Source organism: Vipera ursinii (assembly GCF_947247035.1).
Source record: "Vipera ursinii genome assembly, chromosome: 2".
Classification (NCBI taxonomy): domain Eukaryota; kingdom Metazoa; phylum Chordata; class Lepidosauria; order Squamata; family Viperidae; genus Vipera; species Vipera ursinii.
In genome coordinates this window covers 256061244-256205422 of record NC_139513.1, presented here as the reverse complement: position 1 = coordinate 256205422, position 144179 = coordinate 256061244, and positions in this window count along the sequence as shown.

Genomic DNA, 144179 nt, shown 5'->3' with positions numbered 1-144179 from the left:
TAAAACCTGGTTTGCTAACTAGTTCCTGAAGATATTTCTCTTGAATACTTTTGATGCTGTTTGGGAAAAGAATCCACCCTATCTAGCCAAATCAAGATGGCTATGCAAATGGAAAGAACCATATTCATCAGTTTATACATTTAAGTCAAATTTTCTCAGACCACACACCTATTCTTATTTTCTTATGAAAGACCCAGATTACAGTAGTAAGCATATTTTGATGGTAATCTGACAAGGTAGGTATTACAGTACAGGTAACCTGGCAAGGTAGGCATTATGATGCCTTTTGAATAATTTCTTATCTGAATGCATACTTCAGATTTCTTCTAGTTTATTTTCAGAACAAACAATTCCAAGGGTATCATAGAATTATTTCCAGAGAATTTACAGCAAAAGCGAAATAGCTATTTACTTTAAATATGCCAATTAAGCATTACTAATGTACAGAACATTTCTGGGTTAAGTATGATTGATAGTACCATGCGGTGAAATGTTCTTTAACTGCAGTCACAAAATGTAAATGCAGAAAATGGAGGGGGAAATATTCCCCACCACCAACCGAAAGCAGTATTTTCATGTTTTAAAACAACACAAGTTTTTCTTTTTCATTCTTTGCTCAAGCTTCCTTTGTGATCTGCTCTGACTAATGATAACCAATATTTTTCTGTCATAGGTTTTCAGAGTTAAAGTAGCCAAATTGATGCATTGACCATAATAAAATAGTGGGTAGTTCAAAGTCAGCATGCTTAATATACAAATAAATATATGCACATGGGTTAAAGCCAGCTATTTATTATGCATTTGATGCTTGTACCAGTTGGATCCTTTCTTACTTATAAGATGCTTAAAGAAGATGCTTTTACAATATTATATCATGCAGGTTAGACTGGTGTAGATGAGACTTCTTCCCAGTTTCCAATAGGGTCCAATTGAAATTTTTGGCTCAGGATCTCATTTATTTATAGTTAAGGCTGCATTCTATACTGCACTGTTTATAAATTTTCTATAAACCCAAAAATTAACTCACTGTACTTTCCATTTGTCTCCTTATCATTGTGCAGATAGGGATGGAAGAAAAACAAAAACTTTTCCAGTTCTTCCAAAAAATTGGTGGAAGAATTAGAGTTTTATGGGCAACAGATCCATTTATTTTCACTCTGCTAACTATAAAATTTGTATTCTGTGGATCATGGAGCAAACCTGCCTGTTTCTTGGTGGGTGAATGGAAGTGGGCTGAAGTCAAGTTATAGGTGTCCAAAGGAAACTAAGAATTCATATTCATCCATTCTGAAAAATAATTCATTTTCATCTTCATGTAGCAGCAAAAATGCTGAACATAAAATGGACTTTAAATCTAGGGAAAGTTTCTGGGTTCTAACTTCTTGGTGCTTGAGTATTCAAAAGTATATGCTGAAGCTGGATATTACCATTCTCTGAAATGGTAAAATTGTGCTTGCTAACATGATAATCCCAGTGAGCCTGGGAAACCATTCAAAATATAAAATTAAAAATATAATCACAAAGACAAGAGAAATGGACAGGAACAGAAATAAATAGCCACTATATTATTATCAACAAAAGGCAACGAAAGGTCCATATTAGTATAGCAGAGACTAGCCTATAAGATGAACAAGATAATTTCAGCAGAAAGAAAAAGGTAGAAAAGGAATAGTCACAAAGTTGGGTAAAGGTGAGCAAATGAGGACAAAAGAGAGAGTCTGATCAAGCATCAAAGTGTATTAAAAAGGACAGATTAAGAACAAAGAGATGAGAGATGACCAGCAAGAGAACATCCCTCTTAATCAAAATCCAACTTCAATATTTATCTGTGACAGTATGAACAGAGAACATCAATATTTGTATTTATGCTAAATTCTTTATATCAAGACCCAATTCGGTGTAGTGGTTAAAATGCTGGCATAGAAAACAGAAGATTGTAGTACTTGACCTTCCTTAGACATGAAAGCCAACTAGATAATCTTGGGCTAATCACTCTTTTTCAGCCCAACCCACCTCATAGGATTGTAGTTATGTGGAAAATGGAAGGCAGGAGTAATTAGGTATTTTTATCACGTTGAGTTACAGAAAGATCAATATGATTAAAGAATATAATATTTTTCAATTCTCAGATCGAAAAACTGTCACAAGCCCTTTAAATGGGATTTCTCAACCTTGGCAATTTGAAGTGGTGTGGACTTCAACTCCCAGAATTGTGAAGCTGGCTGCAGAATTCTGGAAGCTGAAGTCCATGTTGCTTTAAGTTACCAAGGTCGAGAAAGGCTGCCTTTAAACTATTAGTGAAATGGCATGACTACAATTTTTGCAAAATTCTGATAGTTTGGCGAGAAAGTATGTGGGCAGATTGTGGCCAATGGGCCATGATATATAAAAGTATAGAGTAAAACCAACCTTCAGTTTCAAAGAATTTTAGAGCATGCCTTAAACTCTAACAAAAGCAATCAGTGTAAGTCATAAAAGCACAGATTATCCTTAGCGGGATGCCCACTTTTCCTGACAAATTTGTACGGGGTAATTTGACAGCAATAGAATGTATAGTCATAAACCTCCAATACACTGTTATTTCATACTAGCAACACTTTGTGTCTTTATACGACAGTGTTAATAAGCACATTTCAATTTCCATGCATCACCTATATTAATCCTTTTAAATTCCTGCACACTACAAATAGACAGTTTGAAAGTAGACGTTTCAATTAACTAATTACTTTCTAGAAAATGTAGTTAGTCATAGATATTTTATGGCTAGATCATTGAGATAAAAGGTTTAGTAATTTAAATTACTGAAAACCCAAGGGAATTACCATCTGATGCTTTGAAGAGCTGGAAAAGTTAAAGATGATGAGGACACGGGTGATGTTTGACACTTGAGAAGTAGCTATTTGAGGTTTCTAACACAATTTAGGACAGAATAACTATTCATCATTCTATCTAGTTTCCCAATGTTCACTACAATACAATCAGGTAAACAGTAAAGTAAAATCTTATTGTTGTATTTCATTTCTTATTATTTAAGAGAGCAATGCCCTGATATTGAGCAAAAGTTTCATGCAAGTGTCTCTGTCTGCCTATTATCTATTCTCTCTCTCTATCTATCTATCATTTGTCTATGTATATACCTACTTATCCATCCCAAAACATCACCGAAAACCTCAAACACACCCTTAAATATATGCATTTAAAAAAAATTACATTGATGGCAGTGGCAAATGCTAGTGGGGAGGATGAGGTTTTTTTTTAAAAAAAAACCCTCAGGTTTTTCATATTCTAATTAGTAACATATTCTAAAATAATTCACAAAGTACATTAGTTACTCCCAATATTCACAAGTTAGGGATAAACTAAATGGGACGAGGAATGCCTATGATTAGGTTTTAATCCAGACCGCCGTGATACTTCTGCTATAGTGGCAAGTGACATTGGGATGGTTAACCCTTTTTATATTATTTACTTGGTGACATTTTCTAAATTTACTCAGTTGCGTGTTTACAGAAATGTTTCTAACAAGTCTGAACATGAACATGTCTTCAATTGGAAAAGTTTTATTCACAGTAAAAAATGTTGGTGGAAGTGGGCATCTGGCAGGAGGGAAGGAGGGAGGGAGGGACAGTGATGCATTTGGCTGCTGTTTTTCTAGCTGTTCCTGCTGCATGACCAGGCATGTTTGAGAATAAGTAAATGGGAATACAGGAGAAAATATAAAGATTCAGAGAAACTGAGGATGAAAGCATAATCTAATTTTTTGAATAATGAGCCTTTTGAATAATTCCTTGTAACTACTCAAAATCTTGATTGAAAAACACAGTTATGTGAAAATTTTGGCAAGGTGATGACAGTTCACCCATCACTAATCTTTAATTAATCTTTGTTAATTTGGAAGTAAAAATAATATTCAGAATTGAACTTATGTGTTAAGCAGCTCCCCTCAAACTTTGACAAAGATACTTTATTATTAGCATGTAGTACATCATTTATTTCAGTTTATTTGGGAATTAAATAATTTAATGCCAGAACAGAGAATTAATCTTACAATCACTAAAATTAGCAATGAAAATATCAACAATAATAATACCATCAAACACAATCTGCTTATCCCAGGTCATTGAGAAGGACTCGAGATATGAATAAAAATGCCAAATCCAGTCTAAACATCTGGCTGTGAACAAATCATAATTTGTAAAATTTATATGTGACTCTGGATGGTTCTGTAAAACATTAGTGTTCAGTAAAATATTAGTGTCTTGGTATATGATACTTTTCTGACTGGAAGCAACCAATAAAAATAATGCAATGATAATATTTGTAGTTGGAGAAAGTGTCTATATATCTAGAGGTCAATGTTTATTAATTTAAGATTAATATATTGTCTTAAGATTAGTCATAATAGGATAATACAGTGCAGAAATAAAATATTTTAAAAATAATGAAGTTTACAGGGAAAGCATGAGCTAACAATGATTTAATAATTCACTGATTTTGCTTCTAACAAGATTTAATTGATTATGAGAAATCTTTAATGATGTACCAGGATCTTCCATAAAAATATGATTATAACTTTATATCTCAAAATATATATACATCTGAAAATTCCTGAGAGCTACTAATATTTTATTTTCTTCCTTAGTGATATGCGTCTATGACAAAACTCCATAGTTTCATGGTGGTAATCATGAACTGTCTTTTGGATTATGCTTACTAAAATCAATAGATGTCTTCTGTAGGCAATATGTGTCAGACAGCAAAAAAGTAAAGTCCTGCAGTTTAATCCTAAAGGAAGGACTGCATACACAATTCAAAAAGAAGGAAAGCAGCAAAAAAAGAAATCAATGTTATGAATATGCTAGAAAGAGCCTTTGACATACTATAGCTGTTCTTATTAGATGTTCAACTATTTATATACAATAGCTGTCTTTTAACCAGGTAATTGCTGCAATACTTTCCCCCAAAATATCCAGCAAAAGTGTATATGTTGCTGTGGTAAAAACAGTTCTTGCAAGAGGAATCTGACACAATCTTATACAATTTTGGAAGTAATCAACGAGATTGGAAGATGATTAGCTCACTAACTGTGATCTTTACCTGCTTTCAGAATAACTGTAATATACTGATAAAAGTCCCTTATTAAATATCGTATACTTGATAAAGTTTTGGCACATAAGATCTATGCATTTTTATGTCACTCAATACAGATATTTATTTATACGACTTATATAGGTCACCTCTGAGCAGCTCACAACAACAAAAAGCAATAATAATGGACAGTTCTTATTTAAAACAAATCCCTTTCCCTTTTAACATTGTCTTTGTAGCATGAATTCCAATTCATATCACTTAAAGAAATGCTGGCTCTTAAATTTTATTAAAGTAATGTAAACAGCTGATATATAAATAGGTACATGTGGACCTAGGCTGCAGGCCTTGTACCTGATCTAAACTGATCTACATTGTACCTGATTTATACACACTTGGAATATTGCATCCAGGTTTGGTCGCCATGATATAAACAAAGATGTTGAGATTCTAGAAAGAGTGCAGAAAAGAGCAACAAAGATGATTACAGGAAAGAAAGCTAAAACATATGAAAACAGTTGCAGGAATTGGGTATGTTTAGTCCAGTGAACAGAAGGACTTGGGGTTGAAGTGATAGCAGTGTTCTAATATCTAAGGGGCTGCCACAAAGAAGGGATCAACCTATTCTCCAAAGCTCCTAAAGGCAGAACAAGAAACAATGAATGGAAACTAATCAAAGGGAGAATCACCCTAGAACAGGGGTCTTCAAACCTGGCCTTTTATGACTTGTGGACTTGTGGACTTGAACTCCCAGAATTCCTCAGCCAGAGTGCCTGGCTGAGGAATTTTGGGAGTTGAAGTCCACAAGTCATAAAAGGGCCAGGTTTGAAGACCCCTGCCTTAGAACTATGGAGACATCTCCTGATAGTTAGAAAAAAATAATCAGTGGAATGACTTGACTCCAGAATTTGTAGGTGCTCCATCACTGGAGATTTTAAAGAAGAGATTAAAAACCATTTGTCTGAAATAGTATAGGGTCTCCTGCTTGAGCAAAGTGTTGGGCCTCCAAGGTCCCTTCCAACTGTGTTATTCGATTGTAATATAACTGAAGTTTTTCTAAGGATATGTGTGGAGATACTGCCTGATAAAGCATTTAGTTGGTACTAATCCACACTATCTTAAATAAATTCCCTCCAAAAGTGTTCTTTGGCTGACAGCCCCTTCTGAGCAGTTTTATAAAATTCATAAAGCAACTTTTTCTTGTGTATATTGAAAATTACTGTGCTAATTAACAAAGACTGTATCCAGTTTTGTTAATAAACATGAAATGCTTCTATTAAAATGGCTTTCAATATGGAACATACAGGATGAAATTCTGAAGAAAAATCCTTTCTTCTTGACATGTCTTTGTTGTTAGTTCCAAGATTCCTTTATGCTTCAGGGCTTTGCAGCTTCTGAATCTTCTCTTCTCAATAGCTTAAAAAAAGATAAGGAAATTGATTCCAGATTGGCTGCCAGTCATATCATATCCTGTGCTAAAATATAATGATAGAAAGATGAACATTGATTCAGGTAGAATAGAAGGGACATCTGGCTAACATATAATGTATTTCTAGGAGTAGAAATGTAAGCAGTCTAAGTTTTGCTTTCCAAGGCCTTCTGAATTTATGTCTACAGTGGCAAATAACCACTTTATTCCTGTAACTAATATTACAACCCCTTAAGATGTTGCCACTCCAACTTGAGTGCTATCAAAAAACTCTTCCTTGTGATATCCAGGTACTGAAAATGGCTGCATCACTGACATTTTGTGAGGACATTGCTGATCATGGATATTTCATAGAAACAAGTAGAAAGTAGTTTTCTAATCTATTTCCTTGTAGAATATCTTTAAGAAAAAATGGTTTTGGCAATGTTCAGGTGGGGATGGTAATATTTGAGACAGCTTGCTTCACAAACCAGGGCAGCAATTCTGTCTGTCTATTTTTAATGTTTTAGCACTATGCTATACAAATAGCAACCATTTTAATGAAATTTATTTTTAATTCTTGTCTACATTTTTGCCAGACAGTTCACACTTTGGGGACAACTAGCTCTGAAGTAAATTTATCTCAGATAGAATTTTGAAAATCACTTGAGTTTTTCTTTCCAAGAAAACCACTGTATTAAATTCTTAGCCAATTCAAATAACTTAACTGTTGCTCATATATTTTGAATCAATATTTTAGAAAGGAATACGTGTTTCCACACAAACAGGAAAGTTACTTTAAAAATCTTCTGAGAGAGTCAAACTCTCTGTTCTACCACTTCAGATGGGAAGCAGATACTTCTGTTTCCATATTTTGTGCATATGTTTTGCCTTTCATTTTAACAAAACACCTATGTGACATAAAGCTTTGACAGAATGGAACATTTTAATATTTGCATTTGTTTTTTATTATAACTTGACTTTTTCACCATTTCTGGTACAATTTCCTTTCAATTTTCCATCAAAAGGTGCTCAGATATATTGATTAGATATATAAATCTGTACATGCTTGAGAATGCAAAATTGCATTAATTTTTGCTGGAAATTTTAACTTTGGTTAGCTAGTAAAATATCACAGTTTTTATTAACAGATGAGAAGTTGATACATTAGAAGTTGTGAAAAGGTACTGTTTGTACTTCTCTAATAACACACCTTGCAGTCTGAACATCAAGCCATCAAGGCTATTTCTTTGCTTTCAGCAATGTATTTTGAAAACATGTGTTTTATTATTTAGGATCAGTAACCTGTTTGATCTTAATGTATATTTGTGGAATGTATACTGTATATTTTTAAAATTCTTGCTTTCTTAATCATCTTGTGATATAATATATTATTGTTTATTTTTTATATTACTGGCTGCCTTAAGAATAAAAAGCAAAAAAGGAACAACAGGATAAGTATCTTTTTGTATTTCTCTGAGTGTCGGTGATTGGGAAAAAATGTTTTCTTAACCCTTTTGGTGGCAAATATGTGATCTGGCAATTGATGCTCAGACTGTATTATGGAAACTTTCCAAGTCTGTGAAATCTTGGTTTCAGATAAGTGTCATTGTATTTTGAATGCTTAGGAGTTACTTTTCTTTTATCTTAATCACTTCCCTACTTTGAAACAGTCAGCTTCTGAAAAGCCACGTTCACATCACTATAGCAGCTGCTTTTTGCCCCCCATCTCAAATAAAATTCCATATCTATCAACTTAATCCAAAATGCTGAAATTGATTTTATCTAAAACCTAGCTTAGTAAAAGTCATACTGAAAGTCAGGCAAAAACTTTCTCCTGTTTGACATCTGAAAAACTATTACTGGTATAATGTGTTGAATCCTGTTTGTATATTTCAGTTTAGTGTTCCAGTATATTTATTTCTTGGAAACTAGTTTAAGGTATAATCCAGTGGTGGGATTCAGCCGTCTGAACCACTTCGGCAGAACTGGTAGCTATTTTTTTTGTGCCCAGGCCCAGAATGGACTTCCAGAAGTGGCATCCACACAGAGAACTGGTTGTTCATCTATTTGAATCCCACCACTGGTATAATCCACCTATAATTATTTCTTATAATCTAAACCTCATTAATAGTGTAATCATAGGCATACATAGAAAGACTTTAATGGGACTTATTTCAGAATGTTGCACTCTTATGAAGCAACAAATAAAATAAAATAATAAAATAAAATAATAAAATGAAAATTTAAGAAGAGTTTCTGGAATACTGTATCTCTATATATGTTATTAATGTAAATTTACTTATTATTTCTGAAGACATAAATTAAAGTCTGGTCTTTACTTTTTGCTTCTTTATATACAGTATGTACTTTATAATTTGTGAAGAGTGTTTGGGTCCCAGTTCCCAGGTATTAAAGGTAATGTAAAGAAAATAATTTAGAATGTTTTATTATGAAAGTGTATATTATCAGATGCACTACATATATATAAATTGTATATAAATATAATTTATAGTTTAGTTTGAAATTGGATGTATTAAGGGTATATCCTGATAAATTCCATATTTTTTGCAGCCATTTCTTTACATTAATTTTGCATAACATAGGTAGTTGTTAAAAATGTAATTTTTATAAATATGAGATTGCACTCTAGAGACTGACTAAATTTTCCAAAGATGCACTTTTCTATGTTCTGCTTGTTTGAATAGCAAAAGCTATATTGGAATTTTTAAATCTTTTGATTAATTCAGTGGTGCACAATGACTTAAGTAAGAATGAACAACATTTATGTCTTACTTATTATTTGTATTCTTTATAGCTCAGTTTGTAAGAGCTGAAGGTGGATGAAGCTGATAAGAGTTGAAAAAAAAAACTCAGATAGATCTAGGACTTCTTTCTCATACATGAGGTTATTTCTTCTGTCATAACTTCCTCTCAGTCAGAATGAGATTGTGACTTAAATTTCAATATCCTGACTTATGCTGGTGGATAAGGACTTACCAGGACCCAAGGGATAGCTACAACCTTTTCTAAACATCTAGTTTCATCAATTTGATGCTACATGCTTTTGTGAATGTATTTGCTATCATCAAACTTTGGAGCCACTAAGATTATCATTGGATGCAGAATGGATAAAAATAGAAGTAATGGCTTGCAAATGGCCCAATTACCCTGCTTGCTTTATAGCAGGGGTCTTCAACTTGACCCTTTTGTGACTTGTGGATTTCAACTCCAAGAATTCATCAGCCAGGCACACTAGCTGAGGAATTCTGGGAGTTGAAGTCCACAAGTCATAAAAGGGCCAGGTTTGAAGACCCTTGCTTTATAGCAATACCTACAAAACACTCTTTCTCAGATAATGAAACTGGAACTCATACTTAGAATAAACAAACTGATTGTCACCTTCATGCAATTTCCCAGTCCATTGTTATGGCCTAACTCTAGAACATAAAGACAATAAAGGGACATTTTAAAATGTGTAAGACCTGATTCTTAAAGTGACTGGGAATCAGGGAACCATTCTGTGAAATATTCTCAGACTTCTCTGAGATAGGTTTTATTTCTAATTTTCATAATATTTATAAATATCTACAATTGCTTTGAACTGTACTTTGAGAAAAAGCACTAATAATGTAGAAATTGGCAACCATATGTAGAATTCTCAGAGTTATGTTGCTGTTCCCTCCTTGGTTCTTCTAAACATTTCTCAAGTTATTTGATATTTTGGGCAACTCTTCTCCATGGTACACGTCCAAATGCTTACAAAGGTCCTGTTAATTTCAAAATATATGCAGACTAGCTAAGTATGTTGCCCTATTGTATGCTATAGTAAATATATACAATATATATACTATATATACCCCTTGAGTGTATTTAATGCCCTATAGTATCCAAATATCCACCCAAATTGAAAGGACCAATAAATTCAGCCCTTGTTCTGTGTTTAGTGGTTTGGGGAAAGGTTAATAGGCAGGATGGGTGCATTAAACTTTACAGAGGCTTACAGCAACCATTAGATACCCCCAAATCACTGATTATTTCTTTTAAAGATTTAAAGAACCCAGTACCTATTTTAATATCTGAAAATTAAGGCACCCAATTAACTACTTAAATCTTGCTTCAGATAAACTAAAATGTTGGCTTCGCTCATTCCAGAGAGATTACATATCCCTGCTCCTGCTGTACAGCCTCAAAAGACAAGGACGGATCTATCTATCCATCCATCTACTTTTCTTTCCGACATAATGAAACAAAATATGGCAATAGGATGATCTAAGACATGGAACCAACTGAATCACTGTCTGAGGAAAATAGCAATCTCTTACAATGCAAATTAGAGATACTTTTTTAAATACCTGATGGCTTAGTATAATAATAATTAATATAGTAATTATACTATAGCCCAATATAATTTTCAAGGTTGTAATGGGTAGATATTAGACTTCTGGGATCTAATTTTTAATTCCACTAGAATTTCAAATTTATTTTTCAAATCCTGATGAAATGTTTTTATATCATATTCAGAATTAAGCCCAACACAAATGAAGGCAAATATATGTGTTCCATATCATGTTGCAGGATCCAGGATCATGTTGCAGGATCCAGTCTGGGTTGGTCACTTGGAACAGAGGTTTTGTTTTCTGAGCTTTCAGAGTTGTGCTGGAGCCCATCTTCAGGGAACTTCTCTGTAGCAGACTGTTGCTGCTACACGGATGACACATTTGTCACCATCAAGAGAAAGGCACTTAAAGACTTTCATACTATGCTGAACTCCATCTTGACTGACATACAGTTTACAATGGAGGAAGAAACAGGGAATTACCATTTTTAGATGAACTTGACAACAGACAAGAGGATGAAAGCCTAGAAACCACATTTTATCACAAGGCCTCCAACACCCTATACATTCTGAATTTCAACAGTAACCATTTGCTGTCACACATAAAGAGTTGCATCAGAGCACTATATGGCATGCTAAGAACCCACTGTAGTTCCCAGAAAGCCAAACAGCTGGTGATGAGGTACCTACATGAACAATTCAAGCAGAATGGGTACCTGCAATCATTTGTCACAAGATGTTTGTGCAACATGGTGGGGAGAGAAAGAAACAAAGAAAGTACAAGACCAACCACATGGCACACCTTGCCATACATCAAAAACATTTCAGAAGCTGTAGAACACAGCTTCTGAGAACTGCAGGTAGGCATCACATACCACTCAGAGGCTACCATATGAGGACAAATTATGCAGTAAAAGATCATTTGGAGGTGGGAGATGTAATCTACCGAATGTAATCTACCGAATCCCCTGCATAGATTGCCTCTGTGACTATGTAGAACAGACAGGGAGGAAGCTAACCACCAGACTGCAAGAACACGAGCAGTCAGATGAGGAGATCTGAACTTATTGGTAGCCTCACACTGCAATGAACAAGGACACATATTTAGTTTTGCACCTACTAAGATTGTTGCATGAGCAGACACAAAAACAGCCAGGGAAGTGATTGAAGCCTGGGAAACAGCCCCTCACCTCTCCTTTTTCAACAGGAGTGCTGATTTACCACCAGCCTATCAAGTACTTAGAAGGCAAAGGCAAGGCAGCACAAGCAAATGACAGCTAATGGTTTAAAAGTCAACCATCAACACACCCCAATAAACATCTAAAAAGCCACTTACAACAGACATTATCAATACCACACACAGAACAGCACACAATCTGCTAGAGAGAAGTTCCCTGGGCTCCAGCACAAATCTGAAAGCTCAGAAGACAAAATCTCTGGTCCTGGTGACTGAATCAGATTGGACCCTATGCCCAACATTTTATGAACAACATTTACAATGCTTTCATACACAAAAAATCATACTTGGTTGTCCCATACTTTGTTTATGTAGGTTTTGGAGTATAGTTTATGTAGCATAAACAGCTAAGAGTGAAAGAGAAGAGGAGAAAGTAATTTTGTTGCTGTTATTGTTCAATAGAAGTTATAAATCTTTGTCAGCCTACTTCAGATCATCTAGAAATCTACCTGTACATCCAGATCTATGCTCACACGTACCTTAGAGAAAATAATCATTGCAAACTGAGCAAATATTTTCTCCTTATCTTATAAAGCTCTTGCATTTTCAAGAGCACATAAAAATAAACATTTATGGCATGTTATAAACTTGGTATTATTTGTCCAAGAGATTCTTCCAGTCACTTGGATAAGCACTGAAAGCAAACTTTTATAAATACATATTTATGATTGGCTAAAGGGTGAAGATGTTAAAGACATATTTAACAAGTTAAATATACATTTTGGTACCTGCACCATGTTAACATTCTTCTGTAGAACTGTCATATTTTGAAGTGGTAAGACTGAATTTTAACTGTGCAAATGGCCAATTTCCTATCAAATGGACACAGTTTTTGATCACTGGATTATTGCCAATTCAAAGTAGAATAACTCTCACAAACAATTGGTAATTGGAAATCTCGGTTGCTACTGCAAAGTTCTCTTGCAGAGATCTAGCATCAAACATAATGTTGGCCTTTAGTCTAATGCAAGATATTTCTCACATTAGTATTTTCTTTTGTGTGTATGTGTGTTTGTGTATGTGCCTGTGTATATATTTTGCTTGTTCCTTTTTACATAACTTACATTCAAGTTGGATTACTATTGGACATGAATCTTTTTTAAAGGCAGCTGTGGACAAATAATATTAATAATCCTCAATGGTTGGCTACTTGGTGGCATACTTCAAAAATACAAGATGACTACATTAGAATATATTATGCAGTGGTGGGATTCACCCAGTTTGCACCAGTTCAGCAGAACTGGTAGCTAATTTTTTGTTGCCCAGGCCCAGAATGGACTTCCAGAAACAGCATCCACACAGTGAACCAATTGTTCACATATTTGAATCCTATTACTGATATTATGATAGATCCATGCTTCCAATCGTCCTTTCATGAAACAACACCTTGAAATAGTTCAGTGAAAGCACTGCATGATAAGTATGATAATGGAAATATTTAAAAATACATACAGAACATAGATGCCATTAAACAAAACAAAGTTACAATAAATTAATAACAGGCCAATTCTATGTGACATACAATCAAAAATATGTAGATGTAAACTTTATTTAATTTCAATGAATGGAATAGTGCTCTGTACTCTATTCACATCACCAATCATTTTCATATAATGTCTTAGGCTTAATATTTTTTAAGCAGAGTGAAATAATGAAGAAACAATGGCCCAGACCTTCTTCAAAATGAACAAAGAGCATTGCCACAAATACTATTAACAGACATGTGTAATGGAGCATTTGCAACAAAGACTGACAAAAAACCCAAACAAATACTACATTATATTTGTTGTCCAGCACCACAGAGCTGCTAATATTTCTGAACTTCAATTTATATTACTTTTATCCCATCTTTTTTTTATTCTGCAACTAAGCTCCTGCTTCCTTGTAAACCTCCTTGGGGAACAAAAAACTGCTGACTTTTCAAGTACTGACAGAAATGCCACAATATAAATTAAGTCAGGGACATCCTGGTTATTTGGGGGGTGCCAACCTAGATAAAGAAGCCACGATGCAGCTGCATAAGGATAAAACTATCCAGCTGAACACTGATAAAAAATTATCATGAGAGTGCATATGAGGAAGCAGCTTAGAGAACAATTCTGTGGTAAAGTGTGTATTAGCAAAACAACTAATGGATTATCACTACCTAATTGTAAATGCATTACAAGCTTAGGGTCTGATGTTAGTCTTTGGAACAGAAGCCTCTTTAACTACTTATTTGTAAAATTAAATACAGTAGCTAAGGTAGCTTTCAGAATTCTGAATATTGTCAAAATTCTCACTACAGGAACCTGTTACTTCAGATTCTATCACATGTGTTTATACCCTACCATTTAAAATAAATGGATACAAAGGGGTTCTGCTTCCCTTGTTTTGAACTTTGGGATCTTAAGCTTTTTGTGCTTTCATTGGTAATCCAGAAGGCTACCAAAGGGCCCCTGATCCTTTGTAGATGCTTTAATTACTGCAATACAAAAAAAGAGATTTGGGTATATATTTTTTTGAAAAAAAGGTTATGTCACAATTGTTGAACAGAACACAAACTGCTGCTGGGATTTTCCAGCTTCTTCTCCATCCTACTGTGGTTTTGGCAGTCAATCACAGCAAGTAGTCCTCAGGCAAAAAAAAAACAAAACAAGATATGTTTGCTTTAGATCTATTTCAGGCCTGGAATGGGCCATATAGTTATACTGCCAAAGATGCAAATTTGAAAGTTTAAACAAGTGTTAGCATCCACCAGATAACTTCCTATTCATGTATGGGAAAGATTCTTGTTTGAATTCAGTTCCTCCTCTAGTGATGATATAGCATACCTTCCTGAGACAAAGGCTTATCTATACTTGCAATTTAAGCTACACCTGTCCTATACTCCTGTTGGCTTAACTCTGGAGTTGGAAAATATTCAGCCTGGACTGTAGGCTACTATGTTGTCCCATGGAGAGGGCTCTGCTGATGGCCCCCTCCCCCATTTGTATCCTCCTGGAAAGCAATTTTAATCACTTCCCTTCTGTGACTTGATCTTTGATCTTGATCTTTCTGCATATACATACAGTACTTTTACATACCCATCCCCCCAACATCCACACTCGCATACCCACATGCGCATGCTCCATCCATCCATCCATCTCTCTTACCGAATTTCTTTTCTACCTCAGTGATCAAGAAGCAATAAAACAGTGCAATAAAACAAGTTTAGGGTCTGATGTTAGTCTTTGGAACAGAAACGTCTTTAACTACTTATTTGTAAAATTAAATAGCTAAGGGTTTTTTTCCTCCCCTTTCCTGAGTACCTTTAAAACCCCATGAGATTTAAAAGAAAAACAACAATTAGAGGTGGAAGGGGTGATTCTTTCTCTGTAATGAAGCCAACAGAACTACTTAGGTTTGCCTGTAACAAATTGATGTGCTCTAATCCAGAAACAAGTGAAGCAACATCACAAGGAAAAGCGTAGTTCAGAAATGAAGAAGAAAAACTTGTCCTGAGAAAAGCTTCAAAGGTGATGGCCTCAGTACAGAGGACAATGCCAGCTGTGTCTGCCCTCCAAAAGTGGTGGTCTGCTTGTTGAGGTAATGGGACAACTGAATAGGGCAGGCAAACCCCAATTCCAACTGAAAATTTGCAGAACTCTCTGCATCACCAGCGAGGAGTTATGTATTCTCTCCTAAGCTCTTGATGTTGAAATAATAAGAAAGACAACATGAATGGACTGCTAGCGTGCCCTTGGCAAGTTGATATAAATGACTATAAATAATTAGTGGGAAATCTTCTGTGGATGAGAAGACCCTTACTGATCCCATGTGATAACAGCCCAGACAGCCTCCACTACTGTAGAATAGAGAATAGAATAGAGCTGAAAGGAACCTTGGAGGTCTTCTTGTCTAGCCACCTGCTCAAGCAGGAGAACCTATACCATCTCAGACATGTGACTGTCTTGCCTCTTCTTAAAAATATCCAGTGATGGAGTGCCCATGATTTCTGGAGTCAATCTGTTCCACTGGTTAATTGTCCTCATTGTTAGCAAGTTTCTCCTTATTTCCAGGTTGCTTCTCTCTTTGATCAGTTTCCAACCATTGTTTCTCATCCTTCCTTCTGATGTTTTGGTGAATAACATGACCTCCTCTTCTTTGTGGAAGCCCCTCAAATACTGGAATACTGCTATCATGTCTCCCCTATTTCTTCTTTTCTTTAGGCTAGCCAAACCCAAGTCCTGCAGCCATTCTTTGTATGTTTTAGTCTCTAGGCCTTTGATCATCTTAGTTGCTCTTCTCTGAATTTTTTTTTCCAAACTCTCAACATCTTTTTTGTGGTATGGTGACCAAAGTTGACAGCAGTATTCCAGGAATGGTTTTACTAGGGTTTTATAAAGCAGTACTAATACTTCATGTGATCTTGATTCTATGCCTCTGTTTATACAACCCAGGATTGTATTAGCTTTTTTGGTTGCTGCTACACAATGGTTATGGTTAAGTGATCATCCACTAGGACTCCTAGGTCCCTCTCACAGTTACTGTTTTTGAGCCAGGTCTCGCCCAATCTGTCCTTGTATGTTGTAAACATTTCCTTTTTATCTCCCTTTTAAAACAATTTTTAAAAAACAACTTATTAGAAAAATACCCATGTTTTGCAGTAAAATAAAGTTTCCTGAGTAGTTCAAAGAAAGGAATTTAAAATCCTGAATCATCATAAAATAACAAAACTACAGCAACATATCAACCAAATAAATAAATAAAAAACAGAATATCAACTACAGCAGCAGAACGGTTTTTGAGGTCACCAGTTACAGATTTCAGAAACAGAAGGTCCCAAAGTTCACACAGAGTAAAAGTGTCAAGAAGACCACCGGATAAATAACAGGTGAACTTGAAAGAATATTCCTCAGCTGAGGAGTTGTCACCCCTTGGAATATGTACTCTGCTTGACAGCCACTTCCCTTACTTCCTTTGTCGTTTATAGGAGTCCCTCTGATATCTTTATTGTTCAGCACCGAGTGACGCCAGGCCTTGCAGGCTTTTTGCCCAGATGAAAACTAATCTGTGCACCCAGGCTTTTAATTGAATCTACGCCGCGGTGTGTTGCTGCTGTTTTTGCTGCCTTGGTTTTAATATTTTAATATGTTTTAATTATGGTGGCTTTAAACTATTCCTTTTGTACCCACTTTGGAGTTTTAGGCATGAAGCTAATATTAATACTTTTAAAAATCCTTATATTTTTGAACCAAGACCACAGAAGGTGTGGAGACCAATAGAAATCTTCAGACTATTTGTATGTTAGAATCACATTGTCAGCTCCTTGTTTACAATTTACTTTGTTCTGGATCAGCTAAACGGTTTTAAAGGAAGGAACAATGCACTGAGAAAATCCAACCAAGGGAGTTGTACAGCACATGGACTCTTGCGCCAAATAGTGATAGTGGTATCTTTATAGCAGAAAATTATTGTCCTTGCCTTTTTCTTACTCAGCCTTCATCCCTTTCAACCCCAGCAGCTGATGCCCAATATTGCAAAGTCTTATATTTCCCCTGCAGCCTGATAAAAATGAAACATATGTGCTCCTCCTGAAATATTAGGCTCTTTACAAATTAGGCTCTCTTTTTCTCTTCCTTGTTTAAAAACAAATTTGTATAATTGCACATGGGGTGCAACTTTCAGAAAGAAAGGAAAGGAAAATATTAAGGTAGTTAGGTTATGTGTCTACTAAAACAAATTAGCAAGCCATCTATAGTTAAGGTTGTACAGGTGCAAATGTGCAAATTCAGCAGGAAAAAAATAGCAAAACAAAAAAAGGAAGTAATAAAATATTATTGTGATTTCAATGAATAAAACATTATAGATGCTTCCTGTTTCCCCATGTAGGCAGTTTTATAGAAGTTCAGCAACTGATCTGTGTATGTATATTCTGAAAAAATAAAGCTTAGATATTCAAAACCTTAGACAATTTATAAACGAAATACTGATGAATTCTTATAACCTCCTCTTTACTGGTATAGTCTTTCAAAAGATTTTTTTCTACCTGCAGACCATTTATTCAACAGTTGGCATATGGTAAGATACATGAGTAAAAGAGAAGCAATTTTCTGGCTTTGTGTTGATGCACATCATTGAACATGCATGTGTAAGAGTCAAGCATTAGATGCCCATATCCAAAGCTCTCCGGGAGTGGAGTGGGGGAGCTGAATCTTGACTTTAGCATCCAATCTGTACAAGTATTCTTAAATTCTCTCCAAAAGACCAAAATAGGGACAAAATCTGGATGATAATTTACACTGCCAAAAACCTAGGCCCTGTGCCTGGTAAATGAAAAAAGTTGATGCTTGTGACATCTGTGTAGTGAATGCCAAACTCTGGAAGATTTTCACCTTTTATTAGAATAATTTTCAAAATCCCTTTAAAACAAATGAACTAACAAAATGGAAGTGATGAAGTAAATAGTGAAGAACTGCAGAATTTACAGTGGCACGGAGACTAACCAATTAAATTAAAAATCCAGACTTCTTAAGAAATATCTCATTCAAATAATTTATATATTCCCAACTCTAGAGGACTGGGAACTCTATTGTCTATGATCGTTTTAAACCAAATATCTCATGCAAGAACAATTTGTGATGCAGGAGAGCTGTAGTGGAATGTCTCTAAGCCAACTCTGCATGACACATTGTCCTTGCTTTCTAAAGTCAGCCTCATCTCACTTTTAATGTGTGAAAGGAGAGATTATTCAACACTGTGGTAGACACATTTCTGTTCTCAAGAACACTGTGATATCATTAATCTTGTGGCAAGTTTGCAAAGGCAGGTTATGTGAATGCAAGTATTTTGCAAGGTTATAAATAAAGTTTAAAGAGAGAAAGACAGAAAGAAAGGCTAGTTTCTTACAGGTTTTATTTCTGCAATCCAGTCCACATTAGTCGTGTAATAGTTTACAATACTTCAAAAAGCCTTTTTATTGCTCTTAAAAATGTCTTTATAGTATGTACAGAACCTCTTACAGTTATACAAGATTTTTATTCTATACCAAGGGTCTGTTAATGTATCTCAGAAAAGATATAAGCAAGGATTTCATTTCTCCTTGAAATCCTAAAATATATTTCAGAAGATGTCATTAAATACTGTCTGATATGATTCTACCAAGGGTAACATTGTTTTGAGCTACCAAGTACAGGCAGTCCTCAACTTACTATTCCAATTGAATTTCCATTGCTATGCAAGGCAGTTGTTAAGTGAGTCCCATTTGATTTTACAATCTTTTTGCCATGGTTATTAAGTAAATAATTGCAGTTGTTAAGCAAATTGACTTTGCTTGTTGGAAGCTGGCTGGGAAGTTTGAAAATGGTAATTGCATGACCCGAAACCTCTGCAACTGTCATAAATACTTGTCAGTTCCCAAGTGCCAGAATTTTGATCATGTGACTGAGGATGTTTTGCTTTGTTTTTTTAAGCACTGCATCATCAGACCTGGCAGAGAACCAGTCTTGCTTTGGAGGGTCCGATGGGCCAACTTTTCAGAAAGAAGGACACGGCCTTTCCAAGATATCTTTTATAGCCCAAGGACATTGTTTTGCTTCTCTCTTCTGACCCCAGCACACATACTCTCCCACCAAAAAAGGGTAATCTTTGTCCAGGTCCAATGAAGTGAGACATCTAAATACCATTTTAAAATGTTTGTTATTATATTTATGACATATATAGAGAAATATTTACAGCTTAATTCTGGGAACAATGTGAAAGGTCACATTTGATTGACATTTTTCACATTTGACAAATGGTTGAGGGAACAGAAGTTTGAAGAAGTTTGAGGAAGAGTGACTATGACATACATAAAATCATCATAACACAACTATAGGTAATTGAACCAAGTCAGAGAGATTAGGAAAGATTCCATGGATGGATATCCTAAAAGGAAAAACAGTTCAAGATGCTTGGGAAACTGTGAAAAATGAGATAATGAAGGCCCAAGCAAAAAACAATGCCACAGACAAAACAAAAACAAAAGACACCAGATTAGACCAGCTTGGTTACATAAAGAGCTCTCTGATAAATTGAGGGACAAAAAGGGCAGATATAAAAAATGAAAAGAGGCACACATTAATAAAACAGAATACCAATATCAACTGTACTCAGTGGGTAGTCTCAATGGGACTTCGTGGAGGAAAAATGCAATAGAATATATCAAGCCTTGGTCTTGGGACCATTACTTCTTAACATCTTCATAAATGATCTAGATCAGGGGTGTCAAACTCAATTTCATTGAGGCCTGCATCAGCATTGCGGTTGCCCTCAAGGGGCCAGGTGGGTATGGCCAGGGTGGACGTGGCCTACTGGGTGGGTGTAGCTAGAGTGCGTATGGCCTACTGGGTGGGCGTGGCCAGCTCTACATCGTTTGCATCAAGGGTGCCGATGGGGGCCTGGGCAGGAGTGGGACAGATCTGAGAGTCTCTGGCAGAAAGAGGGTCTCTGGGCCAGGGCCAAGGCAGTGGGGGCTGTTCCCTCACTGTTTCCAGGATGGCTTCGTGGGCCACATGAAACCACTTCACAGGCCAGATCCGGTCCCCGGGCCTTGTGTTTGACATGTCTGATCTAGATGAGGGCATAGAAAGGAAATTTATAAAATTTGCAGATTGCACCAAACTGGAGGGGAATTGCTAATGTTTTGTAAGATAGACTCAAGATTTAAAAGGATCTTGACAGACTTAAGCATTGGGCCCTATCCAACAAGTTGTTGTTCAGTGGTGAGAAAAGCACTTATGCAGGAAAACCAAATGCATATACATAGACTAGGTGATATCTGGCTCAACAGTAGTTCTTATGAGAGGGATCTAGGTGTCCTAGTGGACCATCACTTAAGTATGAGCCAGCAGTGTACTGCAGCTGACAAGAAAGCCAATGCAGTCCTAGGCTTTCATCAACAGAGGGATAGTATCAAGACAATGAAAAGTGATAGTAACAATTTACACCACATTGGTGAGACCACACTTGGAATACAGCATCCAGTTCTGTTACCATGATACAAAAGTTTTGTTTGTTTATTTGTGATGTTGAGACTCTGAAAAGTCTCCATAAAAGAGCAACAAGAATGAAAAAAGTTCTGAAGGCTAAATCCTATGATGAAGAGATGAAGGTGCTGGGTATGTCTATCCCATCCAAGAGAAAGATTGCAGGGGGGTATGATAACTGTATTCCTGTACTTGAGGGGCTGTCACAAACAAAAGGGAACTGATTTATTCTCTGAGGCACCAGAGAGCAGGAGAGAAGTAATGAATAGAAGCTTGTTAAAGAGAGATCCAACCTAGAAGTAAGGAGAAATTTCTTGAAAGTAAAAACAATCCTGGGATTGTGGGTGTTCCATCACAGGAGGTTTTCAGAACTAGATTGGACAGGCATTTGATTGGGATGATATATGCTCCTGCTTTGAGCAGGGTGTTGGACTAGAAGACCTCTCAGGTCCCTTCCATCCCTTTGATTCTATGATTCAATTTTGTTGGTGCTAAATTAAATTGGGAAATTTCCCTCCATAGAGGCAGTTCCAAAGCAAACACATCAGTTTCATACAAGTCCTTGAATTTGCTTACACAGAAGTAATCAAGGATATCCATTGAAAAGCTGCTTTATTGCATGCATACACAAAAGTGTATCTCATTAGATTCAGTGTCATTTATTCCTAGATAAGCAACTATAAGATGAGAGGTACAGAGACTTAAACAACAATGCATTCACAATTCAGTCATACAGCAACATATTCTTCTAAATGTCTCCCCCACCCCCCGGGGCAACATAAAATGATCTACAGAGGCAGTTTTTCTATGGAATGCTTGTATAAATTGCTATTTGCACAGGGCAATCCTATACGTGCTTATTCAGATATGAGTCCAATTGAGTTTAATGAGGTTTGTTTCTTGGGAAGAAGGTAGTATGACTGTAGTGATTTTAACCAAAATTAAAGAGCATAAGCTGAATCATATACTACCAACTTCATTTGCAACTTAAAAAATAACCTTATTTCTCTCCTTCCTCCTCCTCCCTGCACAATCATTGACTCATACAATATATACAACAATAGAATTGCAAGAAAATTTAATTGGAAAACAACAAATAATTTGTGCCTCTTGTTATATACTGGTACATTACAATGTTATAAAAGATATTAACAGTCACTCATAAAAATCTTTGCTCTGTACTTAGCCCTTGCTCAAGAAAATAAGTGAACGCTTAAATTCCTGATAAAAAGAAAGTAAAATAAAAAAGTAGAAAGAAAGAAAGAAGACAGTAGGTATCCGCCATGTCAGTGGTGGGATTCAAATATGTGAACAACCAGTTCTCTGTGTGGATGCTGCTTCCGGAAGTCAATTCTGGGCCTGGGCAACAAAAAATTAGCTACCAGTTCTACTGAACTGGTGTGAACTGACTGAATCCCACCACTGTGCCATGTCCATATTTGAGCATTTCTTTGATTTTTCATTTGAATGACCCATTTGAATATTAACTGTATCTGACACTAATTAGGTTTTGAATCCAGACAAGGCATGCACCACTATCTGGTACAACATAATAATAACTAGTTCTAAAATTTGGGTGGTAAAGGTTGATAAGTTACCATTACCAGTTTCTCTTTGCCCCTAAGTGGATGTAAAAAGATAATACTTTCAGCAATAGGAAGAAGCTAAATCATCTGTCAATAAAAGGACAACAAATCAACAATGTGCAGAAGAGAAGAAAATCAATCATATTTATTGCAGTCATAGACCAGCATAAAGAGGGTGGGGTTCAGTTAACAAGAAAACAGAAGATACATAACAGTCTAAAACAGGGGTCTTCAAACTTGGCCCTTTTATGACTTATGGACTTCAACTCCCAGAATTCCTCAGCCACACATGCTGGCTGAGGAATTCTGGGAGTTGAAGTCCAGAAGTCATAAAAGCACCAAGTTTGAAGACTCCTGGTCTAAAAAATTGTGAAAAGCTAGAATATATTAAAACAAAGTATATATGAAAGTCTGTAAAAATCCAAAAGCAAGGTAGGAGCATTAGATGGGTGTAGGGGAATACAAAGGTTAGTATGTAGAAGAATTTATCAAATTATCGAGGACTTTAGTATGGTGAGCTAAGTGCTCATTAAATCTAGTTTATAGCACAGGTCATCATCCAATGATTTTTGAGCACTGCTGCACAGAACCTGGCAATGATCTATGTTGTAGTGGAAAGAAAATGAAATGAAATGAAATAGGATAGGATAGGATAGGATAGGATAGGATAGGATAGGATAGGATAGGATAGGATAGGATCCAGGAGTATCAATATGAAGAAAGTACATTGATATTTGGAGTTTGAATATGTCTATATATCTATATCTATATCTATATCTATATCTATATCTATATCTATATCTATATCTATATCTGTGTCTGTGTCTGTGTCTGTGTCTGTGTCTGTGTCTGTGTCTGTGTCTATTTATTTATTTATTTATTTATTTATTTATTTATTTATTCAGTTCAGGATTTTACTACTGGATCATACTATGAAGAATGCAGGAGCCCTGGGAAATTTAAAATAGTTGCTAGTCATATAATGATATTCATTAGAGGTCTAGGAAAACAGTAGACACTACATTGCCATTAAGAAGTGCCATTTAATAATAGGTACAAAAGAGAACTTTGATGTTGGATCTGAAGCTGCTGAAGGTTAATAGCTAGAAGGACACTATGTAAAACTCAACAAAAGTAGCTGGTAACTTTTTTGTCTATTTTTATTTTTACAAAAAGTAAGCATATAGTTACTTTACATTCTTCAGGTTAATGATAAAAAATAAAGAATATAGATACAAAAGACTGAAGTTTTAAATGTAGTTAGTGTTAGCCACATTGATCTCCAAATGTAGACAAATGAGGAGGAGTGGGCCTCATAAGCAGACTGGACAATATGGTTAACCCATTACTCATGGGTTTGAACTATATCTATGTAAAAATTATTACATGCATGGGTTTTCAAAAACACCTCAAAGATTTCAATAGATGAATTAATTGAATAAATGCATGCCAACATCTTAGAAAGTCTTTAGATAAATCAGCATTTTTTAAAATGTAGTATTAATTATGTTTAGTTCCATTGCATCTCCATTCTTCACTAAGCATTGATTACCCAGAGCACAGGGGAAGGGCCAAACTTATTTGGGAGCGTTTGCCTAAATGTGGAAGTTAGAAAATGCTGAAGCATTTGGAATGATAGAAGAATTCAGCCTAGAAGGAGAACAAATTTAGTGTTCAGATTGCCAGAACTACAAGCTATAGCCCTGGGTTCGTGTTAGGCAAGACAATGTGATACATTGTCTTTGTAATTTGTCATACAGATGTCACAACCAATTAACATAAATCTGTGACATTTCTTTGGGAATTTGCTTATATTGGTCTGTTGTTTCACACGTCACAACACTCATTTCTTAGGCAGAATCATTTTCTAGCTAATGGAATCACTTTTCTTAGGAAGCTACATGGGTATGGAGCTAAACAGAGTTTTAAAAACTATTTTTTATTCAGATACACAAAAAGAAAATAGGAATGTATACTGAACTAATACCATTCAGTATTCATGCAGTAGATTTCCAAAGAATGGAAGGACATAAAAACTTACCCCTTTTTCCTTCAAATCCTACCCTTTTACATTATCAGTTTATCTCAGGGAATATGTTCTGAATGAATGAGATCCAAAGGAAAACTTATTCTAGTAAAATACTGAATTAATAAATAAATTAATAAACAGAAAAGTGATAGAGTGAATGAATTTGGGGACTATTAGTGATTATCTGCTTAAAATACTTGTTAGAGTACTTGGTTAAACATAAGTCTATTCAGATGCACATATGATAAATATATTTATGAATATGAAATAGAATGCATTATGAAAATGTTTGTTGCAAAATGAGGATGAGACATATATTGTACAAAATGTATTTAGGAAGAAAATAATTAGCAAAAAATATATCAAACAGAACAAGGATTGATTAAGATTAAAATGCATTTTTTAAAAAATATAAACATGTTTAAATAGTGGGTGAAAAGGGCTAAACAAATAGCTTCAGCAAAAATTAAAAATAAATTAATGAAATTATTTGATTAAATTGGAGTAAGAAAATGTAATGTAGAAAGTAAGAAAAATAAACTTTATCCTGCATAGCTCTATCAATGTCATTTTCCTTACTTTCTGCATGCAGGAAAGAATTTTTTAAAATTTTATATGGTAATAGTGACAGATTGAAAAATAGAATTGAAAAAAAATGCTATAAATGTTAGTATCTGAGGAAAAGAATGAACAAAACTTTTGCAGTCTCAAAATCCTATAAGAATGTTGAAAAATGGTAATGCTGCATATGTAGATGATATAAATGGAAAATATGGGTGAATTGAGTTGACTGTGCATCTTTAATATCAGAATAGTACTTATTTGGTCTATATAGGTATATGGCAAGGATGATATTCTTTTTCTATAGGTAGAGAAAGGTAGTAAAGAGTAAAGGCAAAAACTGCATAAGGACTATTTTGTTAAGTGTATCTGGGATGGAATTTGGCAAAATTCTAAATGAAACAGTATATATGCCAATTAATAACACTGGAAACTGCAGTTCAGTTTCATATCTATATGTATTGGATTGTTGCTTTCCTTCAGCAGATCAGTGAGAAATCTGTGAATTATGGAATATTTTGTTTGAATATGGAATTGATTAGTTGTTAAATGGAGGTAACAGCAGTATATATTGAAATTAAACTATGCATAATAATAAATGGTTCTATACTGAATGGAGAACATGATGAAGATGAGTAATGTATTCTTAGCAGTTTAATCTAGTTACAGATAAATGTGTAAAAAAATCTTTGCAATGGAATTAAAGATCTGCAGAATATGAATCTAACTGAAGTTAGGCTGTGCAAATTCCATGTTGTTGGATGAAAACCCAAATGATTTGCAGGAAATGTTAGATTGATTGTATGTTGCTGCAAGGAATATGAATCTGAAAATTAATGTGGCAAGGACCAAGAACCCTTCTGTTTGTCAGGGAAAATAGAGCGAATGATTGTGAGTTATACAAACAACAAATAATTAGAGCAGGTAGGTGAATCTGAGTTCATTGGAAGAATGCTTACTAAAGTTGAGAAAATAAATGAAGATATTTTAAACCATGCAAATGCTGGTGTAGAAAAGTACATGATCTGTTTTTAAAGATGAATGTTTATTAAAGGAAGTGAAATGGCTGTTTATAAGAGCATGTTTCTGCCCACTTTTTAATATAAAATTGAGCTGCATATGTCAGGAGAAACATGAAAATGAATGCAGTTGGGTACTTAAAAATCCATGCAGTAAAAGAATAATAGCTAGAATCAAGAATGAATGAGAGCTGAATGAATGTGGACTGAATACAAAAATGAGTGATTGGTATGAAATAAGTGTTTTGAGATGGCTTCATCATGTAAGAGAGCATGAGTGAAGATCAAGTTGCAAAATAAATACTATACTTGAAAGAAGAGTGTATGAATTGAAAAGAAGGCACAGAAAACCAGATCTAGAGAGAGTTCATGAAGTATAAAAAAGCATGGAGAGGTATGATGAAATGTGTTGGTGTAATTAGATTTACAAAAAATTATAAGCAGTGTCCTCTTGACTGCCCATCTAATTAAGCAGTCTGTTCTCACATGGCCAGCTAAGTGCACAAGAAGGCCTACTAGTCTCCTAGCATATTGCCTTCAGAGTTAGTCGGCCTGTCACCTAAGCTAATAGCCAAGTGATCTCCAGGACTTCCATGGATTGATCCAACTCTTTTTGAAGCCAGCCAAGCTATTCACCACTACCAAATCTCATGATTTAGCTGTGCTTCCTTTCTTTTTTCTTATCTCATGCTGTTTGACTTACTGTTTTTTACTTCTTTTCGGAGCTGCATAATTTTGCTTATCCCAAAGGAATAGTGTGATAGGAAGACTCTTTTAAGCATTGTTGATTTCTGGTAATTTCATAGTCATGTCCATATAGTTTTCTTGGACATAAAGAACATTTATGTTTTAATTTCAATAGACTAATTTACAATTTTAATCAAAATGAATCCTGTATTATTTTGAGGTTAAATATTGCTACCATTGGATTAGCAAGTGATTTTGGGGGGCATGTAAGTGATCTTTCATACAACCTAGAACTTTAACCATCGAGGAGTTCAGATTGTGTGAAAGCTTTCATGCCTATAATTATGCATGCATAGGTCCCCTTCTTGAAGACCTCTGCATTGGAAACATGGATGCTAGGAATGGAAAACAATTATTTGATGTATGAGGTATTGAGATAATTGGATAGGGAAAAGGCTATTCACAATTATATCCCTGCTTATGTGTTAACCACACTAATCAATATAATTAACTAATCAATGTAATGCCAAAAAAGATAGTGTTGATAATTGATATTGAATTAAGAAAACAAAGAAAGATTCCCATTTAGTGGAGCAACTGCCTATAGGCAACTTTCTGAAAATATTTTCATTACCTTATTATTATTACTTCTCTGATCAAACAGCACCAGGACAGGCAAGTTGCAACATTTTTTAAACACGTGCAACTGAGTGGGAGAGAGAGCTACAATACAAGTTTCTCCCTTTGCACTATGTTTTAAATACAATGATGGTCAGATGTTTTCAAAGATGTCCTTTTGAACTGAAGATGAGCATCTTAATCTGAATGTTTACCGTGTAATAATGATTTTGCTGGACAATGGAAAACTGATAAAAGTTTTTTTTAAAAAAACATAAATCAAGAAAAAAAGAGTTCATATTGTAGGAAGAACAGTATTGTCTTATGCTAGGGGTAGGCTAAGCCAAAGGTTAGCATCAGACTCTTGTCTCACAACTGATAATAGGATAAAATTTGGGCAACAGCAATTTGGGCATTTTACGCCAACTCTGAAAAGGTTTAGTATGTGAGTGGGAATTTTACAAAGATCGAGTGGCTTCCTCCTATATTAACAGCTTTAATTGGCTGCGGACATTGAGGATTGTTAGTAGCCCAACTACCATATCTTTTCCCGTGAAAGACTCTCTTGCAACCATCTTTCTTCTAAGGCATTAGGGGAGGAATGGCAAAATAATACTTTTCTTCTCTCCCACTGCTTCTCATAGATCTAGCAGTTAGTGGAAGAAAGCTCATGGTACCATCAAGTCCTGGGTCCTGAGAATCCAATAAAAATGAATATCACTTTATATTAAACATATCTGGTTTTAATAAAACCCATTCTGACTCTTCCTGCAGATCAATTGTTAGAAAGGCTGATATTTCACTCATTTTTTTAGACTGCCAACTGTAAGATTGCGCTCCTGCAGCCTTAGTTATTCTGATACATGTGATGCTGCATGCTTCCAAAAGGGTTGAAGGAGATAGCTGAAGGTCTTTAAAAGCACTGAAAAGTTCTTACCATGTAGATTAGCCAGGTGTAGCAGTCAAAATTAATCCATATCTATCTATGTTGAAAGGACATATGGGTGCAATGGGGTGATAATTTCAGACACTGTTGTTGGTTTTACAATTTTAGTAATTATGGAAGGGAAAAAGTGTTAACTACCAGGAATATGAATAGCATAGTATTTCTCTTCCATTTAAAATACAACAGGTTGAAAAATAGGAATGTAGGTAGAGGTAAGCAATGGACCCAGATGTTGCAGGCAAAATACCATTCAGGTATGATGGATCAAAGGTCTACCTCAGTAGAAGAAGCTTCCTATATCAGCTCAGTTAATTGTCCACAGCAGATCAACTGCCACAGTTAATGCACTTGATCTGATACAAGCTTTCTTGAAAATAAATCCCCCTGGTTTTAGTTGTATATACATATAGGATTGCAGGCACAGTGAACCCTCTTGTTCTGAGAAAATGAAATGTTTTTCCCCCCTACCTTATAAGAAGGATATCATCCTCTTAAAAATGTGTTTTATTATCATTTCAAAAAAAAAATCATTTTACTCCTTTAGAAATGTTTCCCCCTTCTGGGCTGTGTAAAATTGAATAGCTAGGACTGTGGCTTGGCTTTTAGCATAGCTCTCTATTAAGGAAGCTTCAATATATGGGAAATAATTTTCTTTTATGAAAAGCAGATTTATGATTGATTTAGTTTTAATTTTACATGCTACTTTGAGTATTCATCGCAACCAAAGTGTTTTATAGGCAGTTTCTGCAGCTGTGCTTGCTTTTGTTGCCTGAACACTCACATTTACTCTTCTGCTGTCTTAACCTGCTGTTAGCCCATTACTTGAAATCTGTGGGAGGAGAAAGAGACAAATTGTGTCACTGTTCCTTATCAAAGGACCACACAGTTGCCTGCCACTTTGACTCCATGATGGATAGTTATCTAGAGGTATGACAGGTGTGAGACTAGACATTTCAAAGGAAACAATGCAGAAGCCTGTTCACATTGTGTTATTGACACTTATGTGATAACCACATAGGGTTAATCTATTTCCCACATTATCCCAAACCACTTTTCTCTTTGTCTGTGTGAAGGGGTGTTTTTCTCATCCAATTGACACTGCAGGAAAGGGGTCAAGGAAATAACAAACAGCTTTTCCTCCCTTCTCCTGTTTTTGATTCAGTGATTCAAGCCAATATGATTTTTTAAAAAACTCTATGGATATACCTCAGCTAAGAGCTCTTATTTTATAAAATAAGCCACCCTAGCATAGGCAGAATAGAGCATTTTAAAAGCTAATTGCCTTCCCTGGCAAATGATGATCATTTCACGTGTTGTAAAGTGGACTTTTCTCCTCATGGAAAAAGAAATATCTCTTAGGAAGGAAAAATGCTTTAGTATTTTTAGTATTTTATACAACAATCAAAATGGCCGTGCCATTTCAGATACAAATCTAACGTTTGATGCCAAACAAAATTCTCATTAATTCTGAATAGGCAATTCAGGGGGGCAAGAGACTACAATGTTGGCCCTTATCCTACTGTTCCTGTTCTAGCTGTCAACTTTAACAACTCTGTCATCTTAATCTGTGATGTCTGAAGGCAATTCCTTCCATATTGCTGTCTAATAGAGATTGATTTCTAAAAGACTCTGAAATTTTTATGCGTTATCTTGGTGCCTCCACTCTGATTTAATGGCTCCATTCTTGATTTACTTGGGCAGCTACCTGTTAGCCTTTATACTATGGATAAGAGGGTGCAATGGCTCAGTAATTAAAGATGCTGAGCTTGTCAGCTGGAAAGTTGACAGCTTGGGTTTGAGACCCAAGTGCCATGCAATGCGGTGAATTCCTGTTACTTGTCCCAGTTCCTGCCCACCTACTGTGTTTCCCTGAAAGTAACCCCCCCCAAGAAAGTAAGCCCCAGATTGATTTTCAGGGGTGGGCCTAATATAACTAGTTTGGAGCAAGGGAAGGGGGTGGGGGGGGGTGAAGGTGCTCCACGTGACACACACCTGCTTACCTTAGTGGTAGGACTGCCACAGCCAGGCCTCCCATGCTGTTGCCATTGCTCGTGGCAGGACTCTGTGTGGCCAGCCTGAAGCACCATGCAGCATTCTGCTATAAGCAACAGCAATGCTGTGCAGCGCCATGTGGCATCCTGCCATGAACAGTAGCAACGGCATGGGGGGCCTGTTTGCAGTGATCCTACTGTTAAGCAGGTGGGTGGGCCTCATGCCCTTCCTGTGCCAGGCCAGCCCCTGAAGCCCTGGGGCAGCCATGCTGGGCGATGGTGGGAAGGGCACCGAGGTGGGAGCAGCCAGGCTGATGCTCCTCCAGCCAGAATGGGGGGCCTTTGTCCTGGGGATCCAGGGAGGCTTCCTTCCTCGCCTGGCCAGGCCCACCTGAGAGGTGAGCAGGGAGGTGGCAGCCCAGGACCAAAGAAGCAGGTGGAGTGCTAGAGGCTAGGGGAGGGAGGGTGGTGAAGCAGGTGGGCAGGCAGGGCATGTGCCCTTCCCATGCCAGGCCAACCTCTGGAGCCTCTGGATGGCTGTGCAGGGTGGTGGCCAGGCTGACCAAAGCAATAGACGGAGCGCCGGAGGCTCAGGGAGGAAGGGTGATGAAGCAGGCAGGTGCCCTGCCATCAACACCCATGCTGGCTGCCCCTTCTCTGTGGAGCTGGAGAGCTTGCCACACCACCACCCAGATGCCCTTGCTTCCCCAGGAATTGCATTTCTTGGCTTACCTGACTTCCAGCCCCGTGCTGTTTCTCCTTCCCAATCCGCTGCTGCCACATGCACAAACAAAAAAGGTTTGTGAGGGTGGGGGGAAAGGTAAATCAATTCCAACTTTGCAAGATCTTTTTTTTTCACAAGAAGTTGGAATTGATTGATTGACCTTTCCCCCCCACAACTTCTTTTGTTTCCCTGCACATGGTGGTGGTGGATCATGAAGGAGAAATGGCCCAGGGCTGGAAGTCAGGTAAGCCAAAAAAATGCAATTCCTGGGGGAAGCAAAGGCATCTGGGTGGTGGTATGGCAAGCTCTCCAGCTCCAAAAAGTGAGCTCTAGGTAATGTGCAAATGGGACCTACTGTTCAAGCAAATAATTCATTTTCTGAACAAGTTGCTGACACTCGAGGGGCAGAATTATCTGGGAGGCAAAGAATAGGTGTTCTATCTGGGGATTTTAAACATCTCCATTCAGTTAATGTGGTTTCCCCTCCCCCCTTCTATTTTATTTTTCTCAGCTCTTTGTCTTTCTCGCATGCTTTTGCTCTCCAGGGAAGAATAAACTCTTAAATTGTGCATGATGAGAACTTCCCATAATAACATCCAGTTCTTATTGGCACCTGCAGACACTCTGTAGTATGAAATAATAGTTTAAGGCTTTCGAAGGTGAGAAACCCCCCCCCTCCCAAAAAATCTTTTTGGATTTATAAAATTTCATTCTCCATTGATCTGTGCTTAGGACAGGGATAGTGTCAAAACAGCAGCAGTAGCTGCAGCACAACTGTACAATGTTATTGTTCAGAGCAGAAAAAGTATAAAGTCTATTAGGCTTTGATTTCTTTCTAATAGTGCTTAAACATTTTGTAAAAAAAAAACCCAGAAAAAAGGACAAAAACAATAGCTTCTGTTCACACAAGTTGGTTTTGCTCTTATTAAAGCAGTCAGAGATTCAGGTTGTATTCTAACACACCTTAAGAAAAGAAGGATGAGTAAGGGAATGTATATTTGAATGAAAGAACTGGCACAATAGAATTTACAGAGCTTTACTTAATCTAAGAATTTCTCCACATAATGCCAAGGGATCTTTTCTTTCTTGTTCCTATGGTGGAAGCTGGAAATGAAATCAAATATACAGTCGAAAGAATTTCAAGGGTAATATTAAGTTTCCTCTTCTTCGGCTTTAGTCAAATATTCTATTAAGTGATCTAACTTTTTATACATGACTTTAGCAACTGGGTTTCCCCCCCCCTTCAGAAGTAGGTAGAGGTAGCACCTCTGCACTGGAGCATGCATAAACAAACAAACAAATAAATAAATAAATAAATTAGAAAATTAGAAAATGAGGAAGATATTTTATGTCTGCAAGAGAGCTGTAGTTAGAAAAAGGGAAAAGTGAAGGCAATAGTCTTCAAGGACATTGGGGGGGGGGAATCCTGAGTTAGGAGTTAGGAAGTTGTGTGAACTAGTCTAAGGAGGGGGACAAGGTACAATTATTTGCCCAAGGCACAATTGCTAATACTGATATGTCACTTTGTATCTTGGTGCTTTTAACCCTTTGTCCAGAGCTTAGTAAGTGAGCAGCCTTAAAAATAGAAGATACAGATGGATGATAAATGATGGATAATTGGATGGATGGAAGGATGGATGGCTGGATGGAGGGAAAGTTTATCATCCTGAATATCAATATGGCTCCACTTGCCAGGGATAGCAGAACATTCCAAAGCATAGAAAACATTCAGTAACAATATGCAGTTTAATATCCAGGATCATACCCTAAACTGTTGTATCAGGTAGAAATGGATTTGGTGAAACAAAAGATGTATTATGTATATTTACGTCCACTAAATATAATAGGATTGTCCACTTCGCACATGAGTTGAAAATTACATACTTAATTCATACAACTTGGAATTCATTTCCTTGTTGTTTTGAAAGGGAGATATAAAACAATAACTATGACTTCATATCTTCAAATAGGATATCCTATGTGAAAGTTGGCTTTAGGCCTTTTAAGGCTGGGTTCTCCCTACAAAGTAATTGGATGCCACTGAAGAACAAAAAACATTTGTCAATTATCTGCTTCATTTAATCTTAACTTCATGGAGTGGATCTAGTTGGACCTGTTATCTCTGTTGCTTTGACATGTTCCATGGAAAGGAAGAAAACTTAATTCTTTAGAATGGTTGATTATCTCAAATACAGAAAAAGACCATTTTCACTTCCTTGTGTAAATAATAAACATTTCTTACAGCAGTTCAAACAATGGTGTTGATGACACACAGACAGTCACACAATCCAGGCATCACTTGAGATATCCAGGTATTGTATTTTAGAGTTAACTTTGCCATTTGCCTTTCTTTTTCCTCTTTCTTCATGCAGGCCCCTTATGTTCCTCATACGCTGTTAAATTGCACACTATTTCTCGGAAACAGATGCAATTAATCTCCATCTTTATGAGCTATTCAAAAATATTATTTGCAGTGTTTTCTGAGGCTCATGGCCAAGCAATGCTAGTGAGTATATGCTAATTTTCAGAAGACCATTTTATCATCTTGGGACCTGAAACAATCTGGCTTCTGGAAAAAAATCTTTTTCCCTGGAAAAATTAGCATGTTGTTATATAGCCATGACTATGGCTGTATTATTGCCATATTGCTTTTGGCATACATTTCATGTTCTAATCAGAGTGTTATAGCAATTAAGACAATATTCTCACTGTAACTGTAGATGAGTACCTCTCTTGTATTTATCTATGTTGTTATTTAAATAAATCCAGTATACTAAATTATGTTATTTTTTAAAACTAATCTATTGAGAAGATAGTAACTTTCAAGTTCAGTGCAAGAAAATATTGAAACTTATGTGACCGCCTGATAGTTGAATCTCTAAAGAAGGACAGGGCTGATGCAAATTTGAATGGAAGCAGGATGAAATTTAATTGTATTAAAAATTAATTGCAATTGAAGCAAAATGCATTTAATATGTTTATTACTATAGCAAAATTAATGAAGGAGAAACTTCTGTTGGATTATAATACGTGTTGCTAAAAGCCTGCTGCAATTTCAAATATCAACAAAAGAAAAGAAATATGTTTTCCAACTCATAAACCAGAATAACTATATTGGTTTTAATTGCTAGTCTTCTTAAGTTCCATTTTTAAATCAGAAAAACACCTTTTTCTGAATAAGATCCAGCATGTTTATTGGACATTTTTAAAAAAAGTAATTAATAGTGATGGAGCCAACTGCTTTAGAAGAAACAAAAAGGAAGGAAGGAAGGAAGGAAGGAAGGAAGGAAGAAAGGAAGGAAGGAAGAAAGAAAGAAAGAAAGGAAGGAGGGAGGGAAGGAAGGAAGGATGGATTTAAGATGAGGCACATAACACAAAAAAACCACCAACTAAAATTTAATTAATGAAATTATAATTTACAGAGGAATGAAGCAAAAATATATTCCAGCTGTTTAATCTGGACAAAAAGCCACTCATAGGCAAAATAAATCAATTAGAAAATCACCCCCAAAACTAGCAAACAGATGCATTTGGAAAATTTGGAGTAGAATTTCAGTTTATGAAAACTTCATTCGTTATTGAATTACTTGACAAAAATCTATTGAAATAAATGGCATTTTTGAATAGAAATATGTTGTTGCGCTGTTATTTGCAACCGTAAACCTAAGTAATGGTAATCCTTCAGGTTAAAAGAAGACACACTCTTTTGTGATGCCTCTGTGGAGGTGACTCTGCAGTCTCAGTCTAGATGTGCAGAATCTCATGGAATGGAGTTTGTGGAAGTCCATTGTTGTAACAACTGTGGGTGCCATTCTGAGATATTATTTAGTTTTCTGTTTTTGGAGGAGTCTGTCTGTAAAGCCAGTGAAGGCTTCATAGCATAGGCCTCCCCAGCAGCTTCTGCCAGCAGTTGCAGCTTCTAGCTACTTTGGTTCAATGTCACAGTGGCATAGGGTTTCTCTCACCACATTTTTGTAGTCCTTGTGTGATCAATGACCTCAATGTCTTTTTCCAGATTCCATTACACTATAGAATAACTGGTAAACCTAAGTAACCTAACCTAACACAAGAGAGAGAATTTAGCAAGAAAGCAAGAAGTATAGTGGTCCTGACTACAACTATGTCTGTCTTCGCTTCCCACACAGAAATAATATAACTCTAGCACCTAGCAAGGGTTTGTGGTTTCAACTAGCTAAATGGTAAGAGGACAAGGACTATCAACCCATTATTCTTTGGCTAAGATCATGAAGATGGAGGTAACCATAGATTAATACCACTACCTCCATAGGTCTGCACCCCTTTAAGCCTTTTTTTTTTAAAAGTTCAGTGGTCTCTGACATTCATTGTGCATCTCTGGAGTGTGTATGTTGCAAGATGGAATAAGTCACTTGATATTTATTTATTAATCACATTTATACACTGCCCATTTCATTGTCTAAATGATTACTGAGTACAAATAAAATTATCACAATGTTCAATATTTTTCAGGTTTTTTAAAAATGGTATCTCCTTTAAAACCATATATATATATATATATAATCCTATAACAAATTGATCGCTAACTATAGATGATGATGATAACTTTATTGTCACTTTGAATGTACACCAATCGGCATACATCAAAATGAAATTTCGTTGTAAAAAGGATAAAGTTTTCTCCGCAGTTGTTTTTGTTGGGTATTATTACAGATGCTACTGTTATAGACACTAAATTGATGTTGAATCTAATCACGGCAGCAAGACTTTTAGTAGCACAATATTGGAAGAAGGAGGAACTGCCAACTATAGAAGAGTGGACTTTGAAAATTTCTAACTTGGCGGAAATGGCAAAGATTTCAGCATATTTGAAAGAACAATCGCAACAGAGATATATTGTGGAATGGAGAAGATGGATTGAATATATTCAGAATAAATATGGGACTAAAAAGTTTCATTTAGCATTTGAATAAGTAGTGGATTTTTATGATGTATAATTAGTTATTTGTTATTTCATTAATATTATGACTATGGAGAGTTAAAGTGCGATAGAATTTAATGTTTTACTTTTGTTGTTAGCATATTTTAGCTTATGTTTGTATCACTATACCCTGTATTCAGCTCTGGGAAGTCGGGGAGGGGGAGGGGAGGGGAGGGGAGGGTTGGGGAGAGGGGAGGGGGAGGAGGGAGTTTTTTGTATTTAAAAATGTATTGTAAAAATTTTTAATAAAAAAAAGAAATTTCGTTGCATACAGCTCTCAAAGGGTCACCACCTCCGATATATACTCCTTGTTCAGGGCCCACTCAAATTTCACATTGTCCATTTAAGTCTCTAGGGAGTGAACCATGGCAAACAGGACAGATGGAAATGGGGCTCCATGTGGATTAGCCCCCAAATTCGCTTGTATTCTGACAACCTCGCCTTCTTTCCTTTTTCTGATCCTGACTCTTCCACCCTTTCCTTAAAGAGGCCTTGCTTCTTTTCACCCCTGGAGCACGCTGCTGCCACTGCCACCAACTCCTCCAAAAGCCTCTCTCTCTTCCTCTGGGCCTGCCGACAGCCTCATCCAGTTCCTTCGCTCCATAAGCTCCAGGTCCTCTCCTCCTCTGCCTCCTCTGGAAACAGCCCTGATTTGCAATAGAATCCATCACTGGGCCAGCAGTCAGATCTTGCTGCTGGTAAAACAAATTCAAACAGTGCCAATGACTTTTAACGGTCTCGCCAAAAGTTTCAAAACAACTAGAAACTCGCCAGGCCAGCAAAGATTGTCGGTCGTATGTCGTATGTTACCTTAGTTCCACCATGTTGCTCAAACACATTAAAATCTTCCTGATCATGTGGCCTATAGCCTTTACTATCCCTCCCAAAACTATTCGTCTTCAAGAGCCAATGCAGCCGCAGCCATTCCAGGCGCCGCCATCTTAGAATAGAGTAGAATAGAATACATGAATGTATATTTACTATTAAAATATAGCTTTTAAAATAAAAAACTCTCACTGCGTGTTTTTTAGTTTTGCCAGCTTTGCTCATTTCTATCTGTACATTTTCCCCTGCTCTCTGCACCTGTGTTACTATCTTATCATATAACCATAGTGACTCTCATATGTCCAGCTATATTATGGTTTTAGACTGTTTTGTGCGCATGCCTAGAAAAAGTTTCTCACAGTTACTTTACTTTTCTCTTCTGTCTGATGAGAGAATGTAGTCAGTTTAGGTCTTTTGTTTTCTCATTAAAAGTTTTACAATAGAATATGCCTCAGATTTTCTTTCTTTGATATTCACCATGCAAATGAACCACGGTCCATCCTCCTCTGGTCGGAATGTTAATTATTCCACAACAAAAACCTCAGCTTACATCAGTTGAGAATAACATAGAAAATCTATCTATTTTGTTTCAAGTTTACTTTCTGAGTAAACAGCTCTCCTCTGGATAGGGAATTTATATCAAGAGAGAATTAAAAAAGGGTTAAATATGCCCTACCCATTTATCCAGTAGAAACTGTATTCCAGGATGTCTAAAACACTTTTGACAAAGTCTCTGACTAAAAGCTTCTATGCCAAATGAGTAGTCCTAGAGGGTAACTATCTGTTTTTAAAAATAATTTAAGCAGAGCATAAGAAAAAAAATGTATTTCTAGTGGAGAAATAGAAACAGTAACTCTGCAAAGGTTCTGTTTTGGGATTATTGCTTTTTAAATTATCCACAAATGACCTGGATGTAGTTATGAACCACAAGATAACCAAAATTTGCCGATTATTCAGGGTTATGCTATGTTTCAAACCAAAAATATTTCAAAGAGCATAAAAAAAGATCTTTTCAAACTGGATGTCTTAGTAATAAAATGACAAATATAGTTCAACAGAAAGTGAATGTAAAATGACTCATATTGTCAGAAGCATTAATATATACGCTGGTGAGGTTTTAAGCCAGGGACCTTTAGGAAAAGAAGCAAAAGTGAAACTGACAATCTCACAGTAACTTTTACACTGCTTTTTTTGTGGAGGTATTACATTGTGTGGAGATAGTGATATGTTAACCCTGCTGAAGACCTTACTTAGTTTGGTAACAAAATGTCCAGGAGTTAAACAGCAAGCTCAGAGAACAGACCCCTGCCAAAAGATAGAGAGATATGTATATAGTCTTCCACCTGATATAAAAGCAAAAATGATCACTGTGATTGCATGTTACATCTATTGTCACAGGCAGCAAGACTTCCAATAAGAGTGACTAAGAAACACTTTGGGAGGATGTAAACTTTGGGAGGATGTAAACGCGGTGGCTCAGTGGGTTAGGATGCTGAGCTTGTCGATCAGAAGGTTGGCAGTTTGGCAGGTCGAATCCCGAGTGCCGCATAACAGAGTGAGCGCCTGTTACTCGTCCCAGCTTCTGCCAACCTAGCAGTTCGAAAGCACGTAAAAATGCAAGTAGAAAAATAGGGGCCACTACGGTGGGAAGGTAACAGCGTTCCGTGCGCCTTTGGCATCTAGTCATGCCGGCCACATGACCACGGATCCGTCCTCGGACAAGCGCTGGCTCTTCGGCTTTGAAACGGAGATGAGCACCGGCCCCTAGAGTCGGAAACGACTAGCACGCATGTGCGGGGGAACCTTTACCTTTACCTTTAAACAGTTCTTATGTCCCGGTCATGGACTTCTCTTTAGCATCTGGCTGGAACAGAAATCCTAATTAGAGAGACCCATTAGTTTGCTCTGGTAAGTTGTAATTTTGAACTATCTTAAGAACAATTTGTTTGTTTACTTTAGGATATTTTTACTGTTAGAATAATGAAATACAAAAGAAAACATGTCTACCAAGGTCTAACCAAAGTAGCGTACTAAGAATAAATACAGCATAAATAAAGATATTATTCGAGAACTTTCTAGTAACACATTCTCCCCTCGACTTCCATTTATTTCCCCTACTGCTGACCATGATAAAAACACTGTTCTTTGTTAAGACATTTCCAACACTTATTGCTACATAATTCGTTGATCTTGGTAAGTATTGGTGGAGCTGTGCATCATCTATAAAACATTTTTAATCAATATTCCCTTAACTTATGACTTTTTATTGATTAATTTTTATTTGTCCCCCCATAATTCTTCCCATTGTGTTACTGTGCTTATTTCTTTGAAGTTTTGCATCTGCTTTATCATACCCTTGTTGATTTGCCCATCTCTGTCTCATATTTCAACAATTTACGTATACATCCTAATAAGTCCTCTTGATTTGAACAAGTGCTCCAAATTTCGTTATCTTTTTCAAAGTATTTCCGTCCTCTAGAAATCACTTTTTATTTTTCAAGCACTTTGTAAATATATCAGCCATGATAAATTCCTACATTCATTAAGAATTTTTTTGCTGTGCCTAGTTTGTTTCCTGGGTGCACCATAGTGGAATATGTGATTAAATTTTTCATACTAGCTGTCCCTGAAGTAAAAAGTAATTGATGATGTGCTGATGGTGAAACCACCTGATTTGTTGTTTTTAAAATATTCCATATTTTTATCATAACTGGTCTTACAATGCCTCCTTTCAGTATATTTTCTTGTTTTGTTTCTCTTAAGGTGTAGTTTAACGAAGAGAAGGGTGAGGGGTGACATGATAGCAGTGTTCCAATATCTCAGGGGCCGCCACAAAGAAGAGGGAGCCAAGCTATTCTCCAAAGCACCTGAAAGCAGGACAAGAAGCAATGGATGGAAACTAGTCAAGGAGAGAAGCAACCTAGAACTAAGGAGAAACTTCCTGACAGTTAGAACAACTAACCAGTGGAACAACCTGCCTGCAGAAGCTGTGAATGCTCCAGCACTGGAGGTTTTTAAGAAGAGACTGGACAGCCATTTGTCTGAAATGGTATAGGGTTTCCTGCCTTAGCAGGGGGTTGGACTAGATGACCTCCAAGGTCCCTTCCAACTACTTCTTCTTCTTCTTCTTCTTCTTCTTCTTCTTCTTCTTCTTCTTCTTCTTCTTCTTCTTCTTCTTCTTCTTATTATTATTATTATTATTATTATTATTATTATTATTATTATTATTATTATTAAGGTCAATTTAGAGGAAAGGGAAAGGGTGTGGATTTTAGGGGGACTAAGACTCATAATCGTCAGTGTGGCCAGGACAAAATGTATTGTATTGTGTTTCCCAGTTACTAACTGCTTATACATTTTAGAGGGTGGTCTACAATATAATAAATAATAAAACATGTGCACCCACACACACACTTCATGTGTATTGCAATACCAAGATCATGCTTTTTAAAAAATATTATTTTATCATAAAAATTAAAATACAAAACAGTAAAACAAACAAAATGAAACAAAACAACAACAAAAAAGGAAAAAAATAGTGTGCAAAAAAAGGGAAAAAGTGAACAATTTAATTTAATTTAATTTAATTTAATTGACCAAGGTCATGCTTTAATAGTGATTCCTATGCTGAGCTTGGCTTTTGACAAAATGATTAATATGGCCCTTTCCATCATTTTCATGATCTTGGAAGTAGTTGTTTTAGTACACTAAAAATAAGTAGTTGATTTTAATGAAACTTCACCAAGAGCTTTCTGATTATTTAGAAATCTTTGGAAATTCTTTAGAAAGCTATACCATTGAAATTATTCATAATAAGAAACATAATATATCTCCTTTAACTATCGTCTTTTTTTCTTTCTTTCTTGGATTCCTACTGCAGTTGGTTGCTTTTTCATACTGCAGTCTAAATGTAATCCAGGATTCTGAGTTAGAGGCAGTTCTTGACTGAACATATAAACTATTTTGTGGAGGTTTATTTTTCTTTTTAGAAAGTCACAATTGTAAAATTGTTGCTTGTACCATTCAATTTCAAATTCAAAGAACACATTTGTATGATTTTGTGAAACTTTTCCTATTGGTCCTGAGTATAAAGCCAAGATATATGTTGAGAAGCTAAAAAACTCTTTATGTGGCTACTTTAAAGTGGTTTTATACAGTTGTAGATGCCTGCAGGACTCACTGGAGAAGAGCCTAATGCTGGGAAAGATTGAGGGCAATAGAAGAAGGGGACGACAGAGAATGAGGTAGCTGGGTGGAGTCACAGAAGCAGTAGATGTGAGCTTAAATCAGGGGTGTCAAACTCAATTACATTGAGGGCTGCATCAGCATTGTGGTTGCCCTCAGGGGGCCGGATGGGTGTGGCCTGGGTGGGCGTGGCCTACTGGGTGGGCGTGGCTAGAGTGCGTATGGCCTACTGGGTGGGCGTGGCCAGCTCTACATCATTCACATCAAGGGTGCCTATGGGGGCCTGGGCAGGAGTGGGACAGATCTGAGGGTCTCTAGCAGGAGGAGGGTCTCTGGGCCAGGGCCAAGGCAGTGGGGGCCGTTCCCTCACTGTTTCCAGGATGGCTTCGTGGGCTGCATGAAACCACTTTGCGGGCCGGATCTGGCCCCCGGGCCTTGTGTTTGACATGTCTGGCTTAAATGGACTCCAGAAGATGGTAGAGGACAGGAAGGCCTGGAGGGTCGCGATGGGTCGGACACGACTTCGCAGCTAACAACAACAGATGCCTGCAATCAGCATTAGAGGCTACTTTTGGAAGAATAGCAACAAAATTAATTTACTCCACTGAGGCACCTATCATGCCTTCTCAGTAGAAGAAAAATGTCCTTGTTCTGAAGCTAAGATGTCAGGCTCAGCTTTATGCCACACAGCCTGTCCATCCACTTTTGACTGTTTCAAGCAAGAATGGCTGGTTCTCTAATCAAGCTTCCTCTTGCACTTAAAAAGCTATTTATATAAATTCCCTCTTCTCCTTTTGCATTGTTTCCTGAAGCCACTGGAGCACCTCTCAGTGCAATAACAAAAATGTGTGTAATTAAAGTGTGCCTACCAGCAGTTAAATTGTCTGAAAGGAATAGGTATGTTTGCAAAAGGGTATCTCCAGATGATACACCATCTTCCGAAGCAGACCCCGGCCTTGAATTCATGAAGAAGCCTTATTTGGCTGCTACATCACTAATTTACAGAATTGTTTGCCTTGATGTACTGGAATAAAATTCTTGAATCATTGTCAGCCAGTTAGACAGTACTGAGAGTAAAACCCACTTCTATGTAATGAAACAGATTGCTATGTTCCTATGTTATGTGAGTCGTTTAAAATCTTGCTTCAGACTATTCAGATAGGTAGCATTATTATTTTAGAATAGAATAGAATAGAGATGGAAGGGACCTTGGAGGTTTTCTAGTCCAACCACCTGCTCAGCCTATACCATCTCAGACAAGTGACTGTCTAGCCTCTTTTTAAAAATCTCCAGTGATGGAGTGCCCATGATTTCTGGGGGTAAGCTATTCCACTGGTTAATTGTACTCACTGTCAGGAAGTTTATTCTTCATTCCAGATTGCTTCTCTCTTTGATCAGTTTCCAACCATTGTTTCTTGTCCTGCTCTCTGGTGCTTTGATGAATAACGTGAACCCCTCTTCTTTGTGGCAGCCCCTCAAATACTGGAATACTGCTATCATGTCTCCCCTATTTCTTCTTTTCTTTAGACTAGCCAAACCCAAGTCCTGCAGCCATTCTTTGTATGTTTTAGTCTCCAGGCCTTTGATCACCTTAGTTATTCTTCTCTGAATTTTTTCCAAACTCTCAACATCTTTTTTGTGATATGGTGACCAAAATTGGCTGTACTATTCCAGGTGTGGTCTTACTAGGTTTTTATAAAGCAGTACTAATACTTCACGTGATCTTGATTCTATGCCTCTGTTTATACAACCCAGGACTGTATTAGGTTTTTTGGCTGCTGCTGCACACTGCTGATTCATGGTTAAGTGATCATCCACTAGGACTCCAAGATCCCTCTCACAGTTACTGTTTTTGTGCCAGGTCTTGCCCAATCTGTACTTGTACCTTTGATTTTTCCTACCTAAAAGTAAAACTTTGCTTTTATCCACAATGAAACTCATTTTGTTGTATAGGGCCCATTATTCAAGTTTGTCAACATATTTTTGGATCCTGAGTTTGTCTTCTGGGGTGTTGGCTACTCCTGCCAGTTTGGGATCATCTGCAAATTTGATGGGTTCCCCTTCAATTTCCTCATCTAAGTCATTGATGAAGATATTGAAGAGTACTGGGCCTAAAACAGAACCTTGTGGTACCCCACTGCTTACTTCTCTCCAGGTGTATGTAGTGCCATTGAGGACTACTCATTGAGTATGGTTTGCCAGGCAGCTACAGGTCCATCTGGTGGTGATGTTGTCTATTCTACCTTTTTCTAGCTTACCAAGGAGTAGGTTGTGGTCTACTTTATCAAATGACTTACTGAAGTCTAAGTATACTACGTCCACAGTATTTTGCTGGTCTATTAGTTTAGTCATTTTGTCGAAGAATGAAGTAAGATTGGTTTGGCATGATCTGTTTTTAACAAACATGCTGACTACTAATTATAACTTTGTTTGCAGATCTGTTTTTTTATTATCTTTTCTAGGACCTTCCCAGGTATTGACGTTAAACTGATTGGTCTGTAGTTTCCTTGGTCTGTTTTTTCCCTTTCTTGAAGATGGGAACCATATCAGCCCTTTCCCAATCCTCAGGTACTTCCCCAGTGCTCCAGGAGTTTTGAAAGATGTGGTGCAGTGGTTCTGAGATAACATCTGCCAGCTCCTTCAGAACTCTGGGATGTAATCTGTCAGGCCCCGGTGATTTATACTCATCAAGGTTGGATAGGTGTTCTCTTATCATTTTCTTGCTTATTTTAATTTTTGTTTCTAATTTTTCTTTTGCAGTGGTTTTTTTTGGGTATGTTGGCCTATAGTTTCTTTTTGCGTGAAGACTGATGCAAAGTATGAGTTAAGCAGTTCTGCTTTCTCCCTGTTGCCTGTTATTTCCTTGCCATCTTTTCTCTTTAATGGACCTACAGTTTCCTTGACCTTTTTCTTGTTTTAATATGTTGGAAGAAACTTTTATTATCCATGATTACTGTTACAAGTCTTTGTTCATTCTGAGCCCTTGCTTTCCTGACTTGATCTTTGTATGTTCTGGCTGTCTGTTGATAATTGGCCTTAGTTATGTGCCACTCTTTCCATTTTTGTATTTATCCTTTTTGTCTTTCAGTTTTTCAGAGAGATCTTTGTGCAGCCATGCTGGTTTCTTCTTGAATATCTTGTTTTTCTTTTTCAGTGGTATTGTGCTGGACTGGGTTTTATAATTGCATTTTTCAGAGTTTCCTATGCTTCTTGGGTTGTTTTCCCCTTTAGGATTTTCATCCATGGGATCTTTCCTAGGTTTTGTCTGAGTTTGTCAAAGTCAAGTATTTTGAAGTTCAAGACACTGTTTGGATTGTTTTCTGTTGCTAGTGTTTGCATTATATTAAATTCCAGTACGATGTGGTCACTTTCACCCAGGGTTCTGGCAAATTCAACTCCCTCTATCACTTCTTCTCTATTAGTTAGAATTAAGTCCAGTATGGCTTTATGTCTAGTTCCCTCCTCCACCTTCCTTCATGTAGGAAATGCAGTCCATATCCAGGAAACCAAAGTTTTCTTGGTGACACCAACCCTTTAGCCAATGGTTTATTTCTAGAATTCTTTTTCCCCTCAATGGGTGTTGCCCTTTTGTTAGGAGTACAGATAAGAACACTACTTGTGCTCCTAGCTTCTTAACTTTATTGCCTAGTTGTTTGTAAACTCTCACTATTGTACTCAGGTTCTTTATTGTGTCATTCATCCCAATGTGGTGGAGGAAGAAAGGGTAGTAATCAGTAGGCCTAATTATTTTGGTTAGGTTCTCAGCCACATTTTTGATTTTTGCTCCAGGGAGACAACATACCGTACCTCCCTAGATTGTATATCCAGTACGCATATGGATGATTCCATTCCTTTGAGGATAGAATCTCCTATTACCAACACTCACCTTCCTTTTTGGGGGCTGCAGTTTGGGGTGCTTTTCTGTTTATCTCTGGTGTGTTTGTTGATGTGACTTTTTAAGGGATATTTGAAGTGACTTGTTTAGGGATATTTGAAGTTGTTTCTTTGTTAGGCTTCTGCATGTTTTCTTTGAGGAGGAGGTTGTGGGGTCTGTGTGTTTCCATCTAAGGGGAGAAATTGATTGCTCAGTTTTTGTGGGGCTGTTTCTGGTTGGGTTGGATTGGGCAGAAAGGGTTTGTTAATTGTATGCTGTTTCTTTCTTTGAGTATTGCGTTTCCTTCTATGTGTGACATACCTCTTCTTGTCTTCCTCCAAGGGTTTATCAGTAGGATCAAATCCCCTGGGAGTTATTTGTTCATTAATTGGTTTGATTGGGTATAGCTTTCTTTCTTAGATTGGGTTTTGGCTAGAGTTGTCTCTAAGTTCCTTACTTTTTCCTTCAGTAGTTTACATAGTTTACATCTAATGCATGTATAGTTTGGGTGTTCTTTGTGCAGAAGCACATCCATGGAACATGCATTGCATATCACAATAGTATCAGTTACCTGTTCCATGAGTTTATTGTTTGAAAATCCCTCTTTTTGTTTTTTGTTGATTGCAGGTCCTGGTCTACCGCTGTACATAGCACCTGGTCTGCTGCCATCTGTTGGCCCTGATCTACCACCATCCATAGCACTTGGTCTGCTGCCGTCTGTAGGCCCTTGTCTACTGTGCTGCAGTGTTCCACCACCTCTACCAACAGCTCCATGGCCACATGGTTCCTGTTTGTTGGTCCGTTGCACCAGTGTTTTGCTTCCTTCAGCAAACAGGGCTGCCTGGATGGTTCACAATAAGCTCTCTTCTTCTTTCCCTGGCTGACTCTCCTCCCTTCTCCACTATCTCATCAGCTCTCCTGTTTCTCCTCTCTGCCAGTCATTGTGCTGCCTTCAGTTGGCTTTCTCCTCCTCCCAACAGCTAATTCTCCTCTCTGCTCTGCAGAACCCTCTTCACTTTTCTCTTCTTCAGTTTTTATTTTTCTGACTTCTCTTTCCCTCTTTCCCTTTTCACCTACTGTTTGTCTTAGTTTAACATACCTTAGTTTAATAGCAACTTCTCTTCCTGCAATGTAACCAAGCTTCCTCCTTTCTTTTTATAACTTCATCCAGTTTTCTCTGAACATCACTATTGCTTGATAGGAATCACAATTGATTGAGAAAGAGGCCTAAGAATGTAGTTCTTGATAGATGTGCCTTTAAAACTGTGATTAATCTTTGGTCTCTGTTGAGTAGCCTAAGAGCATACTTTGAACTGAGCAAAGGCTAAAGGATTGGAACGTTTGGCTCCTTCCACTAACTCATTTTCACGCTGTAGTCTGAAAGACAAGCACTGAAGGGTTCATAGCATTCCTCACAATTCCTAATGTGAAAAGGTAACAGCTGCTGTATGAATTTTTTCTTCTCTCAGTCTCTGAAGAGCAAGTTGGAACAAAGATGCAGGCCAAAGGAAGGAAGTAGATGAGGTATGTAATGGAAGGGTGCAGATGGTCCAATTTACACTCTAACTTCTTTTAGATGAGCTCTGCAAAGAATGACCAAGATGCCTAAAAAAAAACAAGCATTACCAAAACCTCCTTTAAAGAGCAAATGAACTTTGGTGGGCAGAGAAATTAGCTGGAAAAGTTTCTGTGAATATCTCAAGACAAGAAATACAATAGCAATATCTCAAGGGTAAGATGCTGTCATAAAAGCAGAACTGAAAAAGCACAATAGAAGGAGTCCTATCACGATCTTTCCCCGCGGGATTTAATTTGATCATAGGAAGAGAGGCTGTGGTCTGCTGGTGAGATGATCATTTAGAAGCGTGGTGATATAATTCTACCTATGACAATTAATCTAAAATTATCTTCTGATGTGAAAGAATGTCTAAAGCAGGAGTATAAAACTGGCGGCCCATGGGCCGAATGCGACACGGGCAGGCCATGTCCACACCGGCTCCGCAAAGGCAAAAAACAACAACATCGCAATATGTCACTATACATCATGTGACACGATCGAGTTTGACACTTGTAGTCTAAAGCAAATTCTTTTTCATTAAATTGGATGGCAACTGTGTAAAAAATGTGGGAGCATTTCCATCACTTTAGATAGTTTTATGGTATGGTGTTTTCCTCTGATGGCCAAACAGTATAGTGAGCGGACAAGTCAATATATCTTCTTTTAGCCCATACACTCCCTTCCATCCAATCTTTGCCAGCTTTCTTTGGCAGCTCCTTTGCAATGGGATTTTTTTCAAGTAGAGCCAAATGTAGCACATTGAATACCCATGAGAGGAGGAGCAGCCAAGTCTCACTTCAGAGCAGACATTCCTTCCACATATTGCTGGATCTGTTATCCTGCAGCGTGGAATCCTTCCACAGAGACATTGGGAAAGGTCATGTCAGAGGAGGCCAGAAGGTAGATTTAGGCAGTGACAAAAAGGTTTTATTTGCATTTTAATGGAAATATTAGGGAAAGACATACGCTGTTTTATATTCAAGATTGTGTTAATTACGGTATTATAGTACTTATATTACTTTCCTGTTCTGTCTTTTCAGACTCTGTCTTTTTTTCCTTCAATCCAATTCATGATCATGTTAGAAAAGTTCCCAACAAAATCTTAAGCTCTGTGGACATTTTTCATTAACTGACCCTTTTGTGGATGACATTCTCTTTTCTTAGATCTTCCCATCCTTCTAGGAAGGATCAGGTGTCTGGCAGTTTAGAGGAAGATTGGGTAATTCTGATGAAATTACATTACTGTAGGTACTGTAGGTACTGTAGGGCCGCGGTGGCTCAGTGGGTTAGGACACTGAGCTTGTCGATCAGAAGGTCGGCAGTTTGGTGGGTCAAATCCTGAGTGCCGCGTAGCAGAGTGAGCGCCTGTTACTCATCCCAGCTTCTGCCAACCTAGCAGTTTGAAAGCACGTAAAAATGCAAGTAGAAAAATAGGGACCACTATGGTGGGAAGGTAACAGCGTTCCGTGTGCCTTTGGCGTCCAGTCATGCCGGCCACATGACCACGGAGATGTCCTCGGACAAGCGCTGGCTCTTCGGCTTTGAAACGGAGATGAGCACTGGCCCCTAGAGTTGGAAACGACTAGCACGCATGTGCGGGGGAATCTTTACCTTTACCTTTAGGTGTTAAAATGTTCTTTTGGTGCCTTGAAATTTTGGGTTATTGATGTTTTATGGGCTGCTAAAAGCCAGAGCTTTTTATTATTAAAATAGAAGAGAATATAATAAATGAAAGTTCTGTTAAATTTAAAGCAAACATAGAGATGTTTAGAGACCTTGGACAATACAGACTGCTTTAGTTCAGTATTGCCATCACAGCCTTGTTCTATTTCAGAGTATTGCATTTAATTCTCCTTCTGTTAGTCATGTCTTCCAGTTTGATCTTTTTGATACCTCTCTCTCTCTCTGATACTCTCCCTCCTCTCTGTTGTTTTTTTTGTCTCCTAAATAGTACGTCAGCATTTCATTGTGACTAACCAACAACAACCCTCCCTGGTTTATTTTCAGGGTTTCTTATCCTCACCAATGTTTTGGTGGTTGTGTTTTTTTTTCCTTAAATTTTCTATAAACTCTGAGATTCTACAAAGCCAGTATGCAAATGATAAATCTTTGGCCTAGATAAGGATTAGAATTTTGCAAATAGAGAAATTGTCTTTTGAACCAGGATAGCCAAGGTAGCTGAAGTCAAATAAAACCCAGTGTAGAAATTGAAAATTCCTCCCTCCTTTGCCATAGGAAAAATGCAGACACTTTTAATCCATTTGATATTTTCTTCTCTCTGGAGCAAAACAGGAGGCAATCTGAATATTTGTATAATTTTTAACCATCCTGCCTATAAATAATTTATTGGCCATGGTCAATGAATGTTCATTCTTTCATAAGAGTTTTTCTGTGCAGAAGATTGCACAGTTTATAGAGCTATTTCAGTGGCAATTGACAATCCAGAGTGTCTCTTAATGCAGCAGAGAGGGAGAAAAAAAAGGCACTTTAATTGCAGAGCTACTATACATTTTGCTCTTGAAGTGAAGCAAAGTGAAAAGGATGACATATAATTTGAAGTTATTTTAAGTGACTGCCTTAGAGCAGAGGCATAGTTTAGTATTTAGGGCTGGGCATTCAAATTAATCAAAAAGGGTGATAGAGCTTAAAAGAAGGAACCCCTTCATATCATATGCTTTTTAGAAGCTGAGTAATGATTAGTATTCTGATATGAGTCATTCTACTTTTCAATAAACCTGGTTCTTCAGTTCTACATCTTTGCAACAATCAAAATACATCATAAAAAACATAGAAGAGATCATATATATATATATATATATATATATATATATATATATATATATATATATATATATGTGTGTGTGTGTGTGTGTGTGTGTGTGTGTGTGTGTGTGTGTGTGTGTATGTGTATGTGTGTGTAAGGGACGCGGTGGCTCAGTGGGTTAGGACGCTGAGCCTGTTGATCAGAAGGTTGGCAGTTTGGCGGGTTGAATCCCGAGTGCCACGTAACAGAGTGAGCGCCTCTTACTTGTCCCAGCTTCTGCCAACCTAGCAGTTTGAAAGCACGTAAAAATGCAAGTAGAAAAATAGGGACCACTACGGTGGGAAGGTAACAGCGTTCCGTGCGACTTTGGCATCCAGTCATGCCGGCCACATGACCACGGAGACGTCCTCGGACAAGTGCAGTCTCTTCAGCTTTGAAACGGAGATGAGCACCGGCCCCTACACCCACAGACAACTGTTGATCCCAAATTTAGATGTACATTTCCACTATGACCAAAGGAATCAGCTAGTTGGTGCAGTATGCTATTGGCAATGCATATTAGAAATGTGTGTATGTAGTATTATGTCACAACATTCTGCTCTACAGTTTTGTTTTGTTTTTTACTATCTTTAGTCAACCTGTCTGTCCTTTTCTGTTTACTGAGGCACAAATTGCTCAAGGGTTTTGCATGAGTATCTTGTCTTTAGCTGATTATCTTTCCAGGATTGTGCATCTCTTTTTTTCAGATCATTGAACATGGGCAGTTGAGGACCAATATAACTAAAAACAAAAGAAATGCAAAAAAAGCCCTGCAAACCCTCCATGAAACAGAGCAAAACCCCACCCAAATTCCACAACAGTATCATCTGTCACTTTGTAATAATAATAATAAACAAAGCAAAACCTCATCAAAGCATCCCAGAAAAATAGAAAAACAGAAGCAGATTTTTAGTGGAAGAAAAAGCTTTGGGCTATCCTAGCACATAGACCAAAGTGACATGATCCCTCTGATCCCTTGTGATTCTAGCCTTCCTCACACACGAATAGTATTATAATCATGAAAGTGCCAGATTTTATAAACTGATGTGGGTTCTGAAATGTGAGATATGTCAGCTTGCTCATCTTTGAAAGACAGAAAAGCACTGTCAGACAGATTGTTATGCAATACTTCCTTTCTGGTGATTGTGACTTAAACCAGGACAGATTAAAGTTAGATAATTGACTGTTAATACGAGTCCTTTATTTTTTATTCATTGTCATTATTTAAAACCATTTGTCCCCTTACAAATAGTTAATCACTTTGCTATTGTTTTAGGTTTTGCTTTTTAAGGCCACTCCTGAATATTCTTCTCCAACTGTACCTCTTCATATGCTTGCCTTCGTATTTTATGGCAATTAATTTGGCGGCTTTTGTCAGAAAAGATGCCATGTCTGTATGGAAACTGATTGAACAATGCACCTAATCTGATATTTGATTTAGACCTTTGTAAATGGAAAAAGCAGCTTCCCTTTAGCATCTAGCAGGACAAAGTGGTGTGTGTTAATATTTGATGAGAATGATTATTTTAATCAGTTTTGGATGATAAAAAACACTCACCAGAGGCTGTGTGAACATCACTGCTCATCACAGTAATGGATTTGCTGTCAAAAAGGAATTCAACAGAAGGTTTTCTTCACAACCACACAGCCACCTCTTAAAGCAAAATTTACTTGTTCCCTCAGTATAATTGGCTTTGTAACTCTACAAAATCAATGCAAAGAATATCTAGAGTACATCTAGCTTGAGCTCAGAAGCATCCCAGAGTAAAGAATGTTGGAAAAGTTTGGGCCAAAAAGAAGAGTCAGCAATAACATATACTATATGACCATTAGATGCTTATGCGATATTATGAGATCTTGAGGGCGGCGGAGTTGGATCAATGTTGCCAATATAAATTGACGTAGCTTCAATAGATAGTTCCTATCATAAAATCCAGGAACTTTGATTAATGCTATGCTAATATCCATCTTTCAGTCCTATAAAGTAAATGTTTTTTTTAAATATATGCCAGTAATTAGCAATGAATAACTTTAGCCATATGAATGTGCATCTTTTCCAGTGCCATTCACAATTGCAGTGTAATTGCAACTAATTTAATTTGGATCCAGCACATGCAATCCTCTGTGTTTTTCTCAGTTATTTGTTCCGTACCACTTCTTTCACTGCAGTCTTCTCTGCAAACCTTGCAGGGCAATCTCAATTTTAATTAAAAAAAAGTTTCCTCCAAACACCAGTTCTTAGTGATGGCTACTGCATTTTTACATTTCTGTTGAAATCAGCCAGTAGCAGCAAGAAGAACATCAGTTAAATAACGGCTGTGTGTGCATCCTAGATAACATTTAAACTTCTGGGAGCTTTGCCATTAGTTTCAATGGTAATGTAAGGCTTCTGATTGCAGCTGAGGAAGCAAGAACTAAGTGAAAATATTCTATACATTTGTGGCATTATATTATATTTGAAATAGGCTGGTCCTGATCAATTTGATCAGTTTATCTGGCAAGAAAAAGTACAAGAACCATGTGTTTGTGGGCAATTTTGTTTGTCTTTTCATCTGGCTTTTGGGCTGACATATTTCTAGCAAACCACAGTAGCTTCTGAGACTTGAGAAAAAAAAATCCTATATCATTATAAGCCATTCAGCATTTGCCCACATCACAGTCTTTGGACTGTATCTTGCTGGTAAATTTTCAAGGGTCTGTGGTTGGCAGTTAACTCCATAGTTGTATGCATGTTTCTTTATATGTGAAAATAATTTTTTTTAGCTTTTACTCTTCATGCAGGATATCCATGCAAGACACTTAAAAAGTAGATAGGACTATTATTAACAATTACTTATTGCACCGAAAGAAATTTCTGAACCTAAGAAGTACTTCTTCTGCACAGAAACGCTAAAAATGTATACTTGAAATAGATCTTTACAAAAAAAAAGACAGTTACTGTTGCTTTTATTATGTATTTGCTTTTACTATAGTTGTATGCTTCTCATACAATCACATTTCAAAGCAATAGGCAAGGAAGCAAGACAGGAATCACAGCTCTAAAGAAGGAATCTGTAACACAGGGATGTCTAGAAGGTGTGGTTCAAAAAAGTCCAAGTGACAACTACGATGTTGTGATTTAGCTCCTTATTTTTCATGAGTGCACATAAAAAATGGGTGGAATTTTGATTGTGTCACTGGGGCTACAAACCGGACTTATTTGACCACAGACATCTTGAAGCACAGGATGTTGATTAGGAGTTATCTTAAAGTTTCCCCTTCTTCCGTTAAATGTTTTGATTGTTTTCAGAATTCAAATTACTTTCCTTGAGGAAAGAAACCCAATTTCCATTCTTGACTTTTTCCCTCTGCTTGTGAAGAAACAAAAACGAACCATTTTGACTCTTTTCTGTTCTGCATTTGAAAGCTCCGACTTTGATAATTGTGGCGTAATATGAATCTTGTGAGGAAAATGTATACATAAAGTAAGCTGCCCATTTGAATTGCCTTTTCTTTAGGTCCAAAAGCAAGAAAGAGTCCATGAGCCTCAAAAGAATATCATGGCTTAAATGCTTATGCTGCAATTAACATTTAAAATTTTCCTGGATTTTTCATTTTTGAGCTGCAAAACACTAGCCAGACTACTTTTTTAAACTCTGAAAGTAGTAGTTTCAAAGATGAACATTTAATGAAATAGACAATAATAACATCAGAAGTATTAATAGTGGGTGTGTATAAAGAATAATAGGGATGCAATGGCTCAGCAGTTAAAGAGGCTGTGAGCTGGAAAGGTGACAGGTCAGGTTCGAGACCCAAGGGCTGTGCCCTGTGGTGAGCTCCATTACTTGCCTCAGATCATGCCCACCTAGTAGTTTGAAAGCATGCAAATGTGAGTAGATAAATAGGTATCAATTCAGTGGGAAAATAATAACATTCCATGCTCCTTGGTGTATAGTCATAGTGGCCAGATGACCACAGAAATATCTTTGGACAATGCTGGCTCCCTTTACTAAGGAATGGAGATGAGCACTGTCCCCTAGAGTCAAAAACAACTGGACAGGTGAAACATTTACCTTTTATAAAGAATAATTGAGATATTTGGTAAGCTTTCTAATACTGTAATGGCAACAATTATAAACTGGACAAGATTTCTTTATCTGGCCTAGGAAACTGAAACAGATGTGCTGTTCTGAAAATGCCACTGAAAAATGTTTTAAACATGAAAAGAAGACAAAGCTTTCAAGTTAATAGTTGTTAACATAGTTAACATTGGTGTTGAAAACTAATAGCTTTATTTTTATAGTTTTTAATGTCTTTATAAATTGTTTTAACTCTGTTGTATGCTATCCAAGTTACTTGTTTTTGATATGGGCAGTTATATAAATTGGCTTAAATATTAATAATTAAATGTTTAGAACTTTAGGTTACTTAGCTCAGTATCCAAAATATATCTTTCATATTGAATTTGGCAAGTGTCAGTACAAAGATCATCACAGAATATCGGTATGATTTTCATGGGCTTTGCAATCCATTTTGAATGAGATTAGAAAGCTAATGTTAATTGGGGTAAAGCTATATACATAGCAGGAAAACTATAATAAGAATACTTGGAGGGAAATTTGCTTCATTTTTTTATGAGTTCATCTACATAAATTTCCATTTTGGAATAATTTCTCTTTCAAGCATAATTATCTGCCTTTGGCCATTTTTACAAAGTTTTAAAGGCTGTGTAGGATTTGACTGATTTTTAAAAAGGCTTTTTCCACTGAGATTTTTTCAGATGGGAAAAAGGCCAGAACTGTAGAGATACAATCTTAGATTCCCCAAGGGTAGACATCAATTGGTCACTGGAAAAAAGGCTTGAGGAATAAAATATGAACTCAATCAAATTGCTAATGAAAATAGTTAGCCTATAATTAGTTTATGTGGCTGCTTAAACTTTTAGCATGTTGATTAACTGAAGCAGCTTTACCCAACTTGGAATCCTCGAGCTTTTGTGGTATTCCAATCCCCAGAATCCCTCTCCAACATGATCTTGGGATTTTGGAAGTTGTAGTTCTCACCCATTGAGGTTGGTGATTTGGATCAACATTGAAAACCTCTAGCTTATGAAAGTATACCATTTTAGAACATTCCCCAAACTAAAAGACAGATTCAGACTTATTGGTCTATAGTTCCTTGAACACCATGAACAATGACAAGTTTGAGGTATTGTTTTATAACTACTATAACTAAGTTTGTAGTATAAAGAGTTTTACCAAGTCTAGGCATAGGGGGTTAGGAAATGATTACCATTCAAGCCTGCACTTATGTACATAATGTAAGAGGAAAAAACAGAGTTAAGGAAGAATATATGATAATTATGAAAGCAATATAACGGCAATTTTGGTGTGCACACTGTTTCTAACATCCGTACAACATAAGCTTATTCTGTGGTAGTAAGGAATTCTGCACAAAGTTTTGAGAGATAAGAAATAAGAGTCCACAGTCTTAGCAGAGCACTGAAGAAAGAGCATTGCTGAACTTCCAAGTATCTTTGTAGAGAGCATCATGCAAAGCTTTTATAGTTTTTAAATCTGGAAGGGACAAAGACATAAATACCTGATGGCTTAGTTGCATACTATGTTATAATCAGTGGTGGGATTCAGCCGGTTCACACCAGTTCCACAGCACCAGTAGCTAATTTGGTGTTGCCCAGGCCCAGAATGGACTTCCAGAAGTGGCATACAAACAGAGAACCAGTTGCTCACATATTTGAATCCCACCACTGGTAAAAATGACATTGTCCTTCAGAAACAAGTACAAAGTCCTTTTTTTCCAGGATTGTAGTAGGAGAGGAAAAAGGTAATATTTTTAACCTGTGTTCATTGGGGCAATTTAGGCTACACACACACACACACACACACATATATAATTTTGTGTGTGCATACTTAGCAATGTATTGTAGCTTGTCCTGAAGCTACTTCATGTGATGCAGTTTAAAATATTTACCCTATGATATGTCAAATAAATATATAGTGTTTTATATTATTTGGGTAAACTTATACATGCTTCAAAAAAGATCGAGAAGTGTTTCAGATCTCACATCAACACAACATCTCTGTTTTATTGAAGAATTTCCATTAATTTTTCTGTTTAGACTATTTTTTCAGGGTCCAGAATTATCATTAGAAAAAATATAGTGATCCTCTGAGGAATCAACTCATCAAATTAAGTATCTTTTTGAAGGAAACATGAAAAAACAGGGTACTTTAATGAATGGCAGAGAGATACTATTTTTATGCTTGTAGTCTAACATGCTTCTCTTGATTCATTTTTAAAGCAGGCATAGTCCAAATAATTATGATATAATTTACAATGTTACTTCTTCATTGGATCCATTGGATAATGATTCAGAGTTCTGTGAAAAAAAAGATTCCTTTTATTCCTGGATAAGACCAAATTCAAACAGGATTTTACTGGTGAAAGAAAATAAGCAAGGGATTTTTTTGCTGATTTTCTCTTTTCCTTGTAACACCACTACTTCCCTGAGTAAATATTTGGGGTGAGATTGTAGAATTATAGTTAATAGAACTAGTAATAGAACAGACCTCCATTGAATGGAGCTCTGTACAAAGCATATTCTAATCTGCAAAAGGAAGATCTGGAGTTCAGTTAGTATTTATTTAATGCAAAATTGAATTCACCAAATGGGCATTCCAATCTAGATCTCCTGAATATATTGAAGCCTAGTAAATTCTGACGAAAGCCACAAGGTTCAACACGTCTAATGATATAATTGGCACAATAATTTTAGTGTACATTTTTACTATATATACAATTTCATCCAACATGATCTCACACAGTCCTAAGAATATCTTACGTATTACAGCTTTTTAACACCAGCTAAACAATGCAACCATTTCAAAATTGTTCTTTTTGTTCCCATTGCTGCTTCTGCCCCTCCTCCTTTCTCAGGGCTATTGATGGTGCTACGTAATTTGCATTATTATTATTATTATTTATTATTATTTATTAAATTTTTATACCGCTCTTCTCCCGAAGGACTCAGGGCGGTGTACAGGGCAATAAATATCAAAATATAAATACAAAAGTTAAAAAGAAGTTAAAAAGGATTAAATAATTATGCCCAATATAATACAATAATAAAACTGTGTTAAAACTAAATCCAACCCCAAACCCATCAGACCAGGCCAGATTGTTCAAATAGATAGGTTTTTAAATCGCGCCGGAAGGAGCGAAGGTCGGGGGCCATCGGAGCTCAACCGGCATAGACTTTCAATATCGTAAAGAATGATGATACGGATAAATACACATATTCAAAACAATGGAAAGAGGTTCTATTTAATATGGGAAAATTAATTTCATGGGTTTTGAAAACCTATTTACTAGCAAGCAAATGTACTTCAGATGTGTTGCATTAATGATGAGCATGTATGACTAGGATAAAAAAATACCAAATGTCAATAATGTGATATATTGCTATCCCAAAAAGAGAGGTGGTGGTGATGGAGGGAGTGTTACACCGAAGAATTGTATCTAAACTCTCTATTACATATCAAGTAACCTAAAAAAAATTAAATAATACCAACCTCATTCATCCCAAATGAAATGTGTAATATGATTCTCTGGGACTGCTGCTAAAGCATTTCCTTATTATCTTCAAAATTCACAGTGCTGCTGTTTCCAAAGGGCAAAACATACAGGCTTTTCTGAAGTTAAAAATTGGTACAAATCTATTATAGTCTTTCCCCATTACAGTTTGCTTGCTCATGGCCAATTCTCACAAGTCAAACAGTGCACACGAAAACACAGTAAATCACAGGCTGTTTTGTTCTGTATTATCCTCTCACAAATTATGAGTCAAGAGGGAAGAATGTATTTGGCAATTTATAGTTTCCTGTGAGAATTACAAAGGATCCCATAAGGTCAAGTATTTTATGGGTGGCGGAGTGTGGGAATAGTCCTGACTTAGTCTAATATATAAGGGATGTAAGCTTCATCTTTTCCATGCACACAGAACAGAAACCAACGAGGAGTTATTCTTTGAAAGTGATTTTTTACAGTTGAGTGAAACAGGTGCTTTTATTTCATTCAGTAGAACATTATTTTCAACAGGATATGCAGCTGGTAATAGGGCATTAAATTAAGATTGTGACCTACTGGCACTTTCATTTGATTTTAATTAATTTAAATGCATGCAGATTTAAATTGTTGCATTTCCTAACACCCATGATGAGAAATAAATAAATAAATAAATAAATTAAAACAGGACAGATATTAACCTTCATACACATGTGATGAATTCTTTTTTTAAAAAAAAAATAAATAAATTTGTACATGCTCATTCTCTCTTCCAGAGAACCTCTTTAATATGGGTAATGAGGGCTTATATTTCAGGTGTTTCATCACAAGAAATGGGCAAATATGTAACATTCAGTTCAGTCCAGTTCTTGTTTTTCCCATATTAAATGCATTCCATCCTGGCTGTAGATTAATTTGTGTACTTTTCTATTAATACATTTCATACACACGTCTCTTTAATAGATGTTTCTGGTACACATATTGTCAAATATGCACATTTTTGCATGAGAATTTACTGTAGTATACATTTGATGTATCTTCTTCTCACATACCCATTTTAACACAGTTTTTTCAACTATGAACTGCATCACAAATTTGGAAGAGTGCTGATTTCAGGAAGTGACAGTTCAGTTCAGGAAATGCAAGCTGAATAAACTAAATTGTAAGCTGGATGGATCTCTTTCCCATCTGCCATGGCATGGACTGGGTCAACAGTCGAATGACTGCTTGGACTGGAATAATTCATGTAAGCTTAGTTACTGTTATGCTGGAAACACTTAATTTGCAACAATAGAACTGGAGCAACAACATTTGATCTGATCTATCTTTAAGAGAAACATTGTATTTTTTAAAATGTAAATACTTTGGACCGCATTATATCAGACCACCACGGCATAAATTCACCGCCTTTTTTCATTGATTAGCGGTAAGAGAGCAGAGAACCTATCTTCAAAAAATTGATGTAGGCCCTCCTAAAGTTCAAATAGGTAGTCCCGAAATGTTTCAAAGTACTGTTTCAAAGACAATAGGGTTAGTAAAATGTATTTACCTGCTATTCAATGCAAATTGTAGTATATACAAGTCACAGTAAATGTAAGTTACAATAAGAGGTAATTATTAATTGCATCATGTTAATTAACGTGATTAAACAATCAGTTTAGAATGCCAAAGTACAATAAAATCCACAAGATGAAACCAGGTTGCTGTTTTATTAAGTTTGATGGATTAAAATGCATAAATACACAGAGAAATAATATTAAAAAAGCATTATAGCTGAAATAAGTCTGTAAAAGCACCTCTGTGTCCTTTAAAAAGCAGAGGAGAAAGACACTGTTTAAAGTGCAGGGTCAGATGACTGATAGAGTGCATTGTCTGGAGACTTTCACAGTTCAGGTTAATGCTATCAAAACCTTTTAATTACACCAATATATAGCTGATAAGAAGCCCTAATGGCCCTTTTCATATCTGTAGAGTAACTAGGACATGTGCCATGTATGGATGTAAGATTGATTCCTATAAGGCTTCATTCTGATAGCATGGCTTCCTGTCAAATGATACATAGCAGAAACGACTTTTCAAATCTTTGTCTTTCCTACTGAGGTGCTGTTGGGAGATATTCCAGTGCCTTAGGAAAGGGCTGGTGCAGTTAAAAAGTAGGGTTCATAAAGCTGAATCGGTAAGCTGTAACTAAATATTATTATTATATGTGACTTTAAAGTGTATAAATATGGTATTTATTTGTATTCTTATGTTCTATGAATTAGGTTTCCTAATGCTGGAAACATTATCTAAAATAGTAAAACAAAAAATGCAGGAGACTGTCATTAATTCTGATAAAAAATACTTATGGATTTAAAATACTTACATTGTGACTTCCCTTCATTAAAACTGTCATCATGCATTGGTTAAATATAATCTGCCTTGAAATATCACCCAAAGCAGAACAAAAGCATGGAGTTGGTAAAAGTATCCTTAGAAAAATACACTCATAAGAGGCATGGTTTGGAACATAGTCCCCATCTTGACTTTTTTGACTTTTTCTGGAGATGCTATGCTGCCATCCTGTCTTTCATACATAGGATGCAAACATAGTAGCTTTGGAAAAAAAAACACCATCTAGCCTCAGCCTGAAATCTCTCTCTCTTATCACAACTCAGTGAAAAGAGTGTGTGTATGTGTGTATTCATGCTGCAATCATATAGCAAAAAAAGGACAAAGGATTTGAGTACTCCAGAATTCTTTTAAATCTCGGTGCTCATTAGGAAAATTTTATAAAACATTTTATACATACATACATACATACATACATACATACATACATACATACACACACACACACACAAATAGAGACACAGACACAGACACACACACACACACACACACAAAATCTTATAAAATTTTCCTGGTACACAGACACACACACACACACACACACACAATCTTTTATAAAATTTTCCTAATTATATATAACCTGCTGGCATGCACATATAAAACAAATTAATTTTGTATTAAAAACTTTTCTCCTGAAACATTTGTTTTCATCTGGCATCAAATGAAATTTAATTTCAAGTTGTCTTATGTCATTTGCAAAAGATGCACAGGAGGTTCCTAAACTTATGTATACACATCTCATTATTTCTCAGTAGGATCTGTGTTTTTACCACCTGTTCGCAATTGGGAACACTTACCCTAATGCCACTATAGCAAACTTTACCACTGGGACTCTTTTTCACAATACAGTTTTTATCCTTTCTGCAATGTTGTTTACACAATTATTAAAAAAAAAGAATAAGTTGCACATGGGTTCAAGAAGAAAAAGAACACAACCATACATCTTTTCTTAACTTATAAATGCAAAATTGTTTTATAAAATGCTAGGAAATTGTAAAAGCAAGTGAAAAGGTTTAAATTAATCTTATGATTGGCCCATGTTTATTGATTGACTGATTGATTTTATTCATATTACATGACCCTTATGACATGTTTTATCAAACTGAAGACACTATGGCAGATGTTGACTTTGGGACACTCCTTCTCTCCATCCGAAATCGTTCCCATGGTCTCTCAAATCCAAAATAATAGGTAGTAAAAGATTACAGTTTTTGCAATGTCACTTGAGGATTGAAGAGGCTGCTGAATAGAGAGCTATAACATATTCAGAACTAGGTTTGGAAGTACATATTATGAGAAAGCTAAAAGCTGAAAGGACAATGATTAATTCTGTGTAAGCAGGCACAACTTGATGTTTAATGGTTTTTTAATGGTTTTTTAATTTTTGTATTTGATTTTTATTGTGTATTGCCCTGTTCACCGCCCTGAGTCCTTCGGGAGAAGGGCGGTATAGAAATCAAATTATTAAATTAATTATTAACTGGAACCATACTTGGAAGAAAACTTAGGAAAGAAGAAACAGATGAACATACACAGACAAAGACACAATTCTATTGTGGATCTGCAATTTTAAGCATATTAACCAAGAAGGAAAAATACGTATGTATGACTAGAAGATAGTAACAAAGGAAGTTGTAACTCTGCTCCCTTCTACTGTGTATCTGGATTTTTGCAATCCAGATCTGATAGCTTTATTTCGCAATATAGATTGTTAGCAAATAACTAATAAGGAAATGGGCATGTCTGTGTGTATGTGTGTGTGTGTGTGTGATTTCCAACTTTAGCACTGGGCACAATCTAGGTTGAATTAAGCGCATTTAAATTTAATTGATTTCTGTAAAAGAGCTAACCAATCTTTAAACAATCTTAAATTCTTGTTTACATTTGTTTAAAATCCGTTGTGGTAGACCACCTTGAAATATTTTTCTCAACTGGGGAAGTGGGAAAAGAAGACATTTTGGTGACATTTTCAAAGAGATGAGAGAAAAGTTTCTTATTTTTAGTTTGGCTAAGGCTGTCCTATCCCAATGTGAGGTGTTACAACAAAATCAAAATAGCTGCTAAAATAAACCCATAAAATGCTTTAATCAGTTCAGCAATTAAAAAGTATAAACATTTGAAAACATACACATGCATACTCAGTAGAAAAAGCATAGGTAAACCAGTGGTGGGATTCAGCCAATTCACACCACTTCGGCAGAACCGGTAGCTAATTTTTTGTTGCCCAGGCCCAGAATGGACTTCCAGAAGTGGCATCCACACAGAGAACTGGTTGTTCACATATTTGAAACCCACCACTGAGGTAAAACAATACGGTAAGTTTATACAGTAAGAAACAAGAGCACCACAGTTAGTTCTCAAATATTAGAATAGGAGATCTTTCTAATGCATGGGGAACAATGATGAAAAACCATTTCTTTTGCGCCTGACTGAATAAGAATTTCTTTTAAATTGTGGAAGAGATTTTCAGAATTAAATGAAAGAAAATTAAAGACATAAGTAAAGTTCTCCACCCTGTACCTACCACTCAGGACTGCTTAATTATAATGCACATTTATTGCACTTCCCAGCTTTCTTTTCTTCTTTTCCCTTTTCAGTGTTAGGCTAGGGTAAATGAGAATAACTTTTCACAAACAAATCCTGACTCTTTCAATTTTATCAGGCTTGATATTATATCTAAAATGTGGGTCACTGTAGTATTACCATATATAGATAGGAAACAGAAAAAATGACTAAGGCTGAGAAAGAGAAAGGGAACTTCCCCAAGGTCAGACGGTGAGCACATGTTTTAAAAAAGAAACAGAGAAAAAAAATGAAATCCATGTTCATTCATGTGCGCGTGCGCGCACACACACACACACACACACACACACACACACAGAGAGAGAGAGAGAGAGAGAGAGAGAGAGAGAGAGAGAGAGGATGTAGAGTCTTGTAGAGAGATTGTTAATGTGTTTTAATGGGCTAGCTGCAGAGCCGAATATAAACCAGACAATAGTTTTGAGTTTTTAATCTGCTTGTGTAAACTGATAGAGCCTTTATCCTGAGCACACTTTTTAATGAACAGCAACATACATTATTTTTATAAAGAGATGGCTATAAAAACACACCAGGAAGCAAAATGCTTCTTCACTATCTTTTTTGTTCCTTTGACATTTTTTCAATAGCTATTGTACCTATGACTCTGTGGATTGTTTGCCTTACTATGGATCTTCTGAGACGTAAAAGTCTCCTTCTGTTAAAAAGGAACTGCCATTCAAGAAGTGATCACCTTTTCCTCTATGCCACCTTGTCTTGCTTGCATGTTTCAGACCAACCTAAAAGGTTCTTCAACCCTCAAGCAGAGTTTGGGTGTGGAAAGAAGCTTCACCAAAGTTTCCTTCCATCCTTCCACTGGTATAAAACTTTTAATGAGCTGTAATCATTCACATTCTAATTGTTCTAAGAACCTCTGGGATTGAAATGTTGGGTATCAATGCTCAAATAAAGGATATATTTGCATGTAGTATTTGGACTGCAATTCTACTGTACAAAAACATAAGCAGCTGCTCCAGATACATACTGACCCAACACATTTGGAGATTATCTCCTTTTCAAGAAAAAGTACAATCAATAAGAAAGGTGAACACTTCAGACCTTCCTAATTTGTATCAGTGAAATGTGTATTTCCAGACTGATTGCTAAAATTCACGGATTCTACATGAACATATTGCTATATTAATCTACTTCTGTTGTAATTAAATGTAAAACATTGCTTAGTACAAGCAGTAATAATCTTGACTCTTCTGTAGATGATTTTCACAGAATTCCATGGTGACCACTGAAGCAATTATAAGATTTGAATGCATTATATCTGTAATTTTCCTTTACAACAAGCTTATAAATGAAGTCTGTATTATTATTATTATCTCTCTGTATTAGAGTATTACAGGAGGGAGGATGCTTAGAGAAACTACATTCTTTTCAACAATCCATGGAAGATATACCTAAAATGTGGTCTGAGTTTTGGTTATTGTCTTACATCTAAATTTGGGCTGAAACCCCCTGATATAGCACCCATCCTAATAAAGGCACTGGATAGATGGCTATACATTTATTACCTCATATACTACGAAGCAAGAAAATATAAAGAACGAATAAGTACAAATAATTAGCTTTATATTTTGTCTTATTGCAGCTAATTGGGAGCATTGTTTAGGTATTACAAATTATGTAGGATCTTGAAAATGTGGGGCATATCCAAAATGATGAAAGATCACCACAAATTACCATCTTCTTACTTTGTTGCAAGACAGAAATCCAAAATAGCTAATATGCCACAGTTTACAGCAACTGAAGCTATAGCTGATATAACAACAAAGTATTAGCTGCTGTAGCTTCCCCTTAATATCCTGTCCAGACGTCTCCTACTTAACGTAGGGATGGGAAATACTTTTCTATTGGCAAAAACTGCAGTTCTGAAGGGTTGATCTATATGGAGATGCATGCTAGCACACAATAAGTGTGGCAAGATGGGAAGTACTATTGCTTGTATCACCCTTTCCCTGTTTCTGAGCCATCTTTTTCAGTCCCACTAGAGTTCATTGCAAAAACTGGACAACCATTAGATAAAGGAGAATATTTGAGGCTCAGGGTTAAAATGAGGGGTGCTTAGTGCTCTCTTAACTTGATTGTTTCCTTGCAGACATTTCATTACCCAAACTGGCACTAATACTACTCTAGCACTAATGATGTTCCCTAGTTTGGGTAATGAAACGTCTGCAAGAAAACAATCAAAGAGCACAAAGGACCTCCCCATTAGATATCATTACACAAGTAGAGCTTTCTAGTATCAGCTGGTTGTCCAGTTTTTTGTGGTCCAGATGTGAAATCTAGGATCTTTAAACATCTTCCTTTTTGTCCCTCCAAGATGCTAGCTTCAGGGAAGAGATTGGTAGTTCCCACCACAAATGATACCTTGTAAAAGGTTTTTGAAATTAGGTGTTGGTCTCCAAATCCCTAGTTAAGCTCTACTCAGACAACAAGAAAGAGGATTTTGATTAAACTTCTTAAACTTCAAGCATACTAAAACTACTTGGATGATATGTCAAATTGTATCAGTGAGGATGAATATTTCTTCATAAAATCTGGGCAGTATAGAGACTATAGGCCTTGATGGACATAGGCAACAACCATTACCTAGGCAAAGGGGCAAAGTCCAGAGCAACAATATAACATTCAGAAATGACTTGGGCAGATGCCTCCCTAATTCATTGGAACATAAGAAGAGAAGAAAGTACAGCACAATCAGATTTGCAAGATTCTGTTACTATAGCCAATCTCTATAAAAGTAAATTTAGCCTTTCTGTAAAGTTGATTTTTGGGTCTGGTCAAGTCGTGGGATTCAAATACGTGAACAACCAGTTCTCTGTGTGGATACTGCTTCCTGAAGTCCATTCTGGGCCTGGGCAACAAAAAATTAGCTACTGGTTCTGTGGAACTGGTGCAAACTGGCTAAATTCCACCACTGGTCTGGTCTGATTTGGTCTACTTTTGGGGGCTAACAGCTAAGTATTGATGATATTCTACACCTAGATTCTACACATCAGAAAGTGGTTAGGCTAAATAGCTGATTCAGTATTTTTGAACAATTACTTCCAAACTTCTTTTGCAATGCTAACTCCAGACTGCTTTATACTGTAAACTACTCAGCTACTCCATATCACTAAAGAAAATACCATAACAGGACTGTTGTTTATAAGAAAGATCTGGATCATAACTTCATCCATAAATGTTGAAGTTTCTTTCAGCATCACTCCCAATGCTTATCAATACAGCTGATGTAGCTGTGGGTGTGCTTTCCCCCTCTTCTTCTCATCACTTACCCATTTGATAGTAGAGCTGTTACCTGACTTACTGGCAGGGATCAAGAACAAAGTGCAGCAGTTTCCCAGATCCCAAGGGAAAACCATTCAGGCATTTTTATTGCCATGGTGCTAGATTGATTTAAAGCTATACCCCCATTACTATGTGTGAAAAATCATTGTGATGTGAAAAACAATTGACACGTTAATTGTGGCTTACAACAAACACCTGTCAGTCAAAGCCACCTTTAGATAAATGTAGCTCAATGCAAACTTTATCTCAAGCAGTCCTCACCCCAGGCACTTTGAAATATTTATGCCTGAGTAAGTCTTAGCATATATCTCTGTCTTTCCTTCCTTTAGCAGTAACTGCTCTAATATCTATCTTTTTTCTTTTTTGAACATGAAGAAATAAAGATCTTTTTATTTTACATTTCTCAGACTACGTTACTTCTGCAGAATGGGAAGAAAATGTATTTTCTTCAAACTTTTAAAATACTGGACACAAGACTGTGATTACATATATATTTTTTTTCTTTTTTGGGTTAGGTATTTCTTCCCCAAGTGTACAAATAAGAAAATTAAAAAAAAAACACAGAGACTTTATGGATGTGATTTTAATGTCCCCAATGTAATTTATTCATTCATTCAAGCTTTGAATTCCATGTCTGAAATTGTCCCTCTTAATTAGCACAACCAATAGGCATGTGACAATAATCCTCTTTGGGGGTTCAAATGCACTTCTTAAAATGTAAACAAAGAAATCTATACATTTCTGGGCATCACTGTACTCCTGTAAGCACTAGTGCACACATGGGGAGACAATATGAACAGAAATCAATTGGATTGTAGTACTTCTTTCCCCCTTCTTACCTGATATGCATATGGATATGGAAGATACCAATCAAATTTTCCTGGCTGGGGAAAATCATATAAACCTCCCATTCCTGTATTTATGCCTAGTGCTCCAGCCTGAAAATACATTAAGCTGCCCAATGATCCAAAGAGCGATCTTCTTAACTAAGACTCACATTGATTCCCTTTTTTGCTTGTACTGCTGCTCTGTACATACCAGATATAGCCCTGTGGCTAGAATGGTGTTTAGTCGTGAAGATATGATTGACAGTATGAACACACTAATGCAATAAAAAAGTCATAACTGAAAAACATTTAATTGGTTAATCAATTAAAAGCCACATGGTTAATTGGCTAAAAAAGATCCGCAATCAATTAACAGGTCCAGATAAGCAAATGTTGCCTAGCCAGGCTAATGTTTTCCTCGTTGTATCAGCTGCATTTCAAAACAAATGAAACACAGAGAAGATTGACATAGAAACCGCATCCAAAGAAGAATCCCTTCCCGTAATGTTGGGATATTCTCATACCAACATGTTTTGGAGAAAGTGTCTGGAAATAGTTATGCTCCCTCCCCAACCCAATCAGCTCTGTTGAAAGTGGCTGTCTCTGTAAACATATATGCAAATAAAGAGAGAGAAATGGAACGAGAGCAGCAAGCTTATATTCCCCAGCATGGGATGCCTAATTTCCAATACATTTTCTGCATGAGATATTATATCTGGAGGTTCCATTCATGTTGCACAACCTTTTCTCAGACCTGAATTCCCTCGATAGCCTCACTGAGAGCATTCTCAATGGAAATGCCTTCCAGAAACAACCACCTACAAATATATGTCTTAATTTTTATAATAATAATATGAGAGTGCTGCAAAACATTCAGTTGTTGCCAGTAGTGTTTTCAGCATATTAAAAGGTAAGTATTCCAGATAAGATAAAAGCAAGAGCAGATAAAGTTGTGATGGTACATATTTTACAAGCAAAGCTTACAAGATCAAATTAGAAAGCCAAATAAGTGGATCTAAATATTTGAAATCAGATTTAATGTTGGCCTTTTAGTTCTGATAAGTATTCTTTGCACTTGATGTTCTCTTCTAACCTAGCAGGAAATAAATCCCACTACAGGGCTAGAAACAAAGACTTTTTTGTACATTTATTATAAATAAAGTTTCATCTTGTTTAAAAATTTGGACACTCCTCAGTGAGATTGATAAACTAATAGCTAACTTATTACCATAATGTTAGTTCCCTGGACTGCCTGTTTTACTATTTTAAAATTACATTTACTTATTTACTCAAAGGCTGACTTTCTTGACCTTCATTTTTCCATCTCAAATTCAACTTAACAATTCACATAATTTGTGTTAACAAGAGGAAGTGGAACTATTGTTGGAATACCTACTTATTTACCTCTCCTTTCTTATCCACACCATCTCCTATTGGAGAACATTATTTGTTTACCCTAACTTACAACTCTTAAGTCAAGTTAATACCAGTAGTTACACAGCAATATTACTAAAACTCTCTCTCTCCCCCTTTCTCTCCCTCTCTCTCCCTTTCCCTCTCTCTTTCTATCTCTCTCTCTCTCTCCTCCTGAAACTTTTCTTCACTTTTCCCAGAGAAGTTACGCTTCCTGATCATAAAACTTTATCTGTTTGCGTATGTATTTAGAACCTGCCTTTCTTCACAGCCATCATAAGGACATACAGTCACAGTCCCACCTCTTGGGAAAAATGGCTCTTTGTAGAATTACTAGCATGTCTTTTCATAAGACAAAAAGTATTTACACATTTGAGGACTGGCAGCATGACAAGTGAATAGCTTTGTGGGGGGTCAGGGGGTGGGGGCAGTTCAACTATTACACAAATGAATGTGAGTACAGGAAAGTATGGATTGATATGGAAAGTAGATGCCCTGGCAAGATTTATCTATTTCTATTTCCTGACTGACTTCAGCTTAGGAGGTAGGGGATTAATTGAATGACATTCTTTGCACTCTCCTGTTAGCTAACTGGACAAATTGTAAGTGAGCCTTGATTGGTTTACATTGCGATCTTTGAGCACTAGACTTGGAAGGAGAAAGATCTAACAATCTCAGACCATTTCCATCCTGGTAAATATTAATTAATTAAATTTATATAACTGCCTTTCTCACTGAAAGTGACTCTGGGAGGTTCACAACAAATGGGTAAAATCACGTATAAAAATCACAGATGTAGAAAAATACTGTATAAAAATACATCAACAGTATATATTATAAAACAGATACCATGGGAATGGAAATAGGACACGAAACTGCTGCTTAATGTATAATAACCTGCATAATTAAATGATAACCACAATGGAATCTTAACTAACAATGAATGAAACCCACTATTTGAAACAGGAATAAATCCCCCCAACTGCTATGTACAAGCAACTAGTTTCCCACTAAAGTTGCTTTTAATATATCTTCTATAGTACCTTGCAGTGATGTAGCACCTGGACTTAAGCTTTCTTTCTCCCTTTTTAACAAGAAGCACATTATTTTCAAAAATTGCTTTTGGAAACGTTCCTAGTTTCTGAAAACAAATTATTAAAACTGAGCATATGGAGGTCTTAAAGTAGAACCTTATGGGAAAGCAAGAAAAACACACACCCTCTAGTTGATGCTTTCTGTTTTGCAGGCTTTAAAATAATAATAATAATAAAAAGAAATGATTGCAAACTTTTTGGGAAGGAAGATATTTGTACATTTTTTTTTCCAGGTGACAGTTCTCAGTTTGCATTTGAGCGTAAGGTCAGTGCTCACCTCTTATACTAAACAAGAAGTTATTTGCATAACTGTGTGTTGTCTTTCTCTTTTTTTCTTGTCTTGTTTCACAGCAAAGAAAAAGAGAAGATTTATTTGATAAATAAATGCTTTGTGTGAGATGGCAGCAGAATAGCTATTTAAAGATGAGAGCTCTACACAAAATTTCTTACGTGTTTCTTTTAATGATTCCCGCTCACTTTGATGAAAAGTGAATGGATTTTTATTTTAAATTTATAAATGGAAAGTAATTATTAGTAAACTGTTAAGTTCTTTTATTTATCTCCAGGGTAATTTGTCAAAGGCAGGAGCAGGTATGAGTATCTTATCTTGCACTATTTTATCTCTCCAATGGTCTGCAACATCTCTGGTTTCCCATGTCATATCATTCTTTTTCTCCCACATGTCATTTTCAGACAGGAAAGGAAACCAGGTTGGGAAACAAATGGCGGCACTTTTCACCACTTGCTACAATAAAATAAGCTCAAAAAACAGCACCACAATAAATAAATAATAAAAAGAGTTGGAAAACTAGTGACCTCTTTCAGAGAGAAAACTTCCAAGAAATTAGAAAACAGACTTTGGCACCATATTAATAAATATTTCCTATACCAGTTCTTTTTAAAAGAAGAGTAGTGGATTTGAGAACTATTAAAAGATTCCTAATTAGATAAATGAACAGTAGCATAGAGCAGACATGAAGGAAACTGTTTTTGAAGGTCCCAACTATATATTTCAATGATAACCATTATAATATGTAATTAAATTCAACTTGTGTCCTCATAATATACTACTGCACTTCTAGCGCTTGTTCCATGTTATTCTAGTCGGGGGGGGGGAAGCTATGTCTGCTATCTTCGAGCAAGCATTCTTTGCAAAGGCTTGCAAAACTTGTCAGGGTTTTGTCAGGGTCATTCACGAGAAAGGAATGCTTGCAAAAACCAGATGGTTTTGCCCCCACCTCTCCTCCTCGGCCACTTCTCACCTTTTTCAAGCAAAAGAAAAACCGTTCTACTGAAAAAGGAAGCATAATATTATCTTCTCCATTTGGAGAAACAAGGAAAGGTAGATAGTTTGTCAATTTAGGGGCTGGATTTTCTACTCCTGAAGATTGCCACTTTTGTTTGGAAAATGAGGGGATCAGCAGGGAAGGTGACTTAATTTAAAAATTGCAAACTAAAAGCAAATTAGTCGAGACCTGCAGAGTATTAGATTGACATACAGAATAGTGTGAGTGGAGCGGGGTGGGGTGCAAATGCTCTCATTTCAAGCCCTCTTCTAGTTTGGTATTCACTCATCCTTAAATACATTATGTGACAATATCAGGATGATGGTAAATGTTTTTATAGATTATGGATGAGGATGGGGAGAGCTTGACACATTTAGGCTGCTATTTCTTAGCAGCAGCTTCTTTTTTTTCTTATCATGGCTTTCTCAAATTATATTGTTTTGTACAATGCCTATAGGCAATATGGAGATGCATAGGTGATTGACAGGTGATAGCTAGTTTTTAATCTAATGTGCAATGAAGAATACCATGTGAAGAACTTCAGAAAATGTGCCTTTTAATAATCACAAATAGATAATGATATTTAGAAAAGATATTTACAATACTGTTTTAGCAGCAGTATAGGGTGCTGAGCCAAACACAAATGTGATCCAGTCCTTTGTAATTACAGTGTTTAGGAAATAGGTTATTTTAAGTGGTGCCCATCAGATATGTTGTCCTTTAATTCCTATAATCCACAAGGCCATAATACCTGGGAATTATGAGTAATATAGTCTAATGCAGTGTTTTTGAAACTTGGTAGCTTTAAGATATGTGGACTTCATGTTGGCTGGGGAATTCTAGGAATTGAACTTCGCATATCTTAAAGGTGCCAGGTTTGAAAAATACTAGTCTAACATATCTGGAGAGTACCAGATTGGGAAGGCTAGTGTTAAATGACACATAAATGAAAGATTAAAATGCAATAAAGGACCATGATTTAATATGACCAAAAAATAGTCCAGGAGCTTTTTATCAGTGCCAATTTCATATATTTGTCCTAAAAATTGGATGGAATATACCCTTCCTGCTATCCATTTATTTCTGTCAAATAATATAAAACCAGCAGACATTTAGCAGCACATTCTGACAAAAAAACAAAATAGAATAAGATATTGTTTATGCGTAAAGATTATAGCAATAATTTATGCAAATACTTTCTCGTGAATTATTAAGGGAATACTGTACTGAGCAAATATCTGAACATCTCACTTTTGTAGGCTATTGATACCTCTTCTACTCTGTCCCTGAAGCAAAACATCACAGGAACTGGGCTTGGTGGTAAATAATTCAGCCAAGAATTATTTTTATAATGTGGCGACCAAAACTGGATGCAGTGTTCCAGGTGTGGCCTTACTAAGGATTACAAAATCTGATAACCATTGCCCTTGATGAATCTTTCATACCACAGACTTCCCTACCAAGTTGAGGTGCAGTTTTATTCTTATTGGTTGGATGCCTTTCCTCCCAGAGAATTACCACTTCTTAGGGTATGAGGATTTGGTGGTTTCTGAAGCTGAGAGTAATACCAGCTAGAGCATGAGGCCCCGATAGAGCAACCAATAAGGTCAAAAGGAAGGGCATAAAACTCTGGATAATGTGATACATTAAATGCATTGCATTGGCTGCATTGGCTTCCAGTTGCCCTCCAGGTGAGATTCAAGGTGCTGGTGATTACCTATAAAGCCCTAAATGGCATGGGTCCGGATTACTTATGGGAGCACCTGCTGCCGGCGTCATCTTCCCTTCATCCTGTGTGCTCCCACAGAGAGGTCCTCCTCAGGGTGCCGTCGGTCAGAGAGTGTCGGCTTGCGGCCCGCAGGGGGAGAGCATTCTCTATGGGCGCGCCAGCCCTTTGGAATCAATTACCGGTTGAGCTCCGGATGGCTCCTGACCTTCGCTCTTTCCGCCATGAACTGAAAACCTATTTATTTGAACAGGCCGGCCTGGTTTAAGGGGTTGGGGTATTTTTAATTATTTATTGTTAGGGCTTAATTAATTTTATTTTATTTTAACTTTTGTATGTAATGTTTTTTATTGCCCTGTACACCGCCCCGAGTCCTTCGGGAGAAGGGCGGTATAGAAATTAAATAAATAAATAAATAAATAAATAAATAAATAAATAAATAAATAAATAAATAAACCTCCTGATAGTAGTGAACCCACCTGGAAGAAGGAATGTCAAACCACTTCTGCATTTTGCCAAAGAAAATTGTATAGACATGACTGGAACTTTTAGACAAGATTGAGTACCAAGTGATAAATCGTCCAGATCTGAAGGCTTTCCTCTAGTTACAAGGGTAGTATGTCAAACTTTTACAAATAGATCTGGGAATGTGACATGGCAAGGCCAAAGTAGCAAATGAAGTTGATCACTGATTAAAAGTGTTAAAAGAGAAGATCCTCATTTTACAAGGCGCATACTGTCAGTGCTCTGCTGGTGGCAGGAAAATCACAGCCTAGCAGGAGAGAATTGTTTGCTTGCAGTGGGGAAAACACAAGAAAAGAGTGCACAGAACTTTTTTATTTTTATTTTATTTTTTATTTATATCCTTTTTTATTTTTACAAATAACTGTGGCAAACATATAATCAGAATAGAGGTGTAAGAGACCTTGGAGGTCTTCTAGTCTAACCTCTCTGCTCAAGCAGGAGATCTATACCATTTCAGACAGGTGGCTGTCCAGTCTTTTCTTAAAAACCTCCAGTGAAGAAGCACCTACAACTTCTGAAGGCAAGCTATTTCACTGGTTAACTGTTCTCACTGTTAGGAAGTTTCTTCTTAATTCCAGGTTGCTTCTCTCCATGATTAGTTTCCATCCATTGTTTCTTGCTTGCCTTCTGGTGCTTTGGAAAATAAGTTGACTTCTTCTTCTTTGTGGCAGCCCCTCAAATAGTAGAATACTGCTATCATGTCCCCCCTAGTCCTTCTTTTCTATAGATTAGCTATAGCCAATTCCTGTAACCATTCTTCATATGTTTTTGTCTCCTGGCCCTTAATCATATTAGTTGCTTTTTGCACTTTTTCCAACGTCTCAACATCTTTTTTGTAATGTGGAGACCAAAACTGGATGCAGTATTCCAGGTTTGGCCTTACTAAGGATTTATAAAGCAATAATAATACTTCACATGATTTTGATATTTTTTTATCCCATTTTATATCCCGCCCTTCTCCGAAGACTCAGGGCGGCTTACAATCTAAGAAGCACACATCAATGTGTTTATACAACCCAGGATTGTATTAGCTTTTTTGGCTGCTGCCACATACTGGTGGCTCATGTTTAAGTGATTGCCCACTAGGACTCCAAGGTCCCACTCACAGTTACTATTTTTGAACCAGATTTTTCCTAATCTGTACTTGTTCCTTTGGTTTTTCCTGCCTAGGTGTAAAACCTTGCTTTTCTCCACATTAAATATCATTTTGTTAGATAGGACCCATTGTTTAAGTCTGTCAAGATCTTTTTGGATCCTGAACTTGTCTTCTGGAATGTTGGCTATTCCTGCCAGTGTCATCAGCAAATTTGATGAGTTCCCCTTCTATTCTCTTATCTAAGTCATTTATAAAGATATTAAAGAGAACTGGGCCTAAGTTAGAACCTTGTGGTGTCCCACTGCTTACTTCCCTCCATGTAGATGTAGTAACATTAAGAACTACTTGTTGAGTAAGGGTTTTTTTTAATCCAATGGTGTTTTTTTTATCCAACACACATTTTCTTCTCCTATTTTCCCCACAACAACAATTCTGCAAAGTGAGTTGCCCTGAGAGAGAGAGTGACTGATCCAAGGTCATTCAACTGGCTTTCATGGCTAAGTCAGGACTAGCATTCATGGTCACTTGCTTTCTAGCCCAGTTCTTAACCACTTGACCAAACTGGCTTGACTTGATGTTGGGTTTGGTATAAATTCTGCATTTTTACTCTGTCCTGCTTAGAAATGGTTATGGTTGCCATTCCAGTATCTCTACTATTAAAATTAAAGCATTAATACCTAGCCATGTTTGTACCTGTGTGAGAGAACTCATGCAACTGGAAACTAGAATGTGAGAAGCCTGAAGCACGGAACACTTGAATTGTTAAAGTGAACATGAACTGGATGTTTTAGGTGGGTTAGTATGGCTATTTTTAAAAGAAGATAATATGATTTAGGTCGTGAAATCTTAAGATGAATGGAGTGGTTGTTGTTGTTAGCTGCGAAGTCGTGTCCGACTCATCGCGACCCTATGGACAACATTCCTCCAGGCCTTCCTGTCTTCTACCATCTTCTGGAGTCCATTTAAGCTCACGCCTACTGCTTCAGTGACTCCATCCAGCCACCTCATTCTCTGTCGTCCCTTTCTTCTATTGCCCTCGATCTTTCCCAGCATTAGGCTCTTCTCCAGTGAGTCCTTCCTTCTCATTAGGTGGCCAAAGTATTTGAGTTTTAGCTTCAGGATCTGGCCTTCTAAAGAGCAGTCAGGATTGATCTCCTCTAGGACTGACAGGTTTGATCGCCTTGCAGTCCAAGGGACTCGCAGGAGTCTTCTCCAGCACCATAGTTCAAAGGCCTCAATTCTTTGGCGCTCAGCCTTTCTTATGGTCCAACTTTCACTGCCATACATTGCAACTGGGAAGACCATAGCCTTGACTATACGCACTTTTGTTGACAGGGTGATGTCTCTGCTTTTTAGTGTGCTGTCTAGACTTGCCATGGCTTTCCTTCCCAGGAGCAAGCGTCTTTTAATTTCTTGGCTACAGTCCCCATCTGCAGTGATCTTGGAGCCCAGGAAAACAAAATCTGTCACTACCTCCATTTCTTCCCCATCTATGGAGTGGTAATGATACTTAAAAAGGACATTGATAACAGTTCATTCAGAAAGTATTCAGCCCCCCTTCACTTTTGTCAATTTTGTTATGCTGAAGCCTGATTCTACAGTTGTTGAAATTCATTTTTTCTCATTAATCTACAGTCAGTACCCCATAATGAAAAGTGAAAACAGAATTTCAGAAATGTTGGTAAATTTATTAAAAAGAAAAAAACTTGTCATAAGTATTCAGACTCTTTGCAACAACACACAAATTCAGCTCCAGTGCCCCCCCCATTTCTCTTGATCATTGCTGTCATGTTTCTATGCCTTGATTGGAGTCCACCTGTAATAAATTAAACTGATTGGACATGATTTGGAAAGACACACACCTCTCTATAGAAGGTCTCACAGCTGACAATGCATGCTGTAGCAGAGCAAAAGATTAATGAGAAAAAAATAAATCTCAACAACTGTAGAATCAGGCTGCAGCATAACAAAATTGACAAAAGTGAAGGGGGTCTGAATACATTCTGAATGCTTTGTAAGTTTGTGTTTGACCACAGTTTAATACATGATACCATCACATATAAAATATGGTAAACATCTAATAAATATTAATATTAAACATTTGTATTTGAGTGTGGAAGATGTTGAAAAATTGTAAACCAAATGACAAATACAGTTTGAAGAACTATTTTCAAAATTTCAAAAAGGAAAAGATCTCAAGTGCTTTCAGGAAAAACAATGTTCATAGCCATGGATGAAAGTCTTGAACACTATAAAGGGTGTAACTGAACACAGAATTTCAATGTCCAACATGAAAGGACTAGGAAACATACCTCATTCAAAATGTAAAACAAGAAAAAAAGAAGGAAATGGCAAGAAAAGAAAATAAGACTTTTTTTAAAAAAATCAGAGAAATCACAGGAATATTTACAACTAAAGGAAGATTCCTACTCATGGATAATCATGAAAGGGATCTGACAGAAGGAAATTAGGTTACAAGATAAAAATTATTCTATAAATTTAATAGATGGTTTGTAAAAACAAAATGGATTGTAGACAACAGAATGATTTTTAGACAGAGAATATATTCAGGAACTGACTCTGTTTAAAAGTAAGATATAAGAGACCAGAGCAGCTGGTAAATAAGAAAGAACCAGGCAAAGATAAAATACCTGTTGAATTACACTGATGCAATTGTTGTAGAAGCAACAGCAATTAAAGGTTTACCTTAAAGTTGCTGTATAGTCACAAATCTATGTATACCTAGAAATTGAAATTAGTCAGTCAATATGTAGTAGTACTCAACTTACAACCACAATTGGGACTAGAAGTTCTGTCACTAAGTGATGTGGTTAAGTGAGTCATGCCTGATTTATGTCCATTTTTGCTGTGGTCATTAAGTGAACCCAGCTTCCCCTATTAGCTTTGTTTGTTGAAAATCCCCTGGGAAGGTGGCAGATAGTAATTACATGGTCCTGTCATGCTGGCATGTAAATACATCCTGGTTTCTGAGGAACTGAATTTTGATTATGGCACCGTAGAGATACTGTGAGAGTCGTAATTGTGAAAACTGGTTGTAAGTAATTTTTTTCAGTGCTGTTGTAGCTTGTTGTTAAATGTATGGTCGTAAGTCGGGGACTATCTGTACAGAATATCAAAGAAGAGAGATGGACAATTAGTGCAGTTTTCTCAACATCACCAACTATACACTGAAAACTTCAGCTCCCAGAATCCTTCAGTCAACTTTAAGTTGCTGTAGTTGAGAAACACTGAGTTAGTGAACCATTGCCCTAATTCCTTTTGGAAGGAGTTTTAACCCAGCATTCCCATATAGGAGATGGGGAGTGGTGGGATTCAAATATATGAGCAACTGGTTCTCTGTGTGGATGCCACTTCCGGAAGTCTTTTCTGGCCCTGGGAAACAAAAAATTAGCTACCAGTTCTGCTGAACTAGTGTGAACTGGCTGAATCCCACCACCGAAGATGGGCTTCCCTAAAGCAAATTCACTAGTCCAGGGGTGTCAAACTGCCGGCCCGTGAGACGGACACGTCATCAGGAAACTGCGCCCACCCTATTGCCAGCAATGGAGAAAAAGCTCCGATACGTTGTGCGTTGTTGCATGTGTGCACTAGTCCTTTAAAGAAAAGATTAGTCTTGTCAAAACTGATAGTGCTGATCCAGTAACTGGACTCAGCAGTGCATGAAACCAACCCCTGTAGATACCTACAGTGACAATTTCAAAGCCTAGAAATATAACAATAATTTATGCAAATAAATCAATATTGATATTTATGCCTTTTTCTTTCATGTACAGCATGAAAAATGATCCCCTTTATAGGGATTTTTCCTTCATGGAAATATGCTTTGAAATTAATGCTTTGAAGGAACGGAATAATTGTACTTTATTTTTGTGAGATTCTGCAAACATCACCATAGCCACCACCAAGTTACAGTGAAAAATAGAGACTGTATGTATTTTAATTTCAAGATAATCTGAAAGAAGCATGGTCCTTTGGCCTGATGACTTTCTACAGATGTGGTCTCTGTTGCTACTTCAGTTTTCTCCATTAACTCTGCTGGCAAGCACTAGGAAGGGACGTGATGAATTATTAAGCTGGCAGCAGAATAAAATTGGCAGCAGATAAGAAACAAGAGCTAAAAAGACACTGAGACAGACATACAGAGATGAAAGTTTAGCACATAGACAAGAAACGAATTTGGAGCAATATCTGAATCAATTCAATTTCCACTCTCTTTGCTCTGATACTAGCAGTGTCCTGGAGGAAGCATTACTTAATTTAGATGGAGAGGGCTGTTTTATATATGTTCTATACAATGTTCACTTGAGAAATTATTGTTGTTTTGAGCAATGCAATTTAAGTATTGTTGAGAAGTCTGACAATATAGTCAATTTGACAGGAATTTTTCTTTACCGTTGCAAAGGGAGTGGAAACTTGATTAGGCAGTGAGGTATTCATGACCTGCTTCGGATATGAATAATTTCATGTTCCTCATTTATTTCTAATATTGTGCTTCTTAGTTTCCCTTGTTTTTTATTTGATTTGTTCAACCACTTTTTATCACTTTTTTCTTCCAAGTTGCTTGGAAAGAAAGACACCAAAAAAGAATTAATATAAGCAAGGAAATACTTGTGTGGCCTGAGCTGTTATTCAATATATCCAATAGTTACAATTCAGTCCAATTTGTATTAACTCAGAAATAAGACAGCTTTACCAATTTGAGGGCATGATTGTGGGTGGGGAAGCTGAAAACTTCCAAACAGCCACTGGCCTTTCCTTTTAGCTTCAGTAGCAGTTTTGCAGAGCTGGGCAAATAATTTTCCCCAGCTGGCTAACAAGAGGATGCCAAAAATGTTAACCTGCCAGAATCCTGTTCCTATCCTTTATTTTTACCTCACTGCTTTGCTTCTGCAAAAGAAAAAAAGCTTTAAAAATTCAACTGTGTTGCTTTTCACAACAAAATCTCTTCCTGAAGTAACTGGAAAGGGTAGATGCAGTTCAAGTAAAGCTCCTCCTGAGCCTTGGTGTTCCTGAGAAGCAAAGTAAGGAAGGAGTTCCTTCCACTTAGGAGCCATCTTCTGCACAACTCTAGAGTAAAACCGCCTTGGGAACTCTTTCTCATGGAGCAAGAGTTGAAGTGGTCAATTGGCTCAATGCTGACAGAAACGTCTCACAAACTTGTGAGAAAAGTGAAGTGTAGTGCTAATCTCAGATCATTGCAATCCCCAGAAGTGTCTGTGGGGGAATGGACTAAAAAAAAAGTGGCACATTCATATAAATGAAGCCTTGCCCATTTTTAATGGGAGTCTCCACATGTGTCTTACATTTAAATAAATTATATTGCTTCTAGCTACACTCAGAAAGGATTATGCCCTTAATCCCAAATATTCTTAACTATTCCCACTTCTCTAAAGGCAATGAAATTTCAGGAGTGTTATGACAGGTTTTGCATTAAAAAATTATGGAATTTTGAAAATATTTGCAGAGAGCAAGAAATGAGTGGTTTTTGATTATGTATGTTTGCCATTTGCAATAACTTCCTGGTAATGTACCTTCACTCCTCTACTTCAGGAACACTGAAAATGGAGCTGTTCCACAGAGCAGTGTTTTTAAATCTTGGCCACTTCAAGACGTCTGGAATTCAACTCCCAGAATTCCCCAGCCAACTATACATAGAGCATATGGGTTCACATTTAATTGGCAAACACCAGTTATGTTATAAAGTTATGTTAGCTTTTAAATTCTATCTAGACATGTGGCTTCATTGGCTTAGATTGATGATGATGGTTTCTTGAATTATTGTAATGTGCTTTAATTGTGCATTGCCATGAGACCTTAAAAATGTGATGGCATAGAAATATAATAAATAACATAAAATTGTAACTTACTTTATATCATCAAAGGAAAACTGTAAATGGGACACATTTCATAGTACTTATTTGGAAGTGCAGGTGTCATGATTGCCACCATATATGAAGTAGAGAAATTATAAAAGATTTCGACATTTGATTAATAAAACCAGAAAAGAATTCATGTGTGGAAGACACATTCTTAAAAATAACCTGACTCCGTGCCATATAGGGCTTTTGAGGTCAATACCAGCACCTTGAATTGGACCCGGAAACACACTGGAAATCAATGCAGCCTACACATAACTGCACATGCTGCCACATTTTGCATCAGCTGAAGCTTTCAGATACTGTTAAAGCCATAAACAAGCAACCCATAATAGGCTTAGTTATATTGTCTGATTTAAATTTAATTGTAACCTAATCTTTTTCCCTTTTTCACCCTTTTCACCACTTTTAATATGTTGTAAGTGCCTTAGAAGTCTTGCTTACCTTCAAAACTTCATGCTGGCGTGGCTCTGACAACTCAGTGTGAACCAGTGCTTTTTTTTGTATAAGAAAAAGGTGCCGGAACTCATGCATGTCATGCAACCCGGCTTGCCTATCCTACAAGGTTCCATCCAAAAAAAAAGGTGCCGGAACTCTGTTCTGAGCGTTCTATGAGAAAAAAAGCCCTGGTGTGAACTAACAGGTGACTTCAGGAGGCAGGAAATGCAACCTTGTTTTTAAGTTGCTTTGAGACCTACTGGGGTTAAAAATTTGGATATACCGGCAAGCAAAGCGGAGATGAATGAGGATGTTTGCCTTGTGGCATAATATTTTGGAAATGCACGCACAAAGCTACCTTTGTTTGTGGAACCAATTTGCTGGGTGTTTCAGACTTCTTTATTGAACACTCCACTCATCTCTTTATGAATCTTTGTCAGGCCTGCTCAAATTGCAGGTCGAAAAGCATTTAGAATATATATTCTGTACAACTGGATGAAAATAGATATATGCTAAAAAAAAACCATACTTTCAGTAAACAGCCATACCCTCTATTCAGCATTGTCACTGCTATATTACCAGCATTGTTTCATTGTTATCATTTTCTTCTCGGCATTCTATTTATGCTACTAATGGATTCACAAAACAGATTTTTTTTTCCTGAAGTGATATTATTTTTGTGTATATTTCATATGTTTGGTGATGTGATCCATTGTTTCCTGATGAAAAAATTTAGTGCTTTAGAAACAAATGAAAATAGGTCTTAGTCCCAGCCACTCATGAAGCATATTACAGAGCTATAAGGTTGTCTGGTCCAGTTCCCACTCTGCTCCATAAAGGAATAGCAAGGACATTAGGCAGGATAGGATTTCAAGAATGGAGCTATGTGCTTGGAAGTCGTAAAAGAAGAATCCTGCTCTAATTTAATTCTAGAGAGGCACTGAATTTTCTATATGAGAAAACTCTTCTTTGTGGGTCTCTTTTATAACTCCATTCAACATTTCAGTCATTTTAAAGAGCAAGGCTGAAGTAATCCATTAGTGATTTTTAAAATTACCAAATGCATAAGCAGAGTTTGTTTTGTTTGCATGAAAATTTGCAGCTGCTTACTAGAAAAAGTAGAATGCTAAAGGCTCTTTTGGGATATAAAATTATGCACTCAGTCACTCACAGCAGCCATACTTGGACAGAAAAAGGCAGAAAAAACAGACCAACCCACCCCCTCCTATCTATAAACGAAAGGGCATTTAATATAATTGAGCGATAACATAATGCGAACTTTCTAAACATTTCCATATGTAACTTGCATACATATAATTTTATTGTTACGAAATTGTACTACAGCTGCCTGTTTACCGAAACTGAACAAGAAATTAAACAGCATTTCTTCTCCATATTATCCAGCTGTTCTGAAGTACCTGAACATTCAATGAGTTCTTTAATTAATTTTTTGTATAAAGAAAATCTAGGATAGGAGGTTATTTAGCTGGGGGTCTCCTCATTACCAATAAATAATTTTTATTTCTTGAACTGTTAAGACAGTGACAAATGAATAATATTATAGTTGGGGAAATGCTGAATTATTTTACATCCCCAAAGCTCTCTTGGCAGTGAGCAAAGTTAAAAGCAAGACAACATCTACAACCCATTAAAGAAAGACCAGCTTAAGGCCCTGAAAAACAATATAACAAGCACACCATCAGCAACATCATTAACTCCCTGGTCCCGGTGCAGCCTTAATAAAGCTTAGCAGTGTTGGAAGCAATTCTTATGTCATAGAGGAGGCCACTCTAGGAGATAGGAGCAATGACGGAAAACACACTTTTCAATGGAGCTTCCTAGTGACACTGCTTCACCAATGAGATGCAGAACCTGCCCACTTTGCCCAATCTAATGAAACGACAAAAGCTATTGTGGAAATTCAATCCCTCACATAACTGCTACATTTGCTAAACAATATTTTACAGTCTCGTTTAATGCTTATTGTTAGTCACTATGCTTAAAAGTAAATGAGGACCCAGATTGTTGGGGGCAATTAAGCTGACTTTGTAATAATGTCTCTTGGGGTGTGTGTGAAAGCCCTAATAATTTAATTTAATTTAATTTAATTTAATAATTTGATTTCTATACCGCCCTTCTCCCGAAGGACTCAGGGCGGTGAACAGGGCAATACACAATAAAAATATTATACAAAAATTAAAAAGCCATTAAACATTACGCCCTTAAAATTAATACATATTACAATTAAAACTATTTATAAAACCCAACCCCATCCCATCAGACCAGGCCAGCTTGTTCGAAAAAGAAAGTTTTGAGATCGCGCCGGAAGGAGCGAAGGTCGGGGGCCATCCGGAGCTCAACCGGTAAGCTGTTCCAAAGGTCTGGCGCGCCCACAGAGAACGCTCTCCCCCTGGGGGTCACCAATCGGCATTCTTTGATCGGTGGCACCCTGAGGAGGCCCTCTCTGTGGGAGCGCACTGGACGGAGGGAAGTTGACGCCGGCCGCAGGTGTTGCCGTAGGTAATCCGGACCCATGCCATGAAGGGCTTTGTAAGTCATCACTAACACCTTGAACCTCATCCGGAGAGCAACCGGTAGCCAATGCAGCTCGCGGAGCAAAGGTGTAACATGGGAGTATCGGGAAACTCCCAAGACAACTCGCGCGGCTGCATTCTGCACCAGCTGGAGTCTCCGGGTGGACCTCAAGGGCAGCCCCATGTAGAGAGCATTACAGTAGTCTAGATGAGAGGTCACAAGCGCATGAGTGACTGTGCGCAAGGCATCCCGGTCTAGATAGGGCCGCAACTGGCGCACCAGGCGAACCTGGGCAAAGGCCCCCCTAGTCACAGCTCCAATATGCTCTTCCAAAGAGAGCTGTGAATCTAGAAGGACCCCCAAGTTGCGGGCCCTATCTACGGGGGGTAATAGCTCACCCCCCATGGCCAATGATGGAATAATCGGAATTTCCCGGGATGCCGGCACGAACAGCCACTCAGTCTTGTCAGGGTTGAGTCGAAGCCTGTTCCTCCCCATCCAGACCCGGACCGCCTCCAGGCAACCGGACATCACGTCGAGGGCATCGCTGGGGTGGTTTGGGCTAGAAATAAAAAGTTGGGTATCATCAGCATATTGGTGATACCCAACTCCAAAACCACGAATGATCTCACCCAGCGGCTTCATATAGATGTTGAACAGGAGAGGCAAGAGAACCGATCCCTGAGGAACTCCACAAATGAGAGGTCTCAAGGTTGATCTCTGCCCCACTGCCAACACCGACTGCGAACGTCCCAGAAGGTAAGAGGAGAACCACTGGAGAACTGTGCCTCCCACTCCTAACCCTCTGAGACGCCGCAGCAGGATACCATGGTCGATGGTATCAAAAGCCGCTGAGAGGTCTAAAAGGACTAGGACAGAGGAGCAACCTCTGTCCCGAGCCCGCCAGAGATCATTCGCCAGCGCGACCAATGCCGTCTCTGTGCTGTACCCGGGCCTGAAACCCGATTGGTACGGGTCTAGGTAGTCAGCTTCATCCAAGAACAAAGGGAGCTGCTGCGCCACCACGCTCTCAACAACCTTCGCCAAAAAGCGAAGGTTGGAGACTGGACGATAGTTGTTTAAAATTGCTGGGTCCAAGGCAGGCTTCTTGAGGAGGGGTCTCACCACCGCCTCCTTCAAGGCGGAGGGAAAACTACCCTGACTCAAAGAGGCAGTAATCACTGCCTGGAGCCAGCCTTGTGTCCCATCCCGAGCTGCATAAGTCAGCCAGGATGGGCACGGGTCCAACAAACACGTGGTGGAGCTCAGCTTCCCCATGATCTTGTCCACTTCTTCAGGAGTCACAGGATCGAACTCTTCCCAGATTAAATCGACAAGGCCGCCCGTATCCTCTTCGTCAGACTCTGCCCAGTCAAAGTCCAAACCGGTCCAGATCCGAGCGATTTTGTCCGACAGAAATCGGCTAAATTCCTCGGCTCGACCCTGCAAGGGTTCCTCCCTCACCTCCTGATTAAGAAGAGAGCGAGTTACCCTAAACAGGGTGGCCGGGCGATTATCTGCGGACGCAATGAGGGTGGCAAAGTGGTTAGACCTAGCCACCCTCAACGCTGCGAGATAAGTTCTCGTAAACGACCTTAGTCGTAACCGGTCGGATTCGGATCGGCTGGACCTCCAACAGCTCTCTAGGCCCCGTCTCCGACGCTTCATCTCACGGAGCTCCATGGAGAACCATGGGGCCCGTTGGGATCTGCGTCGGGTCAAGGGCCGCATGGGTACAACTTGGTCGAGTGCCTCTGTGGCTGCCCTTTCCCAGGCTTCCACTAAGGCATTGACTGAGCTGTGAGCAAAGGAGGCAGGTGGGGGCCCAAGTGCCGTTTGGAACCGCTCAGGGTCCATAAGGCGCCTAGGGCGGAACCATCTTGTTGGCTCAGCAACCCCATGACAGGGAGTGGCAAAACGGAAGACCATCCGCAGGAGATGATGATCGGTCCATGACAGGGGTGAATTAATTGGGGAACCCCCCCAAGATCATCTAACCACCATCCGGATAGAAAAACCAGATCGAGCGTGTGACCCCCCCCCCCGTGAGTTGGGCCCAGAATAACCTGCTTCAGGTCCATTGCCGTCATGGAAGCCATGAACTCCCGAGCTAACTCAGATGATCCCCCCAGGGATGGTAGGTTGAAGTCACCCAAAACAATAAGTTTGGGGAACTCAACCACCAACCCTGAGAGGATATCGAGAAGCTCAGTCAGGGCTGCTGCCACGTGTCTAGGTGAAACGTACACCAGCAGCAAGCCCAACTGAGCTCTGGGACCACATCTCAGGAGGAGGGACTCACACCCGGCTATCTGGACTGTGGTGGCCTCCCGCGGACATAGGGTCTCCCTCACAACAACTGCCACTCCACCGCCCCTACCCTGAGCCCTAGGCTGGTGCAGCACCCGAAAACCTGATGGGCTAAGATCAACCAGGGGGACTCCGCCCTCTGGGCCCAACCAGGTGTCCGTGATGCAAGCAGGCATATACATAGAATGAAGGCTACTGCTAAGCTTGTAAGCCGCCCTGAGTCTTTGGAGAAGGGCGGTATATAAATGGAATTAAAATAAAAATAAATAAATAAAGTAAATAAAATATTGGTTTAATTTTCCTAAAATATAGGGGGAAAACAGATGAATAATTGTACTCAACTTAAAGAGAAATCTTGGATGAGTGGCCAAGAAGCTACTTTAAGAAGCTTCTACAACCTCTCCTTGATCTCAATGAACAAATTTTTGACCATTTTGCTTTTTGCTTCTTGGCATAAAGAATCTTCCATCCCAGAGGTGTCAAACTCAATTTCATTGAGGGCCGCATCAGCATTGCGGTTGCCCTCAAGGGGCCAGGTGGATGTGGCCTGGGTGGGCATGGCCTACTGGGTGGGCGTGGCCTACTGGGTGGGTGTGGCTAGAGTGTGTATGGCCTACTGGGTGGGCGTGGCCAGCTCTACATCGTTGGCATCAAGGGTGCCTATGGGGGCCTGGGCAGGAGTGGGACAGATCTGAGGGTCTCTGGCAGAAGGAGGGTCTCTGGGCCAGGGCCAAGGCAGTGGGGGCCGTTCCCTCACTGTTTCCAGGATGGCTTCACTAAATCCAGCCTTGTGTTTGACATGTCTGCTCCATCCCATCTTGAAAAGGGTAGAAAACAAAGTGTTCTGCCCTGGAAAGTGGCTGTTCAGAAATCTGAAATCGAGAGTCACCTCTAAATACCTATATAAATACAGGAAAAAATAATCTGATAATTAGGATCTTATGTTCAGATATTCAGTTCCTGAAGCTTTACTAACATTTGTGTTCCTCCTGGGTAGGACACCTTTGTTCCTGTGCTCAGCACAGCAGGAAGGTTCTGATTTTTGTAACAGCAAGCAGTTCTCTTGTCCTTTTTTTGTTCTCTTGCTACAGAGAATAGAAAACAACACTTTAGCAGTAGATAGATAAATAGTGTGGGTTGGCAAACGTAAGCTGATCATCCTTTAACACGAACCATATTTAGAGTTTAAGAGGGGGATCCAAAGATTTGGATATGGACTGTAAAATTGGAGGAGGAGGAAGAGGAGGAGGAGGAGGAGGAGGAGGAGGAGGAGGAGGAGGAGGAGGAGGAGGAGGAGGAAGAGGAGGAGGAGGAGGAGGAGGAATTGAAGTTACATGGAATTGTAAGAAAGGAGTGTACTGGCAACATTTCATAATAATAGAATACAAGTGCTAAATGCATATTAGAGTTAAAATATCTGTAATAACTGTGCCAACATCTTTTCTCCATTTTCCTGAAAGTTTTCTCCTCTTGTGAGAGAGGCAACTGTTTTTCTACTTTGTTCTATAAGACCTTTTGATTTGCCTTGGTGAGCAAAGGAGGAGAGACTGCTGCTAGTGTTTCCCCTTCTGCATTTTTTCTGGCTGTCCTTAGTTTCTAAAAAAAAATTCTCCATATGAGGAAATCTTTTATGATTTCTCTTGGGATGTAATTGAAGTGTGGGAAGGCAGGGACACTGCAGGTTGCCAGAGAGATGTTCATATAATGAATTATGACAATGACACGCTCCCTTGGACCATCTCATGACTAAAGTGAAAGGACTCTCTGCTCCAGCCATAAAAATCCTCTAAGTTTGCTGACTTCTGTGAAAACAAAAAGCACAATTTCTTTTCAATCAAAATAATAGGAAATGTTTGAAAAACATAGGCAGAAGGCAAATTAGGCACAGCACTAGTAGAATCCAGCTCCTTAGACATTTGTGTTTATGAAATGTCATTGCTATGTCTCCACTGTGTTTGCCTTGATTTCGAATTGTCTATCTGTCTTTCTCTTTCACCCCTTCTACCCTTTCCTTTCCTTTCCTTCCCTCCCTCTCCCTTCCCTTCCTCCGCCCTCCACTCCTCCTCCCTCTCCCCCTCATGTTAGTATGCACACAAATAAAAATGAGAAATATGATCTATGCATCCTTCATGGCCAACCAACTAACAATAACAGGCACATCAATATTTCCATTACAATGTAAAGTTTTCTTTCCTGGCATTTCCCGGACTGCCTATACAACTACGGAATGGCCATAGGAAGCATCATGCAAAGGGTCTCTAGCACATTCTAGGAACCAAGAGCTATTGTAAACATGTCACACTTTTTAAAACTTAACAACTCCCTTGTCCCCATCTAGCTTTTAGAAAATCAGTACCACTTTCCATATTCCACTGTCATAGATTTTTTTCCCCTGACTTCATTCTGACCAATATATTCCCTTCATGTATCTGGTGTGGATTTAGTACAGAAATACTTAAATTCACTGTGGAATTCCCGGTACAATTCATTTTCATCCATCTCTATACCAGTTACCTGATTTAAACTGAAGGAAGTCTATACCAGTAGAGAAAGGATTATATACTATCATTTCTGAACAGACCTTACTTTTTCCATGTTGTGTTTGTTTGAAGTTGTTCCTAAGAGATAGGTAACTATAGCATCCTCACCCATTGTTAACAGGGTACTATACCATAGCAGCAAATAATTCTACCTTTCCCAGAATGCTAACAGGAACAGAAAATTTTAATCCAAATAACTACAATAACTTTGGGTATAACTGTGCCAGTGGAGTTAATATTGTTTTCTACTCCCTCAGTGTAGTCTTAAAATAGAAGTCTTTGATAGTTAAATGTTAATGGGACAATTAAGGAGTTGTTAATAACACAGCATGAGGTATCCTTTGTGCACGATTTCTGAGGTTAAGAATGCTCAAATTTTTGCAGTGACCTGGTTGCCTAAATATCCCTAGATGGTTGGCAATATTGTTTAAATTAGCTTTATATATATTCTGCATAGGTGGATTTACTCAATTAATCAAAAATAAGTGGTTTTTAAGAACTACTTTTTCCGCTCCTAGCTTGAAATCAGCAGGCTTTTTAATATCAGTGATTCAGAGGTTAATCTCCCTGGGCATCATCTTAAGCTCCTTCTTATTCTTATCAGTTAGATTGAGCAGCAGATTGCAAGCTTTTCTTATTATCTTGTTAAATCAGTAGGTGAAAGCCTTTCAAAGCATCTTTCTTTTTAAACATCTTTTATTAATGTTAATATGCCAGATGGGACAAATTAAAATGATTCTGTTCCACATGCTGCCACTACCCACAATCTTACCACATCATTTGCTGGTTAAGGAAGCATAAGAAAATCATAGGTATTGTATACTCCAGTAATAAAAGTTCTAAAACACTAGCATTCCCTGTTTAGAATAGTTAAAAAGGAAAGAATGTAGTCAAGGGGGCTGTTTCCTTAAAGGAAACAAATGTGGATATAGCAATAGCACTTAGACTTATATACCACTTCACAGTGTTTTACAGCCCTTTCTTAGCGGTTTACAGTATATTGCCCCCAACAAACTGGGTCTTCATTTTACCGACCTCAGAAGGGTGAAAGGCTGAGTCAACCTTGAGCCAGTAGGAATCGAACTGCCAAACTGTTAGCAATTGGCAGTCAGCAGAATTAGCCTGCAGTTCTGCATTCCTTGTGGTCCTTTAATAGCCAGGAATGAAAGTAGTGGCTCCACTGGCAATAGCGGGCAATCAATCCGAAGGGGGGAGGCTTCAATTACAAGAGTCTAGGATTCAGACTCAGATTCCGATTCATTAATTTCACTGGAAGCAGAGAAGACATGGAGCCAAGGGAACAAATCTAGAAAACACTACAGCTTTATGCTTTTTATTTTTGCTGTTTATGCTATTTCTTTTTCAATGACTTATGACCACAATTGAGCCCAAAAATTATGTTGCTTTTCTTGCCACGTCTGTTTAGTGAACACTGCAGTTGTTAAATTAGTAACACGGTTGTTATGTGAATCTGGCTTCCCCATTGACTTTGCTTGTAAGAAGGTCGCAAAAGGGGATCGTGTGACCCAGGAACACTGCAACCATCATAAATATGAGTCAGCTGCCAAGTGTTCGAATTTTAATCAGGTGACCATGGGGATGCTGTAACAATCGTAAGTGTGAAAAATGGTCATAAGTCATTTCTTTCAGTACTGTTGTAACTTCAAATGGTCGCTAAACAAACTCTTGTAAATTGAGGACTACTTTTATGTTCTAACTTCTGAATTCACCTACATTTTTCAGTACTGAATCCTGGAGGGAACAGTATTACTGATATGGAAAAGCAAAGATCAGCAAAAGAAAGGCTTACCTTGCACAGGAAATGCTGGTAGTATCAAGAGTTTAACTATTCATCTAACTTCATTATACATCTATTCCTAATTTTAAATCTGAGCCTAGAGACTTTATCATTCAGTGCCAGCAAGGATTTGCATTTAGTCTTTTTTTTATCCACTGATTCTTCAAACTGCATTCTGAATCTGATCTGCATGAAAATAACTTAGAGTATGATATTAAATTAAAGTGCAAATCCACTATATTAACCTGTTAAATGAGTGACATAGTAACTGTATAATACAGTTTGTGCAGTAAAACTGCTACAATATTATTACTGAAATTACTAATAGTAATGGTTCTACAGTATGAGAAGTAATTCTATGTATTAATCATTGCATTTATTAATAATCAATAATTAATAGAATAGTCATATAGGGTTAGTGTGTATGCCCATGTGCATGTGTGCCCACACAAATTTACTATTTTGGAGAGCCGGACATAGATTTACAAGCTGTTCTCCATAGGACCATTACATTATAACTACTATAAGCATAATTTCTTTTTATTCAGAGCCAGATTTGAAGACATGAAGGCCTTGTTTTCTGAAGATCGTTGAATTTTTACAGGATAATTTACAACTTATTACATAACCATTTTAAACATACATAGCTCTTTCAGTTCTCCTTATTCTTTGCTTCTCATCCAAGTCCTTTCTTTTCCTCCCTGGTGTAGTTTTTCCTGCATCATACCATCATGCTTTTGTTTATAAACAAAAGTAAACAAAGAGTGATATGCTTCTTGTATGCACCGTTTATGAAAATAAGGTAACCATTCATCATCATGAGATGCAAAGTAAGGAGCCTCATTTTAGGAAATTGATGAGATTAGTGAAGACCAACGAGGATGTAAAACAGGAGGCAAGAATACACGGAATTCTTTGTAATGCTATTCTTCCTCTTTGAGATGGTAGAAAAAGTGCCAGCCAAGACTCTGCCCTACCTTTCAAATAGTCTCTTTCAAAGTGACTTATTTCAGTGCCACTGTAATTTCAGATGGTTATTAATGAATGGTTGTATGTCACCTCCCTTGCTGATAGGATGTGGAAAGCCCCAAAGCAGGGAAACAGGTTGAGGTAGGTGTTCCTTCCCTTCAGCCCCAGACAAAGCACTGAGAAGCTGCAATCACAGCATTATTTCTGGAGGGACAGTTACGTCAATGTGTGGAGCCCAGCCACACTTATCTGCTAATGGTATATGTTTTGATCCTGTTAACCACATATGAAGGTCTCTGATACTATCTTTCAGTTCTACAACCTGAAATAAAGTAATTCTGTGGACTGAATTGGGTTCCATAGAGTTATGGACCTGCCCTCTTTTTAAAGTTTTTTAGAGGTATATAATACATTTATGTTGGCAGAACACAACAGGATGCAAGAAGCTTAATATATATCCAGATTCACTTAAATTCCTACTTAAATGTGATATTTATAATATAATACATCAGTTTTTTTAGTGCCTGCTGACAAGTAGTAGGTTATACCTAATCACTACTCTAAAGAGGTCAGAATATGCATACTGAAATGAAAATCACATAATTTTTGCTTAAATCTCCAGTTCAGTTATGATTAGAATTCTTGCTCTTGCCTTACACATAGTCACCCAAACCCCATGGATACTGACAAAATGCAAAAAAAGTCTCAGTCTCTTTACACTGTTCAGAAAAAAAATCAGATATATTTCTCTGAGAAATAGCTATGTATTTGTAGTATCAGAATTCATTTTAGTACATCCTATGAAACTTGATACAGAAAGTAAGTATGAAAGATGAGACAGAAGTAGATATATCCTAATATGAAAGATTAATAATACATAATTACTAGTTTTGCTACATTAATAATTTCTATTAATATATGTCTTGGGTTGTATAGAATGCATCTAAATAAATATTTCCCAGCAATGACCTAGAAAGTGGAAACATTTTTTGTTTGGAAAAGTTTTCCCCCCATAAATAATTTACTCATTTTTATTTTTTTGTCCTTTTGATTGCTTCAAGCAATTTAAAATACATTTTAAAGTTCATCATATCTATGTATCCCCAAACATACAGGAAGTATTTCAGATATTGTTGATTTGGAATTGAGAATTTCCACAATAAAGATCAAGAATTAATATAAAGAGGAAACACTGATAAAAGAACAGAAGATGTAAAAGCTGATTTGGACATTCCTAGATGTTGCTGTACCAGACATGTAACCACAAATAAGATGTCTGGTGTCATTGTTTCATTGAAGCAGATGTATAATCAAAGTTTATTCCTTCTCAACTTGACATTCCTGGCCACATTTTTTTAAAAAAAATCTTGAACATTAAAATTATCTCTATAAAAGGGACTCCACACCAGATGTTAAACTTGCTGATTAAAAAAAATAGTAAGGAGAATTAGACCTGGCTACTTAGATAGGAAACCACAAAGAAATCCCATGGCTATAGGTTTGACTGGAAAGTCAAAATAGTATTCCATAAGAAGACAATGGGAAATTACTTTTGTACTGTTCCCAAGAAAACCACATGGATGTATCCATGCCAGTCTCAGCTTGATGAAGTGGCAATCACTTCTTATATACATAGAAAAGGGAGCTCAGTTGAGCCATCTCCCAGTTAAGTGTAAATAGCAATAGCAATTGCACTTAGATTTATATTCTGCTTCCAGTTTGAGGTCCGTGGATTGGACCTGGAACAAAGTCCTCGCTTTGTGGCTGTTCTGGAAAATGCTTCCTCAGCTGATCAATATGGCGGTGAATGACTCATTCGCCATCTAGGGCCACTTTGTATGAGAGAGGGCCTGATATTTTAGTAATTTTGCCTGGTACCCACAAGTTCCTAGGCCCATAGTTCCAGGCCCACACCTCATCACCCACTTGCAACCCCCTCAGATGTCTTGGGCGAGAGGCATCTGCTGCCACCCGGTCTGGGTGCAACCTGTCCAGTTTTGTGATTAGTTCGCCTTCCCCAGCACAGCTCTGCTGGGCTTTTGCCAGTTGCCTTACATGATGTGATATGCTGGAAGAGCAAAAAATTGGCCAGTCTGTGGTGCCAATCCCCAGTCACTATGCTCTTCAGTGACTCCTTTGCAGTGCGCACCATTCGTTTGGCTTGCCCATTGCTAAACGGATGAAATGGAGCCGATGTCGCATGCCTAATGAGGTTAGCCCTCAAGAAGGCCTGAAATTCTGCCACTGTGAATTGGACCCTGTTACCGGACACTATGACGTCTGGCAGCCCATGCATTGCAAAGAGTTTCCTAAGCACCTGGATGGTCCTAGCAGTAGTCATATTCGTGATTGGAATAACTTCCATCCATTTAGAGTGGCTGTCGACCACTATAAAAAATAGCTGTCCCTGAAAGGGCCCAGTGAAATCGATATGAATTCTCGACCAGGGAGTGTGTGTCTCCTCTCATCTATGGACGGGAGTGTGTGGCATTTCAGGCCTAGACTGCTGACACGTTTAACACCCATGTACCAAAACTTCAGTGGCTTTATCTAATCCTGGCCACCATAAATAGCTTCTTGCCAATGCTTTCATCCGAACAATACCCGGATGACCTTCATGAAGCGATTGCAATATCCTGTCCCTTAATGAAGTGGGGAGAATGACCCTGCTCCCCCATATAATACAACCCTTGTGAGCTGAGAGCTCATGTCTATGTGTGAAGTAGCTCTGGAACTTGGGTCCAGGACTGTTTTCCAGCCACCCTGTGTGAACCCAGGATAGCACTCTACTTAGAGTCTTGTCTGCAGCAGTTTCTGCAGCTACGTCCCCAGCGTGGAGGGGAAACTCCGGCAAGTCCTGAATAGACAAAATGCGGGCTGCAGGGGCTGCATCCGACTCAATTTGAGGCAGTGGAAGCCTGCTGAGGCCATCTGCATGGCCCATATCTTTGCTGGGTTTGTGAATTAGCCTGAAACTGTAGGCCGATAAAAAGATGGACCATCTTAACATCCTAGGGGATATGATGTGGGGTGTCTGTCTGTCTGTCTGTAGTGAATAACCCCAATAGCGGTTTATGGTCTGTGAAGACCGTGAAGTCCCTGCCACACAAGTAGTCGTGGAATTTTTTTTACCCCAGCTACAATGGCTAGTGCCTCTTTATCAATTTGTGCGTAATTACACTCTGCGGAGGACAGTGTCCTAGAATAAAAAGCAATTGTGACTTGAGTCCCATCGCTCTCCAAGTGGCTTAAAACAGCCCCCATCCTGTATGGGGATACATCACATGCAAGGCACACTGGCATCAACTCTTTAAAGTGCATGATCATAGAACTGGCGGACAGTAGGGCCTTCAATGCCTTAAAGCTGCTTTCATGTACATTGGTTCATTTCCAAGCAGTATTTTTATCCAAGAGCCGGTGTAATGGCTCTGCCACTGCGGCCTTGTTAGGAAGGAACACATGGTAAAAATTTAGGAAGCCTAGGAATGCCTGAAGCTCTCCCTTTGTTTTGGGACTGGGTGCCATCTGAATGGCTTTCAATTTCAATTCAGCAGGGTGGATGCCATCGGCATCAATACAGAAACCCAAGAACTCAGTTGAAGGGACTCCAATGCTACACTTGTTTTTCTTAAGCTTGAGGCCCGCTTTGCGAAGCCGTTGAAGGATGGCTCTGAGCTCTTTGCAAGCACCTCAGTGGACTCACCGGTGATGAAAACATCATTGAAATAGGGGCAGACCCCCGGAATGCCCTTAAGCATGTGCTCCATGATGCCTTGAAGAATGCCAGGTGCTACGCTAACCCTGAATTGCAGGTGTTTTACTTTAAACGCCCCTCTGTGGGTTACGATAGTCTGTGCTGAGGCTGTGGCCTCATCCACAGGAAGCTATTGGTAGGCCTGAGCCAAATCTAACTTTGCAAAAACTGTACCCCCTTGTAGAGATGCCAGGATGTGGCTCACTACTGGTACCGGGTATGCATGCTGTTTGAGTGCACGATTAATTGTGCACTTGTAATCAGTGCAAATAGTGACCTCTCCGTTGGCTTTTAGTGCCATGATGATTGGGGTTTCCCATTCACCCCCATCCATGGGCTGTAGTACCCCCTGTTCTACAAGCTTATCTAATTCAGCGTCTATCTTGTGTTTAAGAGCAAATGGCACTCTGCGAGGTTTAAACCTGACCGGCATTACAGTAGGATCTAGTTTAAATGTTATTGGCAGGCCTGTGTAAGTCCCTAGACCTGAGTCAAACACATCTGTGAACTTCTCGCATACTGTCGCTAGAGTCATGACTTGCGTCCGGTTGATACCGGTTACTTGGATGCCTAATGCATCAAACCAATCGAGCCCGATCAGGCTCGTTCACTGATACCCTACTATGACAACGTCCAGGTGCCCAGAAAACCCCTTAAATTTAACAGCCAGTGTGGCCTCGCCCTTGACTGCGACTCTGGCATTCTGGAAGTCAGTCAGTATAATGTCAGATGGCCTGAGCTTGGCTCATCTCTTGCTGTGATTGCAGATGAAGTTAAATGTTTCAAGTGATATAATGGACATGGCTGAACCCGTGTCCAGCTCCATCTTGCAAGGGACCCCTTGCAGCTCGACCTGCAGTCGAAATTTCAACTTAAGGGGGCGGCGAGCTCCCGTGCAGCAAACGCTTCTGTAGCTGGAGCAAAACCCCACACTAAACTGCCCCAGGGCCCCGGTACCTCAACTGATTGGAATGTCTGACTGGCGATTCGATTGCCGGTCCCTCTGGTGACCTCTGCAGATGGACACGATGTGGCTGGTCTTCTCGCAGGCCTGGCATGTGGCTGTCCGGAACCTACAGTCCATGCGTTGGTGGTGGCCGCCACACCCTGGGCACCTAAGGAAGGGATCTGCCTTGTAAGTTGTCCCTTGTTGCTTGTCGCTGCAATGTTGTTGGTCGTCATGCCTTTGGAGCTTGTCAACTTCTGTGTTGTCATCAGAGTCTTCAGTGTGTTCGGTGTCCTCGAGGTTGACAGCCTCCTCGTGCTGTGCTGTTTTGGTGGGCTGCATGGCTTGTACGGCCCCGCTGGCGGCTTCGTCTGCCATGATCTCCTTCAACACCTCTGGAAAAACAGTCTCTTTGGCAAAGAGTTTTTGTTGCAACTCTTGATTCCGGAGGCTGCAGATGAATGGGTCCCAGAGCCTTTCCTCTATGTTGGAGAAGTGGCACATGCAGCCTGCCTCAATGCCCTGATGAATTCGGATGCTGTTTCACCCAGCTGTTGAACCCTCTGTTCGAATGCATGGTGCCAAGCGATTAACGACAGCTTGGGCTGGAACTGGTCGCCAAGCCGTTTCTTCAAGTCCGTGAACATTATGGACTCCAATGGCATCAGCATGAACAAGTTCTCTGCGATGTTGAACGTGGCTGGGCCGCAAACATACAGGAGTGTAGCGGCCTTCAGGCTGTCCTCGGCAACTTGATTGGCTCGGAGGTAGTTCTCGACCCTGGACAGATATGAAGACCATCTTTCTGGGTGAGCTATGTCAAATTCTTCCAACTTTCTGACCTTCACCATTTTGGGTTGGTCTTTGCAGCTGGGGCTCGTTGTCTTCTTGTCCTGCTCCTCCATATGCCCAGGGACTGATCCACTGGGCGCACAGTCACTAACATGGCTGTGCTAGGTTGACCATAGGGGGGGAATTGCTTTCCCGCCAGGTGTGTTTCGGCCTCTCCCCTAGTGACTCTCAGCTCTGTTGGAGAAGCAGGATCCCACCTTTGTTGCCAGTGTTGTGTACTGGGTTCTTTGCTTGAGCGAAGAGCTGAGGTGAGTGAGTTCAGTCAGAAACATTCTTTATTTGCTTGCAGGAACCGAACTGGGGAACAGAGCTGTGAATGCAGCTATTTATACCCTGACCTCTAGGTGGCGGCCAATAGGTTTAAAGCAACCTATTGCCACTCTAGAAGCAGCCAATGGCAGTGCTGGAGACGGGTTGTCTGAGGAGCTGGGAGCCATTAGCCAGCTTCCCTGCTTAAGCAACCTTCCAGCAATCAAACCCACATAATACACTTAGTAAAACAAAGCCCAATACATTACACTTCCCCTGTCTGATTTTTCCTTTACATTTTACAGAATAATAACCAAATATTTATTGTCTAGAACAGTCTTGGCTCATTAACTGAATAAGACTGGAAAAACCTATCTCTGACAGGAGGTGCCACCCAAATATCAAGTAGCAATTCTGGTTATGCCTAACCTATTCACAATATACTACTAAAAGTTTAGGCATTTTAGGGTAACTAAAGGAGATCTCACATTGTTTAGAAGTATTTTGCTAGGTAGCACTTTTAAATGCATAGTGGCAAAAAAGAATGCTTTGTTATCCTTACTGCTGTTGATATAGTTATACAAATATTCTACTCATTGTTCAAAACATTAAGTTGGCTTTCTTGAGCATTCATCTCACATTGGAACAAGCTTCAAAATTCATAAGAATTCTCAGAAGAGACTAATTCCTACTCTCATGACTCTTCTGACAACTGGGAGAGAACGGATAGTCACAATCTTACTGTGTTAATAATCCTGTTCAAATGTAGGCACTGGGGTAGGTGATAAAGCCTTTTAAGCATGGGTTTCACTGACAGGATTAGTAATAGCAGAGTGTATGTTTGAAGAACAATGAAGACAAATTCACAAGAAGTCTGGAATGAACGCTTTAGCACCATCCTACCTCCACCAACCCCCTTCACCCGTCAAAATCAGCAACTTTACTATTAACATTCCAATCATCATTACAAATGAAAAAAAAGACAACAGCTGAGAGCAGATCTGAAATGGCTGGCTACACACCAGTAGAATTAGAAATGAAGTGGCTATCCTTGTGAACAAAGGTAGAGCTGGAATTTTTACACCATAACAATGTTCTCAACCTCTGCAACTTTAAGAAATGTGGATCAACATCCAGAATTTCCCAGCACTCATGATGGTGGGGGAATTCTGGGAGTAGAAATCCACACATTTTAAACTATCAAGGTTGAGGAACGCTACTCCACAGACTAACGTAGTGAAGAAAATATTGAAAGACCTACTAAATTGCTGGAATAGTGCAGTGTTAATGGTAAACTGGCATATGCAAAAGCTGGAGTCATTGCATTTTGAATCTGAAGTTCTTCTGTGTTAATTGTATAAGTTGCCAGAATTCTTGCTTATTAAACAACTGTTATTGGAATCAATGACTATATACCAAGGTACCTGCACATTTATGTCATTTCCAGATTAACTCCATCCTTTTGGGTTCCCGCCATACTTTGTTATTCAATTGAAACAATTTCTTTGCCACTCAATTGTGGTATGTCAGAAGATGGTGTGTGTGGTATGGGCTAGACTGAAACTCCTGCATAGAATACAGAAGTATGTGCTGTTTTTCACATTCTCCTAAGAAAAGAGATAAGATAACCTTTATTGTGATTTTTTACTGTGAGCACACTGGCCCACTAGTTCAGAAGGTAGATGCTATATGGAACAAAACTGTGACTGAATCTGGATGTTCTGCTTCAGATACCACGAAGCCTGCTCCCTAGAAGGCGACAAGGAAAACAGATTGTGAAGAGGATGTGTAGCATCCCAGGCAATCCTGCAGACCCTGCTCAAGCAACTCTTATATGCTATGTCCTGGATAGAAGATTATTAGTTAGCTGCAAGAAAACTATTTCGTCCAAAGTGGATAAGATGTGGTTGTATGCAGTGGTGGGATTCAAATATGTGAACAACTGGTTCCCTGTGTTGATGCTGCTTCCAGAAGTCCATTCTGAGCCTGGGCAACAAAAAATTAGCTACCGGTTCTAACGAACTGGTGCAAACTGGCTGAATCCCACCGCTGGATATATGGGTATATGCATGTAGGTGTCGTGTTTTATTTGCTTTTACTATTCAGGTAGTCCTTGCTTACCTATTACTTTGTTTAGCAACCATTCAAAGTTATGACATTCTAAATAGTTTTGCAACCAGTCCCTTCATTTATGACTTGCAGCATTCTGCAATCACATTATTGCCATCTACTTGCTTCTCAACGAGTTTGCGCCTAATAGAGTTAATAGAGATGGTGGAAGGAAAATCATAAATCACATATGTGATCTTTTTTGCTCAGCCACCACAACACTTTGCCTAATGACCAAAGGGAAAGTAAGGTCATATGCCCAACAGTCATGTGATTTTCCACTTAGCAACCATTTCCCTTAGAGACCAAGTTGCATGTCCCAATTATAGTCACTAAGTAAGGATTACCTATGCTCATTGGACCAATAGATTGTAGTATCCCTGATTCCTCATCCTTCAATTAAATCCTAAGAAGGATTTCATCCTATCAACCTTTTCTGATCAGGAAGGATTGTCAGAATATTTGAAGCTGCAGCTGGACAAATGCAAAAATGCAAAGAAATGTCAGCAGCACCCTCAGCTACCTCACAATCGCAAAGACAGTTCCTAAGTGCTACTACACAAAATTCTAAAAAAAACCCCCACACCCTGAGAATCAACCAGAAATACAGAAAATTACTTTCTAAACATGGAAAATAGATTTGACATCATCCTGGATCAGAAGACAAGCCATTTTTTAAACTGAAGCACAGAGTACTAACACAGAGATTTGCACGGAACCAGAGATAAACCTATGGGAAGAAATATTCTAGGGCAGGAATTTGGTTATTAGAGCTGTCAGAGATGCCCATTGAAAGCTGAACCATGCTGAAGGATGCCACAGCACTATAAGGATATCATAGAAATGATATCATTATCAGTTTGTTAAATTCCTTTTGCTGAAAGAACCACCAGAAAAATAAAACTCCATAAGATTATTTTAAAGAATTATCTTAAGAAGCATCCCCCAATGCCAGACAGACCCATGAATTTAGAGCTGTACTAACATAATGACAGTACAGATGACTTGGCTTGTTGCTGGCTGAAAAGATATATCTTAATTAAGATAAAAATAGTAAATTGCCTAAATATTGAGCATATGCATGAGACTATATTGTTAGTGACTAATACATGCTTTTGAAAACTTGGCTAAGTTTAAAAAAAACCCACATTTCTTCAATTAAAGTCTGCACTAAAACTAAAAGGCTTCTTTTCTTTTTTTAGACCGGTCTTTGTTTTCTTTTATTCCTAGTGATATGTTTTGTTTAGTGGAGCTGTTAATATCCAGAAAAGTTAAGCAGCATACTGTGTACAGAGGGTTGTTAGTTTTGATTACTCCTTATCAGGGCTTTTTTTCTCATAGAACGCTCAGAACGGAGTTCCGGCACCTTTTTTGGATGGAACCTTGTAGGGTAGGCAAGGTGGTTTGTATGACATGTGTGAGTTCCGGCACCTTTTTCTTTTACAAAAAAAGCACTGCTCCTTATCATTACCAATCTACCAGCTTTGATGGGTGAAATGTTCTCTGCCACTGAAGAATAAGTCTTCAAAAAGGTCATCCTTTACTCATGTCTTTGTACAGGGAACCAGTCAGCTCAAGAAATCCTAGGAAACCCAAGAAACAGTCAGCTCAAGAAATCCATAATGGCTCTCTGTAATAGCCCGATCATCAGTCTTAACTCTCTAAACCAAGGGTGTCAAACTGGCAGCCCACAGGCCCCATGTGTCACATGCAGGCCACGCCCACCCAGGCTTTGCAAATGCAAAAAACCATCACAATATGTCACATGACACGACTGAGTTTGACACCTGTGCTCTAAACTACAGTATCTCCTAGAAGATTTAAATATGTGTTGTGAAAATAATCTGCATTTGGGAATAATTTTAGTTTAAACCAGGGGTGGGGCAACATGACCTTTTCATGACATGTGGACATGTGGAGCCAGCATGTCTAGCTCAGGAATTCTGGGAGTTGAAGTCCACAAGTCATAAAAGGGCCTTGGTTCCCCATTCCTGGTTTAAACAATTGTAGCTGAAGAGAAATGGAATGCATTTCTCAAAAGGGTTGTAATCCATGAGAAATTTCTAAGTAAAATATTTGCACTATTTTTTTTAGCATTTGAAAGCATAAGTAGTAGAACCCAGTGTGACCTGTCACTACAGTTCTGACAATTCACTGCCTCTGTTCTCCATCACCGAAGAGAACACAGCTATAAAAGCTGATACTTCTTATGAACTATAAAATAAAATTAACAACTCCAAAAAGTAAATAGACTGAAGGTAATTATCTATGTTGGGCTTGTCTTGATTCCTTGCTAGAAGCACTAACTGACATGCAAAATTTAAGTCATAGGCTTTCATCCTACTTTCTTAGTGCTATTTCCAGTATTTGAGGGGGTCAAATTATTCTCCAAAGCACCAGAGGGCAGGACAAGAAACAATGGTTGATAACTGATCAAAAAGAGAAGCAATTAAGAAACTTCCTAACAGTGAGGACAATTAACCAGTTGAACACCTTGCCTTCAGAAATTGTGGGAGCTCCATCACTGGAGGTTTTTAAGAAGAGACTAGACAGTCACTTGTCTGAAATGCTATAGGTCTGTGGTGGTGAACCTATGGCATGCATGCCACAGGTGGCATGCAGAGCCCTCTCTGTGGGCATGTGCACCATCACCCCAGTCCTAGGCCTTCAGCTGGGTTTTATAGAACCTTTTCGCTTTAGGCCTCCGACGCCGTGTTCAAAAAAAAAAAAGGTTCAATCAATCAATTTCAACTTCTTGTGGGGAAGAAAAAGATCTTGCAAAGTTGGAGTTGATTGATTGAACTTTTTAGTCTCACCCAATCTGCCAGTACCACCGCAGCCATGCCCACCCAAGGGGCCACGCCCACCCAAGGGGCCATGCCCACAATGGGCCATGCCCACCCAATGGGCCACACCCACCCAATGGGCCACGCCCACTTGGAACCTGGTGATACATAAGTGGGTTTTGGGTTGCAGTTTGGGCACTCGGTATCTAAAAGGTTCGCCATCACTGGTATAGGTTCTCCTGCTTGAGCAGGGGGCTGGACTAGAAAACCTCCAAGGTCCTGTCCAGCTCTATTCTATTCTATTTTCATTCAAAAATCCACTAGGCTACATTTACAACAGGTCTTTTGTGCAGTGAGTTTTGTACATTGCTGAATGCCCTGTGTCCCATAATTCGGTAGTAACTGGAACAGAAGCATACAATATTTTCAAAGGCCCACGCGTGGTTTTGGTCTTCATAGTTAACCCCTCCAGTGTACATAAATGGTCAAATAAATAAAATTTTCCTTTATATTTATACCTGAACAGTCTTCTTTTCACTTCTAAGAAATGTCAGCTATAAGGGTGTCCTCTTCTATATTTCTCCTTTCCCCATTTTTTTGTCCCATTTCATTTTAGATGGAGAAATAGCAGAGATTGTCAGTTAAATCTGAAAAGTGGAATACTATCATAAATCATTTTAATCTGTTTTTGCTGTTTATTATTATTATTTTTAAACATTTTGTTAAAATGTTTTGATTAATCAGCAGACCAGATAGGGTATAAATTAAACAAGCAAATAAACAGATATGTTAGACTAACCCAATGTGCACATTTTCTGCCACAATCTAATTAAATGAACTGTTTCTACAACTTAGACATTGAAATGTAGGTTCAGTCCATATTTTGATCTGAGTCTGATTAGGATCTTAAGTGTTCTGAGCTATCAACAACAACAACAACAACAACAACAATGTGTTACATGATAATGAAGATTTATATCAAACTGTGGCTTTAATGAGACTTTGCCCCAGTCCTGTTAAGTATTTTTAAGCCATTGTAAGGGTCCTGCTAAGTTTAAAAACTTTAAATTTAAACATTGTCATCCTGGACATCAGAATGAAAAAATAAATAAAATAAAATAAAGCAAAACTTTCTTGAAGTTAGCCTTAAAAGTACTGGCATATTTTGCTCAGTCAGATATAAAATAGCAAAATCTATTGGTTTTAGAACTTGCCACTATTCTTACTACGTTATTTAATTATTGCTCTAAGATAATCCCACAAACCAGTTTCAAAAAAAATTATTTTAGGGGGAAAATCGTATTTCTTTCAGGAAAGCTGGTACAACAAAAATAAGAATACAAAAAAATCCTTATCTTAAAGTCTTTATTTTAATTCCTTTCTCTGCCAACTTCTTAGGAGTTGAGAAAAATGAGAAATTTAGAGAATACTGTGTTAGGTAAGGCAAACACAGATGTTACAAAGAAGTTCCCTTTAACAATACCATACATAAATGTGTGCATACATTTTTCAATATCTGTATACCTGTTTCTGACCATTTAGTGACAGTGAACTAAATGTGGCTCATTGACAAAAACAAGGCCTCCTTAGGATTTGGATGGCACATCATCAAATAATTTCAGGGCTATAAACTAAACTGGAAAGTTGAAAAACTTTTAAAAGTTGCGTGATAAGGTGGTAGTATACCATTTCTATATTATTGCCAAGAAAAGAATTTCAACTTGTCTATGTGGTCATCAAAAACAAAACTTGCCTGGAAGAGGACATTATTTATTTTATACATATATCTTGGAATGTTGATCATGCCAGAATAGCCATATCTGTATTCTGGGGCTTAAGGATATACCAACATAGCAAATTTATATTACATTAGACACACATAATATATGCATGAAGCAATGAATTGGTTGCTCAAACATAATGAAAGTTTCAAATAATTATACTTTGGGTGACAAGAAAATGTTAGTGTAAATTTTTCTGATATTTTTTGTTTGATTTGAAGCTTAAATTTCCATGCCAAAATAATATTATCTCAAATGAAACTTGCAATAAGATGTTTAAAAATCTATATATAAGAATCCAATTTTGGAAAATCAACAAATTTTCTACTTCTGGAGCTTCCCTATGATCAGTGTTGAAGTGTTAAAAAAAACTCTTAAGTAAATATGTCTTTGGAAGGACTTTTTTCTATTTAAATCATCTTACTAGTAAGTAAGAAATTACCTTGGTTTTAAGTAATAATAATAGAAATACCTTTGGATGCATTATATGAGGAGAATCATGTATATCAAATTTATTTATTTATTTTATTTTATTGAATTTATATACCGCCCTTTCCCGTAGGACTCAGGGTGGTTTACAGGGCATAAAAAACGTCAATACAAAAATTAAGAACAATTAAAAAGATTAAACTAAATCCCTGAAAAAATATAAAACATATAAAACCCCAGTTAAAACCCCAATTAAAACTCAGCCTGGGCCGGAAAGCTCGAAGAGCCAGGTCTTCAGGTCTCGGCAAAATGATTGAAGGTCGGGGGCAGTCCTAAGCTCCATGGGCAGCTGGTTCCAAAGGGCAGGTGCACCCACTGAGAAGGCCCTCCCCCTGGGTGTTATCCGCTGGCATTCTTTTACTGGCGGCACCCTGAGAAGGCCCTCCCTGTGGGAGCGCACAGGACGAAGGGAGCTTGATGCCGGCAGCAGGTGTTCCCTCAGATATCCTGGACCCAAGCCATTTAGGGCTTTATAGGTCATCACCAGCACCTTGAATCTCACCCGGAGGGCAACCAGAAGCCAATGCAGCTCACGGAGCAGAGGTGTTACATGGGAGTAATGGGAAACCCCCATCACAACTCGCGCGGCTGCATTTTGCACCAGCTGGAAGTCACCATATCTTTATATAGAGAAGTTACTATCAAGTATGTCTTGAGAGTCTTCCAGAGATGCCATCATTGAGCTGAAGACCTTTTGAAAAGAAAGCATTGTTCTGACCTGGCTCTCCACTCTTTTCCTGATGGATATTCCTTGGGAGAAACATATAATGTTTCCAATGAACTTGAATAAAGTCTTCATCAATATAGATTAAAGTGAATATTTCTTTGCACAATCCATCTTTTGTTCAGTATAATGACAGTGACCAACTTGGTTGATTTTTACAAGGAACTAAGACAAATTCATTCATAAAACCAGCAAAGGTGGCTGATCATAAAGGATAAAAACTTTCTCATATTAGAGGACTAAAGGTAGGAATTAAGGTCAATTGATGTCTCTATTCATGAGCTTCTTATAGCCCTTTTGTTTATCATTGAGAATAATGTGCTAAACTTTGTTGGCACAATGTTTTTCTGAAGCTGTTTCTCTAGCATAACTTAAATATCGGAGGGAGAGGATTTAGAAGAACTCCATACTTGTTAGGGACTCAGATTTCAAAACTCAAAACATTACCCTGATCAAAGTAGGAAATTGTATTACCAACAGAATAATGGTCCTGTTACACCAATTATTTATAAAGTGTTATTAGCTTCTAGGCATTCTTTCCTTCTTTATCTGCAGTTGTATCTTATTTTGACTTCATTATTCTGTCTTGTATAGAAGAGCTTTCATGTAGCTATTAAATGCACTTTCCAAGGCTATTGCATTTCCTTTGAAAGTCTCAAGTGTGTTTTATATTATTAACACAATACCTGGCTGCCGGTGGGAAGCATATATTTGTAAGTTAAGGTATCAGGTGTGTGGTAGCTGTAAAGATTTTATTGTGCATTGCTATAGTACAGATGTGTGGCATTTGAAGCTAGATATGGCATTGCCATCGAACTCTATGCCATTTACAATTCAAAGATCAGTCTCAGGCTTGATTCAATGTCTGATGTAATGTGTGGGCTGACTTTCCAATTATTCATAGCAGCAGTCCTATACAGGTAATTATGTTCACAAAAATTAAAGAGTGATGCTATAGCTTTTCCAGCATAAATGCTTTATATGTGAAGGATCCTCAGTGTAAATTATTTTAATTAACCAGGCTATTTTCTGACACTCAAGGAAGATGCCAAACTTCATGAATGGAGCAAAGGTGACTACTAAATCATCAGGATAGTTTCTATGACCTCCAGAAATTCATCACCAATTCACATCTTCGTACCTAAAAGAAATTATAGATTAGGAATAACTCAGGAATATAAGCAAATATAAAATATATTAGTGTGTGTCAGGAGGGTGGGTGGGAGGAATTTAAGGAAGGCCCGCTGGTAAGAATAATCTATAATAATATATTTATTTAAAATAAATGAATAGATGAAGTAATAATATTACCAAAAAGTTCAGAATACTGAGAGATGAAATACTGTATATCTCTGTCATCAAAAAATATTTATTTGACAAATTTATATAGCCCCTCCCCCACCCCAACTCATAATAGGTCACTTTGGACAGCTTTTAACTTTAATTCCTTATGTATTTGTTCAAATCCCTGCTTAGAACTTGAGAAGAAAAGGGAAAAAAGGAACTACTGAGAACTGGTTGAAAGGTGATAATGAAATGGAGTAACTGAAAAGGGAAAATGAGATAAATAGAGATCAAAAATAAGTAAGGAGAACTTTACGTTTCCTCAAGAAGAAATTTCCAGAATCTGCAAAATTGCTATTTTTAAAAGCGCCGCAGATAGAATTAATAAATGCCTATAGAAATCATTGGAGAAATCAAAACCTTTAATATAGCTGAGATTTAAATTCTGGCCAGGCCCATATTTTACCCACTGCTTTTAAGTCCCCCAAATTAAGCATCAACAAGATGATTCTCTTCTTTTACAAATTCAGTTGTTATTTAGTGTAAAACGTTATAAATGTTTTACCCACCATCCTAATATAGATTCTGTGTCATAGAGTTCATTCTTCATGTTGTGGCTTGGAGGAGAAAATGGTAGCACAAGAGTGGCTTATAGCAGTCCAGCAATGTGTCATACCAGGGCTTTTTTTGTCATAAAACGCTCAGAACGGAGTTCCGGCACCTTTTTTGGATGCAACCTTGTAGAGTAGGCAAGGCGGGTTGTATGACATGTGTGAGTTCCGGCACCTTTTTCTTCTACAAAAAAAGCACTGTGTCATACTATGTCGGAGTGGTCTACTGCATTGTGCAGAATGTATAACAATTTGGGGTGACCAATGTAGGCAATTTCCCCAGATGCTGAACACTGAACAAGTCCCATCCAAAATATTTGAAACAATCAGCAAACCTTTCATTGTACAAGTAGCTTCTCCTTTCCCTCCCCATAAGGTATTTACGTAGTTCCAAGGACCTCTTTGAGTGGTAAACAGTCCAACTGCTGAAGTAATGCTGATAAAAATGGTTCTCTCTTTCATCATAAGCTGATTGGATTTAATAATTACTTTCTTCTGGAAGCCCACACAGTGAAGCAACAGTAGGTGGAAATGACAATGTTTTAATTATGCTTTTATCTCTCTCAGAGCAAATCTATCACAAAGTGTATATGGATTGCCGTTAGAATGTGCAGTGTTTCATGGTGAATGGGAGTTAGATAGCAAGTCCTATGGAGTCTTCTTAAATACATTTATTGCAACTCTGTATTGATTGTACAAACAATATATACTGTTAATACTCCCATTTTCTATGCACCCAAATGATGCAGCTAAAGAAGCACCTGCTTCATTGCTGTTTGATAGGCCTTTGCTGCTTATCTCCTGTAATTTTTGTGATTTTTTCAAAAGTTCTACCACACACTCTTTGAAATGGGATGGCAGCTCTGGGGTCCTTTTTTCTGTTATCAGATCTATCTTTTTATGGCAATACAAGTTTTAGCTATCTACAGGGAAGAGCACAGTGTTTGTAGTGCATTAGTCTTACTGAGTGAAGAAGAGATGGATAACTTTTATTAGACAAACTAACCTTTAAAATGCTTGTTAATAAAAGCTCACAGGGAAGAGAACAGTATGAAACTGCCATTTTGAGTTTGCCAACTCTGTCTCCCTGTGCCACTCTGCCCCATTCCTCAGTTTGAGGGAGCAGTCCAGCTCCATTCTAATCTGCCAGAGTTCTGCCAAGGATTTCAAAGAGACTGTGAATGGCACCCCAAATCTCATGCATTTCCCTTAAATAGATAAATGTGCCTGGCTAGTGGGTGTGTGATAACACAGTGCCAGGCAAAGATTCTTAATTCAAATGCCATGCTGAGTCCCAAGCTGGTAAGGGTTGAGAAGCTGCAAGAACAACAAACTTAGCAGCTGGTGGGGAGAATGTCATATCCATTAATGACTCACTCCAGCCAACTTAAGCTATATCACTGGCAGGCTACACTTGGAGTTATAATAGATCACTAATATCAATCTGGAGGCATACATCTGAAAATGGCAGGATGGCAGGCCCCAATCATATTTCTATAATCAATAACCATCCATCACTCTTGACTTTATCTCATAGCAATTGCAGAAGAAACAAGAGCGTGGAGTTGCTTTCTACGATGCACTCATTAGGAATGCAAAGGTTTAGTCGCTAGTCGAGATGTTAAGGTAATTAGCAGGGGAGAAAATGGAAGAAATGTACGTTGCTATAGCAATACATTCATCATGATCTACTGCATAAACACCCAGATTAATTTACAAGATGCCAGATAGACATCTGCATGGTACTTGCAGACACCAACTTATTTGCTTTTATTAAGGCTTAATCATCGACAGTGGAGCTTTCAAGGTATGTGTGCTATCACTGTCAATCATAGAGCGATGCTGGATGCTTTTAAGGGCAATTCACTAAAGCAGCAAACAGCTTAAGTGCTAGATTGTGCACAACTCATTTCTATATGTATCAGACCTGGATGAGTGAGGCAATACTAGAACAGTTCACAAACATTTGTAACCCAGAGTGTTCCAAAGCAATTTGAGCCACCCATGTATACTATATATGTCATGAAGAATGGCAAATGATAATGCATCAGGTGTCATCTGGGACCCTAAGTACATCAGCTTTCTCTAATAAACTTAATGATGCTCCATGTTATGTATCTTTAGCTGAGAGTTGTTAACAGTTTTATCCTTGTTCAGGGAAAAAGTGCACCCCTAATGAGAAAGAGCTAGATCCAGATTTGCATGGCAAAACATTTAATTCAATATGATACTACAATTTCATAGAAGAAAATAGAAAGCTTGAATTGAATTATGGGTTTGGTGATGCCTTGCATTTTCAGTTAGAAAAATGGAGTCAATGGAGTGCTTGAGAAGAGAGATAGAAAGGCAATACTGCTTTAACAATTGGAGCTCTGCAAAATTGTTTTCTGTCACAGTAGAACTATAGTATAAGAATCACCACCTAGAATTTTGAGATTTTAATGAATAAAGTACTGTATATCTTTGGTTTAATGCACATTAAACTTTATTTATGATTTGTTGTCCTATTTAAAAACTGTAAGAAAATAATAGCCCAATTCTCTTATTTGGTTATAGGTTATACTAAATGCATACTTTCATTTCATTTTTAAAAACCTATTTACAAGTTTGATCTGGGTATTTTTTAAAATCAGTTTGTCTCCTTCTCTGCATTCAGATTTTGCACATATTTCTCCTAGTTCAGTAAACACATTTTATATGCAGTTTTATCTAGTGTAACAAATTTGTGCATGCAATTTCCATTACAATATATAATATGTTCCTAATCTGTGCATTTTGCATTCATATTTTGCATTATAAAATTCAAGAAACTGAATATTAAAGTAATAGTTTCCAGTAAGTTGTTTTATGGATCTTTGAATTTAGAACTTCAATATAAACAGAGGGAATTAGAAAAGAGTTCCAATCAAGTTCTTGTGGCTGAAATAATAAGGAAATATATTAGCTGATTTATTTCTGCATACTATTGAGAATTCCACTTTGTCAGTGAGTCACTTTGTAAAATTGAGTCACCCCAAGTTTTATATAGTCAGTGTCTGGGACTGGATTTTTTCCCCTACTTAAGAAGTTTTTTTTTATAAATGAAAAGATTTCCTCTCTACTTGTGAAGTTCCTTTATAATTGAAAAGGAAACTTGCCCCTTGCTTACCTTAGAATAGTTAGGCAAGACAAAATTGATTAAAAACAGTTTCAATATAATTTAGACAAGAAGTGAACCATGCCATGAAATATTGGAGACACCCGCTTAATCTTGTCAACATTCCATCAAACTTAACAATTTCCTTTCTAATATTGACTGCATTTCCCAAAATCACAGCTCTGTCTAAAAACACTTAGCCAAACCTATTGGATTCCTCTCTTCTATGTTACTAAAAAAAACAACAAATCAGAGACCTAGAAGCAACCAGTGCCAGGATTCAAATTATCTATAATAATTCTTGTTTTCTATTATTCTTTGTTTCTCTTCATTATAAGCTTGAGTCTAGCAATTGTACCAATACATTTAATTGTTTTCCCTCTTGGTGTTGTGCTACATTTGCTACATCTATGACTGTTAATAGAGATGAAGATGGAATACAGATTATGACAAGAAAAAAGAAAGAATACTGAACTGGCAAGATTCGGTTTGGTTAGAGATTGGAGTTCTGGGAATGAAGTGGATAAAGTTCAAGGGCCAGGATTAATCAGTTCTGTGTATCTTCAGGGCAATGGGTTAATTCCAAAAATGAGACTGCAGTGCTGATGAGAGCAGCACAGACCCATACTGTGGCCATTGCATGTGATGGGTAATTCTAGGGGTTAAGGTAAACATTCCTTGATTCTGCTTTACAAAGTAAGTCCTAATAGTGTTCCATGGCATCTCCCTGGAACAAACAGATTGTTCTTGGATGTAGAACAGAGGGAGACAACTATGATAAGGGGTTCTTAATATGGCTTTAAGGTTTTATTGGTTGTAGTTGGGGCTATAGATATAGTTTAATTTTTAATATTTGTATTTTTACTTGTATTTTACTGTTGTTAGCCGCCCTGAGTCCTTTGGGAGATAGGGCGGCATATAAGTCTCATTAAATAAATAAATAAATAAATAAACTATGGCCCCTTTACACTCTGTGGACTTTCTGAAACTTTAGCAGCGTAGGAAAAGTTGGTTATCCTTCCCTCACACACTCCTGTTCAAATGATAAAGATCAATGATAAGGATCAACAGGAGAAACGAATGTACATAAGCTAAGATATGAGTAATATATTTTTCTCTGTCCCATTTGGCCTCTTTTATACCATTGGAGATTTTATTTTAAAATGAACATGTCCCACTTCTTGCATTCATAACTAAGTGCCTCAAGTCCTCAATCCTGCCACATATGGGCAAGAGGTCCTTGTCACATGGTCAGAAGGTTTTTCTTCATTAACACCAACTAAAATATAGAGAGTGAGTGTTTCTCAGGGGATCATTTCCGTCTGTTAGTGACAGAACTGGACATGACTGGAAGATTGCAGTCCAAAGCATGACTATTTGAAAGTTAAAATCGATCTGTTGTAATCAATAGCACTTAACAGAAAGTACATTTAGGGTAGGCACATTAATGGGAACTCTATTATTATTTTTTCTTTCAAAAATGTAATTTATGGGTTAAGCTAATCCACTTCCTAAATGCACTTTATCCCTTCCATGTCCATTCCCAATATGTTAAGATGTTAATTTGATACAATTCACACACTCTTATATAATACCTTTATAGCTATTAAGTCAATTCAGATCTTTATTTGAATCTTGACAATCTCATGGTTCCTCTTGAAACCCCTTTGAACCAATTACTTTCTTTTTACTCCATACAGTTGTTTATAAAAATTACTGCAGATTCAAACAAGCAATTAAATTAAGATCCTTATATAAATCTCAGCTAAACCAAGAATGCTTCCTTACCTACTTAAATTGCTGGAAATTAAATATTTGCTTCTATAATAAATTGTCCTTTGAAATCATGTTAATATTGTACAGAAAGCACTGCTTTCTAATATATATATATATATATATATATATATATATATATATATATATATATATATATATATATATATATATATATATATATATATTAGAGACAGAGTGCGATTATACATAATGTATATTTTAGTTCTTTAGCTTGTGTTGGTCAGCATGGTATCTGTGTGGTCTTTGTAACTGACAAATGGACATTTTTATCAATGTGCCGATGTCTAAGTCTGTCCAGGTTCTTTTGGTTTGGCACCTGATGGGCCAATAGTCACTTGGAGTAATGCTGCCATAATTTTTCTATTTCAGTTTTCAAATCTTGATACTTCATGATCTGATACTTCTCCAATTCTTTGCCTTCTATTCTAGTATCATTGGTATTGCCACATTAATTATCCTCACTTTCTTCTTTTCAACACCTAAAGGCAAACAAAGTCATTACTAAAAGCCAACATACAGTAGGTTGGTCAAAAACAGATCATGCCAGACAAATCTTATTGCATTCTTTGACCAAGTGACAAAATTAGTGGATCAGAGGAATGCTGTGGATATAATTTACTTGGACTTCAGTAAGGCATTTGATAAAGTATATCACAACCTACTACTTGATGAAATAGAAAAATGTGGGTTAGACAGCATCACCACCAGATGGATTCATAGCTGTCTGACCGGCCGTACTCAGTGTGTGGTCCTCAATGGAACTGCATCAACATGGAGGGAAGTGTATAGTCAGGTGCCCCAGGGCTCAGTTCTGGGCCCAGTGCTCTTCAACTTCTTCATCAACGATTTGGACAAGGGGATAGATGGGGAACTCATCAAATTTGCAGACAACACCAAGCTGGCAGAAATAGCCAAAACTCCAGAAGATAGGCTTAAGATACAGGAGGATCTGGACAGACTTGAACACTGGGCGCTATCTAACAAAATGAAATTCAATGGTGAAAAAAGTAAGGTTCTACATTTAGACAAGAAAACCAAATGTACAGGTATAGTATAAGGGGTACTTTGGTCCAAAGTAGTAACTGTGAGAGGGATCTTGGAGTCCTAGTGGACAATACATATGAGCCAGCAGTGTGCTGCAGCTGCCAAAAAGGCCAACACAGTGCTGGGCTGCATTAACAGAGGGATAGAATCAAGATCAGATGAAGTATTAATACCACTTTACAATGCCTTGGTAATGCCGCACTTGGAATACTACATCCAGTTTTGGTCACTATGATGTAAAAAAGATGTTGAGACTCTAGAAAGAGTACAGAGAAGAGCAACAAAGATGATTAGGGGACTGGAGGCTAAAACATATAAGGAACAGTTGCTGGAATTAGTTATGTGTAGTTTAACAAAGAGAAGGGTGAGGGGTGACATGATAGCAGTGTTCCAATATCTCAGGGACTGCCACAAAGAGGAGGGAGTCAAGCTATTCTCCAAAGCTCCTGAAGGCAGGACAAGAAGCAATGGATGGAAACTAATCAAGGAGAGAAGCAACATAGAACTAAGGAGAAACTTCCTCACAGTTAGAACAATTAAACAGTAGAACAACCTGCCTCCAGAGGTGGTGAAAGCTCCAACACTGGAAGTTTTTAAGAAGAGACTGGACAGCCATTTGTCCGAATTGGTATAGAGTTTCCTGCCTTAGCAGGGGGTTGGACTAGATGACCTCCAAGTTCCCTTCCAACTTTATTATTATTATTATTATTATTATTATTATTGTTGTTGTTGTTGTTGTTGTTGTTGTTGTTGTTGTTGTTGCTAAATCTGGTATGTTATATGCCAAGACTTTATTGGTTTGTATTCAGAAATTCCAAAATATTTTCACCTGCTCATACTTTTTCAACTCCCAACTATTTTTCATTACTGGTATCTGATCATTTTTATAGATGTTTCAGTGAATCATTTTGTGACTGTTATGTCATCATCATATCAGTTTGTGTAATCTTCTTGCCCAAGTTGAGTATGTGTTCTCTTTCTTTTGCTTATTTTTTTAATTATAGCTGGTCATAGAGTCAGCCAGATGTTTAGAGTTGATTTGGCATCTTTATTCATCTATCAAGTTTTTTTTCCAAGCACCTGGAATAGTCAGATGTTGCTTAATAGTGTTAAAGAAATTGTCACAGGATGTAAGGTGTTCCAAATAAAGCTGCATTTGCAATGGACTAATGGTGATTTTGTCAATGCTGATGATGTTCAAGAGGTACTCTAGATGTTTTTGGATTCCACCCAAGGCACCTATTACTACTACTACTACTACTACTACTACTATCACCACTTTCACTTGTCTTATTCATTTTACTTCTGTTGGCAGGTCTTTGCATTTTGTGAGTTTCTTCAGGTTTTATTCTTGTCTTCTGCTGCCTCCAGGTAATGCAACGTAAGACTTTTCTTACTTATCAACAATTGTGGCAGGTGTTTGTTTGTTTTTTATTCTAAAAGCTATTGTGGTCTCTCTGATATTTAAAAAGTCTTTCTAGCATACTAGTTGCAGTACATTTTCAGTGTCCTTCAGATATTCTTTCATTGCCCCTTTTTCTTCTTCAATTCCTTGTGTAATTGCGACATTCCACAGCCACCTTGGTAAATAAAGTCTGTCAATGTCACTGTGTAGATGATGTTTCACTGTCATTATTTCTCTGCTCTTCCAATCCAAGGTTTTTGGTTCTGCTTTATTCCTTGTCCTACTCCAATCAAACTGATATAAAAGGAAAGAAAATTCTTTCATGCAGCTTTTCCCCCAAACACTTTTAGATTATGATATTATATGTGTTTTCTTGAAAGTCCAACTATATTCAATGTGAATTACTCTGAAGTAAACATACACAAAATTGCTGCTATCCTGCATAGCCCTATGCTTGACTACTTAGACTACTACTTCATCCTATTGAGTTCAGTAGGACTTATGCCAGGCAAGTGAATTTGGAACTGCAGCCTTAGTTCTTTTCCTTTGTATGCTTTGTGCATATAATATAGATAATTAGAAAGTATAAAACCAAAGCAAACTGTATGCAATTCAATTGCTTTTCCCAAGTGTAGCTTACTTGGACTGTCAATATGTTGCATATCACCCAGTGGGCCCTTTCTACTGGGTATTGTGAATTAAATAAACCAAGACTGAACACATGTCTTAAAACCACAATAGTTTATTTATAAGACGAAAGGCAGTCCATCAAACTTTCCACAGGAATTGAAAAAATTCATCATGGACTGAAAGCCTTTACTTTCTTTCCATTCATATAATTTTGGTTTTGGCCTAACACTTAACGCAGTATTCAGTTCAAAAGACTATGCCTTGCATTTAAAGTAAACAATGACTTTTCTCCACAGACTTGTAATTTTTCTTCTTCAGTCCTTTAGCATTTTCTTTCAGCCTTTCAAATGGGGTGTTTAGCTAGCTTTTATGCCCTCCCCCATGCCAATCCAGAGTATCTACTTTTCTAATTGTTGTTTTGTATAAAAAGAATGAATGCCTAACTTTTTTTTACTGACTGCTCATAATTTTTCTTTCATGGTTTGTTCCCACTTCAGCTACCAAATATTTCAATCTGCTCCATAAGAGACCACTAAGGGAATAAAGACTGGATAAAAGCAACAGGATTTAACATGATATGTTAAAGAATCATGGTTGTGGAAGTGGTACTGACTCAAATTTATATCAAATTTTCTTCCTAGGACAAACCTGGCTCTGTAGTCACAACTGAGAACTCATATAACACTGCACAAACATTGACCAATTTTATCCCTGGGTACCTCCACTGAAGTAAATGAATTAAGCCAAGTGTTTAATTAACTGCAAAAATTTGGCACGCATGCAGCTGTTGGCACTGCACTACATCATGTGCAATGCTATGCATATAAAAATTGCATTTGTCAAGCTCCTTCTTTTCCTATGCCAGTAAAATAGTTGAGCATTTTATTAAATAACTTTTCAATAGTATATAAAATAATGAAATAAAATATAATACATGTTAGGTTTTCTCATAAAGGTTTTATTTATCAATTTGGGGTAGAATTAATGTAAGACAAATGCCTCAGTCATTTGTATATAGTTGATTTCTAAGTACATTTTCAGTAACCTTTTACTTCTTTGTATACATTTCATTTTGTGATGAATACTTCTCAAATAAATATATAATCATCTCTGTCTCCACATTTAGAATATATACAGAATTCTCTGCTTTCTTTCATTTGCAAGGAAATACATTTTTCATTGTTCATGCCAAGTGTTTTCTTTTTGGAACACAGATGGATACTCAGCAAACCATTTAAAAGTGGAATCTTTCAAATTAATTGAAATGCTCACCCACATTTGTTTCATTACACTATAATATATAAAATTAGCAGCTTTTTGAGGACTGGGAATTGGGAAACTAGAGAAAAGGGAACCACAGGGTTGAAAATAATTGCATGGGAGGAGCTGTAGTTGCAAATGCTATGATACGTCTATCATACCTGGGTTGCAAAAAATATAGACAATTGCTAAATTGTAATAAGCTTTTTGTATCTGTGGCTGCCATCCAATGTTCAGCTGGATTTTGCTGGCTGGATAGGTTAGCTCAATGGTATGATAGCAGCAGCAAAAAGGTTATTTCAGGATCTTAAGCCATAGTTACATGACATTAGAACACACAGTTACTGGGTCTTGTTATCCAGTTTTCATTTTCTAAATATTCTGATCCTACATAGTTCTGTTATAAGAAAGCCAACTTTACTTTGTTCTGTGCTTCCAGACTGCTAATTATAAAGGAGCTGTTCTCAAAAGAAACAAAGGCAATGTGACTCAGTTGTAACCCATCCTTTTCTTTTACCTGATTGAGGATTTAATTCCATGCTTGAGATGTTGAAGTAGCTGTGGAGATCGTGATACCCCGGCATAATCTGAAAAAAAAAATCAATACAGCAGGTGAAAGTTAAGTACTGCAGTCAACATGTCATCAAATATTCCTACTGAGCACAGATACCAAACAATTTATAACAATAATAACATCAACAATTAAAGAAGGGCTTTCTTTCAAACAACTTCTAGTTCTTAAAGTAAGAAAAGAAGTAAAGAAATATTCAACAACAGTTTGCATTTGTCCTCATTTTGACACTGAATTGTTCTTTCTGGTGTTTTAGCCTGTGATTCACTAAACTAACATTTTCAAATATGGAGGACAAGCATCTTCCCTTTTTTTTAGATTAAACACTGCCACTGGGAGAGGTACAAAAATCCTATTCAGAAACAACTTAAATAATGGGATTTTTGCCTTTACAAATTTCTGGATGCATCATTTTGAAAAGAAGCTTATACCTTAAACCTTAAGCACCTTATTTTTCCTTGTTTCTTTTCCTTGACATTTTGCAACAGCTGACTTTAAACTTTGTACAAGAGAACTAAGACATATTCTACCTTTACCTCTATGTTGCCTCTCCCCTGCAAGTTTTCTATACAAGATTCATCTTTATCAAATAGACTACAATGAAACTTTCAAGTCTCACACTGTTTTTGTAATAAATGGGTATGATGAAGCCACCTGAAAGACTTGCAAGAAAACCCACTCCAAAGGCAATATGGAATTTAAGCTTTCACTCAGCATGTAGTCATCTCCAGTTATATATTAGAATAAAAGGCAGGTTTGGGAGGCTGTATTCTTTTTATTCTTTATTTCTTGCTGCTAACTGCAACTTGCACTAGAGGCTTTCCAGATGACAGTATTCCATTGATATAATAATAGGTATCCATTCCTCTGTAAAAAAAAAAAAAGAGAGGGAGAGTATTATAAGGCTATCCTAGTCCACACTGATATATGTGCTCAGCTCTAATGATCATGGGTTAAAGGACTTTGCACATTTAGATTAGAAGCATGGAACTAATAAAAATAATTTGTCTGTGCCTGTCTTATTACCTCCGGAACATTTTAGTTCTTTGTTGAAAAGGGATAGACTGCATAACTGTTCCCCAAACACCCTAATATTCTGTCTGGAATAAATGAAGGCTAACTTGCTTTGTTCTTACAATATTTTTATCCTTGACCCCAAAGAATTCTTAGTTTAGAAACAACAACAACAGAACAATACAGCTGAAAAGATAGAATTCAATAGAAAATTCCAAATTCTGATAAGAGGCTCAACTATTTGACTACAACCAATGAAGTGATAGTGTATTCATCTGCTACTATGCAGTAATAGAAAGAGAAGATTCAACTTTATGGGTGTTACAATAAAACTGGTTTGTGAATTTCAGTGGCTGAGCTCTCCACTCAGAGAAAAGGTACTAATAATTTAAAATTTAAAATGTTCTGGTGACAATGGACACTTCTAAGAAGGCAGGGAGCTGGAATGAATTCATATTATTTGGAAAGAAACTCAAGTTGAAGGAGTCAAAGTGATGGAAGGAGACTCAGAATTCTGAGTTTCTGGACCAAAGAATACAAATATAAGATGCTTTTGAATCCAGATATGGTATATTTTTTTATCTAGTAAAATGTGAAAAGCAGCTTACCGAATAAGCTGCACTGCCTGCCTCCCCCCTCCCCCCGTGCCTCTACCTCTGCCAACGCACTCGGCCTGCTACCAAAAACATCACTTCTAGTTGGGTGTGTAATCGATTTAGCGAAGTGAAGGCATGGCATGGAGGCAGGTGGTGCAGATTCTCTGTATGTGAGACTGGGGTTTTTCCTCCTGCTACCAGATTTTTACTGCCATACTGTTTGTTGTTGTTAGCTGCGAAGTCACGTCCGACCCATCGCAACCCTATGGACAACGTTCCTCCAGGCCTTCCTGTCCTCTACCATCTTCTGGAGTCCATTTAAGCTCACGCCTACTGCTTCAGTGACTCCATCCAGCCACCTCATTCTCTGTCGTCCCCTTCTTCTCTTGCCCTCAACCTTTCCCAGCATTAGGCTCTTCTCCAGTGAGTCCTTCCTTCTCATTAGGTGGCCAAAGTATTTGAGTTTTAGCTTCAGGATCTGGCCTTCTAAAGAGCAGTCAGGGTTGATCTCCTCTAGGGCTGACTGGTTTGATCGCCTTGCAGTCCAAGGGACTCGCAGGAGTATTCTCCAGTACCACAGTTCAAAGGCCTCAGTTCTTTGGTGCTCAGCCTTTTTTATGGGCCATACTGTTTAACTTTCTTTAAAGTTTACTTGATACAGAATGGGAAGGATCCACATTCCGCATCAAGTAAACTTTAAACAAAGTTATACAGCGTGGCAGTGTAAATCTGGCAGCAGTGGAAACAACCCAGTTTTTTGAGATGGCAGACTAGCTGCATTCACGTGCTTCCAAACCCCTTGCTTGCTGCAAAGCCATATTGGAGCCCTTGGGCTAGCTCAGCCAATTGCAGAGCCGGTCCAAAAGTGAAGGGAATGGTTCCCACCCCACCCGATCGCTGTGGGGCTTTATTTCCAAAGATCCTCTGCACAGGCCCTGGACAAACCAAGATCTGGGACTGAAAAAGCAGCAACAGCAATGAAGGGCTGTTCTAAGGAGGAAGAAGAAGAAAGTGGGAGAAGCCACTACCAAACAGGTGAGGCATGAGAGGTGTCAGGGCACGGTTGGCTTGGCTGTGTGGGCTCTTTGGCACAGTAAGCAGTTACAAGGTGCATGGGGCAGCTCCTTCCTCCCCCCCACCTCATGTCTAGCAACCAGATGGTGTAAGGGAATGGGTGGGCAGCCAGCTGCACATGGTCTTAAGAAGGGCTAATTTTGGGGGTAGGGCTTATATTATGTCCAACTCCAAAAATCAAGCTAGGGCTTATTTTTGGGATAGGTCTTATTTTCGGGGAAACATGGTATGTTGCAGCATTTTGCTGGTCTACTAAATTAGTCACTTTGTCAAAGAATGAAATAAGATTGGTTTGTCATGATCTGTTTTCAACAAACCAATGCTGACTTCTGGTTATAACTTTATTTGTTTCTAGAGGTTTGCAGATCTGTTTTTGATTATCTTTTCCAATATCTTCCCGGGTATTGATATTAGGCTGATTGGTCTGTACATTCCTGTTTCAACCCCACCTTTTTTTGGAAGATGGAAACCAACTACCAGTCCTCTGGTAGTTCCCCAGTGCTCTAGGATTTTTGAAAGATATGGTACAATGATTCTGAGATGACATCTGCCAACTCCTTTAGCGCTCTGGGATGTAATCCATCAGGTCCCGGATTATATTCATCAAGATCAGGCAGGTGTTCTCTTACTGGTTTCTTGCTTATTTTAATTTTTATTTCTAGTCTGTCTTCTACAGTTATGTTTTTGGTAGGTTGGGCTATAGTTTCTTTTTGCATGAAGACCAATGCAAAGAATGAGTTAAGCAGCTCTGCTTTCTCTCTACTCCCTGTTACTTCCTTGCCATCTTTTCTCTTTAGTGGACTGGCTGTTTCCTTTTCTTGTTGTTTATATGTTGAAAGGAGCTTTTATGTATTATCTTTGACTTTTGTGCAAGTTTTTGTTCATTCTGAGCCTTTGCTTTTCTGACTTCATCTTAGTAGACTCTGGCTGTCTGCTTATTTTCTGCCTTAGTTAAGTGTCCCTCTTTCCATTTTTTTGTACTTATCCTTTTTGTCTTTCAGTTTATCAGAGGGATCTTTGTGAAACCATGTTGGTTTCTTCCTGGGTTTTTCCCCCGGTGGTATTGTGTTGTACTGGGCATTTCTATTTATATCATATTTTTCAGAGTTTCCAAAGCTTCTTGAGTTGTTTTCCCCTTTAGGATTTATCCAAGGAATCTTTCCCAAGCTCTCTCTGAGTTTGTTAAAATCAGTGTTATACATCCCATTTTAAAACAGAATTCCTTGATCTTCTAGAATATGCCATTTAATGTATCATCACCTGTTTGTATATGCTTGATGATTCACACAGGGAAAGATACAGTATATTTCTAATTTCAGAGCTCATAAATATTTTATTGTTGGGGTAATAGGAATAATCTGTATGATTTAAATGGTTGTCTATTAGCAGAATTGTCAAGTGGGCATTTTTCTCTACAGTCCCTTTAACTGTAAATTATGAAGACAATTAGTACATTTCTAAAAAAGAAAAAAATATATATGACTGATTTAAAATGACTTAGCAGAGTATTGCACTACTTTGCCCTCTATTGCCTACTGAAATAAAAAGAACAGATATTCACACCAGACTACATTGATATGACATTTATTAACATACCATAAGATGTGTGACAGATTGGGAAAATCAACAGAAAAGCACACGTCTGATACCTTCAGTTATTTTATTATGTGGCTTAAATTGCAGAAGGCATATTATCTACCATAAAAGAGGAGAAATAGTTAGGGAGGGAGGGAGAGAGCAAAGGACTATTTCTTATTTCTGTAATATAAACAAAGAAAAATTACATGAGTAACTGAAAGCACTGTCCAAATGCAAATTACTTCTCACCTCACCCCCCCTTGCCATACTTTATCTCAAACAAAAGTCATAACAAAAAAATGAAATAATGTTAGACCATGTCAAAGGATTGAACTTTTTCATATGCAGTTTGTCATTTTGTGTGCAAAGCATTGCATTGTATACAGAATATATATTCATGTTTTCACACTCACTCACCTAAAGTACCAAACCTGTTGTTCTACATCAACAATTAGTTTAGGGAGGAGTGATTTTGTTGGCAGCATTCTCTTCTCCATGACCAGAATGATACAAAATATTACGGATGGTAAAGCAGGAGAAAATATCAGGGTATTAATATATGAATTTGCACAGCAGCATTAGTTTCACCAAAAAAACCCCAAACAAACAGGGCCAAATTCACAAAGATTCAAACTTATATTTGTACTTGCAGTCTGCCAGTTATTACTATGGGATATTTTCCATTATTATGTATTCATAGAAGGGTCAGCATGGCTGATTGGAGAATTCTAAGAATTGAAGTCCCAGTTGTCTTACAGTTGCCAAGGTTGGGTACTCCTGGTATATACAGCATAATCGTGAAGAAATTAAAACTGTGCTGTATTAGTAAAGGTAAAGTTTCCCCCACACATGCGTGCTAGTCGTTTTCCGACTCTAGGGGCCGGTGCTCATCTCTGTTTCAAAGCCGAAGAGCCAGCGCTTGTCTGAGGACATCTCCGTGGTCATGTGGCCGGCATGACTAGACACCAAAGGCGCATGGAACGCTGTTACCTTCCCACCGTAGTGGTCCCTATTTTTCTACTTGCATTTTTATGTGCTTTTGAACTGCTAGGTTGGCAGAAGCTGGGACGAGTAACGGGCGCTCACTCTGCTACGCAGCACTCGGGATTCAACCTGCCAAAGTGCCGACCTTCTGATCGACAAGCTCAGCGTCCTAACCCATTGAGCCACCGCGTATTACCTGCTTTGAATTACAGTGGACATTGTGTTCTCAAGAGAGTTTAAACCTTCACCAAGTACCTAATCATGCCCATTTGTAGGCAGGAGCTACAAATATGATTATTTGAACAAGCTGGCCTGGCCTGATGGGACGGGGTTGGATTTTATAAATGGATTTTAACTGTTAATCTGTATTAATTTATTATGGGCACTGTTTAATTACTTTTTAATAATTTTAATTTTTGTATCTTGTTTTTATGTATTGCCCTGTTCACCGCCCTGATTCCTTTGGGAGAAGGGCGGTATACAAATTAAATAAATAAATAAATAAATAAATAAATAAATAAATAAATAAATAAATAAATAAATAAATAAATGAAGGTGGTGCTACAGAAATTGCTGCTTCGCATGGAGAAAAAAACTGGCTTCTAGACCAGACGTCTGTGATTACATTGCCAAGCTCAAATGACTTCTCTTTCTATCTTGATATAATTATATTATCTTCTTAGTCATCTGATTCAATCCATGGATATAAAAAGAGGTAAATATCTCAACAATTTCAGGAAAGAATGTATTCTAGATCTCACTTATTTGACCTGTTCTCAGAAAACAACTCTTTGTTTTAACCTGGAGAGACCTGATGTTGAATGTTATGTCAGAAACAGATTTCTAAAACCCTGGCACCTATTTAAGATTTTGGAGGTTTGCAGCATAACAGGCAAGAATATTTAGAAAGAATATGCACCATTTTTTCCTTTTCCCAACAGAGAATTTTAGCTGCTAGCGTATCCATAGGGTTCATTAAAATTACTGGAAAAAATGACCATTAAACTGTAAAATTATTATGATCAGTTTTACTTAATTCCTGATGGAATTATTTTATGCAATCTGTATTTAGTAGAATATCACAAGCAGTACTCAAAAGTGCCAAGTGCTTTCAAAAAGTGCAAGGAGTGAATTGCTCACAAATTAAGTGACACAAAACCATCGAAATAAATATCTGTACTAAAATTAAGCCTCTTGCTCACCTATAGCAGAAAGCTAAAACTTCTAACTCAAGATTTATTAGAATTTCAAGTTTACATCACTGTTGGGTTTGATACTAATATTGTGATTTGCCTGCAGATGGGAAAAAACAAGTTTATTTGATTTTATTTGATGCTTTAGGAGCAAATAAAAATAATTGGTAGATGAGAATATTTGATAGAGTTTTTAAATTGCGGCAAAGAAAAATAAACACATAAATTGGTTAAATATGAATTGCTAACTCTCTTTAATATTATTTAGAGATAATAATATGTGAAATTTAACATGAAATGAACTTAGTGAAACAAGTGGTAATAAAACATGAAAGACAAAGTCAAGACATTGTGCAAAATATTTTACTTCAGTCCAGCTCAGGGATATAAAGGTAAGATGTTGAACTAGCACATTCAGTTTGACTTGGAAGCAAATTGGCATCCAGTGCTTCTCCATCCTTGAGCGCTAATTAAAATGCTAAGTCAAACATCTTCTGACCCATTTTGAGGGGCAGCCTAAGACAGAGTGTATGGTTGTATTCTATATGAAAGGTTACCATTGAATGACTGAGAGAAGCACGATTTCTGTACACGTGGCAGCTTGTGGTTCTGGCCATTACTTACCTCCTTATACATCAAACAGCAGGAAAGGGACAGAATTTCAGACAGTCTACCTATTATTTCTGAGCAAAAACCAGATTACAGCCTCTATGTGTTGCACTGCCATTTCATCTGATTACAAGGCATTGTAATCCTCAAGATAATCAGCAAGAATATTCTGGTTTGCAAGGAAACAAATTTGGTGTCCAGCATATATTCAAAAGGGACTAATAATAAAAAAACAGCAGAGGATTCATTGCTAAAACTTACTTTTTTATACATGTATGCACTGCTAAAGGTATAACTGCTTGGGAGAAGAGAAATTACTTTGTCTAAATAAAGTACAATGATGTGTATTCTGGGCAAGTGCAGTCCACTCTAGAGCAGGCATTCTACTCTAGATTCTCAGATACTTTCTTTAACTAGAACTGCCTGAAGGACAAGTTTCAAAGGTGATCCAAAATGTGACAAAACATACTTCTAGATAATCTGGCAGATAGCCAATCTGGGCTTTAAAATTTAATTTCAACAGATTGAACTGGATCTTGAAATGGGCTGGCAGACCTTTCCTTTGGACTATCTATATAGTATCTGAATAGTTTTCTAAATTAGCTCTATCCAAGATGCTTTGAATCTGCACTGGGGACATGTATATGGATGCCAACTTAGACTTTTCAGTCTTAAGAATTATACTGAATAATAAAAGTTCATAGATTCCTGAAGCCACTTGAACCTGTAGAATAAAATTGGAATTGTGGAGTTGAAATGCACCACAAGGGTCATCTAGTCCAGGGATCTCCAAACCTGGCTGCTTTAAGACTTGTGGACTTCAACTCCCAGAATTCCTCAGCCAGTATGGCTAGCTGAGGTATTCTGGGAATTGAAGTCCACAAGTCTTAAAGCGGCCAAGTTTGAAGACCCCTGATCTAGTCCAATCTTCTGCAGTATTCATTTAAAACATCCACAAGTGCCATCTCTTTTTTATAGCCTCTGAAAATTAGGAGCCACCACCCAAGGTAGACGATTTAACAGATCTTACTGCAAAGAGGTTCCTCCTTATATTTAAGTTAATTCTAAGTAGCTGCAATTTTCAAGTATTAGTATCTAATGGCTATGAAAATAGGTCATGATAATTTTCTCTGTAGCTTTAAGAATGTATCTTAAAAGTTGTGCCCAGGTACAGTACTAAATGAGTTATGAGTATTAGGAAAAGCTGATAACTGAATATTAGGCAAATACTCCCGATACTCCCGTGTTACACCTTTGCTCCGCGAGCTGCATTGGTTGCCAGTTGTCTTCCGGGTGAGGTTCAAGGTGTTGGTAATGACCTACAAAGCCCTCCATGGCATGGGTCCAGAATACCTTGGGGAGCACCTGCAGCCGGCGTCAACTTCCCTCCGCCCAGTACGCTCCCACAGAGAGGGCCTCCTCAGGGTGCCGCCGGTCAAAGAATGCCGACTGGTGGCCCCCAGGGGGAGAGCGTTCTCTGTGGGTGCACCGGACTTATGGAACCATCTTCCGGTAGAGCTCCGGATGGCGCCCGACCTCCGCTCCTTCCGGCGCGACCTTAAAACCCATCTCTTTAAGGAAGCGGGCCTGGCCTGATGGGATGGGGTGGGTTTGTTATTATGACTTTAATTTTAAATTTGTACTATTTGTACTATGGGCATTGTTTAATCATGTTTTAATAATTTTAACTTTTGTATTTGTCTTTTACGTATTGCCCTGTTAACCGCCCTGAGTCTCTTGAGAGAAGGGCGGTATATAAATTAAATAAATAAATAAATAAATAAATAAATAGTGATGGTTGAAAAGTTATATTTTCTTAAGATTTTCATAACAAATGTTAGTTATGTTTTGGTGATTTATAACACTAATCACAATCTGACATCCATAAGGACTGAATAAAGTTTGATGGAATAGTTGTTTCCATTTTTTTTATATTAGAAGAAGGTAAATACTGGTAGTCCTTGATTTATGACTGCAATTGAGCACAAAATTTTTGTTGCTAAGTGAGACCGTTGGTAAGTGAATTTTATCCCATTTTACAACCTTTCTTTCCATAGGTGTCAGGTGAAACACTATAGTTATTAAATTAGTAACACAGCTGTTGAGTGAAGGTCACAAAAGGGGATTATGTGACCCCGGGATGCTGTAATGGTCATAAATCTGAGCCAGGCGACAGGCATCTGCATTTTGATCATGTGATCCCTGGTGGTGGACTTGTCATGAATATGAATCAGCTACCAAGCATCTGAATTTTGATCACATGATATGAGGATTATGGAAGTGTTATAAGTGTGAAAAACTTTTATCAGTGCTATTGTATCTTCAAACAGTCACTAAATGAATTGTTGAAAGTTAAGTACAACCTGTAAAAGTTGTGGTGTTCATTCATTTCAGAATGTATTCTATATGACATATAGAATATGGTTGTAAAGCTCTCTCTAGGAACACAAATATGCACACATTGAGGATGAGGCACAGAAAAAAGTTGCTTTTATTACAGAGGTTAAACAAGATTTCAAAGCAAATAATGCTAGCTAAAATGTAAGAATCTTGCCATTTCTATATTTTCCTCATTCCTATGCTATCTGTGCTGCACAGGAGCTTTGTCTTTATTGTCTAGATTTGTCTTACACTCTTCTACTTTTCTGGCTTGAGCCCTTAAGAGCAGGAAGGGAAAGGTCGCACAAGGACTCACATATTCAACTGAACCTCTGAAATCAGCCAAGGTATATGTCATTGTATGTATGCAGATACTTTTCCATACTTCATGGGTAATGTTTTTTATTATAAAAATTTTCGATTTGTTCCTAAATGCTTGTTTATATAAAGAGGAAATAGAATTTCCTTATGCTATATTGTCCTAATCCATATTATTTTTGAGTTTTTCAGTATGGAAGCCATGTTAATAAGTATGGGGTCCAGTGCTTTTTTTGTAAAAGAAAAAGGTGCCGGAACTCACACATGTCATACAACCCGCCTTGCCTACCCTACAAGGTTCCATCCAAAAAAGGTGCCGGAACTCCGTTCTGAGCGTTCTATGAGGAAAAAAGCCCTGATGGGGTCTATATGCTTGTGAAATTAAAAAAAATAAATCAAGAAATGCATTTGCTGAGGGAAATCTGCAATATGTATATCTGTTCAGTAATCTTGGAGGAAAAAAAAGAAGTAATAGGAGATAAGAATTTTTCAGAGGAATAAAAGTAAACAAGGTCTTGATTTTCCTGCCTTGAAAGTAATCTCTGTCTAATTCAACAAAATTCTTATTCATTAAAAAGAAAGGATGCTTAATAGAAGCAATTAAACAACTTCCAAAACAACCAAAATACTTCATAAATATTTTTCCCACTTTGAATATTTACTGTTGTCAAATTTTCTTGAAAATTAAAATGAAGCCAAAATTCACAGGCAACGGGTTCCACATAAGTGATTCACAGAGACGGTGGTTTTCAGAAGAGCTAAATATAGAAACATTGAACTCTGACTCAGCCTTGTTCTCTCACACTCTGTCCTTATAGATTAATAACACTAACGGTGTAATATTCACTCAGCCTTCATGTAGGGCCAAATTCAGTCATTCTTAGCCTTGTTGATCTTTATAAAGTATTGATTATCCTCTGGCTATAATGGAGGAAAGTGTATGAAGGGATTTCTGAAGTGTTGGCCTTGAATATGGCTCAGACAAAAAGTCAATAATTTAGCCTTGAAGTGTCCCAGTGTCAACAGAGAAAGGCATACTACATTCTAGCTTCTGAATGCAAAGATACCTTCATCTTTTTTCTAATTGACTTTGATGCTATGTGGTTCATAATAAAGTCTAAGAGCATATTTTCTTGGTCTGCAATTAGTTTTCTAGTGAACTATTGTTCACTGTTATAGGAATCCAATCCCAGGCTTTAGTCACTATTTCAGACCTTCTACCTCAGAAATGTATTTCTCCATTTTGTGTCCAGCACCATGGTATCTTTTGGAGAGTTACATCGGCCCAAAGATCTTCTCTAAATAAATATTGCTAAGCCAGTGATGCATACCTGTGGCAGGTGATTTTATCTCTTCAGTTTTTCAGCTGCTGAACATTGACAGTGGATACTGTAGTGCTAGTGAGAGAGGTTAAAACCTTTTCCTCTGTGCTGATATTTTAACCCATTTCCTCACTTTCGGTTCAGGAGTAAAGCTCACTAAATAATTTCACTTTGTTGTAATATGATTGTCAAGAGCGAGCAGATTTCTTGGCATGCACAGAATGTACCGGTGAGAAGAAAAGACCTTAAGCCTGGCCTGCATTTTTCTCTATCTGTCTTAACATAGCCCTTAGCACACACTCTTCCACCCTTCATTCAGTGCCATGTTGCCAAGTGAAAATTTTTCTCCTATAGTTAACTGTATTTTTTAGGATTTTGTCTCAAGTTGGTTTTTTTTAACTTACTCTGTGTCAATTTTTTGACTGTTTTAGAGCTCATGGAAAAGGGTACGCTAAAGGACAGAATGTCTTTACTATGGGTAAATAACAAGATGCTTTGGGATGACTGGGGTTACATTTACTTTATCTCAGTTCCCATTCAAGTTGGGTGGCAGACAACTGCTATGACAAGGAGGCAGCAATCACACCCAACAGATATGTAAATTCTTAGACCAGGGATGTTTCAATACCTGCCTTGACCTAGTGGCCAGCAGGTAATTCACTGTATGGCATTTACTAGAGATCATAGACCAAGAGACTTGGGTTCCCCAAACACTTCCACTGCTATGATTACAGACAATCTTTTACGACAATCTCAGATAGTGTCCTTTGGAGAATAGCATGACTTAGCCTCAATAGGATTTGGGGCTTTTGTTGGGCTTTTCTGAACTGTAGCCATCAGCTCCTTGTCTTCAGAATTTAAATGGGCTGGAAATGGAGCTGGCTTTTAAAAAAATCCTTTTTCAGACTTCATTTGTTCCAGTCCACTTAGTAGGAATGTATATGTTTTTTTCTTTTCCGCAGTCTGCACTGAAGGTTTATTTGGGAGCTCTCTGTTCATGAGATACTACCATCCCACTGTGTAGGACAGATTCTACAACAGTTTGTGAAAAATTGACCAGCCTAGTCAGCATGACAAATTCTGAAAATGCACTACAATTACAGATTTCCAAAATTGAGCTATGCTGACAAATGTCATAGTTCTGACAGATGAAACTCTTTAAAAGAACTTCTAGGCAAGTCCCTCAAAGGGCTAATCAGGAAAAAAAAACTGCAACTCATAAACAATTCACTACCTGTTTTCTGGTGGCCAATCATATCTATTTCAGCTGATCTGGAATTTTGCAGTTCCCACTATTGACTTGAAAGAATGCATTGAAATAAAAAAAAGTTATTATAAAAGTTTTGTTAAGGAACTTCAGATTTTATTTCTAGCCAGGAGAATGTGATGGTTTCATATGATAACACATTGATCCATGGACAGCACTAAGCACAGCCAAGGCTAACATACTACTTTATCCTTAAAGTTTATTCAAAACTTAGCCTGGAGGCAGATTTTTCTTAGTGGAGAAAATGTATCCCTGAGGAAAGCCTCTGAAATGTCTCTGATTCTGTGATTAAGGCATACTGCAAGTCAAAGTGGTTAGACAGACTCTGCTGAACCGGACCCTTAAAAGGATTTCCTCAGAGAACATTCTCAGAATCAGTTTTGGAGTAATAGGAAAATTATCCTATTTTTTCCTTTTGATATAATTTTGATAAAAAAACAAAACAGTGATTCCCAGCCTTGTTATTCACAGTGACAGAATGAAAAGAATGAAAACTGATTATATATCATCCGTCATCCTCAGGCTGGTGGCTTCAGCTTCGTTCTTCTGGGAGAAGTGTGTGGTAGTGGCTGTTTGTTCCTCTTTTTTAAACTGCCAGAGGGGGTGATATTTCGTCGAAACGTTGCTCTTACACCTTCAATTCTACGTGTGTGTGTGTGTGTGTGTGTGTGTAAATTACTAACAAAGAATTTAGGGAGGCTTATATGCATTTCTGACTCATTAGTCTTCTTCAGTCAGCCATACCCTTCTGAGATTCGAACCTGGGCTGGTTGCATATTAGGCAGTGTATTTACCTCTTGAGCCACAGGATCTCTCTCGCTCCATTAGCTTGTGTGTATATATATACACACATACAGTCAGGTCCAGAAATATTGGGACATCGACACAATTCTAACATCTTTGGCTCCATACACCACCACAATGGATTTGGAATGAAACAAACACAATGTGCTTTAACTGTAGACTGTCAGCTTTAATTTGAGGGTATTTACATCCAACTCAGGTGAACGGTGTAGGAATTACATATTATATATATATATATATATATATATATATATATATATATATATATATATATATATATATGGATGCTTGGTTTTTCGGGTTTTTCCCCGCGTAGAACTAAAGGTGTAGGCACAACGTTTCGACGGAATCCCATCCGTCATCATCAGGCTTGCGCCTACACCTTTAGTTCTACGCGGGGAAAAACCCGAAAAACCAAGGATCCACATACAGGCACCCGCGAAAACCTCAGAAAACATATATATATATATATATATATATATATATATATATATATATATATATATATATATATATATATATATATATATATATATATATATATATATATATATATATATATATAATTAATTCTGTCAGACATATTTGATAAGTTTCCAGAAAATTTTATTTCCTTGTTTACCATATCAGCTCCAATTTTCTTTACTACACTCACTGCATTTTAGATAATTTGCTCCATTTTTTAACACTTATTAGCTGATTGTATAGGATAATGACTTTAATAAGTGCAGGATGTGTTTTACTTCAAATATGAATTGCAGAAACTACACCTAGGGATATTATTTCAAAACTACTTTTATCCTAAAGATAAATTGGATTTTTTTCTTTTCTTTTTTTTAAATTACTCTTTAGCTCCAACTTCTTCTTCCTTGTTATGTCTTCTATTTTCCTGGAAATAAGGGCAGCCTTCTTCCAACTGCATTAATTTCTGTTTTTAATAGTAAAGCCTTTTGCCTACAGGCCTCTGCAGCCTGTCAGAGAGGCTAGTGGTGGTAGACAAGGAGAACAGTGACACACAATTTAAATCAAACCCTGCTCAGAGGAATAAAGATAAGATTGATTTTTCCAAGAGTGGAAACTGGCATTTTGGAGCCTCTTCTGTTTTGTAGTGATGCATGAACTTATCCAGTCATGTAACAAACGAAATGTTACAAGCATGGATGAATGTTCTCCATTAATTTGAAATATTGATATGTTTATGAATTCTTGCTCACCTTGAGAACATGACACATGTAGGGTTTTTTCCCCCTAAATCTGTGCATCATGATCATATGAATCATTCCTTATCTAACTGGTTTTGACATACACTTTGTTTCTTCAGCTCCATAATGTTGTGTCACCAGAAGCAGAGGTAGCAATTGCAATGTAAGAAAGAGCAGTAGCAGCGTATCACTTAGCTTGCAGGAACAGGTCTGCACCAGGGTCATTTATTTATAAAATTAGCTTTATTGTTTCTACCAAGACACTTGGTTATTAAATGGTTTCAGATCCAGACTTTTAAACTACTTTATTTGGGCATAAGGAAAAAAGTAATATATTCTCATGTATAAGATGCCAATATTTTTTTCAGAAAGTAAAGATTTTTATTCCCTTCCAGAAGTAAATGTTTGAATTTCCTTCAAAGGCAAAAAAAATAATCTGAACTCTGGAAATAGTTAATTGAATTGGCTATATATATCAGGAATTATGAGCCAAACATTTTTGTGCAAATGTTTTAATTCCTAGATTAAGTTTTAATTCCTGGAGCATCAGCCTAAACTACAATTCTTTATAAAAGGCTGAAAAATGCTTTATAAACAATGGGCAGGATCATAATTACATTTCAAAAACATTTTAAACTGAGGCTTACAAACTCTTTGAGGATAAGCTCTTTTGGTAAACTCAAAGTACAGAAATACAATACCACGCTCCCCAAATAGCAAGACTAGGAGAAAAAAAGGGATAAGACTAACACTAAATTTGATTTAATGATTTTCATCTTCTGACTCATTCAAATTAGAATTTTAGAAAGTCTCTGGAAGGGTTCACAGGAATTTGGGGGAGAACATCTACAGGTGGGGCTCACATTATATGCTGTCTAAACCAGGAAGAATAGAATAGCTGAAAGTCAATAATAATAATAATAATAATAATAATAATAATAATAATAATAATAATAATAATAATAATAATAATAATAATAATAATAATTTAATTTCTATACCGCCCTTCTCCCAAAGGACTCAGGGCGGTGTACAGGGCAATAGATACAATTAAAATACTGTGTACAAAAGTTAAGATAGAATTAAATATCAAGCCCAATTACAGTAAAATTAATTAAAATTAATACTAAAATTCCCAAACCCATCAGACCAGGCCAGCTAATTCAAATAAATAAGTTTTTAGGTCACGGCAGAAAGAGCGAAGGTCAGGAGCTCAACCGGTAAATGGTTCCACAGGTCTGGCACGCCCACAGAGAACGCCTTCCCCCTGGGGGTCGCCAGTCAACGTTCTCTGACTGACGGCACCCTGAGGAGGCCCTCTCTGTGGGAGCGCACTGGACGAAGGGAAGTTGATGCCGGCAGCAGGTGCTCCCGTAAGTAAACCGTAAGTAAAGTAAGCCTTTAGAATAGGCTGGAAGCTTGGAGGTCTTCTAGTCCAGCACCCCGCTCAAGCAGGAGAACCTATACCATCTCAGATAAGCGACTTTTCAGTCTCTTCTTAAAAACCTCCATTAATGGAGCGTCCATGATTTCTGAAGGCAAGCTGTTCCACTAATTAATTGTCCTTACTGTTAGGAAATTTCTCCTTAATTCCAGGCTGCTTCTCTCTTTGATCAGTTTCCAACTATTGTTTCTTGTCCTGCCCTCTGGTGCTTTGGAGAATAATTTGACCCCCTCTTCTTTGTGGCAGCCCATCAAATACTGGAATACTGCTATCATGTCACCACTATTTCTTCTTTTCTTTAGACTAGCCAAACCCAAGTCCTGCAGCCATTCTTTGTATGTTTTAGTTTCCAGGCCTTTGATCATCTTAGTTGCTCTTCTGTAAACTTTTTCCAGTGTCTCAACATCTTTTTTGTAGTATGGTAACCAAAATTGGTTGCAGTATTCCAGGTGTGTTCTCACTAGGGTTTTATAAATCAGTACTAATACTTCACATGATCTTGAAAAGAATTCCTTGTCTTCTCCTTTAAGCATATTTATCATACTGATATCCACAAGATGACAAGAAACTATCTAAGCAGAAGTTCTGTGTAAAATGAAAGAACTGAGACTTTCTCTGCACAAGGAAGACGGCATATCAATACATGCAACATACAAATATACTGTTTCAAATATTGAATTAATGCCTTGCATTCATACTGGCACCTTTTTAGTTTTGTATACAATCCATCACAGCTTCAGTTAACATCATTTTCTCCCCTTCTGATTCTGATTCTGCTTTTGATACTTCGACCTGGCCAAACATATAGTGAACCATTGAGTTTAAAGAGCACTTCTGTACAAGTTCTCATAAAACCTTCATGTTCTTCCCTAATTTACAGCATTATTTATTCCTAATAGGTAATATGAACAAGTGCAACAGTTTCCTTCAATTTTTTTGAGCCTAAAATCATAAGGTAACTTGCTACTGCAACAACAAACTTTGTATGAATGCAACCACTTAATTAAACTTAGTGTAAACAGTTTTATCCTAATCATTCCTTTTCCAGTCGAATTTCCATGGTGTTCTATCGAGGCCACGTATTTAGAGCAAGAATGTTTTCCAGGCTTTCCCTATTCTGTTGAAAATATGGATAAATTGACAAAAGCATGGGCTAAGAACTCAAATATCTGATAGAAACAAGGGAGTTTTGCTTACAGATTTATGCTCCACACAAACTCTTGAGCAAGCCATAATCACTTAGGATGAATCAGTTTCTATTTCAAATTCTGAACTTTCATATATTTTACCTATATTGATTATTTTAAAAATTCCACTAATTAAAAGACGACACTGATCTGAGCAGCCCTTAATTGCATTATAACTATATTCTAAAACTGTTATATACTTGATCTATAACAATTTCTTAGATATTCTAAATATCTGTAAATTTCTGCATGTTTTTCCATATAAACATCTATATATTTCATGATGGAATATAATAATCAAATGCTATTAAATTTTTGGACAGTTATAAGATGAGGATTCATTCTTCATTTCAGACTGGATACTTTGGTCCTGTGGGCAATGAAAATAGCTGATGATGAAACTGATATTCATACATTGCTGATGAGCATGTACTAGTGCTGGTAGCAGAAAGATCAACAAGATGTCAGGAGTATAACAAAGCATTTCAAATTATTTTTGTCCTGATCTTTTCTTTCTTTTCTTTTTTCACCTCTCATGTACCATTATTTCAGATCAAATTTTCCCAAGTCAGCTCAAAAGAGTCAAATTACAACAATGAAACATTTTTTGAGTTATTGCTATCCTTAATGTGCCTACAAAACATAGCTTTTTATTGTTAGTAAGTTTTGTTTATAATCTATATGTACCTGTTAAATATACTGGCCCAATAATGCACAATGTTCTCATATCAATGGAAAACCTTCTTGCAAACAGGCTAATGACATGACATAACCATTTGAATGAGTACATATGAAATCTTGATGCTAGTAAGAGCATTGGTCTTGTCTATGATTTTCATCATGTTTGATGACAACAAGTTTGCCTCAGAGTTGTTCACTACTATCTAGCAATATTCTGTCTGGACTAGCATGTAGTTCCTGAATTTACTTTCTTTGACTCGAGACTATGATAGAATATGAACTCAATACATGGCAACAACTGGAGAGAATCCAAATAATAATTTTAATTTACAAAGCTACTAGATTACAACGGCTTTCCTGCACCCAGAGAAGCCAAAAAGCAAAGCCCCAAAGTACATTGTGAGCGTATGTATTAATCGGAGATCCCAATAGAAGAAGATTTCCTTCACTAATGATAGAAATGCAGGATAGCTCTTAGGGAAATGCAGGTATCATTCATGTTGTTAAAATGCGTTTTTGGAATACAACATAGCAGCTTTGAAATAGAAGTGTCAGGGCCCTAATTGTCTTTTAAATGATGACTCTGTATTTTACAGAAGAAGGAGGGAGGGAGATAAGGAAGGGCACTGCATCCTCTCAAGGTATAAATTCTATTGGTATTCAGTCACCAGGAGGCAACAAACTGGCATTGTAGCGAAAATTCCTTCCATAAAGGAACTACCATATAATAGTTAAAAACATATAGGGATTACTATATCTGTAAGTAAAGAAATGATTGTAAGACAATTAATTCAAACCAAATTTTTATTATAATTTTTCACCTGAAAACCAACCCTAGAAAACAAAAGCAATTTATACCAAAGCAAGGATTTTTTTTGTCATGATTGCATGATTTCTAATATTGACCTTAAAGCAACTCAAACAAAAGCATACAAAGTCAAATATAACTTGCAAATTATCCAATGTGGCTTTTTAAAATAAAACAATCATAATGTTTAAATTATGCCATCTAGTTTCTTAAAAAACTTCGTAAAAACATTAAAACATTTTTTAAAACGCTATCCTCTTTAAACCCCTTTCCTCACACACACACAGACACACAGACACACACACACACACACTGAAAATCCATATGTGCCTGTCAAAAAGATGTATAGGGCAAAGTAACAACTTCAGCCAATGTGGCTTTCAGTGAACTCAGTGAGATATTTGTCTTTGGCTTCAAAAGAAGGAAAACATGGTTCATAAATTCTTCTTTGAAAGTGGCTTACTTTTTTAGGCTATTACCATATTGTTTAGGTAGAGATACTGTAAACTGAGTGAATGCTTTGGAGATCACTGTGAAAATCACAGAAGTAGGTGCTATTATATTTGACAGCTCATAGAAAAGTAAAATAAAAAAAATCTAGGCACATATGTGCACAAGGCATACAAAACACCTGGTATATGGATAGCTAAAAGATATTAGAGAGGAAAGCACCAAGAATTTAAATCACAAATATATATCTTAGAGTGAAGGTCCTGTTGAACTGAATGTGAATTAAGTCTGAGAAGATACATAGAGGATTCAGCCAGGAAATACTGGTTAACTTTGAAACCCTGTTTATTTGAGGTTTGCTAGATTGCTAAGCAAAGTGATGCATAGGAAATCTGACCGCTAATATTGATGAAAAGACAAAGAATTCCAGAATGGGGAATCCAGTTTACCAAAACTCTAACAATGCCATATACTATTTTTAAAAAGGAAGAGAAAAATGGTGATTAGTAATGACTAAAAACAGTTGAATAGATGAGGATTTCTGCTAATAAATACAAAACTGGAAGGATCATACAATTTTTTTTGGTCCATTAAGAATCGCTTATCCCTTTTGAAGTAAAATATTCACTGTGTTATTTGCTGTATATTATTGGAGCCATAAGTTGAATATAAATATAATTCATTTCTATTTTAAGGGCAAATTAAGGGGCCTCCAATACACTAAAGCAAGTATCAAGCCTGCAGTTCATAAGCAGATATTTGTGTTTGTGAAAAAGAGCTTGGTGCTTAAAAGTCTGACAATTTACTACAACCATTAAAAGGATGAATATTTAATGTTTCTTTTTAAGCACAATGCTTATACAAATAATGGTAATAAAGGTTGAGAACAAGATGTGGCTATAAATCTTGAAGGTAGATAGAAATGAACATTCCCATAGAATATAAATAACTTAGGGACAGTTTATCACTTGATTGTCTGTTTTATGAAGTCCTGGGTCAGTCCTTGTCATAAAAACTCATGAAACCTCCTTAAATCATATTAGACTACATGAATGCCTAACCTGAGAATGGTAATCCTAAGGCTGCATGTCACCATCCTGTAATTCCCTATATTATTTTTTTGTCAAAAGTTGGCATTGGGTCTCCTATAATTTGAGCATGGAAACAGATGAAAAATATAAGCCTAATAGGCAGGTTGGTGTAGGTGTTAAAAGCACTGGATTAGAAGCAGTGAAACTGGGAATCCTAGTCTTGTTTTAGGCATGAAGCCTTTTGGGTGATTTTGGCCCAGTCATTCACCTTCATCGCAAGGAAGAAAATACTGACAAACCACTTCTGAAAGTGTTGCCAAGAAAACTACTTGGATTATTTCTGCAGTCAGCAGAAGTCATAACTAATTACCGTATATACTTGAGTATAAGCCGAATTTTTCAGCCCACTTTTTGGGCTGAAAAATTCCACTTCGGCTTATACTCCAGTCAACAAAAAAAAACTTACCGAGGACTTGTGCGCGGCTGAGGCTTTGGTGCTTCCGGGATTGCGCGCACCTCTCCCAAACCACCGCCGTCCGGAGACCTGCCGAAGTTTGGGGAGGTTTGGGGAGGTGCGCGCGCACCTCCCCAAACGTCGGCAGGTCTCCGGATCTCCGTGCCTTGCCTGCCTGCTTCTTTCCGCAGTGGAAAGAAGCAGGCAGGCAAGGCACGGAGATCCGGAGACCTGCTGACGTTTGGGGAGGTTTGGGGAGGTGCGCGCGCACCTCCCCAAATCTCCCCAAACTTCGGCAGGTCTCCGGACGGCGGCGGCTTGGGAGAGGTGCGCGCGATCCTGGAAGCACCGAAGCCTCGGCCGCGCGCAAGTCCTCGGTAAGCTCCGGGCGGTCACTTGCTTCGCGTCTCCTGAGGGAAGGGGGGGCGACTGGAGTGGGCGTGTTTCCTCGCCTGCTGGGCGCCACGATTTGCCCGGGGAACGCGCGGGCCCCGAATGGCAGCGTGGAGCGAGGAAGCGGACAGCCAGGGCTTCCCCGAGAGCCGCAGCCACACAGGGTATTCCTGTGTATTCAGGCTTGCAAAATGGCGGATCGAGCCTCTGCTGGCGGCGGAGGCTTGCAGAACGGCGGATCGGCTTATACTCGAGTCACGAACTTTTTCCAGTTTTTGGGGGTGAAAATGGGGGTCTCGGCTTATACTCGAGTCGGCTTATACTCAAGTATACACGGTAAATGGATCATGTCAACAATTCCTAAGTAAGTTTAATACAGTTCCTAAAAGTAGGCTTAACATAGGCTTTTATTTGTAATTAAAAGATTCTCTCCTAACTTGGAAAAATTGAAATTCTAATGCCATTCATATGCATGATACTATCTTGCCTACTTTGTACCATCTCTCCAGTGTTGTGTTACTAGCCTCCACTCAAAATGTTTTGTCTGGTCTTCAGCCACCCAAAAGCTGTCGACTTCATATCTAGCCCAATATCCTTTGACTAACAGAGCTTTTCCAAATTTAAGGTAGACCTCGTTCATCTCACTGCCTGCCTGAATTATTAATTGCAGATGAGAGGCTTTTTACATTCAAAATGTATGACCTACATTTCATACAGCGTGATCCCAATAAATGACAGACCTTCTCTCCAAAAGAAGGGAAAGGAGAAGCATTGATGTACAGTAAAACTGAGTCCTAGGTAACTGTACTTGTGGTGACTTGGAAAGGAAATGCTTTATACATGTTAACTCTTCCTGTGTAGCAGTATTTTTTAGTTTACATTTTGGGTTTTTATAGTCACGTTAACATTCAATATATTTATTTTTTTAAAAAAATATCTTGGTGCCAAAAACCTACTGCTTTACTTTCAACTGATTTTCCACTCTCTAAAGTGATGTGATCAGCAGATACATTAACAATGTTCAGTCAGCAAGAGACAAAACGTTGAACAGTGAATACTTATGAGGTGAAGGTTCGTTCTCCAAGCTTGTGGCTTGGTTTCTGTTATCAGGCTAGGTAACATCTTCATCAGAGTTTAGGGGACATCAGTATCGGTGTTCTTCTGTTTATAAGGGCTTAAGGTGTGGGTGTGTCAAGTGAGGGTCTTGTGATAGGTCAGGTATGAATAATCAGTGAGAGTCTTGTGATAGGTGTTGTGATGGGGAAGTTTCTTATGTCAAGGCTGTCTAATGTAACATCATTTTAACCTGATTATAAATAAAATAATAGGAAACATGTTTTCAATTTATAGATCACTTACAAGTATGCCTGCAAAGGAAATTATGGTTTCATAGACAACAATTCTGAAATAGGAATTGCAGAAGTTTGATCTAGCAGACCTGCAGCCAGTGACTAAAGAAATCCTATGTTGCTCTAATTTTGGTATTTGGAATCAAAGAAGTCTTAGGTTTTGCTTGAATGTTGCTATACACAGAACTCTTAACTCAACCTTCCTCTAGGTTCTATTAGATACTGTTTGGTTGGCATTTCAAAGTATGATAGCAGGGTCAACAGTTCCCAGACAAATATAAAAATCAGAATCTAGTACAATCAGCTGAAAAAATGCATTCAAATAATGTTTAAATACAAATGACTATACAGAACTTTTTTTAAAAAAATGTAGTTTAATGTAAAAATAGAATGGATTTATAAATAAATTCATTTGAAAATTATACAGTATGGAATCCAACTCTAACTCCCTTTTATGGGAAGATTTTTGTGATTTTTAGAAAACACTCTTATGGCTTCCATCCAATGTTATTGCACACATACACAACAGTGTGTGCACATATTATAGATATAAATAGGCAACTAATGAGCATGTGAAGATACTGTTAGTCCAACAAAACTTCTTGGATACACTAATATTTCAGCCAACTAAACTGATCCTTTAGTAACCATATAAGGACTATCCCAAGCAATCTTTGAGATGGTAGTCTTAGGCATATTAAACATAGTAGTTTAAAAACAGTGAAAATGAGAATTCTAAAGAAATAATTGCAATAACAATCATTTTCAGACATATCCCTTTAGAAAAATAATTTGGTGTCCAATATTCTAATTCAAAGTAAAACTGGAATTAGGAACATCCATCCCTTGTCTAAAGAATGACTTTGGATTTAGCATTATTGAAGTATCACCATATCACAAAGAATGATTTGAAGAACTCAAATCAGAACAGATGGAATTGCCTGGCCAAAAAGAAAAGGAATCAATCTTAAATGAGCATACAAATGTTCCCCACAAACTGACAAGTGATTTTTTAAAAAATAAATATTCTGATTAGTTTCCTTCCAGGTCATTTTTGACTTTGTGTTGTTTGTATGGCCAACACAATACCAGGACACTGAGAAATGATTATCAGTTCAAGAGAATGGTAGTAACAGGCAACAACAGCAGCTTTACTGGCAGGAAATTTGGAATCTACATACATGATTTCTGGATGTCTTGCAAGAGAACAAAAGACTTTCATCGTGTTAAGCCGTTGCCAGCCAATAGCTTCTTCTTTCCAAAATATTGTTAGATATTATCACAAAATGTTCAGATATTACATTCCTGACAAACAGGAAATGTATGCTGTACTAATAGGATGTCAATCACCAAGATAACATCAATTTTGCAGTTTCTAAATCATCTCCACCACCTGCTGTCTCTTTGATAATCCCTAACAATTAATCTAAAAGTGACATGATTAAGAAATGTTTCCAATAAAACATGGAGAAACGGTATTTATTTGTATGTATTTCCCTAGCTCCAGCTGAAGTTTCCAGCAAATCTTTCCTTGGCTCCCAAAAGGACATATTCAGACCATGAGGGGGAAAAAATCTTAACAATAAAATTCTGAGATAGTTCTGAAACCCTTAAACAATAAAAAGAGAACTATAGTTCTCCTGTAGGTAGGGTAGTAAATAGTTATTTGTAAATGCCATGATCCAATAAATACAGGCTTAATTTAGAAATAGACAATAAGTATGAATATTCTCACTGTAATCCCTCTAGACTACCTATATTTTACGTTGATGTGGATATAGAAGGCTTAAGTACACATGGTGATCAGCTTCCATTTTTCTAGATTTTAAATAAATATAGAGCACATGGAAAGGGGCAAGATTCAAAAGTTTCCTTTCAAAGATAAGAAAGTTTGAAGGGGGAAAGGGGGGTGCTTTACTTTGAATTTTAATTAAACAAAAACAAAACAATTATTTTTACATCACTGTCCCAGACTTCATACTTCTATTTCTCATAAAAGCTACAATCCTGGCAAAAATTGTCTACCATGGTGTAAAGGTAGTGAATTTTTCCTTCCCTTTGGCAAAATGAATCTTGCAAACCTTTTGTAGTTTTTCTCAGCTGGGGAAAATGTTATTTGACTAAAGTATTTTGTACCGTGTATAGCCAATATGAGCCATGTAATTCTTACTTTGACTTTCATCACCTTTGGCAGCTTATGTAAAAAAAAAAGTATTCAAAATTAGATTTATGCTTCTTTCCAAAGAGGGTTTCAAGAGTTTGTATCATTGTGAACCTGATAAGGTGAGTTTAGATAATGTAACATGAAGTTTTGAGCTTGCTCCTCTTCCTTGCTGTCTTTATGGGTTTTAACTTTCTTCTCAACGTATACGATAAGTGGTAAGAAGAAAAACGTGAGCTTAAATGGACTCCAGAAGATGGTAGAGGACAGGAAGGCCTGGAGAAACGTTGTCCATGGGGTCGTGATGGGTCGGACACGACTTCGCAACTAACAACAACAAAGAAGAAGAAGAAGAAGAAGAAGAAGAAGAAGAAGAAGAAGAAGAAGAAGAAGAAGAAGAAGAAGAAGAAGAATCAATCAATCATTTCCTTATTTCAATTTATTAGGTGATCAGCTATCTCTTATTGCTAGCTGATACCAGGTACAGAAACCAGTAGATTGCCAACAGTGATAAGGATTCACTTAAGAGTAAGGTGTACCAAGGATATTTTTCCAGTTCCTCTATCCCCACAAATAGAATTATTAGAGTGATTACATTAATAGTTCTAACAGCCTTCCTCAACCTTGATACCATCCAAATACATGAACTTTCAAGTTCCAGAATTTTCAGACATTAGTGAGAATTCTGGGACTTGATCTAAGATTTGGTGAAGGCTGGTCTAAACTATGATTTGTGATAAACTATGATAAACTTTATATTACAAAGAAGCACACACCATTAAATTAAAGAAAACCAGTTTCTGAAATTTATTCCAAGCCATGAGAGTCTATTGTGTATATTTGTATAAATCTCTATTCTATGGAATTTTTACTCATGTACATAGGACTGCAGTCATAGGCTTTAGGATATTCTCTTTGTAGCGGGTTAAAAAGTAAAATTCAGCAAATGCAGCCACTGAGAAGCCAATCAGTAGTGCTAGACTAACTTTCTAAACAGACCTTGCTTTGTTTAAATAAGCATGAGATTAATATCAGGTTATGCAAGATCAGATGAGTATTTCACTCCCTGAATTATTTTGCACTAGTAGGCATTTGAGAACTCATGTATATACATATATATCTTGAGCCAATGAGTTCAATGTTGTTTTTCACTCAGTTGCTTGCTTATCTGCAGTTGGTGAAAACACACTAAGATATTTTGTATTGCTGATGAGCTGAAGTGCTTATCCATAATTTTAGAGATGGATGTTTTAAAAGCTGCATTAAGTGTTCTTCCGTAGTGATGGGACTCACCATACTGAACTGGTAATCTTTTGAATATGCAAATTGTATTTGTCACATGGATTATTTGCTAGTGGTAGTTAAATCTGTAGAAATGTTTCAAAAGATGAAATAGAGATCAGTTATTCTGCAGTCTTTTGTTTAGAAAAAAAAGGCACAGGTGTGCACAGAGGTAGATTGAAAGAAGGAAAGATAGTTTAAGTGTAAAGTTCAGTCACAGCAACAATGAAGGTTACTTGCATATGTCTTCCCTCCAAATAAATGGAATCTTGTTCAGTTTCATGGTTTTGTCTTCTTAAGTAAAAAACAGAGGAAAGGAGAAACAGCCATATAAACAGTTGGGTAGAATATGAAATATTTTTCTTGTTTTGTTAGCTGCGAAGTCGTGTCCGACTCATCACAACCCTATGGACAACGTTCCTCCAGGCCTTCCTGTCCTCTACCATCTTCTGGAGTCCATTTGGCTCACACCTACTGCTTCAGTGACTCCATCCAGCCACCTCATTCTCTGTCGTCCCCTTCTTCTCTTGCCCTCAATCTTTCCCAGCATTAGGCTCTTCTCCAGTGAGTCTTTCCTTCTCATTAGGTGGCCAAAGTATTTGAGTTTTAGCTTCAGGATCTGGCCTTCTAAAGAGCAGGAAATATTTTTGAATAACCACAAATAGGTTGGAATGAGTAAAGTGATGGTGGCAAATGGGAAGTTTGGACATTCACAACGAATGCAGGTATGATAGTTTGACTCTGAGTAAGTCCAGCTTGGTAGTAAGAAATACTTTTTCCTGTCCCTTTTATGATGCTAACCATAAGAAGACTACATGCTCCATTACTTAGGAAAATCCAAGAGAAGAATTTCTCCTTAGGGACTTCTATCTGACTCCACATTTCAAATATTTTGATCAAGACAACAGGTTTGTGGCATCATTCTTCTTGGAACAAATAACTTGGAATACCAAATATGCCAAAGTATAAATGGATTCCTAATACATTTTCTCTTTCCTACAGAGGCATTTCCCACAGATTACCTAGACTAGAAGTTGAAAACTGTGGCTCATTTAGAAACAACAAATCCATATATTTTAATTCTGGGTTCTACATTCATACTCATTTTGAGAAGAACGGTTTTCTACTCTACTTGCTTTTGTATAACTTGATTTCTTCTGTTGTAGAGATACATGGGGCAAATTATTATTCTACCACCTAAAACTTGGTAAGTACTACAACATGTATTCTATGAAAAATATTTTTCCCCACTTGATGACTACAGGGATATTTAGCCTGAGGAACAATATCAGCATCAGTTTGTACTTCTCAGATCACATTTAATCTTGGTTAGTTATCAAAATTTTGTTTTTGTTTGAAACCTGATAATCCCCCCATGGAATTTGATAGGGTTCCTGCTCTAGGTTTTTTGTATTACCTTTTAAAAGACTCTTTTAATAGATCCATTTGAGAGGATAGCCTGGGCCTCTCACAGTTTTATTACTTTGCATCAACTCCCTTCTGAAGAAGCCGTAATAATAATAACAAACAAGTTTGATTCAGCCTAGAGTAGTTTATTAGTTTATTCCTTAATAGTTTATTTTTCTTAAACATTTCTAATTAATTTTGTTTGGCATAGATATTTTTACTATTTCTGAAGTTAAATAGTAATTGGAGATTATTGAGGAGTGAAGCATTGTTCCTAAGCCAGTAATCCATTTTTTATTTGAAGTTGAAGAAAGCTGAGGAAATTTGTATTAGTTATTTATGTGACCTCCGGAATAACAAGCTTGAATTTTGTATCTTGATAAACCAATGGAGCATTGCTTTAAATATTAAACTGTTCCCGTGTATGTGTGTGTGATATTTCAGATAATATTTAGTAATTAGGTAAAGGTAAATGTTCCCCCGCACGTGTGTGCTAGTTGTTTCCGACTCTAGGGGCCGGTGCTCATCTCCGTTTCAAAGCCGAAGAGCCAGCGCTTGTCTGAGGACGTCTCTGTGGTCATGTGGTCGGCATGACTAGACGCCAAAGGCGCACGGAACGCTGTTACTTTCCCACCGTAGTGGTCCTTATTTTTCTACTTGCATTTTTAATGTGCTTTCGAACTGCTAGGTTGGCAGAAGTAACAGTGTTCTGTGTGCCTTTGGCGTCTAGTCATGCCGGCCACATCACCACGGAGACGTCCTCGGACAAGTGCTGGCTCTTCGGCTTTGAAACGGAGATGAGCACCGGCCCCTAGAGTCGGAAATGGCTAGCACGCATGTGCGGGGGAACCTTTACCTTTATTTAGTAATTATAGATTGCAATTGTCTTGTAGTTGGCACATTCACTATCTGGTTTGCATTCACCCTATTATATCCAAGTTTTGAAATCAATGAATTGATAATATATTACTGTGGTTCAATAAGAGAATGCCTAATTTCTTTTTGTCTATAATGGTGATATTTGGACTCTATCAAGGGAATACATATTTAGGATTTATCATACAACATTGGAAGGTTTTCACCTAATTTGCAGCAAAAGAATGGATATATATTGTCAATATTTGCAATTTTTTAATTCTATATTCTATTCTATTTTATTTTATTTACATATTTGACAAGGGAAATGACAAAGCAAGGATTTTTTTAAAAAATAATTTTGCGCTTTTTCTTTCTTTCTTTCTTTCTTCCTTTTTTCTTTCACAGTTTTCTTTTTCTTTTAAAAAGTATTACAATGATTATTTATTTTGAGGGGACAGATTGTGTCTGCCCTCAGTGTGGAAGAGACTGCCACTCTTGAATTGGCCTTTTTAGCCACACCAGATGCTGCTTTTAGGACCTCTTTCCAGAGCACGATACCATAGTCTCTTGAGACTGAAGGATGCCAATGATGATGATGAAGTTTATTGTTAATATTATTGTGTGTGTGTGTGTGTGTGTGTGTGTGTGTGTGTGTGTATAATGTTAATTAATATATTACAATATTTTCTTAATTTTAACAAATGGATAGTAGCACTAAATAGCAAGCTCCCCTTCATTTACATTTCCAAGAATATCCTTTAATTCCAGATAGGCCACACAGATGTTCTAAGGGGTGTGTGAGCATCCTTGTCTTCTGATAAAAGTAGCCATGTGCACCCTAATGTGGGATTCAGAGACCAATCATTGCAGGGTGTCCAAAATGTCTCTCTGCCTACGCAGAGTTTATTGTATTTATACAGTTTTGACAAGCAGGAAATAATGCACAGCAAAAGCATTGTTTATTGGTGTACTCCCTAGTCAATCTTAGAGAACATCCAAACATCCCAGCCAGGGCAGAGTCTCTCTTATCTAGCTGGTTCTTGGCAGTCCTTGGCAATGCTAATTGGAATTAGCTCATAGACATTTTTATTTATTTTTTTTATTTTTATTTTAATTCCATTTATATCCTGCCCTTCTCCGAAGACTCAGGGCGGCTTACAAGCTTAGCAGTAGCCTTCATTCTATGTATATGCCTGCTTA